Source organism: Pseudopipra pipra, chromosome 7 (genome assembly GCF_036250125.1).
Source record: "Pseudopipra pipra isolate bDixPip1 chromosome 7, bDixPip1.hap1, whole genome shotgun sequence".
NCBI lineage: Eukaryota > Metazoa > Chordata > Aves > Passeriformes > Pipridae > Pseudopipra > Pseudopipra pipra.
Window position 1 is genome coordinate 1,206,639 of NC_087555.1, and position 144,179 is coordinate 1,350,817.

The 144,179-nt window shown below is 38.9% G+C and overlaps 2 protein-coding genes and 1 long non-coding RNA gene across 7 annotated transcripts; all 3 read left to right on the forward strand.

Moving 5' to 3' along the window:
• Positions 1–3,064: 3,064 nt before the first annotated feature.
• Positions 3,065–36,098, forward strand: TFPI (tissue factor pathway inhibitor). Of its 3 annotated transcripts, XM_064660163.1 has the most exons (10): positions 3,259–3,563; positions 12,417–12,455; positions 13,452–13,571; positions 19,231–19,431; positions 24,198–24,236; positions 26,824–27,000; positions 28,069–28,164; positions 28,660–28,752; positions 34,811–34,993; positions 35,346–36,098. In XM_064660163.1, the coding sequence occupies exons 2-10, from the start codon at positions 12,428–12,430 to the stop codon at positions 35,441–35,443; spliced, it is 1,035 nt and encodes a 344-aa protein (XP_064516233.1). In that variant the 5' UTR covers positions 3,259–3,563; positions 12,417–12,427; the 3' UTR covers positions 35,444–36,098. The 3 variants fall into 3 exon arrangements, with proteins under 3 accessions (XP_064516235.1, XP_064516233.1, XP_064516234.1); XM_064660165.1 differs by lacking the exons at positions 34,811–34,993; positions 35,346–36,098 and adding an exon at positions 29,376–29,615 and having other exon boundaries at positions 3,065–3,563; XM_064660164.1 differs by lacking the exon at positions 12,417–12,455 and having other exon boundaries at positions 3,263–3,563.
• Positions 36,099–40,714: 4,616 nt separating this feature from the next.
• Positions 40,715–106,528, forward strand: CALCRL (calcitonin receptor like receptor). Of its 3 annotated transcripts, none has more exons than XM_064660169.1 (13): positions 40,715–41,099; positions 74,709–74,803; positions 75,797–75,941; positions 77,471–77,581; positions 78,538–78,650; positions 81,778–81,869; positions 86,762–86,888; positions 88,494–88,647; positions 89,481–89,541; positions 89,673–89,739; positions 95,351–95,569; positions 95,920–95,961; positions 102,701–106,528. In XM_064660169.1, exons 2-13 carry the CDS (start codon positions 74,756–74,758, stop codon positions 102,920–102,922), a joined length of 1,401 nt encoding a protein of 466 aa, XP_064516239.1. In that variant the 5' UTR covers positions 40,715–41,099; positions 74,709–74,755; the 3' UTR covers positions 102,923–106,528. The 3 variants fall into 3 exon arrangements, with proteins under 3 accessions (XP_064516239.1, XP_064516237.1, XP_064516238.1); XM_064660167.1 differs by having other exon boundaries at positions 40,820–41,050; positions 102,701–103,062; XM_064660168.1 differs by lacking the exon at positions 40,715–41,099 and adding an exon at positions 74,131–74,149 and having other exon boundaries at positions 102,701–103,062.
• A 14,090-nt stretch (positions 106,529–120,618) lies between these two features.
• On the forward strand, positions 120,619–122,709 carry LOC135417593 (uncharacterized). The gene is made up of 2 exons (XR_010432121.1): positions 120,619–120,756; positions 122,478–122,709. It is a non-coding gene; the product is annotated as an uncharacterized LOC135417593 (long non-coding RNA).
• Positions 122,710–144,179: the final 21,470 nt, after the last annotated feature.

The window sequence follows — 144,179 nt, forward strand, 5'->3', positions numbered from 1 at the left end:
AGAGCTGCCAGCTGACAACAAGGAGTAGAAGGATTTTTCCTGTGGTCAGATGGTAACTGGTAGTGTGCCTTTTCAGTCAGTGTCTGTTTGTTCATCAGGCTTTTAATCATGCTGACCTCTCACATAAAGCTTCCCTCTTTTTTTTTGTTTTTAATTCCCTGATCTCTCAGTTTGTGGGTAGGAATTCTACGTACTGTCAGAAGGCTAAAATCTAATTGTCTCAGCTTTGAACTCTTCAGAGCCAAGTACTGACTACTGCAAGAATTGTACAAGTGATTTTTTTCATGGCATCTCTGTTTCAATTTAATTTATCTGTACTTTTGCATATATCTGCTTGTAGATACATAGTGAGGAATAGCAGTCATGAAAAAATGGAGCTGTGTACCACGTAAAAGTTCTTTATGGAATTCCCAGTGATAGGAATGATCTGGAATGTATTCAGTAGCTCTGGTCTTGTCTTCTGTCTTTCAGACCTTCCTGGTGGGCCTTTTCTGCCCCACTTTTCTGCCTTTTCTGTCTGTGATGTTCTGGGGCTGTAATCTCTGAGTAAAGCTATTCTGTCTGTAAAGAAGAATAATTTAAATGCTCTCTGTGCTTTCCTTTGACTATCAAATCTGAGTCACTTCAAAATAGGCCAGCAGAAAGCAGCTTGTAAAGGGGGCTGGAATATCAGGCTTGCACTGCTCCTGCTGCATGGCAGTGTAATCCATGAAATCCAAGGGGAATTTGGTAGCTGGCCTGCTGATCTATGTGCTGTAATGGTCCTTTCTCACACTCATTCAATAGTGTTGCAGTTCCTACTATTGCATAACTGGCCAGAGCTTGGCTCTCTGGGTGGATCTCAGAATTAATGTGAAATGTTAAAGTTCTGAATTGTAATCTTTGTGTGGGTAAGTGATTCCTGTAGTACAGGGTATAAACAAACGTGAAGAGAGAATGTAATGATAATGTCACATGCTCAAAGGCTGGAAATCCCTGAAGTGAGGATTCTTGGGTTCTTCAGAACAGGAACAAAGCTTGATGAAAATAATGACAACTAGATGATCTCTTAAGGAAAAACCAGGTTGGTGAGTTTTGTGATTTGCAAGCTACACCTTTTGAGAGGTTTCTAGGTTCCCACAGGACCCTAGAAAAGTGTTTCTCATTGGCTAGTTTTAGAACTCACAGATTTCATCTGCTCGTCTCAAAAGCCCCTTCTAGAAAGGAACAAAACCTGTTATTTCAGGACTGTAGGGACTTTTTCCACTGTGAACATTTAACTGTTGACAACTGTCTTAAGCTATCAGCAGGTTCCAGGGCAGGCCAGAGGCTGGTGTGATTGTCTAGGCCAGGTCATGGCTGAATGGAATTCTTTGATCCTACTAAAGGTTCCAAAGAGTGTCCTTTCCACCTTCCAAGTCTGATTTCATTTTAGCTGAAGCCCTTTCTGTTGTAATTACAATACAAAGGAGTCCAGAGACCCTTCTGACAACTAAATTAGGAGGGCTGCACGTGGGAACTGAAGAGACAATAGAGTAGAAAGCAAAACTACTAATCTGAAAATGAAATAGTTTCCTTTGAAATTTTCTTTTGAATATGTGTTCATCGTGCTTTTTTACTATCATATGGTTTTATTATTTACTAAAGATCTCTTAGTCTAACTTTTAATCAAAATAAGGGTTTCATTCTTTTATGTGTTCCCCAAAGTACTTTTCTTTAAATGTGATTCTCAATTTATTTGACCATAAGATGACAAATATATTTTGAACTGTAGCTTTTTCTTCTTTTTTTTTTTCCATGTCTCTGTGGACTATTCCTTTCAGAACTACTTTATTATTTTGCACACCAAATCTGAGTGACTCGAGCAAGATCTTGTGAGAAAAGATGAACTGATGCTAGCACGTTGTGAAGCAAACCATGAAAATTATTTCTTGTCTATTCATTAAAAAAAAAAAAAAATATTTCTCATTGAAACCAAAAAATCTCCCTTCAGGCTATGACCAGGTCCAGTCCCTGGATTTGGAATATATATACATGGACTTGTAATTCAGACCATTCAGCATCTAGGACTAAAAACAAGGCAGCTCATTTGTAAATGACTTCTAGAGTAGAGCAAGTTTGAAACTATCCACAGGGATACATGTTCATCCACACAGCTGCATTCCAAGAAAATCACAGTGAAGAAGCATGTAATTTTTTTGAAATCTGGTGGTTTTTGTGTCTGTTGTAAACAGACTGAGCTCTCTTTAAACCATGGTGTAATTTTCATGCATCTGTTTTGGACTGTCTGTTTTGTGACCCTCGGGGAGACACCAATTCTCAACATGTGGGCCCACAATGTTTGTCAGTCTTGGTGTCACACGAATGACAGCCTAACCATTTCCATTTCCCTGACCTCCTCAGCTGGGCTGCCTCTTGCTTTGTATTAGTTGCTAATTAGTAACTATATAGCAGAACCTCACCCCCAGCATTTGAACTGCCCCTTTTACTGTGTGAGTTCTTCTGGTCCATTTGAGGACAGTTAATCCATTTGATTATTGGCCCAGTTAACAGTCAGTAGACTCAGCTGACTACTGGCTTTGCTCTGAAAAGTATTACAGACATTTTGACAGTCAAAACAAGACATGAGATCTAAGGAGTTGCCAGGAGCACTTCTGTTTGTGTCAGAAGGTTGTTATAACCTGTTAACTGAGCATGAGAGACTTCCAGTCTGTTCCAGGATGGTGATGAACAGATAAATATAAATATTCAATGACAGTGATTTAACTACCTGTTGGTCTTTGCCTAAAAAGTAATTGCAATGAGTTACAGCTGCTGACTGTGTAAGTTATTGTTCTTCAGCTGTTATTTCTGTCTCTGTTACTGCTTAATCCATTACCTTGGAAATTCTCATCCCGTGTTTCTAAGACTAAGACTCTGGACATCTGGAATTGCATCTCCAAGTTATAAGGTCTCAGAGAGGGTGTCTGGAGTCTCCATCCCTATCTTCAGCCACGGTACTCTTACTGACACTAAAGGTTAGTTTTAGCACACAGTAGGGTGATTTGTAAATAGATGGTGTGTTCTAGCTGGAGGCACAGCAGCTCCAAACACTGCGATGGATGCAGAGTAAATACCAAGGCTTCGTTTAAAAAGCAAACAGATGAAGAACAACAGTGCACCACCCTGTATCTCTCTTAAGTAGACAATAAATACGCCATCCTCGTGAGCCCTATCAGAGCCTGCAAGGCACAAATGCACAGATCATCCCGCACAACTCTATTCTTTAAAGGTGCAGCCCGTTTTAGCTGGCGCTGTTTAGAGCACAGTTGCTCTGAACTGCAGGCAGACGAGAAAACTTTCACGCAGGAAGCGTCCCTGCCGCTGCAGCAGATCTCTGACTTTTACCCAGAGCGAGCCCATGTGCTCTGCGGAAAGCCAGGACAGCCCCGAGCCGAGCGATCCCCGCTCTGGGAAGATCAGGTTGCAATCCTGCCTTTGTAGCTTTACACCACACCCCTTCGGCGTGAATTAGTAGGGGAGGATCATATTCAGCTCTGATTCGGGAATTCCTTCTTTCTTCAAGAACTGTTGCTAGGAGCTCGGTGAGTACTTTGTGAGAGACTTTCGGTTTTAAGTGAGTTATCCTTTTCTTCTTTAGCCAGCAGAAAGCAGTATCTACTGGTGTGTTTTCTTTAGAATGTGGTAGATTCAGGAGTCAGATGTCTAGATTCAAAGTCCAGCAATGAGTGCTGCAAAAGGGGAGGCTTTTTTTTTCCCTCTGTAAATTTGAAACAGTAGGACAATGAATAACTTTTATGATTAATAATACAACTAGTATTTGGTTGCCAGAATCTCAGACTAGGGTATTTTGAGCTCCAAGAGAGTTCTTTTAAAGGAAGCTCTCCTAAAGGTGAATAAGTTAACTCTGATCAATAGCTCGAGTTTGAAGAAAAACTCTTGTTTTTCTAAAGCAATTCCTCCACTGCAGTAGCTCTAAGGGAGGCTTGATTCAGCAGGGTGGTCTGTCAGGCTGTTTCAAATCCTTGTAGGGCATGTAACATCTGAAGCAATTAATATTTTAGGAGAAGTACAAGAACATTTTAGGAGAATCAAATTAAGCTGATGACACATAAGCCAATTTCACTCACAATGTATATTGGAATTCTCAAGAAACTAAAAGCCCTTAAACAACGAGGGTAGTAAATGAGTCTTACAGTGGTGTCAGTGTAACAAACACACCACCCCCCACCCCCCAAAAGAATATTGTTGGTGACTTTTGTAATATTTTACTTGGCAGAAGTGACATAGACTTCATTTCTAGGAACTGTGTAAAAGCAAAACAGTGATACTCACGTTTAAAATAAAAATATTGCTAAACTTTGCTGATATTTTAGAAGCTATAAATGCAATTTAAATGAGGAAAAGGCCTGTGATAATGGGAAAAGTGGAGCAGGGAGAACAATAACAATTTGGATGGGGGGAGCGTGGATGGGAACGGTCAGTGTGACTCAGTACTCCAGGCATTAGTCACCAAAGTCCTTTCATGGGAAACGTGTAAAGATACAAACCTTCCTTCCTGAATGTCTTGTGGATAGAGGCAGAGGCAGGAAGTGCAGCTGTCAGTACAGATAGGGACAGCAAAGGCGTGCTGGAGGAATTGCCAGGCACCTACTTGGGAAAAACTGTCAGCCTTTTCTCTTTGTAACCTTCTGCTCACCATTTAATTCTGCTAGGAGGGAGTTTAGGACTGTCAGGGAAGGCAGCAAGTATCTATATCCACAATAAATTCCTCTGCATTATTCTTTTAGCTGAATTTGAGACTTATAATCAAGTTTCCTTTGTGTGTAATGTACACAGAACCATGCTGAGGAGGTCAAGATGATTCAAACACATCCTGCTCTGGCCTTTTCTCCTGTCAAATAATGTCCTACGTTGAAAGGGTTAATTAAAAAGCAGCCAAGTGAACAACTGCTTGATAAATCCTTTTATTTGAAAATTTTGTGACTTTTATGCTGGCGAGTCTCCAAGTGTGTTTTAAATTGACTTTCAGTATCCTTTATGTTCATCCTTACATTGTGGATTTCATAGTTTGAAATTTTGAGTTTTAATGCATTTGTCTGGTGCAGTTGCATGACCTTTAAAGTGCATTTATCCTTTTAGTGCAGTGCCCACATTTACTAATATTGCTCATGAACACTCAATTGTTACTCACCTAGTTAATATTCTAAATGCAGAATAAGTGTAAATTACAGTTTTATGTTATTGACTCAGGACAGATAGAACAATTAATGCCATTGAGTTTTCCTTAATCTCACTGCAGAGTAATTTTGAAAGTTTAATGATAAAAACTCATAAATCTTCAGTATCTATTTTTAGGGTTTCAGTGTCAGAGCTAAAGGGCAGTGAGAGACAGTGTTAAAAACGAGGCAGATTTTCTGTCAAAGAGGAAATTTTAAGAGATTGGAGACAAAGTGGTCTAGGAAACCAAGCAAAGGTGTAAAAGAACAAGCTTCCTCTCAGGCTTTCAGTGACCATGCCCAGAGCCTTTGGTGAGTCTGAAATCCCATGTCCAGCTAGACCAGACCCCATTAGAGAAGGAGAATTACTGGACTCCAGGTCTGGCTTCAAGGACTGTTTCTGTGTGTCTCAACCCTTCCAAGTTGAGTGCATGAACAGGAGCAGATAGGAGCACCCAGGTGTTCTCCAGTTCAGGAAAACTGATATCTTTTATGCTATTCTGATTCTGTGGGTCCTGGATTACTTTTAGGGCAGAAAACATGGATTGCTCTCACTGGTATATCAGTGGGATTAGGATTGTTTCTGGAAACATGAATATTAAATCACCACTGAAAAAAAAGTTATTGACAACATCTCTCACATTCTGGGAAGATGCTGTAACATCTTGATTTACTTTAAAAGGGTGATTCTGGCAATGATTTTCTTTTGCATTTTAAAATAAACTGGTGACTGCTGGAAGTGCTTTGTGACTGCCACGATTTTGTTGGTTCAGTGCTTTCTGAGAACATCTGCCAGAGGGACTGAGAGCATATGCATAGGAGGAACAAAAAAAAATTAAATTAAAAAAAAGAAACCAGTAGAACTAGAGACTCTCACATCTAACAGTTTTGGAGCAAAGTGTTTAAAATCTGTCAAATTCTAGTACTTACTACTGTCCTTTGTTTGGGCTACGTTGTGAACAATCCTATTTTCTCTCTAAGAACTAGGAGAGGCTGATGGCATCTTCATATCTAAAGCTTTTCTTTACACTGAAACTAGGGAGAACTGACTTAAAAACAGGGATAAAATACCTTCTGTATGTTTCTCTTATGAAACTGGTTTAGCTTTACAATAGGGACAGAGTTCCCCTGGGGACAGAATGAAGCAAAACCATATGGGGAATTGTATAATTCCTTTCTTCTCATAGTTATTTAACAGCAAAATAGACTTGGTTTCAGCCCTTTAAATTTTCTCTCACAACTCCTTTGTTCGATTTCTTAATTATTCCCTCTGGCTGTTAATACAGCTGTTCATTGGCCTTCTTTAATACTGTTGCCCTCCTTGCTGATGTGTGACTTTCCTACCTGAGTACACCTCTGAAATTAGCTGGGTAATTCGATTTACTGTTTAGTGAAAAATTAGAACTGGGCATTCAGGTGCATTGCCCCGGGCTATGGATTGAACACAAGAAAGTAAAACCTTCCTTCAGAAAATAAAACATTCCGAAAGAACCAGTTTTAAAATAACTATCCTGAAAAGACCAACTGCAGCAAGCCAGTTAGAAATACAAATATTACATAAAGGAAACACTTAGTTGGTACTGGTTTTATGAACTCCAAGAAAAGTCTGCTGAAGTGTCCTGGCATATTCCGTGAACATTTTCTGCTTTGAGAAGCAATCTTTTCCCTTTGTATTTGTAGAGTTTCTAACATAATGAAGTCTTGGACAATGATTTTGCTTTCATCAGTCAGAGAAAAGTCAGTGTGGAAAGATGAGGCTGATATTTTCTGTGCTGTGAGAGTCATTGGATGAACACTCTTAAGTCCACAGAAGCTGGCACTGCCACCAAAATGAACCACCTGATCTGTACTATGGTGGGAGAGGAAGGGAATATGACCCTTCTTTTCTATGGCAGTGTTATTTTATGTTGGTTTTAAGTGACTGTAGGGTGACATCTAGGGCAGTCTGAATGTGGGGGTGTTACCATGGAAGGCATTTTCAGCATTTCTAACCTGTGGGAGGATCCAAAGCTCATCCATGGCAGTAAAAGTGTCTGCGGCATCTCCAGCTGGAAAGAGAGACAAAATGAGCTCAGCTTGCTTGACAGAGCAAGGAAACTTGTAGTTTGGACTTTGGTATGTGTGCAAAATGTGATCTCTGTGATGATGAAGTTACAAAAGGTCAATGGGTATGGCCAAAATCAGTCACAGGATGTGGCTGGTAGCTTCTTCCTGTGCCTGCCTGTTATATTTTCAATATCTGACAGCTTCACTTCAGTGAAAGGGAATAGTATTTCTATTGTGTGAACAATGGGAAATTACACTCAGCTGGGTTAACAAATATACAACACTGAAATTACTCTCTTCATTATCTATCATGGTAAGATAATTGACCTCTAAAAACATGTCTATTTATCAATAAGCACAGCTGAGATTTGAACATATACAATAGTCTTCCAGTCCAAACTGCTAAAAAAAAAAAAGACAAACAAACAGGCTAGAGAATTCATGAAGCTAATATGTAACTAATATTGCTGCTTGTTTGTTTTGTTAGTGGATTTTATGCTCTGGGAGGGGCTATTAGGCTGCTGAAGGCATTCCCTGTTTGAAAACAGGATCAGGTGACCAGTATCTTTGCTACGAACAGGTGCAGGTTTGAGTGTAATGGTTTCGTCGTTTCATTTTTCAAGATTTACGAAATTATGTAACCCAGCAATTTGCTTTAGTACCCACACAAAGATATTTTGGCAGGAGCAAAATACTTCTCTTCCCCATTGAAAGGTGTATCACAATGAAAACGGGCTAGTTATGGGATTTGACTCGGACAAATCCGGTGTTCCTGTGAAAAGTGAAGCTATTTGATAGATCGGTCTTAATTTCAGAGTTTATAATTCACTGGGGCTGTTGCATCAGGAAAATTGCTCGCAGGCTTCTGTTGCCAAGGTATAATCTCACTATAGCTCTGCCTCCCAGAATATATCCACTTCCCAGGGCTTTGGGGATGGATATCGTGGATGGGAGGCCTGACTGAGCCAGGTGAGTGAAGGAGAACTCAAGGGACAAAGAAGTGAAGGCCTGGACCTGTGTCATGAGAGAAGTGGAGTGGAGACAGGATGGCAAAAGTACCTGGTGCCAGGTGTGAGCTGACTAGGAGAAGGAATAAATAGGTTCTGGACCTAAGCTGGGAAAATGGAAAACACTTTAAAAACGTGAGTGAAAGGAGTTGACAAAGGAGAATGAAAAGGCAAGAGAGGTCTAAAGGCATGTGAAAAAAAGAAGGAAACTCTTGTGGTAGGCTTGTGAATTTATTTATTTTCGTTTTCATTTCGAAACATAACAAGGTTTCCTTTTCAATTCATTTGTCAGGTGTGGTTGAAAAGCAGCATTTTCAACTTTAATAAAAGCAGGACCAAAGTTGGAGTTTAAATCTGAAACAGTGACACCAGGTCATACAACTTTTCAGCATAAAATCCAGTGAAGAAATCTGTTTTATTTTAAATTTTCCCTTTACTTCCCGGTTTTCACTTGGGAATTTAAGAGGCTGGAATAGTGCAGTGGCAGCAGCAAAGCATTTATGTTACTTGATGAAAGCATTTATGCTTCCTTGATGAAAGGTAGGCAACCAACCAACATTATCTTTCATAACAAGAAGCAAATTTGAAGTTCTTGGATGAATCCAAGTTCTTGAGTCGCTGTGACAGTGCAAGGCTCCAGTGGTGGAAATCCTTTCTGGCGGAAATCAGTTTAATTGAGAGCCCAGCACTGACTCTGGGACTTGTCAAGCCGGGGCAGGTGTCATCATTCTCTGCTCCCTTTACATCAGAGCAGAGGGGATGGAATTCATGCTCGATTCATTCTTCATATTTACTGCAGAGGAAGTGAAAAACATGACATTGCAAAACAGCACATGGAATAAAAGCCTGTTCAGGGGAACAGACTGACTCTGCCAGCTGGGAGACAATGCTGTAGATAGGTCTAATTAAATCTGTCACACAAGTCTTAGCAGATAGTACAAGATATAATAGGGCAAATATAATGCCTCTGAAGCATAGTGGGCTGAAAAAAGTCTGCTTTTATATCAGAGGTGTTATAATCCTGTCTCATTAGACCTTTTAATCCTTAGTTTTAGGCTGTGCTAAATTCGACCTCTCACTATGCACGTCCTATCTCCTGCTATTAATTCCTTTATTCAATTATATACTTTACTTTTTCTTTTTTTTTTTTTCTTTTCCCTTTTTTTTATTTTAAATTTTTTTGTGTGTGTCTGCGTTTCCACTTCCTGGACTGTCAGCGTGAATGAGTCACTTTTACAGACATTACAGTGTCACTTTATGCCATTTTCTAGGAATATCTTTTTTTGGCCACTGCGGGAAATGCTGGCTTTTGTTTTGCTTTTCCCAGTTAGCCAGTTAGAGATAAATGACACTGAAAAAAATTGTTTGCATCTAAGCAGTCACGTAACTATAGAAATTGGTGTCGAAGAGACTACTAGGTAAAAAAAATAATATGTACATATGTATATATATATATATACACACACATAAAAAGTCTGTCTCCAAACTGCATGGAGAAGACACCAAGTTTTGTACTTTTCTGCCTTCAGCAAAAAAAAACTCTTGAGAGCTTCCTTTTATTTCCATGTTTAGGTGTCAGGATAAAAAAGTCCTCGTTATAAGACCAGGTAATAAGGATCTGTTTCTGGGAGGTTCCTTGATTGCTAATGGTCTGCCTGGTCTACCTATATTTCAGCCTGAGGGAAGCCAGTTGTATGATTTAGAAATAACAGTATTTAATTAAATCAGGAAAAAAATTGGGGCCAATTATTACCTTTGTTGACCTCCTTTGCCAAGTGACGTCGTTGTCCATTACAGATATAAAAATGCCTCATTAAAAGGGAGGTGGTTTGGGAGCAGTGGAGTGCCAGTTCTTAAGGAATTGTCTCCATGAAATATGCATTAATGACACTATGGTGCAGAGGAAAGCTAGTGTTAAAACTGGACTGATTCCTGACTATCCTAAGCTAGAACCCTCCTGGAGGAAGGGGCTCCTATTTACTCTCAGAATCTTCAGAATTTGGCTCAAATAATCATTTAACATGAACTATTTGAACTTGAAGAGTTTCCCTTCACAGATGTGTGCTCCTGATATTTTACTCCACCACATATTGTAGATGAAGTATTTGAATTGTGCTTTCCATATAAATACAATGAAGAAACCAGAATGCCTTAAAAAGGAAAGTTATATCGACATCATAAGAGGTTTACAGCTTTAAAGTTCTGTTACAGGGCAGCTGAACATCCAGGCAGAAAACTTGTTTTGTTTTTTTTTTCTAGAGGATTTAGGTTTTTAATTGAAAAAGCAATGCCAAATTCACTTTGATCTTGGATTTTAAATCTTCCTGTAGGAATCATAAGAAAGAATTAAACTACAGAAGGATTTAAGAGTTTTATTACCAAAACCTTTACCCCACTCATCCCACCTCCACCCACACCTGACACAATGTCCTGGGGATGTTTGACCTTCTGGGAAGGTTAGAAAAAAGATAAAGGAGATGTGGTTTGCTCAGCAGACTTTGCAGTGAGGCAGATATGCAGTTGTACAGCCCACATTTTTCCTCTTGGAACTTGCCCAAACATCAGGATATGCCCTGCTTTTGACAAGGCACTCTTTCTTTTTAGAGAAATGTGGGAGCTGAGTGGAAGAATAGGAACGCTGTACCCTTGGAAGATTTTTGTTTTCTGTCCAAATGCAGTAATTTATCCTCGTAATCACACGGTGACAATTATATATGGCAACTCAGGATGTGCAAAATTCTACTTTTAAATGAAAAAAATAGGAACTTATTGAGGATTTCCATTTCTGGCTGATTGATTTTTTTTTTTCTTCTGCCTGGGAACCAGCTTTTGAGATTATGGGAAGATGAACTAAAAACTGATTCCTAAATTTTGCAATCTAAATCTACATTCTGGAGATTCCCAGAAGAAAGAACCAAAGCCTCAATTTGAGTAATAAAAAAACCAAATTCAAATTGAATTTTGCTGAAATAGTGAGAGTTTTGATGCCACGTTTGGAAAAACTCAATGAGAGCCCAAAAGGGACAAACTTGGAATTAATGCATGGGCAGTTGAGGTTGTGGATAATTTACAAGTTTCTTTATGAAGTGCCACAATTGTGTCAGTGATTACTTCTAAGGAAAACAACGTGCTAGAAAATTGCCCTTTCCCATGTCATTTCAAACACTAAAACTCAAAGTGTATTTGATAATTTTTTATTCCAGTGAACTCACAGCAGCCACACAAAGTTTGGAAGTTATTACTGTATATCTAAGCATTAAACCTGAGAATTTGATGATATTTCGGTTTTCATTGAGCCTAGATGATGTCAAACTGTCACCACCTTTATTTACATTGTAATTCTAAGTACTTGTGCAGTTGTTAGAAATTTTTTACGTAGTATTTTTCCCCATAACATTTTTCTTAGTTGTGGATTTATTTTTATTTCTATTTTAGTTGATGTCAAACTAACTTCACAACTCAGAAATCTCTCAAATCATAAGGACAGTCTTAGAAAACTTCAGGTTACCTTGTACAGTTACTTTCATTTTAAAGTATGACTGGACCTTTTATCAGCAGTGAATAAAAAGATTTGCTGGAAGGTTTTCTCTAACCCTTGGATAAAAATGAAAAATTCTTCCAAAGTCATGTACCACAAAGCTTTACATGTAAAGGAGCTTAAAACTGAATTTCTGGTTAGAATCATGAATAAAGATGCTACTTCTATTTATTTGATTAATAGCTGAAAATGAGTAATCGTGGCACTTGCACATATTTTCTGTTTACATAATATTTCAGAAACTGTATGTGGATAAAGCATTTTGTTTGTTCATGTAGAAATTAAGCTTAATAATTGAGCTTAGAAGGAATGAAAGACACACATTCTTTCGTTGATTTTGACAGGAAAAGATGATGAAGTTAACACTGTTGTATTTTCTGGCTAAAAGAGAAATTCTATTGATCCCAAAATTCTGTTCCTTTACAAAAAGCTAAAAAAAAAAAGGAAAAAAAAAAGAATGAAGACCTCTCTCAGTGTTTTTCACCACATGATGTACTGAAGCCTTCTGAAGGGAAGTGTCAATTTAAAAAATTATCCAAATAATTAGTGTCACTCATGGTCTGGTCCGTAATTTCACCAAGGGTTATTTTTAAGAATGCATTTCTTTTCTCCTACATATGCTGCAAGTTGGGAGGCAAATGAAAAGTATCCAAGAGGGAAAAACGGGTAAGTTTCCTAGAGACAAATGAAAATTCTTGCTTTCATTGGTGAAGATTTGCTGTCTTCACAGACATGTAAACTTAAACACTGAACAGTGTCTGAATGTAAGGAGCTTCCCATTTCTTAGAGCTTTAGTTTTTACTAACTTAATTAACTTAGCAAAAAAAATTTATTATTGTACTTTAAGAGAAGAGGATATCTACAGGAAATCCATCTGTTGGGAGCAAAGAAGGCATTTAACTTATCCTCTAATTAGGATTCTGAGATCCTTAAGGAACTACTTTCAGTTAGTTGGAAGATCTGTATTTCTAAAAAAGTTAAAGCCAAAGTTTTCCAGAGATAATTTCATAAGTGCTCATCTTTGGCAACCTGAGTGTGCCGGCTGCCATGGGATCTAAGTGTTCTCTTTGTGGGGATGGTTGCACTGATAAAGATGTGAAAAATAACAGCTCTGCACTTAAGTGAGGTACCCAATATTAAAGGGATCCACAAGGGACAAAATACTTCTTAGAGCATTGAAGCCCATGTTGCAAAATGTTCACTGACTCCTGTGAAACGCAACGTGTGTGATTATAAATCAATTAAATGTTTGTTAAAAATAGAATCCTGTGTTTGCGGCAGTGGCTCTAAGTTTTTCAGGTTGAGGAAAACTTATTTGGAAGGATTTGACTTGACAACCAACCATACATTGTGTAAAACTGATCAGGACAATTAAAGTGCCAAGTGTTACGTTTTATATCGTTATGTATTCTAGGAGGTGATTTATAAAAGTAATAGCAATGCCTCTAATCCGTGCTGGAGGTGGGATAGGAGACCTGCAATCTGCTGAGCACAACTCTGAACCTTGTCCTGTTTTTCAGTGTGCCTCCAATATGATTGTAGAGCTCCCATTATTCCCAAAGCTCCCAGGCTGTGTATCTACCCCCAGGGCAGCACTATCCCGCTCGTGGCTTTTGCAAGGAATTTGACTGAAGTGTATCTTTTCTTCTATCTGTTATACAGGGAAGATGAAAGGAAGGAAGAAGGGATGTTCCTCCCCTTCAGCCTTTGTGTTGCTGTTCTGCTGTGTCGCCGGGTGTGCAGCTGCCGGGTCGGAGGGGAGCGAAGAAGAGCATGTTGTGGGTAAGAGGTTACTGCAAAACACCTCAAACTATCTCCAGCAACAAAGCCCACTGTGTTAAAATGCTCTGTAGATGTAATTCTGCACTTGAGAACTTTTTTTTTTTTGGGAAATTTTTGAAATTGAGGCTAAGCTAAAAACGGGTTGGTTTCTAACCGGGAGGGAGATGTGCAGAATTGTGTATTAAAGCCTTCTATCAAGGCTTCTGTTTCCCAAGCTTTTTGGAACTCCTAATCCTAACCAAACATTGGGTTAGATATCAAGATAATTCCCTTAAAACTTTGCTTTAAGATCATGGAAAAGCTCATTGTTTAGGGAGAAGAACATAGAGCTGGCAAACCCAGGTTTTATCTCCCCACACAAAAGAAATATGATGGATAACATTGCAGATTGCTGTCCCGTGCACACCTCTCCTGAGACACAGTTAATGTGCAAAGTTTGGTCTCAAAATGATGCAATTACTATCCTGGTTGTTTTTCTGGGCCCTGAAGAAGGTCTCTGTATAACCCCAAGTGATTTGATATCACTGGATAAATAAAGGAATTGGACTCAATCCTTGTTAATCCCTTCAAACTGTGGATATTCTGTAATTCTGTGATTAAAAACTCACCAGCTAGGGATTTTTGTTAAGAAAAAAAGTGTGACTGTTAGAACTGGGGAGGTTCTTGGACTGTCACCGTTGTAAGATCTTTGTTTACTTCATTGAAGTTAACCAAGATGGATCAGAATTCTGTACTGGATATCATTGGGAAGGGTATTTTCATTTCCTCCCAAACAATTTTGAGAAAGCAGATGAAGGAAAAATACACTAAATTATTACTAGAATAACTAAAATATTCTTTTGTCCTTTAGAAAATGATTTAAAATTGTGATCCCTTCCTTAAGAGAACTATGTTCTCTCCATCAAGAACTACGAAGTGAAAACTTCTGTTTGACCTGTCCGATTTTGAACCTTTTCTTTATGTTGGCTCTCTACCTAATCTGCCCATATTTTGTCCTATCTCCATCCAAATTATTTCTCTTTGTCAGACTTTTGCAGCAGCGTTCTTTGAGATGGAAACATTAATTGTGCACAGTCATGGCTATGCTAAGCTAGTACAAAACTAGTGCTTTAGGACCGTGTCACAATTAGTCACTACAATTCAAAATATGTGCATTAAGCCTGAGCTTAGCGTGGTTGTGTGGTAAAAACTCATTCATGCAACATAAATTTGTTTCCTCTTCACCCTGAAGTGCACAAATGCCCTTCCTGTTGGAGGCTAAAGTCATATTTATCCTTGCCCTGCAACTCTTAGTCTTATATAAATGCTTAGCCTAAGCTTGCTGTTCATAATGTCCCAATTGCCTTGCACACTTTGTCACCAGAACAAGAAATCTGCTGCCTTAGATTTTTTCCTCTATTTACTTCGTTCATAAAAGACAATAAGAAAATAATCCCAAGGAAATGCAATAGTCATTGTGCCGGGCATTATTTTTTTCACTGATTATTTCGCAACCAATCCTCTCAGATTATGTGACCAGTTACTGATTTAATATGACAAATGGTTGAACTTCTGGGCTCTAATTCAAAAGTAAAAAACAATCAAATGTAATTATTAGAAATTAAACTAGGATACTGTTTTAGTCACTGCTGAAGACTCAGTTGCAGTGTTTACAAAATATTTTCACAGTAGTCTGTTTCCATAAAATGTTTAGGTTGTTGCTAATTAAAGTGATATTTGTGGTTTCTCAAGATTTAAATTCTGGGCTCGGTGAATTTAAATGTATAAATCTTGCAGGGTGCAATTTCATTGATAACATTTAGTTTTGAAGTTAGATGGTTACAAAGCAATGACATATTTTACCCTAGCATTTCCTAAATTTCAGGTATTAAAGGGTAGAATAAGTTATGTTCATCCGTTATTTGTAATTTCGTGCTTTTGGACCACATTGAGTGAAAGTGCTTTGTGAATTTAAGAGGTTTTTGTCTGTTTAAATTACAGTAATAATTAAGATTGCAAGTCAAGTCCAATGGGATAAAAAAGTATTATTAACTCATTCTCTTCCAGCAAAACCAGGGATTTTTCCACCAACAAATAAGGGTAATAACGAAAAATGAATGGTATAAAGAGAACTAGTTTATGTATACTGTTCATTAATACCTTATGTGGTCAGGAGAAAACGACTCACAAACTGAATGTGCTTTTTATTCTTATGGGAAAGTTTGCCAAGAATAAATGTGCCTGCTTAAAAGTGTAGGAAACAGGGAACAGTGTGTGGGTGGGAAGCTGTCAAACTGGCAGAGATGGAGAGAAAAGCAACAGCTCCTCATCAGTGGCAAGGTGCTCAGTATTGATACCACTTATCAAGGGGAGACATTTCCAAGAGAAGGCTGGGAAGATGACAGCAATTTATAATTAAGGATAACCACGGAAACTCATGTAAGGTTGAGAACACACAACCTAAGCAAACCGAAACACAGAGTATTTTCCATAAAATAAAGTCAGAAATATTCCTGACCTTCGTTTTCTCGATTTATGTAGTTCTGTCCTGAGAAGCAACTCCACCATAACACCCTTGTCCATCACATTTATTGTGCTGCAGGTTTAGGATGGGAATCAGTTCATTTTTTAATTAAAAGGGGGTCTTTTTAACAAGCAGCCCCGCAGATTATCCTTATGAGACCAAAAGTCAAATTAAAGTCTTTTGTTGTGCCTACAGCCAGGGGGTGAGGTATTGTTTTCACTTGTATCAATGTCAGAGGATTAGAGGCATTAATTCACCACTTCTGCTTCCTAATAAAAAAATCGAGGGGGATGGGGGGAAAGAAAGGGGAGAGGAGGTTTTGCTTTGCTTTAGTTTAATTTTAGCATGGTAAGTAATAACCTTAGGGTGACAGTGAGCATCAGCTGTAGCAATTATTTAACATATTATATAGCTTTCCTAAATTTATTTGAACCAGATGCCTGAATTGGATGAGTAATAAATATCCAACAGGGTCATATCCAGTGTGGAAAGCTAAATTAATTTTTTTTTTTTTAAATGACAAACACAAAGTGCTATACTCACAAAGGAGAATCAACACATTCATAAATATAGGGTGGAAAATAACTGTGGAAGTACCTGTATAACGAGGTTATATTTGCTGGAGAGCAAATGGAAGTTGCAGAGCATTGCAAAAGTAATGCAATGTCGTTTAAAAAGAAAAAAAGAGGCAAGTGATTTTGTCTTGTATTAAGAAAAAAACCCCCAAAACCCAACAAAATCCAAGAGTAATTATTCCACTCTATTTGCCACTGGTAATGCCTTAGGTTATGATCAGCTCTGGACAGCACATTTAAACAGTAATCCAACTAATAGGAAAGATCCAAATAAGAATTATAAAAGGATTAGAAAGCAAGGCCAATAAAACGTTTGGAAGAAATGAGTTTATTTAGTATGGAGATAATTAAGAGGAGGCAAAAGTCTTCCAAAAGACAGAAAGTAGACCAGAGGTGGGCTGCTGAAGTGGTGCAGTGAGTGCAAGGAAGCTGCTGCACCATGAAGGCTTCAAGCAGCCTGGGCAGGAGCCAAACCTGGAGGGCCCAAATGAAAGGTTGAGAGTGCAGGAGGCCACCTTCACTCCTGCAGCAGCCTTGAATTGCAAGATTAGAAAATCAAATTGATTTTCTATGTGTATATATATACGGTTTCAAATTATTATGTCTCTGCATAAAGGAAGCAAAATATTATTTAATATATAAGAATATTTAGGTGGGACATTACAAAGAGGGCCTGTCTTGCAAGAAGAGTAATGAAATCTTGGAACTGGCAGCTTCAGGTTGCTGGGAATTTTACTTCACTTGGATAAGAAACTGTTAACGTTCCTTTAAGTTCAAACTTCCTATGTTTCTGCTGAAGAATATTCACTGGCCTTCCTGACAGACATCTTCTCTAAATGTCACATCCTGTGCTCTTCACACAAGACCTAAAATGTAGTAGTAACAATTTGTTCCAGTGTTCAAGAGCAGAGGATGGGGCCTTATACTAAGAATTAGTTTTCTTGAGCTGTATTCCACGTGTAAAATGAGTACAGGCAGATTTGTGCCTGTGCAGGTCTACTGGTCAAACCCTCCTGCTTGCCTTCTCATCTACTGCTCTAATGTGAGAAGAAAAGCTCCTTTTCTGTCATCTGTGTGAGTTAAGTGTTCCCAGGTGTAAAATAATGGGGAAGAATTCCTTCACTGTTCCCAGACACAGGAATGATTCAGTTCCGACAAACCCCTCGGAGACTTCTTTCTTCACTCACTTGGTTACTGCTTAAAGTTGGAGGGTTTGGCCCCTGGGGGTTTCACAGGGTACAGATTTTAGTCAAACTATGGCAACTTTCTAGCATTCTTAAGAAAATAAATGTCCAGTTGCCAAAAAGTGTGACACAGCTGGTCATTACGCTCGCAGCAGATGTCAGTACATCTGACAGTGGTTAACAGTGTCCCTGTGACTGCAGAGGGAAGGCCTTAGGAAGTAGCAAAACAATGTTTTAGTTCTGTGGGTTTTCTTTTTACCAAGTCATAAAGCCTGATTTTTATGGATTCTTTTAATTAAAACTGGAAACTTAATCTAGTAATAGTAGGGGGCTGTGCAATAATCATGGAAACTCTTGTCCTCACCCTTTGTTTTGTCTCCTGTTTCCTGGGCCACTGTTAAGGTGTGTTGACACATGTGTTAAGAGATATCAATATTCTAATTAGCTGTGGAAGAATGAATGAAAATATTCAGGTCTGTTCTTCTGGCTGCTATGGCAATGACACCAGCCTTGTGGAGCTTTCAAAATCCTCCAGGGCAAAACAGTTCATCAGAAAAGCAAAACAGGAAAAAAATATTAAACCATAGATTTGTAAGGGAGAAGCACCAGCAACTCAGGTGTTAATCAGAATTTCCTCATAGACATTGACAGTGTAAAATCTGGCTGGTGTTTTTCACGATACATATGACAAATATTACAAAACATTCCCTCACCTAACGAGGTATTTGAAAAACACAGAAATTACACGATTTGGTAACACAGAGTTCTGTTTCCCCTTAGCGTTCTACTTGTCTGCTTAGCTCTTGAAAGCTGTGATGCAAGAACAGCGAGGTCAAAGGAAAAACACAGTGTGATGACCTTTCAGTGGTGCGGGCTGGGTTCGTGTCCCGGTCCAGCACCATCCGACAGGGAAGCGATGCCCTCTGCAGGGCTCTGTTCGACTCACGCTGTGTCTTCGTGAGCGATGTTCGCTGTTAGAAGTGCGCTGGAGAGAGCACAAGGAATCCTTTCTGCCGTGGTTGTCACTGTGTTTGCAGAGCTGCCAGGTTTTTCCCTCTGTGTTTGTCGTTCAGAGTTGCCCACTAGCTCTTGTGACTAAGCCGCCATCCGCAGCTATTTAGAGGTTTGTGATGAGGAGTTCAAGCTTATAATGTGAGCTGTTTGGGTTGAAAATTGAAACCACACGTTTGGTTTGATCGAATGGAATTTGTGTTGCAGCCCAGATGATGTTTTTTGTTTTTACATCTGTTTAGTGTGTCCCCGAGCGTTGCAGACAGATGTGGTGCGGTGCCTCTCTGGCAGAAAACACGAGCAGTGTCGTATTGAAGTTACACTGTGTAAGCAAACAAAGCAAACGAACTTACTAACAGTTATTCTGCTTCTCTCCCGTATTACAGGTGCTGCTTTGCCCCCACTGATACTTGGGCACTCGGTGTGTGCCATGAAAGCAGATGATGGCCCGTGCAAAGCCATCCATGTGCGCTACTTCTTCAATATTCAAACCCGGCAGTGTGAAGTGTTTGAGTACGGTGGGTGCCACGGCAACGAGAACAACTTCCTGACGCTGGAAGAATGTCAGAGGAAGTGTGTGGTAACAGGCCAGTACCCATTCTCTTATCCTCCTATCAAGTTCTTTTGCATCTGTTAGTTCTTGTTCACAAGCCACGTGGAGTTTGGAAGGAGAGGCTCTCTTCAGTTCCCACTAATACAGAAATGTGGTTCCTCTAATTATGTTCCCAAGTAGGTTGGAGTCATGTGAATTATTTTACATTCTGCAAGCAAACATTCAGGATTTGGAAATTTAAGTGAGATTTGATTTAGTGTACCTCTGGAACAGAGACACCGATACCAGAAAGCTTAGTTTCTAGCTAGAATCCATGTGAAATTAATTTTGGGGCTGGGCTAAGCTGGTGGGAAGCACAGATGTTCTTTGTTGCTTTCGGAGTATCTAATGCAATTTTTGATCCCAGGTTTCTCCTTCACTTGAAAAGCTGATGGAAGCTGTCCAAAATCTTGGACATCTTCTATGTTTCAACATAATTAAAACTACAGTAGTAGATAATTCTCATTAAAAATGTCAGTTGCAGCCATTTGTCGGCTCAGTTTTATTGAAATCTCATCAATTAATCATTAGAAAGAGGAAAATGAAATTTAACATATGACACAGAGCAATATTCACAAAGGGCCTTGTGAATGCTGGTTTTGGAATTTAAAATGAACCTTGTAATTAAGTAGGCACTCTCTGCTGCCTATCAGTGATATGCCCTGGTAGCACCCTCCTGCTATGCAGATCTTGGTAGATGTTATTTTGTTTGCCCTGTTTTCATAATTTATTGAATCTGAAATGGATCTGAAGCCAACTCTTCCTGAACTGGCTGAGAAGGGAAAGATCTTTACATCACTGAATCATTTACTTTTTATGTTGAAGTCTCAGATACTACTGGAAGTGCAGATTATTCTGGTGCTCACTTACCTGTATTTGCTTTTTTAAAAATTAGTTAAGATAAAAGTTGTTCACAGTGCAGTTCGTTCTCCAGACTACACTACTGGTGTCTTGGATTCTTCACACCTGAGTGTAAAAGAAAAAACAAAAAAGATATTAAAGTAAGACAGAATTCATTTAATATGTTTTAAAATTGTTGTAACAGACTGTTACATGGGAGCAGATGACAGCTCTGGGCAGAAAATCAAAGAAGAAATTCATTACAGAGGAATGGAAGATCAGGGCTATGCTTAACCAGTAGAGAAAACAAACACAAAAATACTGTTTTACTCCTTTTCTACTCCTGCTGGTTTATTCTTACATTGCTGCAAATTGTCCCATCAAAAGTCCTGTCTGAAGCATTCAAGTCAGATTAATATAATTTTAAATGGTTACAAATTATTCAAACTTTGGCATTAATTCTTTGCATGGTAATTTTCTGTTTATCTATAAAAGGACTTTCTGGACTGACAAGCTTTTCCTTTGTCATACGGTTTCCATGAGTCATAAATTTGTATCATGCATTTAACAGACACCTTTTTTTCCCCTTTTGGACAACCAGCTTAAAAGTTTTTTTTCCATATTCATTAAATTGTCAGCCCAGAAATTAATGAAACTGGTAGCTGACCTCCACAGTTAATATAAACATCCAAGCTTAAAAATTAGTGTTGGCATTATCATTCTAAAAAAAAAACAACCAAACAAAAACCCCCAAAACTTAAAAGGCACTTTTTCACTCCTACAGCGTTTTGTTTAGAAAACTGTGATTAATGTGTTTCTAGTTATGACTCCACAAAGTTTAATGAATACAATCTCTCGAGTTAAAAAATTAAAAGTTGTTTTTCTTTGATTACTATTCAATGTCAGAAGGACCTGGGATCCAGGATGTGAAATAACTCTTCTTTTTCTGACATGGGGGTGGTTTTTGGTAATTTATGTCTGGTGTTTAGTTCTGGGTTTCAGCTGGACCCACAGCATCTCTGCCATGCCTGGAGCAGGGTTGTTTGCAGGACTTCCAGTATCTCATCCCAAACAGGTACCTTGCTGGTAGTTTAGAGTGTTTGTCCAAAATTTCAATTTAAAGGGGAAAATGCAGGGTTGATAGATGCAGAATTAGGAATGAAGTGTCCAAAAGTCAAGATCAGGTGCCACGAGTGAAGATTTATCGAATTATTTCTTCAATCTGATGTTGCTATTTTGAATAATAGTCTTGTTTTGATTCTGACATATTTGTTGGATCAAGATCTGAGACAGATCTTCTGGACCCAATCCTGTACTGGCATATATTTTGCATAACTGTAGTATAAAACTGAGAGTTATTTAGAATGAGAACTGGCTTAGTGTCTACATCTTGGTACTCAGCCCAAGTTTAGTTTTCTGTGTATGAATAACAGGGATCCAAGTCTCTACAAGAGTTACATCTGCTTGGAGGAACTGGAGCAATAAAGGCTCATAATTTCTGTATTCTTGGAATGAATAACAGCTGATAAAATAGCTTGGTGTCATATACAGTATGCTGTCAGCCATCAGGTGTAAAGCACTTTTACTAACATAATTAAGTATTCTAACCACTTTTGCTAGCATGATTCAGTAAACACCAATATAATTATGTAAATTCTTTTTGTTAAAGCTAGCTCTCTCTGTCCAGTCTTGTAGTGTATAGTTCTATTCATCTTACTTATGCTTACATATTTATTATTGTAGGAAGATCACTATTTAGTAACTGAAGAAATCAGTATAGAAAAAATAGTATGAGTGATTCCTAAGTGTTTGAAATAAAGAAAAATCTGAGATACTAAATTATCACTGTGAAGGATGTGAAGATCAAGATAAAAATAAGCTAAAGGGAAGCTATGTAATATATATATATGTATATATATATACAAATTCAGATGAAATAATGTAAATAATCAAAGTGTTTGATTTTCAATATTCAGCACAGCTACAAGAATAAATGAGCCAACATGAGTGAATTACCATATCAGGATGACTTTTAAACATTTTTGGAATGAATAAACCACCAAAGACAGAATTGATTGGGCTCAGTACAACAGAGTTCAGAGAGCCCAGCTGCAGGTTGGCCACTCTCAAAGACAGTGTTCAGATTCAAGAAGCCTACTTCTGACTCAAGTTTCCTGGAAATCAGTTGTATTTTTTGTTTCTTGTGCCCAATACTCACTCCTTCAGGGAACAAAAAACCTAATTTTAAGAGGCATTTGCCTACATGCTTCATTTACTGGATACTTATATCCAGTTTACTGGATATAAGTAGAATCACAGTTGTCATCCCTAGCACAAAGGTCCTAATTTTCAAGGCAGTGAATATACATTTTAGGCTACTTAACCTTCTAACTTTGGAAAATAATTACTGATAAATGGTTCTGGTCATGACAGCAATTCTAATGTCCATTATTTATAGAGAAAATCTACTCAGAAATGCAGTTTGTTTACAAAGAAGATATTAACTCAGACGTGGATTTGGCATTTTAACTGAGACCAGAAGCAAAAAGACACTGTTGACATGGTAGTGAGATTAAAAGATTCTAGGCCTGTATAAACTCACAATAAATTTCTCCTGTTCTCTGCCAGAAGAGTAGAGATCATGTGCCAAAATATGATTGCTGGTTTTGCCCTGAAGGGGACAGCTGAGTGAGATTAGTGAGATGACCTGGTGTGTGTCTGTAGTTTAGGTCATGGGTTTAAACCTTTAAACACTGAAGGCAAAGACTCCTACTAGCAGGAAAAGCTGGAAGTATGCTCAGAGAAATGTTATATCACTCTAAAATGCATGTCATGCCTTTAAATAATATTTTTTTAAAGGATTCCAGCTGCATTGTCCCAAAGGTGGAAGGAAAAATTTATCACGGCAGAATCTGTACCTCACGGGTTTGCTTTGAAAATGCAACAGCAGCACGTTTCCAGAGAAAACCGTGGTAGAATTGTAGCACATGAGGGCAGTACGATACAAAACTAGAATTATGAAGCAATGCAGTTAAGAGGTGAAGTCCAGGAGCTGCTATTTTATTTGTCTTGCAAAGTATCTCCGTAATAGAAAATGCATCAGCTCTCCTTGGTCACTATTCTCTTGCCAGCCTTTCGTAGGCATTGGTTGAGACAATCTTCCCATGGACTCCTTTGTAATTTAATGATTAGAGAGTCTCCTAGAAGGGGAAGAAGAAGGTTTGTTTTCCATCACTGAAAAGGAATTTGGGGTTGCATTCAGCTATCCAGTTCGTTGAGCTAATAAGATTAAACCCCAGGCTCCTGCATTAAAAATGACAATAGCAACGTCTGCACTGCTGATTGTGCCCTGAGAGAACAGCGCAAACAACTTGTCACCCATACAACCCTAAAGACAGTTGGAGATACTTGGCTGAATGGGCCTTAATACCACAAACACCATCATGAAAACTTTACTCAGGCACTCCATAGCACAGCAAAGGGACTTGGACAGCAGGAGAGAAGTCTTAATGTCTCCCAGGTCCTGTCCAAAGCCACGAGCAGCGTCGGGATCTGCAGCAGTTGGGTTGTTAGTCTGCTAATTACCCCTCTTTAGAGAAGTAAGACTACATAATGAGGGCCTCTGGATCCAAGAACAGTAATTCCCTGGTTCAATTCAATATTGGAATAGTTTGAATTCAGTACATTCCATACCCTCAGGTTTCCAATCTAGCAGGACTTCTCATACAAAGGAAATGATACTTCAGCCCTCCAGAACAAGCTTTCGTGCTACTTCTCTAATAAAGGGAAAAAAGAAAGGGAAGAGCTGTTGTATTCTTCCTCCTCAGTGCTCATTGTCACTGCCAAACCTAATGGCATCACAGGTGAGACTTAACATGTCTGCCTTTCCTAAATACTTTTTTTTTTTAATTTATATTGCAGAATTGTCTGGGAAGAAGGTGGCAGCACGAATTAAGAAAGGTAATTACATTTACATAGTGATCTAAGACTCTTATACAACAACAAGGTATTTGTTAGCCTCTTTTGTTAAATTATTTGTGTATTGTTCCAGGCTATCTCCTAACAAAAACAGCAATGTCAGATGAAAGTGAGTTCTTATTCTTGAACCTTCAGTGTGTTTTGAGAACAAGCTAAAAGCTTGCTCCACTGTTAGCAAAAATAGGGGAAAAAAATCACTCTGAAACAGAACTTTTTAAGCTTTATCTGTGGAGGAGCTACCAGAGGTTAGGGCAGATCCCCTAATCATACATCCAACAGGGGAGCAAGTTTCCCACTCCTGAAGGGACAGTTTGCTCTTTTGCTGCTTACCCTCCTTCATCCCTCCTTCCACTTGTGACTGCTTGAATGGGTGTGCATTTAGCAACTTGTAGAAATGCCAGGATTTGCACATACATTTTGAAACAGAACATAAGCAAATCCCTTCTCTTTGCAGGACGTTATTTGGAAGGTTTTCATACTGAGATGATGGTTTTCTCTTCCCGTTTTCTCCTGTCCTTTCCATTCCTAATCATTAAAAAAAAATAAAATAAAATTATGGTTCTATGCTATGGAAGTTACTAAAGTTTATTTTCCACAGATGCTGCAAACTTTGGCACTGCTTCCTTTAAGGGCTGACCCTAGTTCCCTGTTTTTAATGACAAACCAGAACATATCCTGTTAAATGCAGCTCATGGCTACCATCAACATTATTGCATGTTTACTATTGTTTCCAGTAATGCAGTCTTGCATATTGAGTCCCTGGAGAAAGCCATGGCATTTGGAAGTATAATACTGCTTTGTGTGGTTAGGATTATATTGCCTTCATGAATTCTCTCTCCAAAAGTGGCTGTAAAAGTTAGATGTGAGCTCACCTAATTTGGACTTAATTTCCCTTTTCTGCAAGAACCATTTTAATATAAGGATGTTCTTAAATGAAGAACATCTGGTTTTAAGAATCAGTCATAATCCTGTAGTCTGCATACCCATATTATTATCTGCCTTCCTTTTCCAGTTAATATCTGTCTAAGAATCTTTCTGTTATTTCACAATGCTGTGCAATATTTGATGAAAGAATTTTAGCTCCTGTTGTCTCCTAATATAGAATAGGTGCAGCTCTGGGAGAGTCTTGCCTGTCTGTGTAACTGTCTCCTGCAGAGAACGAAATTTGTAGTGAGCAATCAAAATTAAACTGCTCAGGAGTGCTCAAAGCAATTGATTTTGTTACTTTATCCAAGAACATTTTAATGATTTAATTTTACATGTGATCTCTGAAAATTATTTCTTGCTGCTCATGAAGTTCTATAACAGTTGGAATACAAGATATTGCCAACTAATTCTTGGAAAAGCACTAGTTATGAGCTGTAATAATATTTTATATAAATATATGATGTGCATTAATTGCTTTTAATAATAATCTTGTTCTAGCGATGAATTTGAATATATATTTAGCTAAAGTAGATGTAATAGGATTAACTTCTTTGTAACTCGATAATCTACTCCAGAAATGTTAGGAGCTTCAAAGCAATTGTTCTGTGGTAATTTTTACTAAAGTGGCAACCCACTGCTCCCTGTTTAATCTCAATATTTCGTGAATTTTTACAGGTAAGGAAGGCTTTATATGTCACATCTGATATGATTGTCTTATATGATGGCTAAAAAGACTTTTCTCTGCAAGTCAGCTCAGACAGGAATCATATTTCAAAGTATCTACTAGCAAGAATTTGAGAATGCCTTTGCAGATGGTTTATTATAGTTTCCATGATTTTATTTTTAGAATATAATTTTAAGAAAAAATGGAATATGGTGCGAAGCTGACTTTCAGGGATTATTGTGTGGCTGTGTGCTTTTCTTCCCTGCCAAAAGACGTGATGTCACGCTGTGATACTCAGTCAAGTTACACTGTATTCATTTGTTAACTTTTTCTTGGTTGATATTGTAGTTACTGATTGCAAACTCAGAACTGGGACTGCAAAATTATAGAATAACTGCTCTGTCTCTGTATCCTTTTATAACAGTCAACTACTACAGAAAAAAATGCTTTCCTAGTTTTTTTTCTTTCTTTTTTGTCATTTTTTAAATTATAATTATTATTATTTATTATTATTTTATTTTTATTATTATTATTATTTAACATTGCTTTCTTTATAATTCACAGTTACATTTACTGAAACAACTATATAAATTACACGAATGTGTGCTTAGATGCAAATCATCCAGCTGAGATTCAGGTCTTTTAAATCAGAGTGAAAACTGACTTTCAGGTTAAAGCTTCAACGTTGGAGGAAAACTTTGAAGGAATCATTAGCTGTCATTTTCCAAGATATAATTTACTGGCTACTTGAAAAGAGGAAAAAAAGCAATACAATAATCCCTATGATGCTCCACGTAATCTTATGGTGTAACATACAGAACAAAAGCAGCACAATAAAGTAGCAGTTATTTTATAGTTGGCCTTTAGTCCAAAATTACAGATTTATTTCATAAACTTCCTCCAGTTCTACTGTTGTCTTGGAACGTGTGTTAATCTTTTGATTCTCCCACTTTGCTCATCATTTCCCCCTGTTTGCAGAAAAACCCGAGTTCTGCTCCCACGACAAAGACCCCGGAGTGTGCCGGGGTTATTTTACCAGGTATTTCTACAACAGAGAGACAAAGTCATGCGAGGTGTTCAAGTATGGTGGGTGCCTGGGGAACCAGAACAACTTCAAGAATTTGGAAGACTGCCGGACTACCTGCCAAGAAAACTGTAAGTTGTTGCCTTCACAGTTCTCAGCTTTACTCCTGCACAAACAGTGCTGTGTTTCGAAGGCATCTTGCATGGGGAAAAAGGCAACTTGGGGTGCCACGAGGTGGCAATAAAATTGACAGTAATTATACATATTTTAGAATAAAAATACCAAAATTAAGAATATTTGGACTCAAATATTTGGTAGGCACTACTTAATATTACAGGATCCCTTTTTTTACTTTTCTCATGACAGCTGACCTAAAATCTGCCAGTTTAATGTCGTAAAGCACTAATATATATTTTTTAACCCACGCAGCCGCATTTATTCTTTTCAAACCAAGTCTTGCCATGGAAAGAGGTGTCCATAAAGGAATTTCTAGTCTTAGAAACTTACTCTAAGTTCCTAATTTCCCACCAAAGAGTCGTGGGAAGCCTGTCCCTCACTTCTGAACAATCTGGCTGAGCAGCTTAGGCTACAAAACAGCCATTCAGACTGACCACAGATCCTTCAACCACTGCCTTGTCCTACCAGTTCCAAGGAATTGTTCCTCACCAGGACACAGAAACCTTCAGAGCTCCTCTCCCCTTACAGAATACTTCACTTTATTCCTAGGGTGAACACATTTTCCCATCGAGAGCCTCCAGACCCTTTTATCTCTCTTGCCTCTAGTGGACCCTTTCCCAGGGCTGTTTCATAATCTGTCAGTTTGGCAAGGGGAACTCGAGCTTATTCACACTTGGACTAGGAAAGACACACTAAGCTTTTTTTTAAAATATTTTTTAAAGAACTATACCTCTAGAGCCGGGGACTCTTTCCCTACCTTTGCTGAAACATTTCTTCCTGGGCTCTGATTCCACTTTTACCTTTTGGACTAAAAGCTGCAGAATAATTTTTTTTTCCCCTGCCTTTAGTCTGAAATAACACCTCCTTGTAAATTTGTATGAATACCTAAGAAGAAACAGAGGATTAAGGGCCATTGCCATGGTCTAAATAGATGAAAGTTTTTATCTTTGAGATACTGAATCATTAATACCAATTTGGGTTCTTTTTTTTCCCTAACTGTTTTCCTTTCTTTTTTCATTTAGCAAACTTATTGCCAATTGTTACAGTTGAAGAGCATCCTAACACTGTGAACAGTAGTTCCCCAGCAGAAGAACCTGAAGAGCTCCCTGGGATTTTTGGTAACAATTTACTTTTGCTGTTTGTAATTGGCTCTTTAATGCAGATGCTCTTTGGTTTGTCCACTCCTTTTCCCATTTGTTTGAAGACATGTGTGTCAGCTGAAATACATGAGCACAGTGAAGTCATTAACACTAAAACTTGCTCCATAACCACTTTCTAGTCAGTAACACAATATTTTGAGAAAAGCTTACAAATTCAAGGGTTAGAATGTCTGCTGGCAACATAAAAATAACCTTGCCAAACCATTTTTGATTTAAATCTTACATCAGTAAAATTAAAGAAGAAAAATGAACCCATCCCAAAGTTGCCTTAACAACCTCAGCTTTCTATGGCTTTGGGACTTAAAGAAATGTTCTCTTTAAGTTGCATCAGTGCTGGCATTGAGTAAGGCCAAAGGGTACCAGTCACAGCTGATTTTCAGGGCTTGGTTGTGTCTAATTAACCCATCACTGCTTCACACCTCACACTCGCCCCTCCTTTTCTTTTTCTTTTAGTAAATTTGTTGCCAACTGCTCCAAACGAGCAGTCCAACACTCTGAACAGTAGTTCCCCGAAGGAGGAGCACAACCAGTTTCCAATTTTTTTTGGTAAGTTTTTTTACATGGGTTGCTTTTCCATTTCCACCTGTTTTCTGATATATCCAAGACTAAAGAATGGGCTTTCATCCGTGTCAAAGGATTTGGTAAGCAGAGAAAGTCAAAGCAAAGGAACATATTGCTATTTACAGATCTTCCATAAATATAGGAAGTGGAAGACTGACCACACCTTGTTCTCCTTGAAAAGTGAGCACTTCCAGAAGGTCTGATTAATACAAAAAAAGAGCAAAAGCTGTGATGCAGAATTATTTCGGTCAAAATTAATATTTTCGTGATGATCTATTGGGCAAGTGATTTAAAGCTCCTCTTATCCATTAAAAAAGAACCTTATTTGGATTTCAGAGTATGGAATAGTATAATACATATAGTACCATAATATTTTTATTTTCACTGCGGCCATATTAAACTCAGTTTTGGTTTGAATTAGTTTTGTGCAGCTTCAAGGTATTTTTGCACTATGTATGATAATGCAGATGAGACTCTGGACCTTTCCTGGGGAGGGAGAGGCTGTAACAGTTTCTGCAGCTGGACACTGTCCACTGTAGATGACTGGTGCTTGCTCACGCTGTAAAGGGTGTTTGAATTTTGAGGCATGTCATTTTTATGATCCACAGTCGTGCAAGAGGAAACAACAAACAGTTGGAAAGAGCCTGAGCGGTCTTACCAAGTATTTATGTTGGTTTTTTGCATTTACACTCACTTGTACTTTTGAGGACTGAGTGGTGGCTTAGAGACTCATTGAGGTTTTTGCATTTTGTATGTTCTGTAAGATAATGGGCATGTAGGATAACATTCCTGTGCTCTTTGCTTGGAATGGTGTGTCTAATAAACCATGAATGTGTGTTGTACTCTTATTTTTTGCCTGCACTGTGATCCACGTGTACTGTTTGGTCGATATAAATTTCTTTTCTGTTATGGTAATATTGTTCGTTTACCACATAAAAAGCATCAATGGCCTCTGTTATTCAAATGACTATAAAACAGTAAAGCTTCTGGCAACTTATTTTACTGAAAAATACGTGAATTACTTGAGGTCTGGTAATAAGTCCAGGGACATTAGGGCATACACATTCCTTGAAGGTTTTTAGTCATAATATGAATCCTCAAATCCTCAAAACAACTAACCTACACCAGGAAAGGAGCATGATTAACTATGTTTTCCCAGAGGAAATGGAAGGGGGTTTGACTGTGTCAGAAATAGAGAATTTTCCTGCACAGCAGATTTTGAGAGGTGAGGGGTGAAGGTAAGAGAAAGAGAGGACTTGAGGACTGATGGAACAGGGGATTGAGGAACAAGCACCAGTAGAGTCAGTGTAGCTGATCTGCCACTGTAATGTCTATTTTGCATGTATGTTGGCCTGGCTATCTATATTTAGGGTTTTTTTAACAAGAACATTAAAAAATTACATTTACTTTCATTAATTTACATTAAGGCAATTAAATTAAATTAATTTCATTTGATTAATTCATAAAAATTAAACTAAGACTATTAGAAAAAATAAAACATTTTTGCAAGGAGTTCTCTCATAGAATACCTTACCTCAAAACTGACATGCTATTCCATCTTGATATCAGGGGAAAAAAACCCATATTATTAATGGTATGTATAACTCTGTAACAACATAAGATTGTTAGACTTCCAACATAGTCCTTGATCTTCAGAAAATTAAACTGTTCTGTGGCCAAACTAAACAAACCATTCGTAAAAACATGAAATTTCTAGGACTTCCAGCAGTGAACTTTCTTCAGAGGGTGAAGATCGTTCTGGTCTTACTCTACTGCAATATCTAAAATAATTTTTTTTTCTGGAGAAGTTAAGAAAAACTGAAGCTAAGAATCGAAGCTTCATTTTTAGATTACATGAAGTGATCTGTGGTGGAAAATTGAAAGTGCTTTCCCTACGTTTGGTTTGCGAGTTTTGAGTGGGTTAGAGGATCGAAAGTCAATTTTCTCCTTGGCAAATGCGGAATAGCACAGAGATGTGGGTCCTGTTGGTGCTTCTCTGAGTCAGGGTCACACCTTTTGCTGCTGGGAATTGGCAGAGCTCTGTTTGCTGCGGTGGGTCTGCACCAATTCATACCTGCAGAGCGCTCTCAAGTGCGGATGACTCGTGATTTTGAGCTTGGCTCCTGGAAGATTCTTTTATTTTCGCTCTGCTGTGAGCAGAAATGAGAAACAGAAGCCTGCACGTATCAAAAAACCTGGCAATAAGTCTGAAGCTTTATGGAAGTGACATACCTGTGTTTAGTGAGGAGTAGTGCTCATTGTGTTCTCTTCCACCCTGCTCACCAAGGTAATTTCAAATTGCTTTTGTAGCAAGATTAATTAGCAGTTCATTGTCATCCATGCACACCGAGAGGGGGGTGTCTGGGATCCAAAAAAAGACTGTATTATAAGAGTTGAATCTTAAACCATACACCCAGATTGTTTAGGTAGCAGTGGAGGGTTAGGCACAAGAGTCTTTTTACAGGTAAGAACTATAGCCTTCTTTATCTACTGCTGATTGTATATAATTAGTTGGCCTATTTTTTTCAGAAAAAAAAATCAGATATTGCAGTTTAGGGTTTTATTCTCTCACCAAAGCAAAAATCAGTCAAAACATCAAGAAAAAGGAGTAACAAAAATAAAAGATAATAGAAAAATTTACGCTGTATTTTGCTGTTATAAAGCCTGAAACCCAACTGAGAAGCTCCTTCAGAGCTCCAGTTCCAAAACTCCATGTGAGATGGGCTCCAAGGTCTCATTTCCTTCAAAGTTTTTGATGGAATTGTTATGTTCCTGAGAAACACTTTGTATTTAACTGTATTGTAATTTTCCAGAAGAAAACCTGAAAGTATTTGACTAACCCAGCTTGGAAGATTTCATTTGCCATTTGCTTATATGAACTTGAATTATATGAAATTGTTCTTTCCTGTGCCTGTGCATGGCCTGACCAATGTCACGTGATTTTGGCCAATAATATTCATTGCAAACCCAAGTTTATGGGCTTGATATTGGAGATTTAAAACAGGTTTAAATCCGACATTTTGGATAAACAGAAATTGCATCAAAGACCAGAGGATGGGCCATGTAGCTGTACGTATAAAAAAGTTAGAAAGCATTTAATGAGATTTAATAATTTCTGGGTTTGTATGATCCACTTGATGTTAACATGTAATGAGTTATGTAATGGAATGAGTAATGCCACTTACACTGTGGAAAAAAACCCCAACCTGCTGAAATGTACTTTAAATTGAGAAAAAAATAGAGTTAAAACCAGCATTTCTATGTCAAGTAGTCTCTCAATAAAGTTGGTATCTGTAATTCATAAACCTGTAATGATTAGATTGGGGAAAACAATTATGATAGCAGGACACTTTATTTTTTTTTTACTCTTTTCAGTCTGTACCCTTTCCTTTTTGTGTAGTTTTGTGGGTTGTGGGATTTTTGCTTCTTTCATTTTTTTTTCTCTTCACAGAAAGAGCAGGAGAGAGAACTTTTCAACAGCTCTCAGAAAAATGAGGTTGTAAGATCAAAATATTTGAGACAGAAACTCAAGAACAGGCATAATATCTAAACTTACTGTTACCTCTAATGCACAGTGTTGGAAGCTGGAGCTGAGCAGAGAAAACTTAGCTGCATCTAATGCTCCAGTGACTGTGCTTACATCCTGGCTCACAGGCTTACAAATTGTCCTGCCAGTGGAGATGTTGAGCTGGGCATGACACAGTCCATGTTTTATGTTTGCAGTAACTTGAAGTTAACAGGTCTTCTAGTGGTCGATATGTTAAAATGAATTCAGAATTTTTATGATCTTCAGCAGACAGGAAATCACGATGAGTAATTTAATTTTTATTTTCATAGATTGTTTTATAGAAAAAAATGGCTCCATGTGGCAAAATTAAGAGGTTTTCTTCCTGGGTTGCTTCTGTGGTTGCTTCTGTGAGAGTGAAGAATAGGCAGATATTCTGAAGATAAACAGGAACAGTGTTTTGTGTCTGGGGCATTCAACTAATAATCCTCTAGACAAAGATCTCTGTAATTTTTGGAGGGGTACAAAAGGGATCCTGAATAGCATTTGGACACCTCTCTGCCCGTTGCATTGTTCATACATAGGCAGCCCATGGTTCCCCCAAAGCTTGCAGTCATTGTGAGAGCTCCTTCATGAGGGGACTGTGGACTCACTGGAGAATTCCACACAACAGATAAGTAATTTACATTGCAAAGTGTATATTTAAATTCTCTTCTATAATTAGCAAACCAGTGCTGTTTGGCCCTTTCCTCACTGGCAAGCCTTCTTGCTCTTTTTAGGTTCAGAAATTATCAGGTTAAAATAGGTAAGCTTGTTTTTAATGTCGCTGAACACTCGCTTTGAAAACTAACATCCTCTCTAGCTAGAGAGAAATAAAATTATCCCACGCCCAGGAGTTCTCAGATAGAGCAGTACCAAAAGCACTGCCTCAGTGAACTTAACTACCATCCTCACTGTAAATAAAACAGTAGATTTAATATACATTGTACCATGTTGGGGACTTCTGCTCTGGATGCAGAGTGAAACTTAGTCTTTTAGTAATGTCACAGTTATAAAAAGAAATTAAATAGTGATCATTTTATAACTTGAAACTAACTTAGTCTATCTTGAAAAACCAACTCACCCCATTTTGGAATTTCAGAATTCTTTTCTGGATAGTATGATGTTGCTAAAACACCTTCAAATTGTTACTAATTTCATTTTACTGCCTTAGCTTTCCATAAATCCCCATTCTATTTATTTCCCAGCAATTGTTCATACTTTTTCACCAGGACAGTTCAGCTATTATTATACTTGTCAAATGAACTTTTCTTAGCAGGTGTAGTACACATAAAACACACAAGATGTATCATGTCATTTCTGGATATTTTCTTGTCAGCCTCTTGAATTGTCCAGGTTAATCCATAACTTCTTGCTTTCAGCAACTCACCAGCTTTTTTGGCCACGGATTTTCTTCAGCTCTGCTGAAACCCAAATTATTCCCTAAGAATTTGACTTTGTTTTTCCACTGAACCACTTCTACCTGGCTTTGTATCTGCAAGAGGCTTCACGTTTCCTTTTATGCACTCGGATCTCAGCTCCCTCAATTCTGCTGCTTCCTGAAGGAGAGTGGCACTCCTCACTCTCCTCGCTCCTTTGGATCCTGCACTGGTGGCAGAGTGGCTCCCACTCAGCTTCTTGCTTCCTGTGCATCACTTGTACCAGTTCTAATTTTGTATGTGAGTCACTCCAGGGCAACAGATGATGGAGTTCTTTCAAGTTTATGGACTTGCTTCTTGAGTTTGTTCCAGTGCCCAGGCACTCTGGATACCTCAGGTTCACCTCCCAGAGTTTCAGTTCTCAAACTCTCACTTGCAGCGACCGTGGAGAAACAAACACCAGCCTGCTCCCTGGAATGGTAAAATCCTAATGCAGCACTAACACACCAGCAGCTCCCTCATTTGTGCACTTATTCTTCACATTCAATCCTTTTTTATTCTGTGAATTGCAAGCTATTTTTTTGTAGGTGCTCAGTGTTTTCTCACAGACCAACTTCTGTTACTTAGGTCAAGCTTTCTGTGGTCATTCAACAACCCCAATGTTAAGGTTCTGAATCTTACATTGGAAATGCTGGGTACTTTTACCTTCTTTTTGGTTTCAGAATGTCTAGCAGTAATTCCCTCCATTAATTATCAGAAATGTTCACCATATTCTTAAAGCTGTCCAGGTTTCTTTTAATTCACTTCACTTGCTGCAAATACTGAACCTCCTCTAACTGTGTTTGAGTGCTATCTCCTATAAGAGAAAAGGCAATTTTTTCACTAACTATATAGGCAAAGCTGTAACTCTCAGGTAAGCTTTTGCTGGAAATTCAAAGGCAGGATAACATTTACTGTGCTATTTTTTGTAATCATTAATACAAAGATGTGAAGTGTCCTGGGTTTTCAGGAGGGAAGAATTACATTTGCCGGTAAATTCTGCATAAATTTCAAATAATATTGACGTAACAGAAAACTGGTACACTGCAGTCTCTAACCTTGTTTTTCTTGGTATTTCTAGAACCACCTCCTATCCCTTCTTTCTGCATGACCCCTATGGACAGAGGACTTTGTAGAGCCAAAGAGTTGAGATTTTTCTACGACCACTCGAGTGGAAGATGCCACCCGTTCAGCTACAGCGGCTGTGGTGGGAATGAGAACAATTTCACCTCCAGAAAGTCGTGTTTGAGGATCTGCAAGAAAGGTATGGGAAGTGATACTGCCCCAGGCTGTCACAGGAGGTAAATATTATGCACATTGACACAGTCTTGCTGCTTTCAGTAGTAAGTACGGGCCTGATAAAATGTAAGAGTTGAAAGTCTTAGGAAAGTGAAAAAGGAAATCAGAAGAGAGGCAGAGCTAGAGAGAGAAAGATGGAAATAAGAACAGTGTACAAAGAATAGAAATAAGACAGCTTGGCATTGGTCAGGCATATGGAGGCTTTAGGTAAGACAATGTTCTTTTTTTTTTTTTTTAAGGAGATTTATTGAAACGAGTTTTCTCTTATTTCTGATAATCTTCTGATGTCTTCTAATCTTACTTCATTTTACCTTTAGGATTCAATAAGAAACGAGGTGGAAGAAAGTTAATAAAAATCAAGAAGAAAAGAAAGAAAGAGTCAGTAAAAGGCTCTGGGAGAGGAAATCATCCCTGAAAGAATACAACTTTGATTTTTATGGAAACGTGAAGTAAACTGCTCTTCACCTGTGAATGAAAGCCTTCAGTCTACATCACTAAAATATATTTACTGTCCTGATTATTTTGATTATATATTATTAAGCTGCTTAAATTTTTATTATGTATTCCTCATTCATGTTAATAAATGTTACCTTTTACTTTGATAAAGGCTTTTAAATTGTAGTTTGGTTGTATATAATTGTCGGAGCTGCAACAGGCCAACAGACTGTGTGAGTATATAACTCATAATGCTTAAAATGTAGACAAGATTCAAATTCACTTTATTACCCCATTATTCTTTTTGAATTCTATTTTTGTGCTAAAGAAAGCATAATGCCTGTCAAAGAATCATCACTTGTCAAACATGATTGTTTCAATCCATCATTAAAAGATAAGTCTGTGCTATAAAGAGGAAATATACACTGGGTTTGTTTTAATCACATTTATTTTAGGTTATGCAGGCTAGATTTAACTCCATTGAAGTGCATATAATTACAGTATTGTAAAATGAATATGAGATCAGAATTAACACACCAATACCCATAAAAGGATTACAGTTAAAGCTGTAAATGTGTGAAGCAATGTGGCAAATATTTGCAATAATTTAAAAATATATACGCTGGGATCACTGACTTTTGTCCTTGTTACTGAACTAGACTCATGGCTAAGCTTTACTGCTGAAAATGTAAGCAATTATGCATTTAAATATCAGAGTGAGAGGGTAAGTAGATGTGAGATATTAATAAACTGAAATTTTATCCAGAATTCTGGGCACAGAATTCTGCAGCTCTCCTTGTGTAAATTTTATGGTGAAGTGAGTAAAAACATCTAATCTTCCATTCTTAGTCATAATAATAATTTCTCATGGGCTCTCAGTATTAAAATTTCCGTAATTGCCAGATCACATGATATACCTTAAAGTGGAGACAGAGCTGAAGTAAGTGTGTTAAACTAAAGCATCTTCTACAGCTTTCATGTAAAAGAGAATTAAACTCCTTCTTTAGTAGCAGGAGTGCAACATTCAGAGATTTATTAGATTATAAACTAAAATGATGGAGTTTCTAAAACAGAATATTCTGAATGAGACAATAGATGTAAAAGATAGCAATGAATAGATACATTTGTATGCAGATTGTCTCTTATGGGGGTCATCTCATGGCAGTATCTCTTCTTCAGGCTCCCTCTTGGTCCAGTACCTTGTCCCTGGCTGCCTGGATTCAGCACCTACAAAATGTACCCTGGAAGCCTGGGAAAAGTCATCCTTTGTGTCCCAGAAGAAACCTGGCTCTGTGGCTGCTCCCCATTCTCATAAGCCTCCTGCTTGCTGAACTCTACTGCAAACTAACAGGGTCTTCTCACTGAGAGTCCTCAGTTGCTCCCAAGATTGTGCAGGTTTCTCCTAGGACTGCTGTAGCTAGAACAGGGCTAACAGGTGCTCCCCCATCCTTTCCCACCCACTACTTACCCTGTCCTAAATTAAACAAGTGATCCAGTGAGGGATCTCTTATGTCATTGTTGAGGCAGAATAGAATTTAGAGTTCTAGCATCCCAAAAGCACCTCTGTTTCAATTGACTAAAAAAATATTATGAAGTGATTTGTCTGTCAGGCTTGTCAGTGCAATGAGAATGAAAACTGATCTGAGAGTGCACGCTGCTCTTGGGGTGTGTACTCTGTTTGGCTGCCCTGCAGTTACCCAGCTGTCTTCCTGCCTTGTTTTGGTTTAGCTCTACAGTGCATTGAGTTAGCTTTTTCCCCACAAAAAGTCCAAACTGCAGTGTGATATGATCTTCACCAACATCACAAGTTCCTTCCATGCCCTTCATTCACTTCTTTTCATTCCTCTATCTTAGGTGTCCACAGAACAACCAAATGCAAGAGTAAAGAAAGAGATCTGTGTATTTCCCAAAGATAATTAAAGGATGGATGTAGTAGGGGGGATAACTGAGGCGTGACATGGGGAAAAAGTAGAGAATCAGATCAGAGAATACTGAAGAGATCAGAACATAAAGTTAAGATGTTACAGTGACTGTACAGTTCCAATTAACTGGAGTCCATTCATCCAGTCATTTCATTCCAGAGTCTGCCCCAGTTGCTCTGGAGGAATTATGCAGGGTGCTGTGAGATTTCTCCCCAGCTCTATCATAAGGAGCCAACAAGCTGAAGCAATTTTACAGAGGTTTGGTGAGTTCCCACGTCTCATCTGACCTGCAATAACTTGCTATGTGCCCTTAATCCATGCAGATGATGAAGCAAAATATCTTTGAGAAATAATTTAATGTCTTTCCATTCATTCTTTTTTCCTTGCATTTTCACTGGTACATTTTCCTTTTTCTCCTTTTTATTTTCTGCCCCCTGCTTCTGTTTTATTTCCAGTTCATTTGAAACAGCATCTCTCTCTGCACTTCCAATCCACTTACAATAGCAAAGCTGATAGATTTTCATTTACATTTTGAGAGTCTTCCTCTTTCTAGGTCCCACCTGTCAAACATGTTGAAGTTTGTAGCGAGTCAATAAAACTATCATGATCCCAATTTGGAGGCAAGGAACTGGAATCCTTTATTGGGTTCACAACTCCACATTTGAAGGGTTCAGGGTTTACATATTTAACAGGGGAGTTTACATATTCATGGTATTAAAATTGGGGGGGGTTTCACAAAGATGAGGTAAGGGGAAATCCTAAATTACAAACTTTTGGGTCTTAGGAATTACCTCATGAGGAAAACCCACTTTAACTTGGGGGATTTTACAGGGGGGACCAGGTAACACAAAGAGATAGAGAAAACACAAAGGGTTTTCTGCACAGGTTTGATGAGATCAGGGCATAGTTTCTCCAGGCTTGGGGCAGGACATTCCATGACATCAATGGATCCTTGTCTGGACTCCAGATGGAGGTTTTTCCCCAGTCTGTGTCAGCCCAAGGCTTTGTTTAAACTTAGCAGGTTTTCTTTTTCTCATACCCAGTTTTTGGAATCCAACAGAAGTTGACGTGAGGTTTATGTCTCACAGCTGGTTGTTCTCAGCAGTATCTCCAGAGGAAAAAAACCAGGTTCGGGTGAAGTTCGGGTGAAGTGTTCGCTTACAGTTTCTGGTTGTTCACTCGCGATAATAATACTTTATCCACGAGGGGTTCTTTATCCAACACCAAACCCTGGAGGGGTTCCCGTGGCTCTGTTTATCCCCCGGGATGCCGCGAGAGGGGGCGCGCGGCGCGGCGAGCGCCGGGACGGGTCAGTCCCTCCGTGCTGAAAGAGGGAGATTTGCTTTCTTCGCGTGGATTTAAGCCTTCTCCGGCTCGAGCGCGGGTTGTTCGGCACATTTAGGCCCCCTTTTTGCTGCTCGCTCCCGCGCTGTCACTCGGCAGCCAGTACGGGTGTAATTTAGGCAACTTGTAGCCAGAGGAGGGGGAGATGGAGAAATTCCGGGAGCCAGCGCATCTCTGAAGTGCAAACTGCACCAGTGAGGTGTCTCAGGTGCCTGTACAGCAGCAGCAAGTAAGTTTCAATGATAGCTAAATACGTAGAATGTGAGACTTTGTAAATAATAATTCAAACAAAGAGACAAACAAACAAGATAACATTTGATGTGCCAAATCAAACGCGGCCCGTGTAATCCACCTCTCCAGCTAGTTCAGATGCCTGTCTTGAACATGTGTGCCTGGCTGGAATACATGGATTATTTTCCAAGCTACAATGTGTAATGTGCCATGTTGTAATCCATAGACCTAGACCTGACTGGCCTAAGTAATACTCCCAGGCTCACTTGTGATGAAATTCCACTACCTGAGGTGACACCGTTTATTTTAGAGAAATTAATTTCCATCACTGTTCAGAATCAGAGCTAATCCCCAGCTTATATCTGTTTACATTGCCTAGAGGTTTAGAGTGCCAGTTCTTAGTTCTTCACTGATTATAAAACTCAGACATTCTCCTGATGTCAGATCCTAGAAGCACCAACACTCGCATGTGCCAAATGAATACTCAAGTCATATGCCTGCTCCTTTGGTAACCCTGGAGTGTGATTTCACAATTCAGTTGCTGTATGGATTGAAAGTGTCCCTACCCCTCTTTTCCTTCTTCCGATTTTTCCTGACCCTGGATTAGGGGTGGTTTTGTTTGGGTTTTGTTTGTATGTTGTATGCTTGGTTTGTTTGTGGGAGGTTTTCCCTCTTAGTTTTGGGTTTCTTGCTCTTGTCCTTTTTGAGGAAAAGATTTTTCAATGGCCAGATGAATTCCCTCCTCCAGTTCACAGCATGTCCCACAAATGATTCTGCTGGCAAAAGGAGTGGACAAGTGACAGGTAGAGAGAAGTGAGCAGAATACTTTGTCTTGTTTTACGAGCAAAGGGTATCATTTTGATAGGTCCTTATGACACTGTGACCTTTGGGAGGTCCTTATGGTGTTCCATAAGGAGTACTGGTGTTCCAGCTTAATGCTCCAGGAACTCCCCATTTGTTCAGCATGGTATTGTCATGTCCACACAGCAACTGCCCATTGATTTGGAGGGCACAGATTCCATCTATAGCACAGGTATTGACTGTACAAAGAACAAGTGATAAATGCTCTCAAAGAAACATTTTTAGGTCCCAATACGAATCTCTTTGCAGCTAGTAGAAGGATTGCCATTAATTTTGTTTTATGGCAGTTTTCAAACCAGGCAGTTCATACTTGTGCTTTCAAATCACCAGCATTTAAAAATATGTAGCCTAGAGACCTGTGCAGCAATATTAATGTTCCTGTTGCCTTTTTTTTGTACCCTAGATATTCAAAGTCTTATTTATTTAAATACTTTTTTTTTTCCCTTGGGTACAAAACAAAAGTGTCCCTTTAAATTATGCACTCGCTTGAATTTGAAAACTTTGGTTCTGACCTTTGCCGCAGTTTAACATTTGAGGAATAGAAGTATTTCTCTGTACAGTATGGGATGTAATGTAGTATGGGATGTAATGTAGTATGGGATGTAATGTAGTATGGGATGTAATGTAGTCCCTGCAGTTGCTGGCAGAGGTGGGTCACGTCAGTCACACTGAGGAGGAAGCAGCTCTTGTGTATTCCCTGTCTCTCAATAAAGACCCAAACGAATTTATTTCTCTGGGTCTAGCTGGAGGAGGAGGACGAATCTCACTGGCTCGATACGCGAAAGGACAGGTCCCGTGGTCTCCTCCTTTCCAGCAGAGCAGCGAGCGAGCGTTTTGCGAGTGGTTTCAGAGCAGCAGCTTTAATTGGGGGGCGGGCGAGCCGCCGCCGCCCCGGGGCAAGGTGCGGGCAGAGCCGGCGCGGCGCTGCCGGGGAGCAGATGGCAGGGCTCGGGCACGGATGCCAGAGGAGCCTGGCTTTCCCCGGGACATGCCATTCGAGAGGGAAAAGTAACTCAACGCCGGCCGCAGGCGGGGTCGGGTGATGTAACAGGAAGCTCTGATGTTTCGCTGCTGCCGCCGCCGCTCCGCGCTCCATCGGCGCTCCCGGCGCTCCCGCGGCAGCGCTGCCCCCGAGCCGCCGCTCCCGCAGCCCGGGCTCTGGATTATACCCGCCGGCAGCACCAGGCTCTCGCAGCGGCTCTCGTTTGGCCGCGGAGGGAGGGAACGAGGTACATCGCTGCTTTTGTCTGAAAAGCGTTCTGGTGAAAACTCAGCGCGGTGAGTAGCGATGGAAAAACAGTTTCATTGTTTTAGCCGGCAGCGACAGTTCTGTGCCATCTGAGCGCGCTGAGAGTTACGCGTGTGTGCAGCGCTTTTGCGTTGAACCGAGGCGTGTGATGTGGAATCTGCAGGGAGAAAGGGGTGTGAGGAAAACCTCCGTTTATTTTTAGTGAGCCAGACGTTGAGCTCGATTTTATAACTGGTGTTGTTATATCTCTCCTTGATAGAATAAACAGGTAGAAAGGGAGATAAAATGCCCTAATCAGCACTTTGAGGATTCTATCTCAAACCTCTAATATTAACTAACCGAATTTCTGTCTTTGCATCTGGAGAGAATTAGAGGCTCATTGGCTTGAAAAGGGTCCTTAGGACTAACTCAGTACAACTGCAGCTCTTTCAGGAGAGGCTGATTTAGGTGATGAAGTGGGGTGGATTTTCTTCCTGAATATTTCTTTAATCTTACTGTACCAGAAAGAGGTCATACTTGAGTTGTTTCATAATTAGGTTTTGTGCGGTAATTACACAGCTAAAAAAAGTAAAGCTTCTGTTTTGTTTGGACTTTCTGTTTGCTTGAGGAAAAGTTAGGTTGAGTTTGAAGCCTGTCGCGTGCCGGGGTGTTACTGTTTGAGGTTTTTAACCGCAAACACCAAGCTGATTTATTGGCAGGTAATTGTCAGCTACTTCCTTTCCCTGAGAAACTATTGAACAGTGGGAAGTGTGTGATTCTGTGCCTCCCAAGTATCAGCTACAAGGCAATTAAAAGTCTTGTCAGTTCTTCAGCTTTCCAAAAGAGGTGAGATACCCTCTGGTTTTACAGATGCGGTTGCAGTACCGAAATTGTTAATTCTAATCATTTACTCGTGTGTGTAAGCAATGGATCTGTAGAATCAGGAAAATAAATCTCTTTAGGCTATAAATCACACTTGGGTTTGATCTACAATGAATCATTTGGTTATCTGTACAGTTTATAGGGGTCAAGAATGAAATACTAATAAAAATAACTAACTAACTTGTGCCAGATACCTTGGGGATGGACTTTGCTGCTCTTACAATTGCGCCAATGCGGAGTCTTTCCAGTCCTCCTGTGCCTACTGGGAATCTTGTCATTCATTTGCAGTACTAATGCATTTAACAGCTTAAACCTGTTCAGATCAGTGATGTGCTCTGAATCCGAGGTCCTTTCAGTGTGTTGAAAGGAGGTGCTCCATGTCTAGATAAGTAGGAGCAAGATCAGGTTTGAATCCGTGTGTTTCCTTTCAAAGCACACGTGCTGCAATGATGTCTGAAATTCTCAAGTAAAAATAACAACCTGTATTTTCACACAGCATTTGCTTCTGCAGTCTGCTCAAACTCTCTTTGACTTCACTGCATATAGGAGCAATCCCAGAGTCTTCATCCAGCTTTGAAAATCTTCCGCACAGAAGGCGCCTGGTGACACTGAGTCAAAGAAGGGGGCACTTCAGATAAAAGGTGTTCACGTTGTTTTAATGATCAGTGCAGTGGGGAAAACTGTCTTCAGAAATATTTCAGCTCAAAGACTTAGATTCTTATTTTTGTTTTTTTTTTTTTCTCGAGTAACTGGTGTAGGTTGAGGTGCACACGTAGGAAGTGTCGGGCGTGTTTGCAGGTTTGAGGTCAGAATCTGTGTTATTTTCAGATTAAGCAAAGGCAGCAGCAGGACAGTGGTGTAGAACAGTGTCACTGCACTTCTTACTGGATGAAACTAAGTATCTGAATATATAACATTTATTGCAAGTTCAAGAATGGCATGATGTGTGTCCTTCAAATGTTACTGTACCCTGAATTTCTGATCAGTTGAAGTCTTTCTCTGTGTTAAGAAAAGTAGTATTCGTCCTTTTGAGTAGGCTTTTTGTGATACAACACAACTGTTGAAACCCTGGTCCACTGAGAGCCAGGGGGAATTTTTCCACCGACTGTCAAAGGGCGAGAAGTTCCTAAAAGTGGGTATTTTTCTGTTGAAGGAGTTATACCTGGGTCACCCATCCGAGCACTTGCATTCTGCAGTCTGTAGGCAGCTGGTTTCTTGGTAACTCCCATAATTTTTGAACGCTCCAGTCGAAAAACCTAGATGCACATGTCTCATTCTGGATAACTAATGTCATACCTGGCTCAGGGAAGGGACCCTCTGGGAATGCAGGCTGTGCTCTGTGGGCTGTCTGGGTATTGCAGTTCGGATTTTAGACTAGGACACAATTAATAACAAAAGCAAGGGAAGAAAGCACAGTGATACACTGCCTTTGCCACCAGCAGAATGATTAACTTGGTTCTCAATTCTGCACATTCAAGGTAATCAGCTGCTTCCAACAGCATTCCCAGCACAGGCTGGAGCTGGGTAGAATTGGGCCCAAAAGAGTCCACAAAGTCATGCAGATAAAGGATTCAAACTGGGCCACAGTCACTGGGAGGAAACTATTGCTATTGATGTTTTTTTAATAATAATGTGTATACAGTGCTACTTAAAAAGCGTATATCTGGTCACTTCTGTGCTAAATGCTGAACATAAGCTATTTATTAAAGCAATTGGAGGAATTTCTCCAATAAGAAGTCCAAGTCTACGGTTAGGAAAACAAAACAGAATTTCTTCTGAAGAAGTTGTTCCCATCTGTTGCCTGTGTGTTTACGGTGTTCTTGATTTGCTCCCAAAATTCCTTCTGTGCTCCTGATCAGCTGTCACTCCTGTGGAGCACACACACAGTATTGGTATTTACCTCTGTTCTGAGAGCTCTGTCATTGAGTTCAGTGTGTTGCACTTTACTCAGTTGAGCTTTACACTTATTGAAAACAGTCTCTTAGTTTCTCATATAACTGTTCTGTCGCTGGGAATTGTGCAGCAATTTGTCAGAGCTCTGGAATTGACTATATCCTTGATATTACCGTGTCAAGGAAGGAATGAATGCTTCTATTATCAAAACTGATGGGAGCTGACAGACAAATAACTTTGAGGCAGTAAAATAAGCGTGTTTATACATGTGGTTTTGTGTACTGTACATATAGTAACATATATATTATTTCTGTATACAACGTAGGCAGGTCTATATCATGCTGGTTTCTATTATTGCTAACATAGCAATGAAAGAGAGAACATGTGCATTTCTAAAGAGACTTTCAAAGTAAATTAATCCTAAACCTCATGTTTTGTTTAGAAAGCCATGAATAGCAAGTATTTTGAACTGAATACGTTTGAATGTTGTTTCCTTTTAATATTGAAAAGAATATGGAGAAAGCTTTCTATAGGTGCACACAACACATTATTTTTGGTTTTTTGTACTCATGTTGGCAGTTCAGATGTTTTCAGTGTAAATCTGCTTGCACGAAGAGTATCAGAAAATAGCCTATTTCTTACCTGTTATGTTGATGGAGAATTCCACAGCCAGCGTGGTACAATAGAAGGTCTTATGAAATTTAGTTCCACTAGAGCATTTCTTCTTAGCAATCCTTTTTGAGCTATATTAGAATCTGGGCAGAACCGAAAGGCTAAACTTTCACATTTTGAAAGCTTTGTTTTCGCAGTCCTCGTGCTTCAGTCTCCCAAGTTTGTTTATACTGTTTATATTTTCCCAGCAAAGTCATCCTTTTTCTGCCCTAGTTCTGTGCAAACACTTTCAATCCTTTCTACAGGATACGCCATCCAAAAGTGATTTATTTTGAGTTGCTGTTCTTTGGACAGATGCATTTGAAGTACGATTAACTGATTGTAGTGCATCAAAAAAGACTTTCCATGGGAGAAGCAACGTTCCCCCTTCAACACGAGAAAACAGATCCTTAACTTGGGTAAATTTGCATGTGTCTCTTGAAGCTGTTGCCTTTCCATGTAGCGTTGGTGTCACTCGAGAATTTTCTGACCATTTTAGCCATTATTAAGCTGTAGCTGACCATTAAGACACCAGTTGAATTTCAGAAGATCAAACAATGTCGTATTTCTGGATTTATGCGTGGGTCACACAGCCCTTATTTAAAAAACATCCCCCCAAAAAGGAGTGATGGTTTTGTTTAATGAAGCCCATACTGTTACCAGTAATACCATGGACCAGGGGCCAAACATAGCAATTAGTGATTTTTTTATTATTATTATTATTACTATGTCCAAAGCACCTACTCATATACTATGATATGATATACCAGCTGTGTTTGGGCTGAATATCTTTTCAGTGCCTAAAACCTACCTAATCTTTTCCACATATTCTTTGGTAATTCCCAGCTTGAAAACTCTGCTACCTTGATGCTTTTATGGGGGCAAAGTCCCTCCTTGAATGACCATTTAGATTTTCCCCTCGCTTTTTTCCTCCACCATTTCAGTGGTGAAATCTTGCAAATGAATATTAATAAGTTTTATATTATTTTAATACTGATAATTCTGTTAGAGTTTCATTAGATTAAAAAAAAAAACAAAAACAAAAAAAACCCCAAAAAATCCAAAGATGTACCGGGAACACATTTGTTATACCAGAACTCGGGTTTTTTTAGGCTTTGAAAATATTTTTTTCATATTATATTAACAGAATTGAATATAATTTGCCACCAAATGTTGTGCTCCATGGTTCTTACTACATATAAATACAAAAATATACCAGTAAGAGCTTTAGACATTATACTTCCTTCCTGTGTGGTCGCATCTATGTATTTATTTCCTGCCCCAAATGGAGGAAAAATATTACACTGTGCAACCTTTTATTACTAAAATGGCACATTTTTGCAATTATTATCCTGAAACGTTGTGTGGAATGGGAATATCTGCCCTTTAGTTTCAGTGAGTGAAATCCAGCAGGTGTCACTCTGGGGATTAAATAGGGAACATTACACAAAAGGAGATAAATTTTTTGGGGGAGGATTTAGGAGTATTTATTCTAACACGTTTTTTTTTGACCGTGCATAAACTTCTGACTCTGAAGTTTGTTTTCTTTAGTTATGTGATTTCATGGGTGTTTTCATCTCTCAGTGTATCCCTTTGAATATGAAAAGTGACACATAATTGGTATTGGATTATACAATCAGGAGTTTTACTCACAGGTGACAATTTTGAAATATAAAGGGTTGTGAATCAGTTAGATGTTGCCTTTATGATACTAAAAATCGGTTTTGTCATCTTCTCTGGGGACCAAAATTATTCTTTTTTTCAGTGGAGGTTCTGTTGCACAGCAACATGTTTTCAGGTGTGATGAAGTCAAGGAGATTTATTTATTTATTGAAACAATCTACATGTTGTTGCTGTTCAGCTTGGCTAAAATTGATGTGTCAGGTGGCAATTCATCCAAAGCTTCACAGTAAAAAAGTGTGGAGAAGAAAAAACCAAGTTTTTAGGACAAGTCAGTGATGCATTTTTGGTGGGGGGGAAGAAAATGTCTTGTTTGTTGTGTTTCTTTAGGGAATGTGTTTGCTGTATTTGCTGATTGTTACACGAGTGTGTAACTCCATAATCTGAGAATTTCCCATTGTGTGGAATAGGAACAGGATTGTTAAAAATCTGTGGATTTCTAGAGAGGATCCTTTCCTATTTCCCACCTCGTGTTAATGCCGCCTAAAACTGAAACAAATGGCTCAGCAGGCACCTTTGAAAGACAACCTGCAGATACAAGTCTCCCTTCAGATAGAAAGAAACTGGGTTTTGTAAATACATGCATGCATACGTGTATTTTTATATATGCATACACGTGTATATATTTTTACATATACATATATTTTATATATTTATTTTTAAAATAATCTCATTCTAGAACTCGTAACCTCGGTCTGCTTTAAACAATCCAGTTTCCTTTCTCTCACTTCTTTCTCCTGTTCAAGCCCCCATCCTGTTCCGTTTTAGATTCTGTTCAACTTCCTTTCCTGTGATGACTCTGAATGAGTCACTTTGCCAGGCATTAAGAATGTGGCTTGACAATATTTCCAATATCCTATACTGGCTCATACAGATGAAATTAACCTCTGCCTTATCCTTCCTCTCAAAGAAATGTCTGTCTTCACACGTCCAGATTCTTGGAAGGGGAAGGTGGGGGTGGGAACCCTTTCCATAAATGACTATATACTGAACTTCACAGTCATCTTCCTTGAAGGGGAACAACACATGTGTGCTCTGGAACAAAGTATCAGGATCAAGAACCTTTTTAAAATTGATTTAATAAGTAGTAGGGAAAAAGTTTAAACAAGTTCAGGAAAGCCAAATTAAGACTCTTTCCTGAGTGCTCATTCGAGTACTCTCTGCATGGCCACCACTCTGCATTCTTCACTCTTTATTAAGTGTGTTGTTTGTTGCATCATAATGCACTGAAGGCCACCAAGGCTGTGCTGTTTTTGTGGGCAGTGAGCAGCAACTGGAGAAAAGGACATGCTAAGTAGACACTTAGACACTAAACTGAATTATAGCCTTTGGTGTGGGTATGTGGGTGCCAGCTCAGTGTGGGGCTTGGGGGGAGGGTTTGGTTTTTCCTTTGTTTTGGTTTTTTTTTTCTTGTCTCAGTTTTGGAAGGAATAGAAAAAGAAGGATTTTTTTTTTTTTTTTTTTAAATGCTTCTAATCTGTTAATTGTGTGTGTGCATCAGGACATGAAAGCCTTTCTGCTGAAAACAAACAGGGAAAATTATAGTCCTGGAAAAGAACAACTTCGGAAACCAAAATGCAAATGAGAGTAAGAATTCCCCTCAAGTCAAACTCTGCTATTGCAGTGTTCTCACCCTATGGAGCTGGGGAATCTCATCCTCCATCAGTTTTCACTGAGATCTGAAAGATTATATCACTTCTATAATTTTATGCGTGTTATGTCATAAGTGTAATTAACATTGTCACAAGTTACACACCAGTGAGCAAAGTGGAAATAGAATTATTTTTTGTCATATCTATTTGCTGTCACGATGTAGGTTTTATCTAAAATGAATAACAGTTGTGATTGGAAGCTCAAACAGTTGTCTGGAGTACAGCCATTGTATTAATTTCAATTTATGTTTATTTTCTCACTCTGGAAATTCATCCTTTCTGGCTAAAGGAGATGATTTGATCAGTCTTCAGCTCTTAACATTGTCATTGGATTGGTTGTGGGAGTCACAGCACAAGAGCCTTTTTTTCCCCCAATCCCACGTGCTGGATGTGCTATTTCAGCATTTTGAGGGTACTGATGAAAATAGGTAGAAAAATATTCTGATCATTTTAGCCTTTTAGCATGATCCACTGGGGTCTAGGTTTTCTTTTTTCCCCTTCCAATTATTCCAGAAGAGCATGTACAAGTAAAGCTTTTTCTCTAGAGAAGATCCCTCTTCTGCAAACTGCCTGTGTAATCCAAGGGAAGAATTCAGCCAGTGTAGTAGTTCAACTGGACACTTTTTATTTAGAGCTACAGGGATAAAATAGCCTGCTGACATGCTAAGCTTTTCCTAGAGTCACATTACAGCCCAGTGAAGGACATGGCAGTAATTCAGGGTTTGTTGGAAGGATGACCAAATGCTTGTGCTGTCTCTGCGGGGGCACTGGGGCACCAGACCATGGCACTGTATCCTGCCATTTCTAAGTCAGGGTGAAGTCAATGCCAAAAAAGCCCAGGTTCAAAGCAGATTTTTAGGGACCACTCAGCTTTCTAAGTCAGATTAGGCAAGGGGAGAAATGTTGGTGTGGAAATACATGTTGTCCAAAGAGAACAGACTGGCATGATAGACAGTTACCTGTGATAACTCAGCTTCCTCAGGGAATGCACATTTGCCAAATCAAAGAAGTGTTCAAAAATAGAATTATACCCTCCAGGAATGCAAAAATTCTTAAGTCAGAGGCTTGTTTTGTTTTCTCTTATTTTTGCAATTTCTTTAGCCCTTGTGTTTCATAGAATTTGAAACTTTTATATTTTTAAACATTTACGGCTTTTAAACAGGACAGTTGTCCAACTTCTCTTTCCTTGAGCACTAATCAGCAATGAAACAATGAAACCTGGTAGCAAAGAACGATGGAAGGAATGAAAAACTCACAAAGAAAAAAAGAATCTGAATCTTAAAATGTTGTTCCCATAGGAAAGTAAACTGTGAACAAATCAGTAAGTGGAATCATGTTCCCTTTAGCGTGGCTTACTACAGAGACAACGCTGAATCAGTTGTTCTGTGGTCAGTCAAATTTTGAGAAACAGAAAGACTCCTTTAAATGGTGAGAAATCTGTATTTGCAGACATGAATTCACAGCACAGTTACTAAATTCTTTGTTCAGTATTTTAATTTGGCAGGAAGGAGAGTTGCTGGGTTTCAGCCCATGATCTGGTTAAGGTGTTGGTAACAGCAGCGATGGGGTAGCTCGACTTTCCTCCTCCAGAGAGAAGGTGAAACATCTGGTTGTCACGCATGGAAGATGTTTATCACCACATCTCCTCTTCCTCTGTGCAATGAAAGAATTATTCCTATTTCTCTGCCATGCTAAATGTGTTGACTACAAGACCCTACGATCTTTTCAGAATTTAAACTGATGATTTCCCTTTATTCATTCCCGTCATTCTTGCCGTTTTGCCCCACGTGAGTAAAACCATTCTGCTGTCTTCCCCGGCGTTTACAAACACCTGTGTTTTTCTTTGGCTTATCTAAGCCATGCAAAGGCATGAGGTTGTTTTGTAAACCTCCCCGGGCAGTCAGCAGCCCACGATTCCTCTGTGTGCCAGGGTCATCCACTCAGCTCCAGCGCGGGGCACGATTCGTGCACGTGCAGCCCCCACGTCGTGTGGGTTCCTCTGCTGCCACACATCCGCTACTGAAACAAAAATTGCTGAATGACAGTAATAGAGAGGAACAATGGGCTATTACAGGATGTTCAGGCAGGGTCATTACAGTGTATTTTCTTGTGCAATCTTGTTATGAGCAAGCTTCGTATTTACCAGCTTGTTTCATTTGTCAGCACCCTATTATTAATTAGTGTTGTTTTCTAACAAAGGTCAACTTGGTGAAACAAAAGTTTTATCTAATAGCCCTGTGGAAAGCTGCTTTTCAACATTTCTTATAAATTTATAGATTTTGTAAGTATTCTGTGTGTATATACCATCACTGGTAATGACACCAAAAAAAAGGACAGGAATCTTTTTTGCTATCAAACTGCAAATTAGCTCCCGTGTACTCAGCAAAATGAAATCACAGAAGCTTATGATGGGCTGTTGTATATGGAAGTTTATACAGAGCATTTCAAAGGAAAATATTTTGCCTTTGGATTTTGAGAAGAAAGCAGCTTATTCGCAGTGCTGCTTTTTGACACACAGGATATTTTCCATGATTTCCCACACTTAGAATCCAAATGTTCAGTTTGATATGAAAGGTGAAGAAAAGAAATAGCACCTATTTGAAGCAACTGTGGACTGTTTCTGTGAAGTGAGATAAAATTAACAGTTCTTTTTCTGAAGGACACTCACTAATGGGCAGGGCTGCAAAGATTTGAGAAGGTTTCCGATTAATGTGAAATAAGGAGTTCAAGCAAGAGAGGATTCAGTCAAATTCAGGGAGACATTTGGAATTTGGATCCAGGGATTAGTAGAATAGACTAAGAAACCAGTCCACAGAGATTTGGGGTGCTGCTGAAAAGCAGATTTGTTTTCAGCACTGAATGAAGATGTTTCAATTTTTAATTAAGACGCATCATTTTCTTAGACGTGAAAATGGTATCTTTGTGTCCTTGGAATGAACACAGCCCGGTTTGGAATACTGGGCTGTGTTTGTGTGACACACAAATGGAAGACTAAGGGCACTGTGGGTCAGTGTCGAGGTTAGCAGAGCTGTAAAGGGGAAGTCTGGCAGCACAATATCCCACAGCCCATCTCGTTGCTGCCGTCCTTTGCGTGCGAGCGCGGGGCGGGCGAGGGAGTTGGCCACAACAGGATCATCCGTGTGAGTCTGGTTCTTGCAGAACAAGGAATACATTAAATGGCATTAAAGTGTCAGTGGATGAGGATCCGAATCAATGCTACTCATCAAGAAGCTTTTCCAAGCTGCACAGCTTTCGTCCAGTTTGACAAACGGCTCATTAGAGACCAACTAGTTTTCCTCTCTGACTCCATCTGACTTTTGAGGCTTCAATCCTACAAAACCCTTGAAGTCACAAGTAGCAAATTTGCACAGTGCACATACCTTGTGCAACTGTATGAATGACAGAGCACAAAACAAGGCCAAAGGTTTGCAAATCCAGCAGCAATTTAAAGGGAGCTATAAATGAGGGGAAATATTGAAGACTAGATATGTGTTGGAGGAAATGTCTTTCATTCACTGTGTCCACACCACTTTTGAAAGATGGGACAGAGAGAGTACTCAGTGGTTATTTATCACACCCAGAGTTATTTGCATCTGTTTAGCAAAAAAATATTAATGTATTGCTTGGTATAGGATGGGCAGTGGGCACTGCTTAGTGTAAAAATAAAGCAACTAATAAATGCCTGTCAACAATATTTCTGTCACAATAACATGCAGCACAGTAGTTAAGGTGTTCCTCCTAAAACACCATGTGATCTTATTTGGATGTATGCAAGTACTTTTTTGAACTTAAAAAGCTCCAAGAAATAGATGTGGATTTCCAGAATCCATTTATAACGTTTTTTTAAGCAAACATTTCAATATACAGAGCACTGAACATGGCAAAGGGATGTGATGATTTTTTTACATCAGCTGGGTTTTCTTAGAGGGTGACCAGTGACCATTTGAAAGAGCACTAGTTTCTTGGGTGTATGTCATGCCACAAATCTGGATAAAAATAATTTTTTGGAGGGGGGTTCCAAAGGGGTAACCTGCAACTGATTGCTGAAAGCCTTTATCTTGATTAGAGAGAGAGAGATTATAAGCATACTTTAGTAGAAAATAAATTAGCTCTGGTCCTGTGAGGGGAATAAACTGAGTTTGTCACAGACAGATAGTGGTTTCCTGACACTGGACATGTGGTTAACAGCTTCCAGTGTCTGAAGATGTCATGGGTCCTATGGATTCTGTGGCTTTGTGGCCCTTTGGGCTTAACAGGAAGGTCACCAAGTTATTGAGCCACTGCTGTCTGTTTGAAGGGATTCAGCTGCCTTTCCTGCCCCACTCTTGCAGAACCTCAGCTTTCAAAGGCTGCTCCTATGGATTTCCCCGTATCTAGACCTTGTTTTCTAGCTAAAAACATAAAATTAAAAAAAAAAAAAAGTAGGTTGAAGTGTAATTCTTTGCATTCTCCTTTCCTTTGTGTTCCATCTGATCCTATTGACTCCTTTCACCTACCATAGTCTCTGTGTAGTAACCAAGTAAGTCTTCACTCCATTCCTTTTCCTGTGCTCCGGGAATCTTGGACTGCTGCCTTTCCAAAACTGTCCATATCTCCAGATCTTTAGGAGAAGGATTCTCACTTCTCTGCAAGAGGTTCTTTGGAAGAACTTACTGTTCTCTCCCCATAAAACCTGAGAGTATATGTTGTGGTAAAACCAAGCATTGAGGAATCCTTGCTCAGCAAACCTGGTTGGATAATACAGAGGGTGGTTGAGCCAGGAACCCTGTGGACCTTTTAACTTACCTTATCTTGACTTAATGAGACCATGGTCATCAGAACACCTGTTTCTAAGCTGCATCTCTTGCAAAGAAGTGCAAGATACACACGTGGAAGTTCTGGCTCCATCTTCACTTGCAGGAATGTAACTGCTTCTATTTTTGTAGCCAGAATTGAGGAATAACAGAAAATCACCCGTTGGCTTTTTTTTTTCCCTTCCAAAGTGTAGCAAGTGTGTTGTTATTGTTACTGGTGGAAGATCCCTTTTCACAGTCTTCCAATTCCTTCAGCATTTCCCTTGTTTTGTGTCAGGAAGGTAACCTTTGTGACATCCTGTTTTATTTACCAGCCCTATCTGGAAGCTGCAGGAATCCTGTGTGTGAAATCACAGCCCAGTCCTCAAGACAGACAGAAATCCTTGATCTTTGTTAGAATATAATTTGGTAGCAAACTGAATAAAGCTGCAACTCCTGTCAGGTGTTTGTTTTAAATAGCACCAACTAGTACTTTTTTTCAAAACCAGAAAAGGGTGAAGTGATTCAAAAGAAATCAGAGTTCTCTTGTGTCCTCCCCAAAATTCAGGCTGTGCATTGGTGAGGAATGGGGAAAGAGAGTTTTGTTGTTGATCCCTCTCTAAGTTCACACACCTCTGCAGTTCCTACTGTTTTTGCTGGAGTTGGAATCCAAATACAAAAATACTATGGAAAAAGGCTGCTCTTGCATTATGTCTGGCAGACTTATAACCTGGGAATAACTAAAATGTCATCAGAAAGACTGTTTTCATGAGATTCCTGTCCAGATTTCCAACAAATTTGGAACATTATCCAAAGAAGTGTAGAATCTTATACAATCATACAATTACAGCAGAGCTTGTGATTGAGTTTTTTGATGTGGTGTGGATTTATTGGTTTGGCTTTTGTTGTTTTTTTTTTGCCTTTAGGGTTGAAGTTTTTTTTGATTGCTGTTCTTCCTTTGTCACTTTGTATAAAAATACTTTTGCATAATTTTAGCTTGTTTCTATGTCCCCTTTCCTCCTTAGCTTTTTTTTTTTTTAATTCAAATTACTCATTCTCCATTCTCCCAGAAATAAGTGTCACTTTTTTATGAACAACAGTCTGTTAAAATGGAGGGTGGGGAGAGTTTTGCAGAATGAACTATAGATAATTTTCTAATTATAGACGGATCGCTAATGAAGATTAACTCCAGTTAGTGGGTGGACATTATTTAATAAAAAGGTTTTATTTGCTTAGTTTCAAGAAGATTTAATACAGAGCTTCATGTTACTGTTACATCAAGCTGTCCTTACTCACAAATCTTTGATAGATGCAAGTGTTTTCATAGTTTTAGGAACAATCCACTGCTTAGTTCAGCTGTTACTCCAGAACTGCAATACAGGAATAACTTGGGAAAAGTTCTGCATTAAAGCAGCAAGCACCAGGAGCAAACAGCTGGTTTGCTAGACATAGGTGAAGCAATTTTGGTGCTCTTGCTGTGCTAGTATTCATCAGTAATTAATTCCATGGCCTGAACTGGAGTGCTCAGAGACCATGTTATCATTCCAGAAGAGTCCTGCCAAGCAGCTGGTGCTGTGGCTTGTTTTTGTTTTGGTTTGGTTTTTTTTTTTCTCAGGGAAGTAGGATTGAGCTCACTGGAAATGTTTCTCCCTGATAGAAATCAGTAAACATAATAATCCAAAATAAAAACACATTTGACATACGTTACCTGTATGGTCAAATATATATTTGACTTTCATTTATCATTCCTTCAATTCTTTAATAGGTAAATTACTAAGATATGCACAGTTTAAGTTTTATTTATGACGTTAGCATCCATATTCCCCTAAAATAAAGTCTGATAATCAGATAAGTTTAAGGTAATTAACTTTTTAGGAGGAAAAAACTCTTTATGTGATGAATGTAACAGGGAAAAACATTGGTCAGCACAACTTGTGATTACAGAATGTATTAGGGTGCTCTTTTAGAATTTATTAATTAGTTTAGAATTATTTATTAATTTATTATTACTTAGTTACAGATGTTTTCCTTGGGAAAAAAATGTACTTCTCTAGCACCTACATTGCAGCTGCTCCAAGGAAATATTTGTGTATAGGAATTTTGTTCATAAGTTTGCTGTGTTAGATGAGAGATTTAGGAAAGTTTATTCACTTTGAGGGAAAAAATCCAGCTCTTGGTAGACTGTTAGGGTTTTTTTATACTGAGAAGACCTGTGCTAGCACCTTTTTATCAGCCTTAATTCATCAAACATTAATAAATTTAGTTCCAAAATTGTACAATTTTGGAACTAAATTTATTAATGCTTGATTATTGTGCCTCTGTGCACTAAATTTATTAATGTTAGATTATTGTGTCTCTGTGCACTCTCTGAATAATATGGAGGGACTTGTTCGTGCTTGGAAGGACATTACACAGAAGGCCATGTGGCTTATCCCACTCTGCAGCTACTTATTTGGTGAGCTGGATTTGTTCCTCCATTCCCAATCTTTGGGCTCCAGCCTCAGCACCATCCCACCCCCACACTTATACATTTGTACATAATTTTTCTGCCCATTTAATGTGCAGATCTGTGGCTGTAAAACAGCACAATGGAAACCCCGTGATCCAAGGCAAGTCAGGGCAGAGAGGACTATTGCTACTAATAGTCTGTTCAAGTCCCAGATGGCTTGGTATATTCTTCTATTTGCTGATAAACTGAATTTGTTTTCCTTTGCTCTTAATTTCTGACTTGCACCTGACTGAGCAGCTTAGTTTTTACGAATTTTAAGTGGTTGTCAGATACCTTTTGTAACACAAGGATCAAGTTTAAACAGTTTCAAGGTGCTGGTGGTCTGTATATGATCATGCTGCTTGTTCATATCATATTCTAGACATATTTGTACCTTGCAACTGGAGCTAGAGCTTGAGAATGTTGTAAAACTGGCAAAGGTGCCAAGTCTCCAAGAAGCTAAACCAAATGCACAAGTTTGTTTCCACATACTGGGACTGAGCCCTCTTTTTCCCCACTGTCACCTTCTCTCCCATCCTGATATTTTGGGTTTTCCTCTCAAGTTTTTAAGAGTTTGGCTCCACAGCAAATTGCTCCTAGGACAATTAATGTTGTGGGAGCAGATGTTTTTGATTTGTTGACAGTGATGTTGTTTTCAGAGATCAGAGTATTTCAGGGATCAGGAGATTATATTTTTGCAGTGCAGCTCCTGCTTTTCATTTATCTTAGAATATTTCCCAGGTGTAATTGAACTGGAACCTTTATACTCAATATGGAGGATTTCCCATCTTGAGTCAGATCCAAGCCAGTGAGCTTTAGTATCCTCTTTCTGACTTCTGTATGTAACCTCTGCATGGTGTTTTCTGAAATGAAAAAAAAAAAAATGTAAAAATGTATGCATCACCTTAAGAAATTGATTTTTTTTGCGATGATTTGCATAAACAAAAAAAAAATCTCGATTAGTACTCTGAAACTCACAGAACTTTATCTAACTACCAATTTAGCTAACAAAGATAGTATAATATTATCCAGACATGAAAAAAAAAACCAAAACAGTGGCTGAAAGCAGTTGAATGAAAGATCTTTAGTGTTTATGCAAGCTATATGCTGTGCTATATAAAGTAACAGAGTATTTTTATAATAATCAGCCATTAATTCTGTTGACTTCCTCCTCCTCCCAGAATTAGCACAGAGGAAGGCACACTTGTGTTTTGTTTAAAGCATTGATCAACAACAACTCCCTAACTTTCTTTTTTTTACTTTACCAAAACTCACTTGCTCACAAATAGTGACAAGACTCAGGTTTGAAAGTACAACTTCAGTTCTCCAGGAATGGCACTGCAATGTGCACAAAGACCATTTGAACATCTGGATTATTGAGGGCAGGCTCAGTACTCACCACCTACTCTAATCTTGCTCCTGCAACATGAGAAGATTAATAAGATGAGCACCAAGCATTCTGCATTTTGATAATTTTTATGCCCTCAACGTGGTAGTTACATTTCAGTGTTTTTCCTCCTGATGGTGTAAGGGGCAGTGGAGCATGGAAGGGAAAAGCAATACAATCAGAGCTCCTGTAATGAACAAGCTTCTCGGGGAAGAGAAATTATCACACCCGGGCTGCTCCTGGGCTGACAAGACACAAAGCACTTCAAGGGAGTAACACTCCAGAAATGAGGGTGAGCAGTTGATTCCCAGTGAGTAATCGGGCTGTGAGAAGTAGAGAATGACGTGTGAAGACCTGCATTTGTGGTTGTCTCAACGAGTCTGCCTCTGCAGTTAGATTGAAAGACCCCAATGCAAATGAACTGTTGAAGGTACCAAAAAATGGGAGAACTCACAAACATGTTTTCACAGTTCTAAACAGTCCATAACTCTTTAACAGTTGCGTGGGAGATAAATTGTCTTGAGTGTTAAGATCTGCCTTTACAAATTGTAAATTTTTGTAATTTAAGCACTTCTGCTTTCTTGCTTTCGTGAGTTTTAGTATAAATAAAAAATAATGTGCAACAACGCTGAAAGTCGTTGGAGCATTGCATCCCTTGGACATAAATACAGCTAATGCCATAAAAGCACTGCTCTGAAGAACAAAATTCTGGAATCCACTGCTCAGACAATAGCTTTCTGCAATAAGCCTTCAGTCATCCCTTTGGGATGTAGATACAGCCAGGACAAGGAATGCTAACAAACCTTAGGATGCAGCAGCAAGTATGTCATAACAACTTTTGCCAAGAAACGAATCCAGTCCCACAGTGAACATCTCCACCTGTGTCACAGTCCTGTAGGAGAGAAAGGATGTTGCTGAGAGAAACACAATTGAGCCATTTTATCATAGCAAAGAGTGGAGAGACATAGTTTTTCAATAAGAATTTAGTACAAACTGGGTGGGGGTTTTTGTAATTTTGGTTTGGTTTTGGATTTATTTTTTTTTTTACCTTGAAGCCTAGAACGGGTTATCATAAAGAAAATTTCAGATTACTCCAGTCAGATGTGCAATAAAAATGAAAGTGAAGTTAGAACTAGACTTTTCACAGCCCAATTCTTTTTTTTCCCAAGAAACATATTAGAGTTACACGGTGTATCTTTCAAAGCTCACTACCTGAATATATCGAGAAATAAAAAGTGATTAAAAATCATGGTTTGATTTTTATAGAGTAGGGACCTACTTCTTAAAGCGTGGCATCTTTCATAAATAGAACATTTTTCATAGTTACAATGCAATTATAAGAAGGCTCCATCAGCAAAGAGTGCAGTAATGAGTGATGTTCCTAACACAATTCACCCAGTTTTGGCTGTTGGAAGCTGCATTGTTAGGCTGCTGCTGGCTGGGACTCAGGATATCCCTTACTGCTTTCAAAAAAAAAAAAAAATTCTCTTGGGCCTGAATTTCCATCTGAACACTCACCAAAAATCTATGGAAGAGACCTTGAGCAAAACTTAGACCTAACACAGCAATGCGGATGCATTTTATTTATTTATTCATTTTTAGTGCCAGTTCTGTTTTGGTCCTTTCAGCTCTCACTGATGGGGTGAAAATACTTTCTTTGAGAGAACTTACAAGTTGTTCAAGGGGCTATCTGGTCTCATTTCAGTGAAGAATGGCATTTCTCCTTGAATATATATATATATTTCTTCATCAAATATTGTCTCTACGAAGATATATTTCTTTTGAGCTCTTTTGGGATGCAGAGAAGGGTTCTTGGGTACTGCTTTTCTGATATTATACCTTCAGAGCAGTCATTTTTAGGATTCTTTGGCAAAGCTCAGCAGTGCCCATTACAGCCACTGAAGAAGCAAGAGTCTAAGCTCAACAGTTAATGATATTCAAGTAAAAATGCTCTTTGATGTGAAAGAATGCACCCTTTCCTCCACCTCCTCTCTGTACTTCAGTACCACTTGAATCTTTTGGTCACTTAAACTCTGGGAGAAGCTGTTTTCCTGCAAAAATGGCTGTGTGAACAGGACAAATTCAAAGGCAGCCCACAGTGCTCCTCTGTCCCAGTGACTGTAGGAGGTTGAGGGTGCTGGAAAATTGCACAAGTTTGGAATGTTCCTCCAGCTGCCCTCTGGACGTGACAACCATGCCAGGACCATGTTTCAGCTCTTTGTTGGGATCTCACCCCAGATTTTCCTACTGTTCTGGCTGTTGTTGGGGTCTCTCTGAAAATTTTACTTACCAATTTGCCCTTTCTTTGCAGACTTTTCCAGTCTGTGAGTGTGACACCCTTTTCACATGACCTGTGTTTCTGAGTCGTTTGACTCTGCTCTGTGCACATCCTGACTCAGTGACTTCAGTGAAAGTCTGCTAGGAAACCCAGAACACAATCACGTTGTTTATTTATTATTCTTCATCAAATTTTGATTTTATTTTTGTGTGGGTAGGTGGGTGTGGGTTTGGGTTTGGGTTTGGTTTTTATTTGGTTTGGTGTTTTTTTTCTTTCTTCCTGCTCCTACAGCTCAGCTGTTTATAGGGAAGCCGTTAATAGGGCATTTCAAAGGGCACTGGGAGCCCATGTAAGGGCCAGTGAATTTACCCTTTGGTCTTGATCTCTCCCCTTCCCTGCAGAGGTGAGGAGTAGCACTGGCAAGGTGTAGTTCAGCTGATTGCAACCATGCTATAAATGGAGGTAGTGCCAGGGACTGATTATGATTCCAGCGGCTTGTACAAAAATCAAAATGAGACACAGTGGTTTTATTTCTGATTTTTGTACTCCCTGCAATAGCCATGTGTGTTCTTCACCTTTTGCTGCCGTAAAAGACCAATTAAAAGTAAAAAGAATGATCGTGATTAGCTAGGCAGGTCCATTTCCACTGCATGTGTTGTGGATTGTCCCCAGGGTATTTTTTGGAGAGTAAAATAGTTAATGGTGCTAGTACTTAAAAAGCTATAATTAGCATCTAAAGTTAACAGCCTTTCAGTTCTATTGTTTTGAGTGCAGAGATTTGAGAATTCCTTGGTGTACTGCAACCACTATGAATAAATTTCCCCAAATAAAAGGACTGTAGAGCTGTTCAAAATCACTGTTAGTCTGAGGGCTTCAAAATCCCAATGAAAGCTTTAATCTTCCTTCTGCAGCTTTTTTTTTAATCGATGCTCAGTAATGATAATTACCAGGTACTAGTTTTTTAATCCACTGTGGTGTAACACGGAATCTAGCTCTGACATACATTATGCATGCTCTTTTAATGCGAGTTGTATTCCATTTCACACTGTTGTATTTGTAATATTTTTCAAATTTTTCCTCTAGGAATACCTTCTTTGTCAAGTAATTTTCTCGTGGTTCCTGTCCCTCGTCCTCTGGCACATGTTTAACAGTTCAGACTACTTATTCACTGTAGTTCATTTGACAACATAATTATATAAATTATAATACTAATGATGAGACAATGAGTTTGGCTGCTCTCACTAGATGATCACTTTTAAAATCAAGGAGTATTCAAAACCTCATATGTTTCAGGTGCTTTTATTTTGTCTGGGGTGCAGTAGAGGTGCACTCAGGATCCTCAGGATTAAGAGCTGTGAATCCTTTGTGGTTATGTGTCTAGGAACAGATTCCTAATTCCTCTTAGGCCATTTATGGGAGAAATGAAGGAATCAGGAAAATCAATGTGACTGCTTGCCAGATTATTAAAATCAGGTATTTCAGTGATCTTTTTTAACACCTGCCTCTTGCAGGTGACTGTTACCTGGTGGAACGTGGCACTAGTGCTTCCTTCCACTTTACTGCAGGCTGGGTGATCTTCAATCATTGGTTGAAAACTGCAAGTAGGACACGATGTGAAGATTTATCTCTTTGGTTATTGGGGCAGAGCCTGTAAGTCATTATTTAGACGGCTGAAAAACCTGCCACCCACTACACTGCTCTGTGCTGTTCAATCTGCAGGGTGAGGGCTTGAAACGGGCAGCAAGAGGTTGGAATGGGATAGAGCTGGATGCAGGAGGTCACTCCAGGTGATGATTAGACCTTCACCGTACACAAGAGTTCCTGGGAAGAGTCCACTTCGTGTTTCTTAGGTGCAAAGGGAATATTTAGGTAGATAACACTTAACACTGGAAATTCCTTAAATTTAAGTTTAAATTCCTTTAAACTCAGCAGCTGAGGTGTCCCCAGCAAGAGACATTAATGCCCAAACTACAGCCTGAGAAGGGGTTTTTGTTCTGAGACGATCTCACAGGCAGGTAAGTGCAATTACAGGTGAAAGACTGGTGTAGACCATAAGTGACTGATAATTTATTAGCAGAAATATTTGCTTATATTTGCCAGATTTTTCTTTTCTTTGGGTTTTCCCCTACTTTACCCAAGCATTTTTGCTCTCTGTTTGCAGTCCCTTTGATGACAATCCCTACAGAAATGGATGGTAAATCCATTACTAATTACTGAATGGATCTTTAAACCTCAGTTGTGACACAATGTGTGAAGTGGTGGTGGGCAAATCAGTTAAATTCCTTTCTTTTTATTTGTCTCCAGCACATTGGGGGTTTTATTCCTTCTGGCCTTCAATATTTGTCTGTTAGTCTTTGTAGGCTTCTCAAAAACTGTAAATCTATGGAGATTGATTCTAAACACTACACTTCTCACCACTGTTCTCTCCTACAGAGAAGGAGAATTTTACCTGTATTAGAAGTTGAAAGACATTTAGATTCCAAGGACTGTCTGTGAGACATGAAGCTGGTTAAAATACATCCCACAATAAGACCCAGACATTGCTTAAGAATTCTTTCACAAAGCCCTTACTGAATATATCAACTTACTCTCAACTCTATGATTCAGGATCAGTATTTTTAATTCTCTTACTCTCACCTTCCCTATGTATTCTCTTTTTGGTGCTTCTGTGTGACCTTAAAGGAAAAACTACATTGAAAGGGTAACTCTTATTCATTTCTTGATTCTAGAACTGAACCCATTTTCTCCCTAGAGTAATGATTCTGTATTTGGTAGCACTATATAATTTCAGTAGCTGACTTGGCTCCCACATTTGGATTAGTCTGAATTTCCCACCAGTTTGGTAGTCTGATTTTCAACAGATGCTTTAGGGTCATATTCCTTGTAATGTCTGACCTCTAGAGATCACCAGCCAAGTGAGGTTCAGAGTTCAAATCTCTGGGTGATGGCCACTTCAGATTTGAAATTCTCTCTTTCTCAAAAACAGTTTATTTCTGTTCTCCCAAGAGTGTTGTAATGAACCAGACTCAGGATCAATAATTGCTTCAAAGTTAGAAGTTGCCTGATAGCAGTGACATGAGAGGGGATTTATTTATTCTGGTGGTTGCAAATGATGCTTACTGATAACATCTTACTGAATTAATATGAGGCAAATTAGGTCTTTCAGAGTAGGAAAACTCAATATACATAAAGCTGTGCGTGTCTCTCTTGACCAGGGTCTGTGTCTAACCTGTTCTATGCTTTGCTTAGACACAGCAAAAAGTACTTTGCTTCCTAGTCCATAAAACATTTATATGACATCTAAAATAATTAATGCCACCATTAAAATGCCACCAGTTTCAGAATGATGTGCAACAACTGTTTAGCAGTGCATAGCCAGTAAAGACTTGGGACGTTGCAAAAGAAAGTGAAGAATAAAAATGATTTTGTGATTTTTTTGTACATTATCAGCGAACAGTAATAAAATATACTTGTGCAGTAGTTGTTTTTCTAATACTCTCTAGAGAAAGGGAAATATGTTTACTGACTGGGGAGGAAACCAACCATATTTTTATTTCTTTTGGAAGCCTGGGGAAGTTAGGGCAATGAGGAGTTAGCTCATGAAATGTCCCCTGTTCTCTGTGTGGTGTAGGTCTGTAGCAATAGCCAAGCATTTTTATTTCTATAAAATTACTTACAGGGTCAGTAAGGCCTGTTAAGGAATTCATCACCCAGCAAGACTTGCATCCAGTTAAGATTTAGTATAGAAATTTTATGTCTTGGCCCAGTTACATATGTTACCTTGATAGCTCCTCGGGAAAAGCAAAGATGGTTGTTCTTGCAGCTTCAGAAGAGAACAGAATATTCTCTCTCCAGCATATATGCTGATTAATTCAGAATATCACATTCATTACTTGCTTGTTTCAGCAAATATCCTGTTCCATCAACAGCAGGAGGAAGCCAATGCAGGAGAAATCTGGATTTCACCAAAGGAAGCTTGGCATGAGCTACCACGATAGAAATAAATGTTTGTTTCTGAATGGTTCCCTCGCATGGAATCAGTTGGGTGATGTTGTTTCCTTTGGCTCCAGCAATGTCAAGGCCATTGATGATGAAAGTTTTGTACTGTTTTTCCCCCATTGCTTGGAAAATTTTCTCTCTCCTCCCTCCCTTCCCCCCGCCCTCAACCAGATCTGTGCCAAGCAAGCAGCTGGGAACAAAACTTCTCAGCGAGATGAATTTGAATTTTCACATGCTCTGTGGAACAGGATGCACACACACAGCTTTGAGAGGGTGACACTGGAGGGGTGCAAGTCCAGACTGCCTGAATCAAGTGAAAAGGATGAGCCTTTTAAGGTGTCTTACCAAGTTAAAGGGTGCAGGGAAAAATGAAAAAAATCTGTGCAAAGGTGGGGGTTTTTTCATAGTGGCTTTTGGTGCCTCAGTCTGAGGTAAGGAATGCCTGGCAGTTTGATGTCCAAACTGTGCATCAAAGCCAGTTAGCCAAACTAATAAATAGGAGCACTGCACTTGTGTATGAGACACTGGCAGACCAAGGGCAGGATCTGTAGAATTACAAACTCAATCAAATCTTTATAAAAGCTTCCCATCAAATTCCATGCATTTTGTTTCAGCCAAGGATTTTTTATTTTTTTTTTTTTCTGGAGCGTGAAATCAGTGTGAGACTTTCTGTGGGTTTTATTTTTCTCGAGGAAAAAAAATGCAGGATGTGAGTGTGCAGAAAACATGGGCACCTATATTAAAGCTGCCTAATATTTTCCGTGCTTGCAGTGGAAATTTTCAGCTGCTTGCAATTTTGACAAGAGATTTTTCCACTCTATTTCCTCTATTATTATTATTATTATTATTATTATTATTATTATTATTATTATTATTATTATTATTACATTTGGACAAGAGATAATGTGCTTCAATTTGTAAATTATGTATAAATAAAATTTATACTTTTATATATACTATGTATATGTATATACACATATATATACATATACATATATACATGTATATACAAATATACATATATATACATATATACATATATATTATGTATATATAAAAATTATATTTTATATAAATCCAGAAGAACTGTGCTTGAGACTCGCTCCTCTGCTGTTGCTACAGTCTGTGTAATGTTTGACTGCTTTTGTTATGTAATATTTCATCTTCCTGAAGTATCTTGTCCAAGTGAGACTCAAATTTATCACAGCAGTGATTTTTTGTGTCCAGCCCACGTAATATTTTAATGTTCACAGTGTTTTATTTTGCTTTTCATTCAGGTGAGGGAGGGTGGAACACTGCAAAAGGATATGGAAAAGTCTGTTTGTAATTAAAGGAACGCTAATTGGACTTTAGGGACTGTGTGTAAGATGCACTAGTCTTTCCCACGGCCACGCCCTGAGCATATGATCTTCAACTGAATTCATGGAAACATTCACACTACTTCCTACAGATTGCAGCTGGCACTGCCTATAAAAGCTCTGCTTCCCAAAGAGCAGAGGGTTTTATGGGATCATGTGCAACGACACATCTCATTCTGCCTCGGTGTTACCGTCCAGCAGTGTGAGGCAGATGGGATGTGTTGTTCTCTGCAGTTGTTAGCCTCTGGTGTTTCAAAAAAAAAAAACAAAAACAACAAATTAAGGGTTTGCAAGAGACGATCGATGAACAAATTTTAAGCTTAGGAAGGGTTCAGCTTCTTACTTTCAGGTAAGGACTGATGTCTACAATTTCAGGTGGGAGAAATTATCCCTAAGTGGTGTTTCAGAAAAGATGTATGCATGTATCATTTCAGTCAGTGCTAAAGATTTCTACTTAGATGCTCTTATTCAGACTAAAAGGCTGAGCTAATGCAAAAGAGAAATTATTCTTTTAAAAATAAGGGCACATCATTAAAGATAATTGACAAAGATCACCGTTTAAATTTGTCCCAGGTGGTTGAAAATGGCTGTCCAAGCTGCCATCAGTGCCTTTTGAGGGATTGTATCTAATACAAGTTGAGACTCTCATGTTTATACTGCAGGTTGTGTCCTCTGTGTACACTTTCAGATCAGAAATGCCCAGGGCTGATACCAAGAGTTCACTGTAGTCACTTAATAGCAGTTTGCTTCCATTCAAAGGATCTCACTTCTCATTTTGTTAAGCTCTTTAGTTTACTGCTTTGATCCTATAATTAACTTTTAAACTGAAAACACCTCTGGCAAAGCAACTGTTTCTTTACTCCTGGGTGCTTCAGTCTGTGTCAGACTTATGTTATGTCAATATTCCCGTGGATGAAGCTGAAGGGAATTCCCATTTAGAAGACTTAGATACACTGATGGATACTTTCCCCAATTTGTCAACACTAATGTTAAGTCAGGTGGACAGAAAATGGTGTTAATGTAAAATATCATTGGCTATAGCAATATCCTGTCCTCATTTGAAGGTACATATCCTCATTTGAAGGAAATATAGATAGAGGACAGAAAAATCCTTTATCCCTCTGCCTACTTTATGGCTACTTTAAGATGATTTCTGCAGCTGGTCTGTGAGGAGAAAAAGAGGGAGGTGTAAAAATGAAAGCTCTGGCTATAAATGTAAAGACAAAAGCTTTGACATTTTTGTGTTCTTAATCCGTCCTCTGAGTATGTGCATCCATTCTTTCACTAGAAGTCATTCCCAAGCCTTTGCCCTTCCTCACTTTCCTGAGTGCAGCCCCATGGGAGCCTTGGAAGTTAAGTCCCCTGTTTTTGGGGGTCTCAAGAAGATGTGCATATACTGGCAGGCAGTTATAGACTTTAGAAATATATAGAAGGTAATTTCTCCCCATACTGTTGAGATTAAATAGCTGGGGTTTAACTGTCTCGAGTCTCACAAACTCCTTTATGCCTGGCATACTCTGCGTGAGCACAATTCAAACCATTTGCTGTTCAAATGCCATTTTAGGAATACAAGAGATGAAAAAAAAACCATGGGAAAGCTGGGAAGTATCTGCAGCTAATTAAAGCAAAGGAGACAAGCTGCAGATGACTAGAATTCAAAAGGTTGGTTTTGGCTGCTCTTTGGTTTTGGCTTTTCTACAGGGGTGGATTAGTAGTTTTGATAATTTTGCACAGTGTAACATGTATTGTCCAATATTCAAAGGGTGAAATATTCCAGAGCTTGCACTTTCGACCTCTGGCATGTGAAATTTTAAATTTAAGAGGAAATGTTCTGAACTGTGGTGACTGAGGTTGACCTGGTAAAGGCTTTGAAGTAGCTGGTGGTTTATTTTGTTTTGAGCAAGTGTACTAAGTTGAATATTTCTAAAGCTGCCTTAAATTTACCTGAATTTTTTTTGGAATAGTAAATGCATCAGGAATATCCCAGGAGAGAAAATGTTGACATGAACCTCCCATCTGAAATTTCATCCTTTGCCAGACCAAAATTATTGCCAGTGAAAAGAAAACTGCTTTGGGGATATTTTAGTTCCCTGTATTATGCTTCAGGTTTTTGTTTGGGTTTGTTTGTTGGGTTTTTTTGTTAGTGAGATTTCTTGGTTGGTTTTTTTTTTTTTTTTTTTAAGCAAAAGAAAGAAACCCAGCACAAAATCAGGAGACTGTGGTGCTTCTGACATTTCCATGAAGAGTTTATCTATATTTGTTTCATCAGTTCTGTTCAAGCCATTGACCAATGGTGATCCCAAAGTTAGGACACTGGTTCTGATGCAGTGGCTGTAGCAGCACTGTGTTTATGCACAAGCAGTTCCCTTTCCTGGCCACCTGCTCCTTCCCCATCCTGCTCTGAGCTGCTGGCGTGGCATGGGCCACCTAAAAAATTAACAATTTCTTTTAAAAAATAATATTTTAAAACTTGTAACCTTATCCATAACCGAATGAGAATATATTTACCTGTATTTGTGTGTAAATATTTGCATTTCTAAATGTGAATCTAGAGGAAACTGGTGTGAAACCTGTAAGGTTCATAGACACTTAGCTGCCAAACTGGGTTGGAGCCAGTGAGAAAAAGCCTGAGTGGTAAGCTCTGAAAAAAAACAAAAGTCCTGGTACATTTTGCTTTACTCCTTCTCCTGTTCCCACTGCCTTGTTCTGACCTTGAGAAAAGTCTTTGAACTGGGGAAATACCGTTCTTGTAAAATTAGCACATGTCAATGAAGAAATAACAAAAAAAACTTTTAAAACTCGGCCAGATGAGAAAAATGACTTCATGCCGTAAACATCTTCACAAAGAAACCTTTGGATCTCTTTTGGGTCATTACTTGGTAAACAGCATCAGGCAGAGTCACTCAAATAAAAAAACACTGACTGAGAGGGGTACACAGTGCAGCAGTTCAGCTTGTAAACAGCAGTGTCTGGGAAAAAAATCCACTTCAGGCACCTGAACAAGGGGGGTTATAACACGTGGTAGGGTCCATTTGATGAATTTGTAAATCCAAAACAAATAATTTTGCTTGGAGGTGGAGAAATTTTTTTTGGAGGGATATACCATATTTTTCACATATATCATGCTGTGTCTGAAGTTAAAAGGGACCATGAGGCTCCTTGAATCCACCTCCTTGCTCCATCCACAAACAATTATATCTAGGTAACTATTAACTATATTTAATTTTTATTTTTTTTTTAGGTTACATTTTTGTTATTGGTATCAGCAGGTGCAAGCTGAGGGAAAGCAAGATGGAAAACATTTTTGTTTTCTCTAAACTGGGGCATGTCCTTAGGGGCTTCTCTCCCTTAGAGACACAGCAAAGAAGTCAATGCCCACTCAGTCAAGGGCTGTTTTCACACCCTCCAGAGGCCTGGAGGCCTCTCCTAAAATCTCTGAGATACCCACTGATCTTAATATATGCATCTGGAATGAAAGGATAGAATTTGGGCTCAGGCAGGAAGATTCAGCAGTTCCAGTGGCATCCTTGTGGTGCTTTGCTGGATTGTGTCATTGGGTTCGAGGTCACATCCCAATGAATTTTGGAGTTTTCCCAAAAATTCACAAGAATTTTTGCTCCATGTGTCTGTGGGTATCTCGCTCCAGTTACATTTACAGGGCAGGGTTTTTTGTTGAATACATGCAGAATATAGAATGTGGGAGCTCTCCAACTTTTTCCATGGAGAGGAATGAATGTCATGAGCAATCCCCCTGTTATTTAAAATAACATGTTAATTGGGACATCCTTGCCACAGCGTAGCAGTTGTTTTGGAGGAAGTAAAGTTTTAAAAAAATTTACTAAATTTTTTTAACTCTTTTTTTTTTAATTGCTATAGCGAGAAATTAATAGAGTTTAAAAAAAAAAAAAAAAAGAAAGAAAAGTACCAGCATTAAATCATCTTGATCCATCAGCTGTTAGAATTTAGTCATTCATTAGATCTGCATGTCCTTAAGGCAGGTAGAAAGTTCACCACATTTGAGAAGGAGGGGTTAGAGCCTTCATAATTTATGGGTAGAGCCTTCATAATTTATGGAAAGCATAAAGAAAGTGAAATATCTTCTCTTGAGAAGATCTGCCCGTGTAAAAGCCAGGAAGAAATCCTCTTACCCTTTTTTATCGGTGGAAATACTGTCTTAAAGAGCCAAAATTGGTGTGATGGACAAAACCACAGAAACATCTTAGCTCTGCAGTCTGCTGTGTGGAAAGGAATAATGTTGCCCAAGAGCAGAAATTGCAGAATATTCCAGGGGAAGAACCTTGTGGGCATTTCCTCCCCAAAACCCTCATTTGGGGAGTTTTCTCGTAGTGTTTTTTTTTTAATTTTTTTTTTTTTTTTTTGTTAGTTGGTTTGGATTTTAACTGGACCTCCATAACAGTGTTTCTCCTCAGGATAGTTCACAATGCCATACAAACCTGTGAACTGAGCAAAAGAAGAAAAGTGTTAGAAAACAGAGGGTTTCCTCCTACCCAGAAAAAAAGCTAACACCACCATCACTCCGTGATGGGTTCTTATCATTTTAGGTATTATTGGAACTGGCCACGAGCGTTGTCGACTGCTGCTGGTAATTTCTGTTGAGTGCAGGTGACAAAACTTATCTGAGTGGTAGCCAAAAGCTGTTAATGGGAAGAAGCCCACAGGAGTAATTTAATCTGCAATCTCATATGCAGATGGTTCTCCAATCTCTGCAAGGCCTCTGGCAAGAAACCAGAGTGATGCAAAAACAAAAGCAAAAAGCCTGGTAATGGAGAGAATAAAAGATGTGGAAACATCTTTGAACTAGACCTAATTTTCTACTTGCACAGGGAGACCAGGGTAGCACATGGCCCAAGAATTAAACAGCCAGCACTTTTTCCTACTGAACCTGCATGACAAAGCTGTTATAAATTGAGTGGTAAATTGAGCTGTGCCACTCTGTTGCTTCCTTCTTTCTGTTAATCCTCAAGAAGACAGTCAATGCCATTGTGCCACAACTGCTTCCTAGGAAAAATTCCTGGAAGGAAAGGGAGAAGAAGGGATTTTTCAGTGTGGCATTTTTTTATAATGTCTCCATGCGTCTGAGCAATGCTCTGTGTTCAGAGGATGAGATGACTAAAGAAACTCGGTTCCTTTTTAAACTTGGGGCTTGTTTCCTATTTATTTTCTAATTTTCATGATTATTATACGAGTATTGCAAATATTTTCCTAATTACTAATTCACTTGTGGCCTGGAAGCATCTTTATTCTGCAGTGCAAGAGGGGAAGGGTCTCAGTTTTGTCATCCTTTGTAAGCCACTCTGCTCCTCACATGAGCTCTTTGCAGGGTTCTGTACACACAGTCATCTATCCCAGTAGTTCTAATCAGTTCAAAATAGTTTTAGGAGTATTTTTTTTACTCTTGTTGTTCCATTTTTTCCTGATGTGAAGAGAGGAAGTCACAGGGTGGGATTTGAACGGATAATGGCTGTGAGGATGGAAATGCCCCTTATACCCATTCCATAAGCATCACAGTTGGGCTGTATCAGTGTTGTAAGGCAATATAGTAAAGTCAAATTGAATTTATTGTGAAATGCAGCAGCATACAGATCTGACATATTTGGGTAACAGGCCAGTTTCTTCAAGTGAAGGAGAATACATTTGAAAAAACCCCAACCCTGTCAATACCAGAATGAAGGGAGCAGTGCCATGAAACATGTTGGAAGCTGTGAAGAGCTCATGCTTCAGAAATATAACCATTATCTCAGGGAGGATCCCACTCCTTTGATCTGTCTCACCTGTTTTGTGAGTCTGTAAATGCTGATGCCTGGGCCTTAATTCAAAGTGGCAACCAGTAGGGAATTCCAGTGCCATGAAACTGTGCTATGCAAAGTTCATTAAATTTGTTCCATGACTATTATTTTCTTCACTCCGTAATTATGAGAAGGATGGAGTAATTCCCACACATGCAGCTGTGAGCTGTTATGGAATACCATTAGAGCAGTTTGATCAAATGCTGACAGAAGTAATTCCCTCAGAACTAAAGGCATTTTACCCAAATAGGAGGATTTCCAAACTGCCCTGCATTGTTCTCTAAGATAAGTGTGGAGATTCTGTAGTCCACTCTTAGGGAATCAGTGGGTCTGGCATGCACTAATGTTGGGCTGGTACTGCCCACTTGCTAAGCCTTTTAGTCAGAAGAGTATTTCCCAGGCAGTTTATGTGAGTGGAGATGTAATTCCATTTGAGGCTACTGGTTTTGGGGTTGTTTTTTATAACACTGTACTACAGCAGTTCAGATTAGGGAAAAGTATAGGGCATTTTCCAGCTCGTTGCTTTTGCCTGTACCTGGGGCAGAAACAACCAAACATGGCTTAGGATTTTAAATACTTTGAGTTGTATGCTCCTCTCTAAAAAGAACCAGAAGTAACCAGGTAGCATGCACAGCTCTTTCTGAGAGATATTGCAACAAAACAAAATCAGGGACTGACAGAACAACAAAAAGGGGGGAGAGATGGTCTGGAAAATACCCATTCTGACCCCATTTTCAGTCACAGAGGAAGGATATACATCTATATCCACACCTATTTAACTTCAATGTTACAAGCACGCTGCAAGGTGTGTCACTTATACTGAAAATGTTTTGTGTTTTTGTTGTTGGGGTTGGGGTTGGTTTATGTGTTTGGCTTCTTTTCCCTGGGCAAAAAGATTACCAATTAGTGACAAATGTTTGGGCATGTCTATGAATGTCCCTGCAAAGACATAAGTAGGGTCTCCCTCCTATCCCACTCCCACAGAGTTACATTCTGACTTGAAGGCATCCTTGAGGGCAGCTGCTGAGGTAGGAGCTGTCTGCGGTTTTGATTTTGTGCTAAATGTGGTTTTCAAGTTCAAAAAAAAAGATTTTTCTCGCTGACTGCTTTTTTTAACCCTTTTACTGTGCCACTGAAATGGGAAGTGTCTGGAGCTCAGCAAGGATGCCATTTATTCTTGGGAGGATGGGGAAAGGTTAAAAGTAGAAACAGCTGATTAAGCAGGATGGCTCTGTAGAGAAAGCAGAAGGAAGAGAAATGTGAACATCTGTTAAAGCCACACCAGTGGCTATTTTGGCTAAGTTCAGCTTGCAGTTCCTTTTGAATTCCTCCTTCTTCAGTAGATGTCACTGCTATCAGTGACAAACACAATGTTGGCCTCAGGAGCATCATTAATGTGGGTAACAGAGAACGTAATAAAGAGGAAAATCAGGCAGTTCCCTTTTTTTTTTTAAGTTACACCGGTCTTCACTGTCTTTGGTGCAAATAAAAATGACATTTTGAAGATCTGATGATCCCTTTTACAGGGAAAATAAAGCCAGAACAGGGCTGGTAGCTGTGGTGTTGGGTTTACACCACTTACAGTTTCATTCTGCACCTATCATGGTCCTACTGGATTTTGTTCAGGTCCCCATTGTCACAGAGTGGAGACAAGGGATTCTGTCTAAGCTTCCACCATCTTTTCCCTCCAGCTACCATTCAAGATAGATTAATCTCAATCCAACAGAGTTATCTTCTCTTCCCCACAGTAAAACTGTCAGAGTTATAGCAGCAGCACAATGGGTCTCTTTTTACTATTAATTTCTTTTCCTCGTGTGCCTAATACCTCGCAGCTTTGGGAGGGAAAGAACTTCCTGAGAACTCTGTTTTATTTGTATCTCATCAGAGCAGATGATTAAGAAAAGAAGCCTGACTTTCTCAGCAGCACTGGCCTGCTGCCTGAGTCCAGGGGCTGGATTTTGCTGTCCCTCCATCCCCAAGAAAGGTCCTAAATTGTCCTTTGGAAATTTCTTCTCTAGACCAACTGTAATAAACACTGAGTGAATGAATTCATGTAATGATGCAAGAAATGCTTTCCTGAAGTCCCAATAGGCATCTGAATGACCTTCATCCTGCATTTTGTGCTTTGGTCCACAAGTAGGGATGTTTAGAAAAAGGATTTTTTTCTCTATATACATTTTTTTGAAGTGTGCAACTTGAGAGAAATGAGTTGAAAGCATAGAGTGAATTATAGGCTTGACTTAACATTTTATCTTCTGGGAAGACTCAATAATTTAACAGTGGATACTGGAACAGTTGATAGGAAATGTTTACAAAATCACTAGGTATTAGAAGATTTGGACCATTAAAGGAACTGAGCTAAGGGATGACTTTTGATATTGTGAAACAGAAATAAACTTGGACTGTGAATCAAAGCAGATCATTTCTGCCTTTGTTTATATGATATTGTATCTTTTAGATAAATTGTATCTTTTTAAATAAATTAAAAAGCCCAGATAAGGAGGCTAAGCAAGGGCAGTATATGAATCTGCATTTTAAATTTTCCATCCAACATTAGTTTTAGCACAAGAATTTTTGGAGCTGTTGTGGAGAAAATTATTTTGAACTCTTGTATACATGTATGGGAAAACATACCCAAATTGTGGTTGCTGTTTTCTACTTGATTGATCTCTTGGTCCGTCCTGTGCACATCATTTGTGGATTTTTAACTCTGCACAGATGTGCTTTGTCATACTTTGGAGAGAAAAGATTATTGACTTACTAAACAGTCAAGTTATTAGTTCCAGTTTCCTTAGAAGGGCCAGTTTTTTCCCTCTCCTAGGAAAACAGCCACACCTGTAAATGAATGAAACTTGTTAGAGGTTTGAATTAATCATCCTTACCCCCAGTTGTCATGCAGAGTTGAAATCCTATTGCCCTTTTGCTAGCTTAGATATCTAATTTAGATATTTGTAGATATTTGGCTTTAGGCAACCTTTAGTTATTACACATAGATATTTAGACTTTTCTTTAGTGAACAGATCATGGTCCTTACAATTATCCACTTACTTGAGTTCTCACCACATGTGGATTTTCCAGAGTAGTATTTGCTCAAACTAATATATTTCAGGGATGCTAATTGGTCTTTCTATAAGTGTTTTTAAGAGCCTCCAGAACATTGTATTTGGATTGCAGTGTCTCATGGAATTACCTGTGCAATTTGCAGCAATCGGTGCTACAGGATTGTATGCCACTGGTAAAAAGAGAAGGAAGATTATGGATACAGTTTTAGTCTGGGTGAAACAGGCACAGAAAGTAACTGATTTTACAACACATTTCTTGTATCTGCATCAGGCTGTCCAGTGAACAGCAGTGATCTCATATTTTGTGGTTAGCATATCCTACAAAATGCTGTTGATTGTATTATTGTTGTATTAAGAGGACTCAGTTTCAGTGTAAAAGCAGAAAAGTAGATACAGAATAGTTGCTTTTTGTGACTAAGACAGGGGGTTTTTTTAAAAAGAATGAGCTTATTTACAATTACCTCTACGTGCCAATGTACTGCCAGTTGTTTGTCATCCTCCAGTCCCTCATAGGATGGGACTGCTGGATAAGAAAAACTTCCAAAGACAACAGCAAGTGTCACCTGAGCTCAGGATGCAGGTTTCTGTGTACTCAGCACCCAACAGTCCTCCTTATTCTGTGGCAGTGGAATCTTTGAGCTGGCTGGGTGAGGGATTTCTGGAGTGGGTGAGATTTAGGTCTTAATTCACACTGTAAGATTGGTACTGAGTTAATCTGTATGAGGGAGCTACACTCACAAATGCGTTATCATCTTTATTTCAGCTGAAAATAGCTTCATTGATGGTAGTTCAGTGAGATACTTAGATTTTTAAAGTGTGGTTTAGTTTTAATAGCTTAAAGTAATTATGGAGAGGCCTTTTTCCATGATGCAAGCAGAAGAAAAGCTCTTATCTCAGTTCCAGGCCCAGCTCTGTGATCTTCTCAGGATACTTCAGGACACAGTGAAATATTGCACGACAAATCTGTTAGAAATTTCCCTTCCTTTTGAGGCAGTTGTCACAGCAGGTTTACCCTGGATAGATGGTCTACATATTTAATAAATAATTTTGTATATTTTATGCATTAGGTGCATTTTCCACTTCCAGAATCAATTCCAGGAATAGTCTGCACTGTAAGGCGATCAGAGCTGGTTTGGGTAGCTGTATTTTCTTCAAATGACAGATAAAGAAACTACTTTACAGCTACTGCAGGTACAGAAACTATTTTACAGCTCACAGTTAATTCTCGCAGCGTCATTGTCATCCTTGCAAAGTTGTAACTTCAGGATCAAGTGGCTACTTACTAGATCAGTTATTCCAGAGGTGGCAAAATTAAATATCAGCTGGTATGAAGAAAATACAAAACAACTGTGTGTGTGTGTGTGTGTGTGCTTGTGAAGATCTGAGTCTACTTTAAGGAAACTGGTGGCGGAGGTGTCAAGGAGTCCACTCGTATCTCAGGGCTGACTGCTCTTAGGGTTGGTCCCTGGCTGAGGCAAAACCTTGGCAGATGTTGGTTGAGGCAATGGAGGCAGCAGGGCAGGAGAAAACTTTCTGCTGGAGTTCACTGCTGGTGAGCTGGGTGCCTTGTTTCGACAGCACGTTGTACATCACCGTGGATGTCACATGACAATATTCACATGTGTGAATAAAAATCAAGAGGACCTCCATCGACTCGTTCTAATTCAGAAATAAAATAAGTCTTTTATCCCTTTTGGCTTTCATTTTAATTGCTATATTTCTTCCTAATTTTTTTTTTTTTCCATTGCAGTTCGAGTTCATTCAACTACGACAAAATTCACTGCACTGGCCACAGAAATGATAAAAAACTGGATCATGTTTTTGTTCTTCCTGTCGGTTACTATGGTGAGTCTTATGAATTTTTTAAATCCCTTGCAGTTTTAACTAGCATATAGAGAATACCATAGAAATTATTAATAAGGAAATGCAGAAATAACTAATCTTGTGTTCAGACGTGGCTTCTGCACCACAGGATCTTCACCTGCCTTCTGTTCTCCTTTAAATTCCTGTAGTAAAGGAACGGAAATAATGTTTAACCTCTGCTGAACCCAGCATATCTTTGTTGGCTGAGAACAGTAATAGTTGATAAGTGACATATAAGCAATAATCTACAGACCCCAGGAAGAGTGGAGGAGACATCTGAGATTCAGAGGACATCCTCAGGGCTTTTAAGTTCATCCCTTGTATGACAGTGGTACAGTATTTCAATCTTCAGCTTTGTTTTCCAATGAAATTTAGTGGCTTCCCATAAAACATGTAATTACTGTTAAAATGCACTTAAGAAGGTACAGATTATGATCAAGAATCCTAAGCTTTTTTTAATTTTAGTACCTATAAAAGTGCATGTCATGTCTTTCGAATATCTTTTTGTATTCTGAGGGTTGACTTTATGGTTCACCAGACTGGAGAAACCAAATAGCTCTGGACAAGCCAAGTGCTTCAGTGCATAAAGTATATGGAAAGTCTTTTTTTTCATAAGGGATCATTTTGGATCTGACTGAAATGTCTTTTAGACTAAACTTTGATATATTTCACTGGATTTTACAAAAATATGCTTATATGCCTCTGGCTGTGTCAGTGCTGCCATTATTATTTACAAATCTTGCCAATTGGTTGCTTCCCCGTGCTCATTCAGGAGACATTTGTCAAGATTCAGTGGTAAGAATTGCTAAATTAACCAGCAAAACACAAAAATCACGCTGTCAGTAATAGGATTGGAAGATGGTTTTTCTTGGGTAAAATAATATTTTAAAATACAATATTTAAAAAGATTGACGTTGAAGAAGTTTATGCTGGAGCTTATAAGTGATTTGCTAAAAGAAGTCTCTTTCCTCTTAGTTTTTGGCCACTGCTGTACCATCTGAGGGGCATCAGAACATCACAGAGGACTCCTCACAACTGAGTGTCACACGGAATAAAATCATGACAGCACAGTATGAATGCTACCAGAAAATTATGCAGGATCCTATTCACAGGAAAGAAGGTAGAAATTACTTTTTATGAGATTTTACCAAGGCAAATGGTCAACAGGTATAATTACACTAATTCACAATCCCTTAGTTATATTAAATTCCTGTCTTGCTGGTAAGTATTTTTCAGGTTGTATTTGAAAATAAATAAATTGTATTTGTATAAAAAATTGTATAAAAAAATTTGTATAATTTTTTAGAAACCTCACTTTGGGATGCACGAGGATAAAGCAATATGTTGCATTACCTGCCCATAACACCACTTCTTATATAACACAAAGCTGTTATTTCTGATGAGAAAAAGTTAATTTAAATAGATATTTATGCTAAAAAAAAAAAAAAAAGAAAAAATTGACTAATTACTCTTGCAACTTTATTTCATTTCATGGTCTTCTGATAGCTCTGTCTGTGCCTTTAAAAATTGGAATTGTCTTGATCCACACAGTTTCCCTGCTCTAAGGGCTGTGTTAGTGTTGTTGTGGCTTTTTCTGATAACTCACTCAGAGCTGACCTCAGTGATTCTGCCTCTCACTGTATTCAGTGGTTCTCACTTGGTAACTCCTGGAAACACTGAATGGCAAGAAAAGGGTAATTATGTTCTTCTACAAAGAGATTTTCCTCTTCTGAAATGATTCTTTGGAGGAACTGAATGCCTGGAGGTCTGAAATAAATTCAAGTGTATGAGTGACAGTGTAGGTTTATGTCCAGCTTGGGGCCTCTTCAGAAGGGTCTGGAACAAAATGGAAAATCCTCAGATGAGGAGGAATTACAAGATGCTTGAAAACTGCAGCCTTTGAAACGAGGACATTATTAAACCTTTACAAGAAAACCAAAGCAAGGCTCTGAAAACATCTTCAGATTTGTAGAGATGGTCAGTCACTCTTCTGTGTGCCTTTTGGGAAAGGGTTTGTTTATGAAACCCCGGCCCGTTCTCAAGGGAAGTTTATTTTAGATGTTGAAATTTGTGTGAGTGCAGTGAGGCACTGGCACGGGCTCCTGAGGGACACTGTGGATTCCCAGTTCCTGGAGCACTGACAGGAGTGTCTGCCCAGGGATTGCTGCAGGCTCAGCCCAGCCTGAGGCAGAGGAGCTGTGCCTGCCTCCCAGCCAGGCTTTCTCAAGGCTTCTGGGACACCTCTACGTTTTTAATGGACTAGAAAACATATTTATAGGCTTGGTACACATCCAGATATAAAGCCATTCAGTAAAATGGTCTTTGAAAGCGTAAGACTCTTTGCTAAGGGACATCATTAACTATGAAATGATTTAGGGTTTTTTGCCCGCTGTGTTCTAGATCAGAAGTTTATAAATTACGGATGTAGAATGAGATTGAATTTTAAAACATTTTTGAAGAAATGTATGTATAAGGAGCTACCTCTATTAAGTGGAGTTTTAATCAACTACTGCTAAATCTTATTTTTCTGTTTCATTTTTTTGGTTTTTTTTCTCACTGCTGCAAACTTGCATTTCCAGTCTCTACTTTCAGAAGACCATTATGAAAGAAGGGTTGTTATTTTATTACCAGGTCTCTACTTGTTTGCAGGTCCCTACTGTAACAGGACATGGGATGGCTGGTTGTGCTGGAGTGATGTTGCTGCTGGAACTGTGTCAGTGCAGCGCTGCCCTGACTACTTTCAGGATTTCAACCCATCAGGTAAGTGTGCATTGACTTCCACATCAACTTATTTCTCAATGAAATGAGGGTTTGGGTGCTTGATATCTCTCATTTGCCCCACTCAAGTCATTAATGCTCCAGAATTTCAGAAACTCAAGACCCCTATTTGCATTTTCCTTTTATCGCATAGAAAACTAACAGCTACTTATTTTCTTTTCCAACCTATGTCCTTGAGGAATTCTGTAGATCAGGGAGTAGGAACTGAAGTGAGATCATACTTTTTTCCTCTTAGAGATGAGCTTTTCCCTCAGAAAATCTTTTCTCTCTGACAGACAAGCAGAAATAGGACTTACTCTTTTACCTCAATTTTGCAGTTGAAGTCGACAAAGAGTTTCTCCCACTTTGAATCATTTCCTGTTTCTGTGGGTTAAACTTTGTGAGCATGTGAAAAATGTCACAGATTTATAGTCATGTCCCTTTCTGCTCATTTTGTATTTCCCAGGGTCCTCTCATGCCTCTTTCTATTTGATGATAGAAATTATTGTGGTTCCAGAAAATTTCCAGTTTGGTTCTTGAGCAGTTTTCCTATTGCTGTTTTCCTGTCTGTCCAATCCTAATTTACAGGATGTCAAACTTCAGTTTAGATCTTGGATGTTAAACGAGCCATTTAAATAGTCTTGTCACTTCATCTGGTAGTTCTCTAACAGTGAGTTCAATATATTTTGATACTTACTGGATTGGAGGAGGAAAATCTATTTGTTTTCTTAAGCAAAATCACATCATCATTTGCTCTTGCCAAGCGAAAGCAACAGCCTCTAGTTTCTCAGAATTCATGGTAACAAGCAAAGTCTCTCTAGTCATATTAATAAAGCTGTCATTTGTTTGCCAATCTTTATTAAATACTTGGCATCAGGAAGTAGAACTTCAGTGCTGACTGTTGCGTTTTTCTTTCGTTTTTCTTCTTTTGTTTCTCGTTCCCTCGACTTCGATCGCAGAAAAAGTTACGAAGATCTGCGACCCAAGTGGGAATTGGTTTAGACACCCCGAAAGCAACAGGACGTGGACAAACTATACCCAGTGTAACAGCTACACACATGAAAAAGTGAAGGTAGGAAAGGAATAAAGTGCATGTTACCAGCGTCAAGAAAAAAATTTCACAAGTGTCAAAACTCAAGCGGCAGCAGAGTTGACGCAGCTCCAGGTTACAAGAAGAAGAAAGGATGTTGAACAAAAAGGCTGAATTGTGCAAAGCAGACTCAAAACAACCCAATCTACCTGCTTTGTCTTATACAGCTGATTTCAACTGCTTAGATAACATGATAATATTTTTTGTTCATGGGTATTTTAAATGTGTAGTACTTGTCCAGGCCATCCACAGTCAGCTACTGGTAAGTGAAGTGTGTGCCTTGTAAGAGCAGACCTTTGTGGTTTGCTCTGGGATTTCCAGGTAGGGTCCAAGTTGAGCAGAGCTGAGGGGGATTTGTCTATCTCCATGCTGAGAACGTGGGTTTATGCAGTGAACTAAGGGACAGATTTTCAGCAGGTGCACAGCCAGAGTTTTTACTGGGGATTAATTAATACATCTTCAAGGCATCTTTCAGCAGAGTTCAGATGTTGGGGGTTTAGATTTTTTTTTTTCCCAGTGTGAAAAGCAGACCTAATCTATCTGTTTTTATAGGCAAGCTGTAATTGAGTAGATTCACCACAGGATCTTTGAAGACCAAAGGGAACTAAATTATGAGAACTGTTAGATAGGGTCTCTCTTACCCTGTGCTCCTTTTCCTTCGTGGCCTGACTCCCAAATGCCTTTTTTTTTTTTGGTTTCTGAGATATTAAGCTACCCACATGAATAGAAGAGTTTATTTATACTCTTTTATATTTTATATTTATATTTTATATGCATTTATAAAAAGTTTATACTTTGAATTTATTTACATGAAATTTTGCAAGCATCCAAAATTATCAGGCAGCAAAAAAAGGTCAGGCAGCAAAATGCTTTTAGTTGTTTTCTATATATCAAAGATAGACTACACACACACACACACACACTTATGGGAATATGTATAGATGCTATTTTTATATACTTCAGCTTATCTTCAAGATAATGTAGAAAAAGAAAAAAACTATCTCCAAATGAGCTCTTTTTTAACTACTTTGTGCTATGTGAGGATACAATGGACGAAATTGCATATTTTGCCTCCCCCTAACTGTATTTCCACTAATATTCTTTATGTTTATCAAACAGTCAGTCATGGGAAGAAGCAGTAAATTGAAACTGTAAATGCCCAAGAACTAGGAATTTAAAATACATATCGGGGTAGGCTGTAAATTAATTTGGACCTCATGGAAAATGGCTCAATAGCAGCGGATTGTATCAAGAAATCTGACATGTAATAGAGATTCTAACTTCCTGTGTCGTTGTTGTTGAATACTTTAGGGTATTTACCTAGAAACCATATTGAGCAAAAGGTGGTAACAGATGATAATAAGACAGTTTTTTATTGCTTTTCCTCAAATCATGAGACCTTGAGTTCACTAAAGGCAGTTTAATTCTGTTAGCAGAATTGCTCTATTCACTGATTCTTGCTAACATTTGTCTGGGAACCGAGGATTTTATTCAGACAGGAGCAGATCTCTGAAGGTTCTTCCTTATGAATAATGAGCTGTTTTCCCTCAGGCTGTTTTGCCTGCATATTCCAACTCTGTCCCACATCAGAAGCTATTGTTAAAGTGGAATAATAGCTCTGAACAAAACCTCACTGCTTGCTACAATTCAGTATGTTGTTATATTAAGCAGCATTATCTCTTCACTCTGCTCAGAAGGCGGGTGAGATGTTGCACAATAAATCTGACTGCTGGGCATTGTTCAACTCTTATTGTTACTGCCCTCAGCTCTAAATTGTGAAGAACTCCCCTAAATCCTTAACCTGCACGTTTGGCTAAATTGGCCACTGAATGAAGTGGTGATGTGGGGTAGGAACCTGTCATAAAAGGGCTGTTGTCATTTATGCAGCCCAAATTCTAGCATGTCAGGGTAACCCTTGTCTTTTCTCTCTTCCGAATTTTTATGGAAGTTTCAATTATACCTTTTGCATTGTTTTTTCTTTTTTCTTTTTTTTTTTTTTAAAAAAAGAAGTTATCTCATTTTTAGAAGTAATGACAATTTGAAAATTTGTAGCATGTATACATGGTTGTCACGTATACAGGTTGTCATCTTACAATCTACTTAAAGCTTCACCTGAAATATTTTTATATTATTTCAAAAGTCCATATATACAACAAGCTGTTAGTCTGTCTTAAGTTGAAATAATAAGTTCAAGGGATACAAGGAGTTTGCAGTATGTGAGCATTTCTATGCATGCTGTAATTCTCCCTACAGAATCCAGATAGTTATGCTTTATTGTGAGAATATAAAGCTTAACCTATAAATCTTCATTTCCTGGTGTGCCAAATGATAATCTTACATTTAATGCAACAAGAGAGATTTTGTGAGACAGATTCCATAACTGAAAGCAGGGGTTTATTATTTTTTATTATAATTTATTAATTATTATTTAATTTATTTATTAACTAAAAGAATTAATGATAACATTAACTTACAGCAAATATTAATTTACCAGTTCCTTTTTAATCTTCTTTTATCTGGCCAGATTTTCAGGATTCTATAATTTGGCTGTAGGCTTATTTAACGAGTCTGTTCAGCCTTCACTGGTTTTGAGTTGTTAATTTTTTTCAAGCTGAATGAGAACTGAATTTCCAATATCATATTCACGGCTTTCTTTAAAGAAAGTATCTTTGAATGATAAGGAAAAAACCTCCTGTCAGGGGAAAAAAAATGTGAATTCCTTTGGGGGGCACGTTTTACTTAAGAGCTGTCTTACTGAAAGAATCAAACCTCAGACAGGAAGGCACCCAGTGCAGTAGCTTAAATAGTCAGGTTTATATAAACACTCATAAAATCCCATAGCAGGATATATTAGAAACCTGGTGTTTTAACTGGTAAAGGTACATTCCAGTGATGATTCCCATTAACCATTTGTGTTTCCTACGGAGAGGGGGTTTAGTAAGATGTTGTTTTGCAGGATTCTGGACTTGTCTTATCATTATCTGAAACGTTTCTCTTTTTTTTATACTGTTACAGTCATTTTATGTGCTGAAATGATGTATAAATATGTGCTTCATCCAGAATAGCTCTGCATGAATCACAAGTGCTTGGCTTTGTTCTTGTGTTGCAGACGGCTCTGAACTTGTATTACTTGGCCATCATTGGACACGGTCTCTCCATTGCATCACTCCTGATTTCTCTTGGCATATTCTTTTACTTTAAGTAAGTATATTTAAGATCCTTTATCAAATATCAGTGGTTACCACAACCCTGCTTTCAATACTTCGAACCACCAGCCATCCAAATGAAATTAGGTTGAGCAAGGAGGTGAAGAAAGCCACTGCATTGATTTGGCATTGAAAGTTATGCTGTAATAAATGTGTGGGTTTATTTGCTTGGAGACTTAAAATTGAAAACCTGCGAACCAAAAGCTGTAGAATATATTGAAAATAGGACATGGGAAAATGTTTGTTTGTTTTTGGGGTGTGTGATGTTTGGGTTATTTTAGTGATAAAATTACAGTGTGGATTTTAGGAATTGGGCTCAATGGTCCTTGTGGGTCCCTTCCAACTCAGGATTTTCTATGATTCTGTGTCATGCCAAGCATCTGCCAAACTAAAGAGCAAGTGGAAAACAAAATACTGATGACATGTGATACATACAGTAACATTCCAAAGTGGGTACTCACAAATATGGCAAACTGTAAAGAAAGTAAGGCTAAGAGCTACAGTAGAAGTGGGAATAATAAATATAATCCCTTCTTTTATTCACTGCATTATGTGTATGACAGGCATGTCATCCACCAACAGTTATTATGTATTACAGTATTATTTCCTTGAAAGAAACTTTGAGCAGTGTGTCACCACTGTCACAACAGCTCACAATATAACGTCTTTTAAAATTAGTGTTATTACATCATATTTTGTGAACTTACTTTTCTTCCCCTGGGAAAAGACTCCTTGTCTTTGTTTTTTCTTTAAGAGCCTTTCAAGGGGCTTAGCAGAAAGGTGAAAACTAGGAGTGATGCCACATGAGCAGAGCTGGGAGGGACAAGCTGTTCCCTCTGCCAGCTGCTGCAGGGCACAGCGTGGGCTCCCCTTGTTAGCTGGCTCCAGTTTAATCATTCCTCCTTTTTTTCTCACTGGATAATGCACATCTGCTCTTCAGCACTGACTATTTCTTACCTCTGTGCCCTGCTGTCTCACTCCATCTTTAATTTCCTCCTAGCATTTCAATATGAATAGCACATACACTGGCCACTGATTCTGCTTCTCTCGTGCTGTGGACTCTGATTAGGTGGGGGCAGATGATACCTGATAAAAACAATTATTGGTTTTAGTCCCACCTGGTGGGAAATAGTGTTTCCAGTTTACCTGTGCGTTATTTCTCCAGGATTCCACAACGTTCCCACAAATCCCCCAACAAACCAGAATGTTTCAGCTTCACAGAATCACAGAATATTCTGGGTTGAAGGGACCCACGAGGATCTTAAGTGAATGGCCCATATGGTGGATCAAACCCACAACTTTGGTGTAATTAGTAACCAACTGAGCTAATCTCAGGCCTCCCTTTATGAAATCCAGTATTCAAGATGACTTTTCAGCTTTTTCTGCTCTCCTTTCATGAGGAAAACCCGAATATTTGGCTTTTAATAAATTTATTTGCTTATGACCTCTTCCATTTCCAAGTTCACTTTCCTTCCAAAACATCAACACGTGAAATGGCTCTGAGTCCTTATAAGAAGTTTGATTTTGCATAAAAAAGGTCTGTGCTGTTACAATGAATGTCACACAAAGTTTAGCAGACTAAATATCTAACGTGACAGGGAAAATGCTTTGACAGATTTCTTAGGGGAGAACAAAAAAATTTGGAATAGGATTTAATTTTATAATCTCAGAGACAGTCAAGCATGATTATTCTGGACTATAATATGAAAACCAAGGTACTTTCATCTTGACTTGTGGCACTTACTGCAAAAACAGGTGATCTGACATAATATGTCAGGTTTGTCTAACCGTCCAGGGGTTTTTTTTTTTCCTCCCTCTGGCAGAAGGATCATCTTTCCTCAGAGAACCTCGTGGAATTAATCCAGACCCACAAACCACATCTTCTTCGCTGTGGTCATGTTGGGATATGAAAGGAAATTACAAAGTTTAAAGGAAGCTAAAGAAAAGTCCTCTGCAAGCTGTTCTCTTGGGATGTACAGTTCCTCTGAAGTATTTTTAGTACCAGGAGGGTATTTAAGGACCTAGATTAATACCAGGATGTATTATGTATCAGCTAAAGCTTGTGTAATTATTCATAGCTTTAACAGGTGGACTTTTATTTTTTTTTTTTTGCTATTGTGGAGGGTGCCTTTGAATTTGTCGTTTCCAAAAAATTTATTCTGCTAGTTGACCAACACTTTCCAGACCACCTTTGCTGGACTGATGATCATTAGAATTGCTTGAGGCTTGGCTAAAAATTTGGCACTTTTCTCCATGAGAAAAAAGACTCTTTTTTCCAAATAACAACTATTTGCGTTTTGAACTATCTTCTTTAGGATTAAAATTTTTCTGTATTTTCTGTTTGCATTTGGAATTTTGGGGTTTCTTTTTCTTCAGAAAATTGTCTCATTGGAAATCCTTGCCCAAGTCTTGTCCAAGTGCATTGGAGTTCTTGGTTTAATGGCATCCAATGGGCCACTAACTTGGAATTCTGATCTTCTTCTCTGGGAATTCACCAGTGAGACATAAAAACAACTTCTTGCAGTGTCTCTGCTCTCTCTTTCTGTTACACACTTTAGATCATACATGTGTTTGTTAAAAACCTTCTGTTAAAATAGTTGTGTGGTTTTCATAAAGAAAGAGAAACAAGGCAAGAGAAGACTTTAAAAAAGCAGTGATTTAGGAGAAAAGGGAGCTACAATTTGAAAGATGCCACCACACCAACCCAAACAAAAAAGCCCCAAGTGTCCTGTCAAATCCCATGACAGAGGATTAAAGAAAGAGTGGGCAAAGCACTGACTGATAGATTGTTAGGGAGCCAGGAGGTTCCTAAGCCACTTTAGTTTCACCTGAATGGATAATTCCCCTTCAGTGCACATGTGGATCTCACTGGTTGAATTTTGCGGTACTGGAATACCTTAAAAACTCAGACCTCAAACCCATTTAGGGGTTTTTGAAATTGTTGCCTTTTTTCTTTTGGAGAAATATTATTGGAGAAGTTAATTTTTTCCCAATGTCCAAGTCGTGCAGGACTCAAAATAGGAAGAGAAATAGGTAATTTAGCAGGAGGTCTGTTTTTATTTTACTACACATGGTTTAATCCTGGGGTTGGTCATTCAAACATCCTTAGATCATAAATACAAGAATTAAGTGATTAAAGGGTATTACATCGTTAAGAAAAACAGTCAGAAAAAGTACTATAGGAAGGATAACAGAAGAGGGAGGGTGGGGAGGCTTAGGAAAAATCCTTTTATTACCAAAAGCCGTCTCGGTTTTTAAATGTCATCAGTCTTGCTTTCTTATTTCACATCCGGTGATCCTTTCAATCCTTTTATGCCTGGGTGGAGGTGGGTGTGGATGGGTGTGTTTGAATATTCAACAGGAACAGCTGCTGGATGACCCGGGAGATGGCCCCATTAGCTGTACGTGCTCTTCCTTGCCTGTGCCTTGAGTCCTGTAACAATAAGCAGACAGAATTCCAGAGTTCTCCAGGACTTGTTTACACGAGGCCCTTCCCTGGAATCTCCCATTGTCTCTCTTTTCGTATATAAACCGTACAGGAGAAAAAAAATATAAATATACATTTTTAAACAACATAAAAAAAAACCTTATTATGGCAGTCTAAGTTTATGCATTTGGGGGCATTAAAACCAAAAACTAAAATAAAATCTTAAAGCCTAATGGGATGTATTTTATCCCTTAAATGTATTTTATGTCACATTCTCAATGGTTTTCCATAGACCCCTCCAGCCTTTGTCCTATTTCATGTCTGCGTTTTTCTGTTAAAACATAAAGGTCTTCTCCCTCCTACCCTCCCAAATTACAAATGAATCACCGAGGTCCCTGCTTCATCTTTTCTTCCAGACATGCTCTTTGAAAAGGCTAGAAAACTTCATTTTTCCCCCCCCCTTGTGTGACAGTTCAGATTGTCCCCTGCTGGCCTTGTCAATGTATTTCTGATTAAAGAGATCGTTTTTACCCATCGTCTGCTCTCATAACAAAATGGATGTTACTTGCTTCTTTGGGGGATTTTCAGGATTAACAGTTAAAGCTTTCTGTCTTCTTTTGGGGTTGCCTGTAAAGCTGAATTTCATTGGAAAACCTTGAATGAGAAGCAGTCATGCCTCTTGGAATAGCACTAAGTTAGACCTGCTTCCTCTGTAGTGGCAGACAAAAAGAAATTTGCTGCAAGCCTGCTTAATTTCTAGTGTTCTTTAATGCTATTGAACCTCTGTTTAAAAAAAAAAAAAAAGCCTTTCCAAAGATATTTTCTCTTTAATTTTACTGCAAGTTTCAAAGCAAACCTTGAAAATTAACACAATCAAATGCAGTAATATAGGAATTTTATAATTGTATCCTGTGTAATGTCTATAACTTAGTTATACACAAAAGTCAGGATGAGATTTGTGTTATTTTACTTGTTTGGCTATTTCTCTAGCTATAGGATTAGGGAAGAAAAAATAACAAGAATATGAGTAAAAGGGAATTATCCTCAAAAAATTTAACGGGTTTGGCTAAATGGAAACATAGGGTAAGACAGCTTCTTCACTCTCAGGTGTGATAGGTAATTGGGAAATTCTTCAGGTACTAACAAAAAAAAAAGGTGTGAATCTTCTGAAAATTGTTATATGATCAGTATTCAGATTTTTTTTAGCTGACCACTATAAAGCAGGTCCTCCCCTGTAAACATAATGGAACTAAATGTACTTGCTTTCCTCTTGTGGGTGTTTGTGGAAAGGTGGTACCTTTCACATCGTTGTATTACATTTGGTCTGAGCCTGAAGAAAGGGTAGATGCAAGATCTGTCAGTGAAATAAGGAGCTCTAGCATTTCAAAATGTCCAAGTTGTCCCCAAGTACACACAGTTGTCCTCCCGCGTGCTCATCTGTTCTTGTTTCCCTTTTCTAGGAGCTTGAGTTGCCAAAGGATTACCCTGCACAAAAATCTGTTTTTCTCCTTTGTTTGCAACTCTGTTGTAACAATAATTTCGCTGACGGCGGTTGCCAACAACCAGGAGTTGGTTGCCACGAATCCGGTAGGTGAAAGTGTATTTGGCGCCTCGTTTATCTGCACGGGAGTAATTCCAGCAGCACAGAAGAGATGAGACCTGAGCAGCTGCCGAAATGCTGCGTGTGATGAGGTGCAAACGTTCTGTGTCTGTGTGATGTGGGACAACAGATGTCGCACAGAGGTTTGGGCTCTTCACATTCGAGGTTGTGAAAGAGTAACAGTGCTCTGAGAAACTCAGGAAACTGAGCTCCTCTTCCCAGCTCCACAGAACTGCTTTTGCACTGAAACAACTGCAGGAGAGGAGCCTGTTCTGGGTGATGTCAGTGAGGCTGACAGCTGAATTCGCCAAGGAAGGGCAGTAAAAAAATGCTTTGCAAGGTATTTTGGAATCTGTCAGCCGCCTTCCGATGGCTTTACCTCCTTTTGCCAAAAAAAAGTTCAGTTGTTTTCATTTCAGCTGAAGATGGCCAAGTTAAAAATGGCCAAAAGTATATACCAAAAGTAAAAAGCAAAATAAAATAAAGAAAACAACAACCAAAACCTTCCCTTTGGGTCTGATTTCTCTGACTTTCATTTCCTGATGATACTGGGGTGAGTGTGAATCAGTAGCCTCTCCCAAAAGTCTAGGTGCTATAGCAACAGGAAAGCCTGAAGATGAAATACAGAAACAAACAAATCCCTAGCTCTGGTTTTGTTTTTATTTAGAGCTGGAAGATAAATTTAAATTCTGTGAAAGTTAGGGCAAAACTCCAGAAGCTGAATCAAGTAAAAGGATGATTTTTCTCTTTGTCCTGTAGAAGCTGTCATCAATGTACTGGAAAATATACTTGAGATAGCAGCTAATAATCATCATCAAGTGAGTTAGGTAGCAGAAAATGGTATAACAATATTGATTTTTGGTTTTTTAATCCAAGTGCCAAAAATAGAACAATCAGACAGCAATTTCAGAAGGAGGAAAAAAAGAATGTGCTGTGACCAAATCAACTGTTGCTGCTTTTTCACAACCTCACATTTTAGACTTCACAATAAATTGTTTTATAACATTTAAATTGTAGAATATATTTTGAAGGGTGCTAAATACAAATAAATGCCAGGTTCCTTCAGAACCTGCAATGTGAGTTCTCAAAGGGACCAAAGTGCAGTTATGAGTGGGTTAAAATTGCAAGTCTTGTAAGCATCCTAAAACCATAAATTGTTCTCTGGAGTGGTTATATGTTGTGATTGGTAAGACTGAGAGGGGATTACCCACATCAAATACATTTTCTTGTGTGGTTATCATCAGACAATTTAAGGATTTGGAATGGTCAAGTGTGGCAAGGTTTCCAATAGGGAAAAATATCTTTACAGCTTTCTGCTGTGCTTGAGGATGCCAAGGTCCTCTTGTGTCAATAGCTGAAAAACAGACTCAGTTATAAAGTTTTCTGTCATCATAAAGTATGGAATTGTAATTCCACAAAAATTATATTTTAAAAAGTAAACAAATATGTAATTTTAGTGAGAAACAGAGTAAACATTAGCATTTGACTTGAATGGTATTCTTTCCACTTGGCAAATAAAGCTCTGAGATTTTTTGCAAATTAAAAATGTATATTATACTCTGCTTTTTTTTTTTTTCTTTTCCCCCCTGCAGATTAGTTGCAAAGTGTCACAGTTCATCTACCTTTACCTGATGGGTTGCAACTACTTTTGGATGCTGTGTGAAGGCATTTACCTGCACACTCTTATCGTGGTGGCTGTTTTTGCTGAGAAACAGCACTTGATGTGGTATTACCTTCTTGGCTGGGGTATGTGATTTCTCATCCTCTATTTTCAGACCACTGCAGTCTCTTCCTCCTTTGAACATCTGTACCTTTGCTCCTCTGAGCTGAAAGCTTTGAATGACGGTGCCACACCCCTGCTCTTTGTCTGGGGTGTTTTAACAAGCTCAGAGATATTAAGTAGGAAGTTGTATGTGCTTCTGTCTTTGCTTAAAAGAGAGATTATGCCTTTCTGGAGTCAGGAAGTGACTCCTCCTTTGTATAGAGAAAAGAGTCTCCTATTATAAAAAAGACATTAAGAAGTAATTATTCATTGTTCCTCATCTCGAAGATGTTTATTCAGGAATGAATGTTTGTTTTCAGAGAAGTCTCACCATGTCTAGGGTGGAGGGTCAGAACTGAGCTAGGGATGGCCAAAGATTTATTTTTCCAGCAGTTCCATTTGACCTGTATTGTTCACTGAGCAAACATTGCTAACCATGCTGTTAAAGCTGTGACCATATACACAATTACCATTTTAATATTACCTACCTATTTGGCATTATTGCAGACTGCAGCCTGAAAAGAATCTGTGCTAATGAAGGTCAATTGTTGCATTCTAAAAAGTTATAATTTGATTTGCTTTTTCTTTCTGTGTGTTGGTATGGATTTTCTGGCAAGTCAATGGGAATAAGGTTTCATACACTCCTCAGAAAGAAATCTAAGAAGAGAAAAACTAAATTGCTCCCTGTTAGTTTATTTGCTCTGCAGGTATATAGTTTGGATTAGGTAAAAATACAGAAGATTCCTGCAAGATACCCAAGTTTACTTAGTTATAAGCCAGGTTTTCTCATGAAGAAAATATTGTTTTTTCTTCACAGGTTTCCCATTGATCCCTGCCTGCATACATGCTGTTGCTAGAACATTATATTATAATGACAAGTAAGTAGCATTTCAACTTGCTTTGCAAAACATTTATAGTTTCTTTAAAGAGGGGGAAAAAAAAGGAAAGGAATACAAAGATAATAATGCCAACTCTTTTTTTTTTTTCTTTTCCTATTTGTTTTCTCCAGTTGTTGGATCAGCTCTGATACTCATCTGCTGTACATCATCCACGGCCCTATTTGTGCTGCTCTGCTGGTAAGCATTTTTCGGATGATATTTTGGTTTTTTTCCCTATTTGTTTTCTGGCTTCTCTTGATGGGCTTGTGAAGTTGGTAAGAGCCTGAAGCCAACATTTAGAGGGCACTGTCTTTCGTGGGTCTCCCATTTAACCCAGTAGGTGCCTTAGACACAGAAGATCCAAGAAATCTTGGCCCTGTCAAGGAGCTGTACCTCTGGTCTTTAAAGAAACTGAGGTTTTGCAACGTTGATTATCATTCCACTTAAATGCTGCTGACAAGGAAGGACTCAGTATTACCTGGAGTACTGGAGGGCACTTTCAAATCCTTCCTTTAACTGAGAATGCTTTCTTGTGCCCAGACTGATTGCCAGGCTGAGCCTACTCTTTGTGTCACTGTGCTGTGGCCAAACAGCTCCCGGACTGGAGCTCCCTGAGGTTCAGGAAGAGGAGGGCTCTTGAATGCCAGGCCTGGCTGTGCATGAGAATACAGGATAGAAAGAAATTAGAACAGGTCCCTGGGAGAGAACCAGTGCAGATAGTTCTGCAGGTGCCTGTGACTGCCCCTGTTCTGACACTAATCTGGCAATGTGTGCTCTGGCCACTGGGGTATTGCAGCTCCTCTGCTTCTGTGGCCCTCGTGAACCCTTGGAGTGCAGAGCTCTGTCTCACACTCCAAGTTAATGCCAGCTCTGTTAAATGTTTGCCACTGAGGACGTTACTGCATAAAAATCAATGTTGTGCTTCAGTTAATACTAGGACTGGATTTAACCTGTGAAGTTCAGTCAGTAGATTGTTGCTTCTTAGAAATAGGTGCCTACTTACACAACTATCCATGTAATTAATGTCCATGGATGCATAATGCAAGGAATGCTGCAGCATGGAGACATTCTATATGTGACTGGAATTAGCCACAGACTGTGTATGACAGTCATTTATTTTATTGTAACAGAAACTGGAAGCTGATCTGGCAAAACTACTGTGTACATGTCTGCTGATTTTATCACAGCTTTTCAGTTCATTCAAGGAGATTTCATGAAGCATTAAAGCCTTAAGTAACTTTTGGAAACAATTTCCGTTTCTGATCTACATGAGCTTCCTCTTACATTGAATTGTTAATGAATATTTGTAGAGAACATTCTGTGCAGAGAGAGTTCTCTCAGAAGGCCATTGTGTAAATCCCGTGGTTCTTCTGACTCCCTTTTTCATTCACAGTAAAATTAACTAATGAACCTGCATTTTGAAGGCTGTGATGATACCATGGCACACCTGAGACCCTCTGCATGGGAAGCCAGAGGCAATCCCCACGACATTACTGAGATCTCTGGCCCTTGGGGTGTGAATTATTGCTGATAATCTCTTGTCCTGCCAGTCAGATCTGCCATGTATCTTCATGTAAGGACACTAACTAATCTGCTGTGCTCTGATCTGTAAACTTAAACCCAGTTCTGAATCCTTTCAATTTTTTTTATTCCAACAAAAGATGAAACCTTGTTTCACAGAAAGGTATAGGGGGTTTTTTTTGTGGCTTGTCACTTGTATTGTTCAGGTGTCTCTTCATAGATATACCACTTAAGTAAAGCTCTTCAAAGCTGAGCTGTAATTTGTATTAGTCAGAATAATTAGTCAGAATTGCTTTAAATAACAATGTAAAAAAATGTGTAAAAGCTATAAGACTGTACTAATTTTCCATGCAGTGACCTCATTTTAAGATGAAAGATCATTTTATCCTTCCAAACAGTGGCCTCCACAAAATCACACTGCATGTGGCCAGAATCCTACAGGCTTCAAATGCACTGGATCTGTCCCAAAGGATCCAAGTCTTCTTTCCCTTCAAGGCAACACTAGGATTGCTCTTTGATTTTACTGGGGGCATAATAATTGTCTCTGTGGAGTTGGTTTGGGCAGTGTCTTTGTCCCTTCTCTTTGCAATTTACAATTATATTTATATTATATTGATATTCTTATATTTTTAATGAGCTGACTAAAGGTGTTTCTCTTGTATTTTTCTTGCCTCGGTGCAGTCAGTAAATTTATTTGAAAATCAGGTAGGAATAATAGAGACTGAACACAACTGCACATCTTGCCCATGATGTGAAAGTACTTTAAAGGAGTGGCTTTCCTTTCTGGAAACAAAAAAATGTAGTATGTCAATTCAGAAAAGACAAGGCAGGGATAAAGATGTTAGATTAAATGCATGTGTTTAGGCTTTGTGAACAGAACCCTCATTTGCTTAAGCAGCTTGCTTGCCAGATACAATTTCCACACTTTACTAAGCATGACCTGCTTTAGTAGACATTTAAGCAACAATATTAAACTGCAAATTAGATAACGAGGCAGAAGACACTGTTTCTATTTTCAGGAGTAAGATCTCAAAGAACATGGAGGGGACTGTCAAGTGGGTGCCAGGGAGAATTGGCAGAAGCCAATGGGAATTTAACTCCTGCACATCACTGAAAATCCTACAATTACATAAAGTTAACAACAACGCTGCTTTTATGGTCCCTGCTATTACATAACTGTGGTCAGATCCCTGCCAAAGAAACAGGAAATGGGAGCAGACATAGGTTGCACTTTGATTGGAATTCTCTTCAGTTGACCATTAAATTACAACTCTTTGCCCAAGCAACCACAATTAAAGAAACAGTGTGGGAATGAAACAGTAGAGGGTGATGTTAGTTTTCATGCTAGACAAATATTGACCAAAACTGGGGGGGGTGGGGTATGAAAAGGAATGGGTTTGCATTTTAGTGAAAGCAGGAGTGATTTCAGAGTAGAGACTTCAGATGTGCCAATGCACAAGCAATTTCATTTGCACTGATGCCACTGAAAGAGTCTTTTATTTATTTATGCCATTATTTGTATAAATAATGCTACAGGGGTGTTTATTTCTCCCAATAATAATGTTATGTATTGGTGCCTTAGTCGGACAGGCTTTTAGAGATGCAAGTTCTTTGAGCAAGTTCTGAGTGAACGTGTGCTAGAAGGAAGTTCAGGAGGTCCAAGCTTTGTTTTTAATGTCCTTATATTTAATGACTCTAAGCTGGACTCAGTGCAAGGCTTAGGAGTTTAGAAGTTTAATGCTCAGCACTCATATACCTGGCCTTGGGAATGTCCCCAGGATCTGAAGCTGCAGAACTGCATTGAAGCCAAGCAGTGGCCACCAGCCACTATCTGAGTGCCTTGAGCTGAGAATGGTCTGTTTATATCATGCTAAGGAGGAATTTAAACAGAATTTAAACCTCTGTGCTAATAAGGATTGCCATGCTGCTTAATGCAGACTCAACATGGAGAGAAGTAGAAATATCCGGGAGATGGGGAGAGTTTAATTCAAGAACTGCAGCACCTAAAAGCTCAGCTAAGTTCACAGCCACTCTTAAAGGCAGAACCTAAATGCTACTAAATCTCCAGTACAGGGACCAACAATCTTGTAGCCTTCTCTACCTTTGTTTCCATTTTTGTTCACTTGCCCGGTTCAGTTTTCAGGACACGGCGGAGCTGTCGCTGTGCTGCTCTGTGCTCACACTGCAGCCAGCACTACAGGGCTCCTTTGGGCTTTTCCAAACCATCACAGTCAATTTGATGATCATATGCTTGCCAGTAGTTCCACTGGCCTACTTTTGCTTAAGTGTAAAAATCTACTCGCTGCCTCGCTAAAATCAGGACCTGTTTTCATCACTTCAATTAGGAATTCAGTTCATCCCAATCTCACTCTATTTTGTGACAGAAGAGCTAAACATCAAAAATACTGCATACCTCTACTGACACTCAGAGTGTCAGTGAGTGACAGCTCTCAGCTCTGTTCTCTGCTTTGCCTCATCCAGCTTTCTGTTTGCCCTCTTAGCTATTTGCAAACTCTGCATGTTTAATTTTGTGCTTTTTGGGTTTGGTGGGTAAGTGAAGCAAACAGAAAAATTCCACGTTGTAAAAGAAACAGCTTGTTGAGTGGTGTTTCATGCCTGGCTGCTGCAACTTTCATCTTCAGTTAGCATTCAAAGACAGTGTTAGAGGAATTGGCCGTGCTACCAAAACTCGAGAGGGCTGAAAACTCAGTGTTTGATACATGTTGATGTTGAACAAGCAGATTTGAGAAGGATTAAATTTAGAAATGGAGGAAGGACTTATTGTCTGTGTGTACTATAGGAAGTTGGATGGGGATGAGGGGCTACATAAAATCTAAATAAATCCCTTGAGAAAGAATCAGAAGACCTTGGTTGTGTAAACAAAGCTTAAAGGTAGCTGGAGTCTTCCAGGAGAAATTCATGCAGTAGTTTCCTATGTAAAACAATTTCCTGTTAAAATGATTTAAATAGCATGCAAGTAGAATATAAATAACATCCCATATCTGTCAAGGGCCATGTTGCTATAACAGTACACAGCTGTTTATTCTGAAAACCTGATCTGACATAAAGAATTCTGCTGGGGCTGTGGAGGCATCATTACACACGTGGTCTGACAAGGCTTCCCTGCTTGCATTTGTCCTACAGCAAGACAGAGGCCTCCCCCCAGACCAGGAATTCCGAGGCTTTTTAGAAGGCAGTTGTCTGGCTGCCTGCTACCTTCTTCCTCCCTCCCTCCCCTTTGTCTCTATTGTTAACAAGGACAGAGAGTTATCAGGAAGCTGAGATAGGAGTGGGTTCTGTGTCTCTCCCTTCCGCAGTGGGTCCCTGAAGCAGCGCTGTCCTGCCCTTGGGCTGAGCTCTCCAGGTCTCTTCCAGCTGCAGCTTCTCTCAGGGGCTGCCAGCACTGCACAGGAGGTGAAAGTTGAGTGTCAGCATCCCTTGTTGCTGCTGTTGCTCTGGCTAGTCACATCCTTTGGCTCTGTGTGTGCCTGTGTACATACATATATAGGTACCTGTGTGTATTAGTTTTGTGGCTGCTTACAGTGAATACTCACATGTTGAAAGATCTACTCTGAACAACTGTGATTTCAGTTTGGGATTATTATTTTGGTCACCACTTCTAACAAGAAAAGCCTTAGTAGCTATGGAAATAATCAAGAATCTGTAGTGCACAAGAATATTTAGGGCACCATCTCAGTGCTTGCCACATTTGCAAGTTCTGCTGAATGAATAAAAAATCCAACCATTGACCACTGTGAGAATGTTAAATCCCCTGTTTGTCCAGAGGAGTATACACACTTCCTTGTAGCAGCATTTGGTCTTATTTTATTTTTTGCATTCTGATATTTTTTCTTTTCTGTAAATTTGTCAAGTCCACGTTTGAAAAATAGAAAGTAGCTTTTTGAAGAACCATGTTTAAATGCAAGGAGGGAAGAGCGTCGTCCTCTTTCTTGACCAACCTGAAAAGAAACAATCATTAAAAAAAACCCCCTAATCCTTCACTGCTACTGGGAGACCAGAGAGAAAGGTGTGTGGATTGTTAGGACTGATAGACAGTAGGTATCTGGATGCACACTTGTTTAGTAAATTAGAGAAACGGATGTGGATACCAGTAGAGCCACACCTCAGTTACTTAAAAGGTGACTGAGGTTTAAAGAGGTTCAACTGCTGTTTCTTGTACAATCACAATCATACAGTATGAGTTTTTTGTCTGGTTTTTAGTCTCCCAGATCAGTGTGTGGGGGCTTATTTTTCAGACTGCCCTCAGTGCCATTTCCTTTTCCGACAGGTAAACCTTTTCTTCCTGCTAAACATCGTTCGTGTCCTCATCACCAAGCTCAAAGACACCCACAGGGCCGAATCCAACCTGTACATGAAAGCAGTGAGAGCCACCCTGATCCTCGTGCCGCTCCTTGGCATCGAATTTGTGCTGTTTCCATGGCGACCAGAGGGCCGGATCGCCGAGGAGGTGTATGACTATGTGATGCACATCCTCATGCACTACCAGGTAGGGAGAGTTACAGGGCTCTCACCCCCCTGAGCCAGAGAGCACTTGGCATGCAAAGCAAATAAAGGAGAAACCTTCATGTTGTTTTAATTTTTAAAGGCCTTAATGCGATATTCCTATAAAATACTTTGATTTTCTCATCATACCGAATATTAATTTCCTCGAGGAAATTCCTTAAGATACGTCATGGCAGGTAACTGGTCCCATATTTTCAGAAATAAGCCACCACGTTTAGATTTGTCCTGCATTGTCTTTGCTGACTATATCTGAATTTGATCTGAAATTATCTCACACCTGAAATATCCCATAGGTATGCGTAATAAAACAGAACCTTTATTTTTATTTTACAGGGTCTACTGGTGGCTACAATTTTCTGCTTCTTTAATGGTGAGGTAGGCAACAACTTCTTTTAGTGTATTTTTAATAATTTTCCATTTTACGTGGTTTTGTTTCAGCAACTGAGATGGCAATTTTTTTTTCATTATTTTATGTCTAAATTTTTCGAACTCAAAAAAAGGAAACAAAGCATCAGCATGCCAAGAGCAGAGCCTGGGAAGGACTGTGCCATCATTCATGGCACATCATGAAATGCATTAGGACTGACTCTTCGGTGCTGAGCAATGTACATTTTTCTTAAATATATAAGAAACTGAAGACACTTGTCACTTTGATATAAATTCTCAATAAATATCATAAAAGTAAAATGCAGTTCAGTACTCAGAAGGCATATTTGTCTGTGTTAGAAGCTGTGTAGGATGTTATCTTGGAGAATCACTGGTCCTTCTGTAGCAGGAATAGAGCACACTGGGTTTGGGTATGGTTGTATCCCATGGCAGGGGCTTGGAAGAACATGATCTTTAAGGTCCCTTCCAACCCAAACCATTCCATGATTCTGTGACTCTGTTATGATGACTCTCTGGGAAAATTCTAGACTGAGGTTTGGAAAACCATTTTTTAGCACAGACGAAAAGTATCATTCAAAAAAATCAGACCTCAACAGGTTGGTGTGCTTGGGTCAGGAATTTGTGTGGGATAAGTGCACCTCTAAGAAACCACCAATTCCAAGGACAAACTTCTTTATTCTTACATTAGAGGATTGTGCCACGTTTCAGTAATAGATTGTATTGATCCCATTGCAGTTAATAAGCTTCGCTGTTATCTTGAATGGTCAAGGTCCTGTACCCCTGGAGTGCACACAGTGACTGTCACTTAGAACCTCCTGCCCCATGCTCTAGAAAGTACACTTAGAGAGGATTACAGTGTCGAAGTGATAGAAAGGCTAAAAAATATAAATGAAATTGTTGATATTGCTCTCACTTCCAAAAAAATCTTGGCAACCCCAAAACAAACGAACAAACAAAAAAACCACCCTACCAAAAGGCTAACTGGTACTCTTCCAGCAGTTTTGGCAGAGGAACAACTACAATCCTACACTTATTCCTACACATCTGTTTGTTCATTTGCTCTGCATTTAGTGTGGTTACAGCACATGGCTGTAAGCAGATGTGTGGGAGTAACCAGATGTTTCCATGTGACTGAACCCTTAGTTTCTTTTATCAGATGCTGTAAAATTGTGTCAGTGTGGTTACATAATGCTATTGGACAGTAATATTTACTTATAGGTAATTATTTGGCGAATGCCAGAATTGATTCCAGCAGATTGCCCTTCCTTCTCCTCCTAAGTCTAAAGCTGATTAGATTGCAATGGGGTTTGAAGGTTTATTTTTGTGTCATTGTGTGTGTGTCCCCTAAATGTATGAGTATCACTGATTTTTTTTTTTATTTTTTTGCCAAAGAGGTAGAACAGATGAACATGGGCTTTGTCACAGTTCAGTGCTTGTGGGCCAGTGGGTTTGATCTGATTTTACCATAAAGTAAATTCATGTTCAAGTCCCAAGTTCACACACTCTTTCCCTTCTAGATTGTATAGGTCAGAATGCCTTCTAAAACAGGTATTTGGAAAAAATCAAACAGAGTTTGTTCTGCTGCAATGCAAAATATGGGAGGAGGGATGGGAAACCTTGAAATCTCTGCAGTTTCTATGTAACATTGTTCACTGCTTGGTTCTGTTTTTTAATCTTTGTGGATCTTCCAAGGCAGTTTTTTATTTTAAGTTATGATTAATTTTAAAATATGAAATTTTAAAATATGAAATTTTAAAATATGATCCTGGATGTGTTAACATTTCATTGTTACAAACTCATATTTTTGACATATTTTCTTCTGCTATGTAAGAAAAGCACACCTGAGCCAACCCCCTAATTCAGTATCCTAAATTCACCCTGGGCTGATCAGTGATAAAAGATGAGCTCTTCCACAACACTTACAAATGGTAACAGGTGAATCACTGCTTGAGCTTCTGCTGGCAGGGTAATGCTAAAAGGAGGATTTAGGCATTTTAACGTTTATTAATTTAGACAGTTAATTTTTAGACCGTAGAACTTGACTTTGTAAGTTAAACATATTTGTCTGTATTTGCTCTCTATAGAGTGGAAATGTATGCCTTTTAAACCACTTTTGGGTTCAGTGATTCAAGGACTTTTCCAGTGCATCTTGTTCAAGAAGGGACTTAGTGCTTTAAAAACAGTAAGGAAACCCAAGGGGGAGAATGACACTGTAGGTAGAGAAGAATGCCTGGACAGAAAACACGTGTTTCCTTTGAGAACTAAAAGATTGTGCCCGTGGCAGGAAAGCCTCCAGGCACACTTGTGTTCCATGTCCATCACAGTCCCTTTGCTGTCACACCAATGCCTGAACTGAGCCAGGAACTTTGGCTTGGCTGGTGTCACCTGGCACAGCCACACCTCATCAGAGCCTCGGCATGATCAGAGGCATCAGGGAGTGGTGTCAGTGCTCCTCTGCAGCACCTCTGTGCTTTAGAGGTGAATGCTTTAAAGGTGAACGCTGATGTTGGAGTCGACACTTGAAGTGACAGTGGGGCAAAGATTTTCTAGTGGGTTTTTTAGCACTTAAAAATGCTAAAAGCACCAATTTCTTTCTGTCTACATCTTAGCATTTCCCAGCTGTTACTGTACATTTCAGTGTCTTCTGTACCAAATATCAGGATCCAAATCATGTTCAAGCAGACACCTCTGGCCAAGAAGTAAATAAATGTGATCTGCTAGCAGAGAAGTTCAGTGAAAATAAACCAAGAAATATAAGAAAAATAGCTGGTATGTCCTGCTGACCGTAGCCAAGGAACTTCTGCAGCTTTCTGAGCAGTCCAGCCAGGGGTGGCCTGTCCAATCCAGCTCTAACAGGCACTGCAGATGTTTGTCACAAGCCTCCTACAGACAAGGGAGTACGTGCAAGCCCTTCATCTTGATCTGCCCTGGCAGGGCTTCCCTGAGGACACTCACATTCTGCATCCCACAGAGCAGGATGCTTCCCAACTACCTCATCATGTTTTCCAGTCTGAGATGGCCTAGAGAGGCTTCTGGGGTGATACAGGCTGTGGTCAGAGGAGAGGCTTGTCCCAGATCTCTGATAAATCAGTAGAAAGATTCCTGTTATTAATTACAGTGCTAATAATGACCCATGTGATCCAGGTTAGGTTTGTGGGGTTTGTGGGTTTTTTCTTTCATTTCACAGGAGTGCAGAAATGTTGCCATGAAGATCATGGTCTTGGGTTTACAGGTTTATAAAATCTGTTGAATAATAGATGAGGTAGATGAGCTTGTGTTGTGGTTTTTTGGTGGGTTTTTGGGTGGTTTTTTTCCCTTTTTTTTTTCCTCCTGAGCTGTTTGATTTGTGTGCTATTGAACATCAAGCTATTAAGGGCTGACTGGAAGCACCCCTTCATGAAAACTCATCAAAAAGAGCCATTACCAACCAATAAGGTGCAGAAGCAAGAATATTCCAGCTGGAACTAACATCTCTGTAAATGACTGAGAAATAGAATTATATTATTCCATTACCTTTTTTCATTAAATGCATTGCTTAAATATCCTTTCTTGTTACAAAGTCCCAAAATGCTACCTGTCCTGAGCTGCATTTACAGCTCTGTGCAACTGCTCAAAGCTGAGTGGTAAAAGTTCTATTCTCAGGTCCTGAGTAGATACTCATATTGTTAGAGTTACTAGTGAAAATTAGTTGTCTCGTTGATTTTTCCCATCCTCTCCTACAAATAGTTGATTGGAAGGTTTCAGAAGACTGAAAGACGGTGATAAAAACCTGAAAGGTGTTAACACCCTACAAGAACAGACATGGAGCAGGACAGGGGTGAAATCCTGACTCAGCAGTAACAGAGAGGCCTCATGAAGAATGCCAGAAATAATCTTATTGAGGTCATTGGCTGTGGGGAGGAGAAAAAATAGAACATAGCTTAGTGATAGGCACAGATTCATTGATAGGATTTCAAACTGAATTCGAAGCTTCCTTCTTGGAAAAGATGGAATTTTGAATATGCTTCTTCTCTTGGCTTTAGGACAGATTACAGAAGGCTCTGTATTGCTGTGTAATGCATATATTAATTAAGCAACACTTCCTGTGCTGAAACACAAACTCTGCCTTTAGACTCTGATATTTTGATATGAAAAGCAGTAAGATCTGATACTCAGAAGTATTGAGATACTTGAGTTTTCTCCAAAGATTTGGAGATTTGTGCTTAGATGTTTAGAGTGGATTAGAAAGGTTTTACGAACAGTAAGAGAGCATCTCCTTTGCCCTAAAATGCTAATTTCTTATGTTAATCAGTTGATGCTTCTTTCCTTACCCTTTGACATCTTCTTTGTAAAGGTTTTGGGAAATATGAAGTTTTCCTTTAAACAGTGGTTTCTGATACCAGACTGCAGGAAGTCTAAAAACTACATCCCTTTTCTTCTATTTATGCTTATTTTTCATAATTAAAGCCAGAGTAAAATTAGACAAAAGAAGCCATTGTGCGAGGGAAATTAGAAGCAGACACAAAAGAAACCCTGAAGACATATGGAAAATCCTAAAAATACCTATCCACAATATAAACAGTTAACTGGGGGACTCACTGTTCACTGGTTAGTTCTTTTGTATGTAAAAAAGTGAAATGAAGGTCATGTTTTTGAATGGTGCCTGTGATTTGGGGGGTCACTGCTGGATACCTGGAGGTATCAGCGCTCCCCAGTGTTTCCTGAGTCACAGCCTGGCCAGTCAATGCAGGAGTATTTTCTGTACAAATTTTGGCTGAAGAGGAAATTAAATATTCATGATCTGTGGGATTTTTAAACATAAAAAAACTCTTGAAAAAGCAACAACCATTGCCATTCTTGGCATTCCTCACTTGGCATCTTCACTGAAAGCCTAATTCCGTGCGAACTTCATCCCCCCAGTATGCCCAGGTGTTTAACCAGATTGCAGGGGAGGAAGGTTATGACAAAACATCATATCCTTTCAATGGAGGCACGTAAACCAGCTGGGCCCTTCAGCTATTTTACCAACTTTATTTTTAACTCTGGTAGAAATGTGCAGTTCGGGAAATTGTCCTTCTAGTCATTGGCTTAAGGTATGTTCAGAAATTAGGAAAGACTTGTTTGTGTCAGAACCATAGCAAATGTAAATTATGGTTTGTTGAGAGTAAATGAATTTACAGGTGCTGAGGATGTGGCCTTTTGAACTTAAGGGTGAACACAAATTACCTTTTTCACCTCTGAATCTGATCTGTCCACACTGGACTGGAGTTGACAAGGGATTAAGCAGAAAATTGTGTTGCTGCTGTTCCTCCCGTAACCTGTGCTTTTTCTGAGCAACTGGCACATTGCAATTGTAAAATGTCATTATTTCACACCATATTTGCTGAAAAAATAATGCTTACTGTTGCCTAAAAATCCAGGGAGAAAAAACTCCAGGGCAATTTAAGTAGGAGGTAACATAAGGGAAGGTTTTAATGAAGCCTTTCAGGCTCTGAGAATACAAACCACCACGCATGTCCCCTGACCCAGGTGCAATAGTTTTTATAATGATGTCCATCCAATCCCTGTTCGTCCACCCCCCGGCCTTTGCCCTGTTCTGCCCCTCAGGAATTGAGTCTGGGGGAATTTTAGGACCCCCTCTTCCTCATCTTCATCTTCTTCGGAGCACGTACAGTCCTTGGAGGCTTTCCAAAGTCCTGGGTGATATCTCAGTGTCCAGGCCAGGGTGCAGATGTTCTTAAACAGAATGAAGGCCTATCTTGAAAAAGAGTCTAAATGTGCTACTGGAATATAGGGGGAATTGATGTGAAATGGGGTAATAGTGTTGGATATGTGTAACTACTATGCTAAAGGGTAAGGCAGAGAGGGACCTGGGAGTTTGGATTGACAGGAAGCTGAACATGAGCCAGAGTGTGCCCAGGTGGCCAAGAAGGCCAATGGATCCTGGCCTGGCTCAGGAACAGGGTGGCCAACAGGTCCAGGGAAGTGATTCTTCCCCTGGACTCAGCACTGGTGAGGCCACCCCTGGAGTGCTGTGTCCAGTTCTGGGCCCTCAGCTCAGGAAGGACATGGAGGGGCTGGAGCAGGTCCAGAGAAGGGCAACAAGGCTGGGGAAGGGACTGGAGCACAAGTGCTGTGAGGAGAGGCTGAGGGAGCTGGGGCTGTTCAGCCTGGAGAGGAGGAGGCTCAGGGGAGACCTCCTCACTCTCTGCGACTCCCTGACAGAAGGGGGGAGCCGGGGGGGGTTGGTCTCTTTTCCCAGGCAACCATCAGCAAGACAAGAGGGCTCGGTCTAAGCTGTGCCAGGGGAGGTTTAGGTTGGATATTAGAAAGAATTTCTTTGCAGAGAGGGTGCTCAGCCATTGGAATGGGCTGCCCAGGGAAGTGGTGAATTCTCCATCCCTGGAGGTTTTTAAGATGGGACTGGATGTGGCACTTGGTGCCATGGTCTAGCAACCGCAACTGTAGTGAATCAAGGGTTGGACTTGATGATCTCAGAGGTCCCTTCCAACCCAGCTGATTCTATGATTCTATGAACTACTTCTAAAACCTATAAAAATTAAAAAAAAAACCAAAAAATAAAAAAAACCCTGAGGCAACATTACTCATATTGCCCCTCAAGCGACAAGTGACGTGTGGGTATTACCGAGCCGTGCCGTCTAATCCGACGAGACGCCTTTATCGCAGCCCTCACGTGGCACAGAACGAAGCCCAGTTCACATGAATCTCTTCTTGCCTTCTGCCACAGGTCCAGGCCGTTTTGAGGAGACACTGGAACCAGTACAGAATCCAGTTCGAGCACAGCTTTAGCCACTCGGATGCCATGCGCACGGCGTCCTACACCGTGTCCACCATCAGCGACGTGCCAGGCTACAGCTACAACCACGACTGCACCAGCGAGCACCTCAACGGGAAGGGCTACCATGACATGGAGAGCGTGGTTTTAAAGACTGAGAAGCTCTACGGCTGAACTGCCGAGGCCCGGCCCGTGCCGGCGCGCTCGCCCTCCCGAACTCCCCATCGGATCGAGTGACTTCATGGCCAGAAGATTTTTTACCTGACTCGGGATGATGTTCTTGCCCCGAACGATGCAAACTAAACAGGCGCGGTTTTCGTACGTATGTATACATATATATATATATATATATGCATATATACGTTTGTTTGTGTTTCTGTGTATCGAGTATGGACATCTGTACATATATATCTATATATGTATGTGCATTTATACAAGGTTACAAACTTTGCCTCTTCAGTTTCTACTGTGTAGACAAAGTTGGCAATTTTTTTGTACAAAGGGAATCAATGAAGGATTTCTTATTTTCTTGGGAGTTTGTTGTAAGACTGTGCTGTGTTGAAGCCACTTCATTTGCCTATAGAATCTTATACCAGACTCTATTGTCTTAACTCAACCTAAAATAGGACAAAACAAAATGGTTAAAGTAGGTGCAATAATAACAACAGGTTATCCAGGTTATTTTTTGTGTCCAGCATTTATCTGGCTGTCAAAAAAAGCCCAACAGGTAGTCTGAGGAAACAGATATTGCTGGTTTGGTTAAAGATATTGACAGTTTGGTTTGGCCAGTTTGGGTTTTTTCCCACTATTTTACATCAAGCATAGAGACACCAGTTCAAGGCTGAGTCTCTATGTGCTGCAAGGTAATATCTTGCAGCAAGCTTTGAGCAATTTTATTTAAGCTATTTTGGCACATTCAGAGATGCCTCCTTCTCCTGAAGCGTATGGAAGTTTCTTCCTGCTTTAAAACAGAGAAGATTGATGAGGCCTCACTGCCAGAAGGAAAAGGAGTAATCTGAATAACTGCAAACCCTTCCAGACACTAACACGTAATTGCAGCTGATGGAACTTCACTGTGTGCTGAAGGAATTCACTCAACCCAGAGAAGACCATGTACAGGATTTGTTGTAGCATTGTTCTCATTTTATTTTTAAGTATTTCCCTGGCCATATGCTTGGTAACTTATTCCTTCATTCTTGGGCAAGGTTTTGATTAATTTTGTGGCTTTTTTTTTGTTGTCTCAGAGAATCATGCAAGACTGAACACAGTGCACATGACATACTACCTTTAAAGCCAGTGTATGAGGTTCAGACTAATCAAGCAAACTACTGTTAGTAATTGTCATTATTTGGAAAATCCAATATAAAGTTTGTTTTATAAAGAGTCCAAACATTGTGGATTGAGACTTTTAATAATATTTTGGACCGCTTGATTCTGAATCTGCCTCAGTTACTCAGCTTAGAACAGTACTTTATATGTTGTTTCTTTGGTTCTACTGGTGCATAAAGGTCTCACTGAAACCGAGGAGGTTGTCAGGAAGGTCTTGAGGAAATGTGTCTTTATAGAAATCTATGTTTTTGTTAAATCTTTATGCTTTAAAGCAGTCGTAGTTTTGTGAAGTGAAATGACAAAAATGCTCTCAAGAATGAGGGCGTGAAATGAGGTGAGTTCAGAAAAGTCCTACTGAAAATTAAAACTGTAAGAAAAAATTTTATACATTTAATTTGCAGATAAGTATACTTGAAGTGGGGAAAAAACCAAAATGAAGTGGAAGAAAAAGTAGATGCTGGAACAGACAGACTATTATGCTAATTAATGTATATCTGGTGCATGTAAACCAGTCCAAAAATCGAAAGACAGTTCTTTCTGAGACCATTTCAGTTTTAAATACTTAATTTTGTATATGAACACCTTGACTCTAACATTTAAACATTTTCGTCAGTAGCTTTTCTGTAAGCTTCACTAGCATCTAGGTAACTTGATGTCACAGTGTTTATTAGTTTGTGACTTCATAAGGCTTTAAATATTTTGTATTTAGAAGGAAAACATTAGGAGGATGTGGGAAGTTCACGCCACTTGCACCTTTCCATATTGTTTTTACAGTTCTTACGTCTGGAGTTTGAATTTAGAAACTGTTTTATTAATGATTTAGTTTCACAATATAGAATCTCGGCTAGGACGCACAAATCCCTTCTCTTCTTCTGCAAGGCTGCCTGGTTGGCTGGTGGGATTTGGAAAATCTGTTGGATTCTGTACTGTAGAGCAGCGTGAAATCTGGCAACCAGATGTCACAGACTCTAAAACTGTGAGAATACAGTGAGGATGTACATGATTAGAGGCCACTTACAACTCTGCTTGCTGATCTATGTAGTGTTACTTCAAATTGGTGCAATGTCCTGAAAATATTAGAGGTGCAGAAAATCCCTGCTCTGGCATAGCAGCTTTACACTTGTGGGACCAGATCATCAACTGGTACAAATCTGTCTTGAGATCCATTTGCAGAACCAACTGGTACCAGCTGAGAATCAAAGCCCAGGCAGGTATCTGTCCATTTTAAAGTGCTTTAAATCCCTGATGGCTTATTATTAGACAATTATTTCATGGTACCTGGTGGGTTGTTGTCATTAAAACATAAGTGATGGTTTAGAGTGTGACACGATATTAGACTTTAATTTAGCTTCTCAGCTAGGCAGTTAAAATTTCGTAGCTTATAGATTTTTACCATTTAATGCCAAATAAATACTAATTGCTGTTTGCTCTCTGTCCTCTATTAGAGAAACCTGTAATGGTAATTTAGGGGAAAAAAAATTGTTTTTTCCACAGAAATTATCCTCCTTGTAGGTGGACACTCACAGCACGCTTCTAGGCACACATCTGTCTTCACTTTGGAAAAGAAACATACATCCAGCTGGATGTGCAAGAAAATGTTTGTGGCTGTGGAGAGCTCTCTTTCCCCTCTCTTTATGAAGTTAGATACCCTATTTTCTAATTTGCATTGGAAAATACCAATTCCTTATTTTGTCTTCCTACCTCACCTTTTTCGCTTTCTACATAACTGAGAGAAGCATCTGCTTCTTAATATGTTTTCCTGTCGCCATAAATTAAAATCAAATCCTTATGCTGATTTCTCATGGCTGATCTTCTACTTTGCAGAAGGTTGTAGGTCTTTATCTGTATTCTCTGGGATGGAAGTAAAAGGTTTTGGTGGGGCTGTGAGATTCCTTTGAACATGCAAATAGTTACCTGTTATTATTTGCTCTTTCTTTTTTTTTTCTTTTTTAATTTAGTGAGGATTTATTGTATCAATCTCCAGGGGCTACAGAAATAGTTGTCTTATATTTGTTATCTGCAACACCAGCATGTTAGAATTCTATGAGAGAAAATGTCTATTTTTTATGCTACTGTCTTCAATTAATAAAATGCTCCACTGCAGGATCCCCTCAGTTGTTTGTGTAATGGTAGCATTTATGCTGTGTAGTTTTTCATGGTGATGATCTGCTCGACTATTTGGCTGTAGAAATGCTGCAACACGTACTCCTTTTCATGTCAAGAAACATTTGGGCTGGAAACCAGACACCACTCACATATTGTACTATGTAAATAAGATTAATAGAAGCTATAGCATTGTATTTATTGCTTACACTAAGAATGAAATGGAAAAAAATGTGAAGTTATTTTTTTTTGGTTGTGCTTTATTTTCACCTTGTTCATATGACTCATCATGCATTTTAATTGCTGAAAGAAGTATTGTTTGAGATCAATAAAATATTACTCCAATTATTCACATCTCTTGTGCTGTAGTATAGAAATAACAAAGCTGATCTAAACTAGGCTTTCCCAGATGTCTTAACTGTGTGGTAATTAAATATTAACCCAGAAAGAAAGTAATTACATAGAATGATTAACAATTATTCTGCTTTTAAGCGTTTGTTTATTTAATACTTATATTTTTAATGCAGAGTGTTGCATTTCTGGAGGATAATATAAGAGGACTGGACTTAAAATCATTTACTCAAAGGTTCATATTTCAATTTCTTGTCTTCCAATCCACCTTTTTTAATAAAAAGTTATTAATACTTACTTATGTTAAGCAAAATTTTCTGTTTCATTGTGAGCTAGCAGCAGAATAGAGTCTAAATTAAACATACCTATCTTCTTCATTCTATCAGTCTAGGTGAAGGTAGATAAGCAAATCTGAGTTCAAGAAAAGTAGGCAGTCTTATTTTCTTTTTAAGCCAAATATTTAAACACACAAGGAGATCCTAAATACTGATTCTTAATACTACTGTCTGCACATTACCCATATTTAAAGTGTGTTAATATCCAATCAAAAAATGCACAGTCACCTGACTCTCATTCCTGACTTTTGAGCAGGAGCCTGTTGTTCCAGGTTATTTTGTTGATCTTTAGTTCCTAGGACCAAATGTCAGTCAGTGGAAATGCTACTGCTTACAATATTTTGCACTCAATGCCCAGCAGTAGAGAAAGTAGAAAAGTAACACAAGTGATATCTTCAGTAGCATTTGCAATTGGAGGATAAGTGCCAAAAAGCAATTAAACACAGTCTTTTGATCCAGAAAGAAAAATGAAAGAAAAATAACATACAGCATCCTTACCTCTCTAGATAAAAGTAAACAGTGGTTCTTACACCTTTTAAATAATTTTAAAAGAGGAAATGCTCTTATAGCACAAGTAGCCTTGCAATATTTAGGCATGGCAACAAATACATGAGAAAATAAAGAAAACAAACCTATTGTCACAGGATGCCATTCTACTTTCTGCAAGACACAAAGATTGCTGCCTTTGAAAATATGTCAAGTGTTCTAATAATATGTCTTGCATGTGCTTGTCAAAGTCTAATCCAAAGTGTTAGCATTTGACTGTCATCTGAGCCAAAACACCTGTGTGCCAAGAAAATACAAAATTCCCTTTGAACTGGTGGAGCAAAACATACCAAAAGTGAGTAACTGTTAAACACACAGCCTGCAAGCTGATCTGCTGCACGTTGAAGATGATTTAACAGGCTTAAAGCAACGGTGTTAAAACCCCGGCGATCGTGAGTAAGCTGCTTTGGAGCTAGTGCTGGACCACAGAGTGAGCTCTCTGTGCACTGAGAGTCATCAATAACTCTTGAGGAAGGACAAGCTGAAACTCAGTGGGAAAGTGCATCGTTATCACACTTTGTTCAGCACACCAGTTTGTGTTCAAAGCCACGCTGGAAGCCAGGGTGGGCGCAGCAGGTGGCTGTGCCGACACAAGCGCCCCGCAGCCCTCGGGAATGTGGCTGCTGGGAGGATCGTGTAGCACCACTGCACTGCTGCTGTACCAGGACAGAAGGGAGGAATAAAGAGCTCAGAATAAAAAGTAAAGGATAAAGGAATAAAGAACCCAAATGTTCTTTGGGAACGGAGGATAATTCTTACTTATAACTGAAATAGCGATAACACACAAAACGCCTCCGACGCATAAGGAAACACAGATCTGAACATAAAAAAACTCAGGGGGAAAAAAAACCCCAATCAGTCTTTTTTCAAATCCCCCACAAAAGCCTCAGTAATGGCTGGTTTCACGTAACCTGCTCCTATAAATAATCATCAATGAACAAAGCAAACGGTTTTTCTTGTCATTCCATCCTTACGTGCTGTGGACATTCTCTTTTTTACAAGAGCCCAGCTCTAAACTGTAACAAGAGCCTGACTGGAAGGTCAGAGGTGACAGACCCCTGTTTATAATTAGAATTATTATCTATCAGTCACCCTACAGCTGTATGTCTTTTACACCTTTTTAACCATAGTGCCCAAATGAACAATTTCAATTCATCCACATGGAGTTCGTGCTTCATTTGAGACAAATGGCACACAGGATTGCTTTTTAAATTAAACTCAGTGTTATCACCACACCCAAAATAAAAATGTTCACCCCAAAATGTAAAGGTATTTGCAACTACAACTCCTAAAGATTATTTTAAAATTTTTTCTTTCCCTCACCAAGTTTTGCCACTTTCTAAAGGAAAACTGTTACAAAGGGAAAAATATCATGTGATTAGTGCTCACACACAAAGCTTAATACATTGTTCTGTGCAAATTTAACAGAACACAAATACAGAAAACTCAGAGCTTGTTTGCTGAAAAAGTGCTTGCACATTATTGCTAATTCCTGATTTAAGATGAACAAGCTTTCCTAGAAATTCAGGTTTCACACTCAGTATTGCATATAAATATTTAAAAAAACAAAATGCTGAATTAGTAGGGAACAACAATATTTAGATGCTACAGAAAGTATATTGCTCTGCAAAAAAATAGCTATCAAAGAGTTCTGTTATTTTACAGACAATAAAGATGTTAATAAAAACTTGGCAGGATATGATGGAATTAAAGGGGGGGGAAAATTAGAACAAACTATTTTATGCCTGGTATATAGCACATTTTTTTAATGTGCTATAAAGAGGTTTAAGATCAGAGTACTGTTACCTTTCATACCATACACTTATAAACTCAGACAAATTATCATGACTTGGTCCTTTAAGTTCCCTGGATGTAAGATCTTACACCTCGGAGAAGAGCTGGGAACACAAATACTTTCACATTTTCCTCAGCTAACCTTGAATATGAACCAAATACGTGCATTTAACAGAGAGCTCCAAAGCACATTTGGCTGGGTTTCCCAGAAGGATCTGCAGCCATATATTTCACAGAAGAGTGTCCATAGCCCGATTTGTTCACAAAGAACTCCCACCTTGTGACTCCTGGTGGACTCCAGGAGCTGTCCTTAAGCACTGGGCCCTCCTGTCACATTTTGGGCAGGTGATGATGGGAGGATTTCCCTTATTCAAGGGTTTCTTTCAGTGCTCTCTGGGCATTTAGCCACCAGGGTAGTTCAGAATCTGCAACAAGAACCAAGTTCACAGCAAGAGATCTCAGTCTGAGGTGACCTGAAAAATCATAACAGGTTTGTATTTGCTACAAGACAGAGAAAACGTTTCCCCCTTTCTGTGAGAGGAAAATGGCAGCAGCTAATCACCTCTTATTTTTCCTCACATGAACTTGTTTATGACAGGAGTGCTGTAAATAGCCTGCTCTAGCTGTAATTAAAAAGCTAATTAAAATGATCTGTAGCTGAAATGTAAAAAATTCTCAGAGAAGGAGGTTGAATCAAGAAGCTTCCACAGAAATAAGAAAAATATTGAGAGTAAAAATGGAAACATGCTAGCACCAGAACTCTGCTGCAGACAACTACAGGACTACTTACACTTATGTTCTTTCATTATATAATGGAAAAAGATTTTTATCTTTTAAGCCATGTAATGTGGCAGTTTTTTAGAAATACAAGCACTTAACGTGGTAAAATGCGTGTCTTTATGTAAGTTCTAGCAAAATACTTTGAGTTTTGCACCTTGCTGTCTTTTCCATCACTTCAGACCTCAGTACTTCACTAGCACTGGCATGATTTGTTATTATTTCAAATTATATCTTCCTCTCATTTCTTAGCATTCACCAAAGATCAGCACCCAGCAGTTATCCGCATTGCTGCAAGATACTTCCCTTTCCACCAGCTATCTCCAAAGGTCTTGGAAACTGGAGGTCATCCTGCTCCAGGCCAGCACCTTTTCCCAGCCCTGCCAGCTGTGCCAGGACCACAGGGCAGTCACCAGCACCCACTGAGCTCAGCTGAGGTGCACTTGGCACAGGGATGAAGGAGGTGGAGCCTCAGAGACTCATTAACTCACACCCATTTCCCCAGCAAAGCTCTTCTGGCACTCTGGAATAACTGGCATTGCTCCTTCCAGCAGGGAAGAATGCACTGAGCTGGTCTGCTGGCTGTGCTCTCCTCGCTGTGCTGTGGAATCTCTGGCCCTCTCCTCAATCACTCCCTGTTTATGTCTTTTTAATGCTGTTGAAACAACTGGAGGGAGCAGGAATCCCCACCAGTTTTTAACATGCAGCGGCAGCTGCGAGTCGAAAGCCAGAAAAATCTAAGAATTCATCATATTTCTAATCCAGCAGAAGCATAAAATAAATAAAGCCTGGAATTACTGAATGTACACAGACAGCATGGACACACTGCAAGCAAACAACGCCAGGAGCGCGGGTGCAATCCCTGTACAGGCCATTCACTGAAGAGCTGGACTCGATGGTCTTCCTGGGTCCCTTCCAACTGGGTCCCTTCCCTTCTCTGATTGTGACCAAAGACAATATTAACATGCAAACATGGTTTCACGCAACCTACTCCTATAAATAATCATCAATGAACAAAGCAAATGGTTTTTCTTGTCATTCCATCCTTACGTGCTGTGGACATTCTCTTTTTTACAAGAGCCCAGCTCTAAACTGTAACAGGAGCCTGACTGGAAGGTCAGAGGTGACAGACCCCTGTTTATAATTAGAATTATTATCTATCAGTCACCCTACAGCTGTATGTCTTTAACACCTTTTTAACTATAGTGCCCAAATGAACAATTTCAATTCATCCACATGGAGTTCGTGCTTCATTTGAGACAAATGGCACACAGGATTGCTTTTTAAATTAAACTCAGTGTTATCACCACACCCAAAATAAAAATGTTCACCCCTAAAATGTGCAACTACAACTCCTAAAGACTATTTTAAGGTTTTCTTTCCCTCACCAAGCTTTGCCACTTTCTAAAGGAAAGTGCAAAGCCCATAGAGCGGTGTTGTTAAAAACAAACTAAGAAACCCCAAAACACCAAAGAGAAAAATGAACAAAAAAAGATGCTGGTAGAGATACGGACTCTCACTGATTTAACTCCAAAAAGAGTCTCCCTTCTGTCATTGCAAAAGAATTGTACTTTAGAATAAAGGAAAATTGCATGTCCCTCTGTTTGCAGACATTCTCCACTGGTTTTGCAAACACAGACGTGTTGAAAAGTTGAAAGGGAGGCTGAGGTATTTTCCACCAGCACCAGTGGGCACAGCCCACTGCTCAGGAGAAAGGATAGGGTAGCAGCTTCACACATACTTCTCTTTTTCCTTTTCCTTCCCTAATTTCCCTTCTTTTATGCACAACATAATATCATCTGGCCTCAACTGCAGTGATTAGACATGGTGATGAACTCAGCCATTCAGCCCAGTTCCCTACAATGGGTGCCAAGACAAAGAAATCACTCCTATTTCTGTTAAAGCAACATTTTCTGTTAAAGGTATTGACTGTCAAGTTTAAATACTATCTCCTGTTTCTAGACTAGATAAGAAAGAGATTTCCACAGACTTAAGTAAAACAGTAAATAAGTAAAAAAAAAAGTATATAAGTAAATAAGATGTCTGGACCATCCTAACTGTCTTGAAGTCAGCACAAACTATTTAAAGCTTGAAAATACTTTCTTTTTTAATAATGCCTCCTTCGGTTGCAACTGAAAGCAACAGTATAATGAGATTGATTAGCCTAGTAATGATTCATTCTGAACTGTAACTAAGTAAATTGTAGAGAACTGGCATGGGTTTGGATTAAATACTTGTGGGTATGCATCATTAAATAAATAGAATTTTTTAGAAAATCGTTTTCCTTGCTTGCTTCCACCTAATCCTTGCATTGGCACTGTTGCCACAGTCACAAATCAGCAGCATCTGTGCAGTCTACCCATGGAACACCTTGGCACGTTCCATTCACTGACTTCTCAACAACCACAAGGAGACCACAGATTTCAACCAGTGCTGCATTTGACCAGCTGACCCTGCAGCCTCTGTGTTCATTTTAACTTTCTTATATGTGTTCTGCACTGTCTTTGAGGCCCTACACATCTCTTTCAAAGCATTTATTTAAAGCAGCCTCTGAAAGTGCATTATCACCCTACAGGCAGGAAATGTGAGTTACCCCAAAGGGAGAGAATGTGCTCTGAGGTACATTAAAATACACAGTGAAATATAAAATTAACAATGTCTTCAGAAAACGGACACCAAAATTATCACCTTTTCCAGGCCTGTTGTATTATGTTTTCAGGTCCAGGATGAACTGAAAGTTGTGATGCAATGAAATCCCAATGTATGTACATCTGGCTGCAGGGCACAGCTGGAAAGAAGAAAAGGGGTACCTCGCAAAAAATGGGTTCCCTTGTTGCTAAGATTAGAGGGTTTTTATCACTGCTGCCTCAATGCAATCATTGTCAGGATACTGTAGTGGATCTCCTTTTCTAGACCCCATGTGATTTTTAACAGTCCAGATAATGGACTGGCTTGATAATTACAGGTCTAAGATTACACTTCATTGCATAAGAGATGATTAAATTTAAAGGACAATCCTGGCAGATATTTCTGTGTCATCATCTTCATACTCTGTTTTTCAAATAACACATCTCAAGGGACATACTAAAGACACATGAAACATGATTCAGTATGTTCTTTTGAATGCAGACAAATGCCAAACTGGCTTTTCCTCTTGTACAGTATAAAAAACTATTTAAAAATTGAGAACATGAGATGCCCTCGGTTACGAATAGATGGTGAAAGCAGCATGTTCTCATTTTCAGTGATGACAGAAAGCACAGTTCAGCAAAAAATGCTTTGTTTCTCCCCACTGGCTTTGAATTTGTGCATTATATTTTTGTAAGCTCTCTTCATCATCTCTAAATCCTTGGCATGGGCATGTGATAGGAAATTACAATATTATAGCGCCTCCAACTATGTGTCATTAAAATTATTCCTCTCTGCTTTGAGGCTCACAGTTAATTCCCCTGCAGATTGGTGTAAGGGCCTCTGAGGTCTGCAGCACATGAAGCTGTGAGCCACAGACCTACCAAGCCTTGCAGTGGGAGTGCAGCAGAGGGGGACCTGTCCTGCCAGAGCTCCAGAAGCTGCAGGCAGGCCCTGAGCTCCCAAAGATAATTGCTCACAACAAGGTCCATTTTTACCTCAAGGTCTCTGACCACCCAGCCATCCTGGCAGTAAACCACTTCAGGGATCCTTTTTAGTTGACACTGTCTGACACTGGATTTTTCCTCTTCTTTCCTGTAAGCCATGTAGAAACACCTGCAAGAGGAAAGCTCCTTGAGGCTTCCACCTCTCATGTGAATGGGACCAAACATATTCTGATCTTCTTTTGTTTATAGATTTAGTTTATCTAGCTAACTTGCCTCCTTTGAGTCTATGTTGGCTCTGTTCTAAGAGCCAAGATGTTCTTTTCAACAGCTAGTATCTTTTTTTTAAGTTTTTTTGTAAATCTTCTGCAGCACCCATCAGCAAGTGCTTCCTTCACACACTGGCAGTTGACCACAACAGTTATTCCAGACTAGTTATTCCAGAACTCCCATTGTGAACACTGTTCCTCCAGAATAAAAAAGGGTCGTGTTTCTTTCATCCCTAAATTGCTTTATTTATGTTGTAAGAAAACATTTCAAACCATCAATTTTTTTTTTCTGGAATATCTACTCTGGCAGAATTCCAAGCACAGTTGTCCCATCAGCATCTAAGGGGGAAGCAAAACAAAGCTCTCCAGGAGTGCAGGTCATATTTTGAATCTATAAATCAGCATACCCTAGTATTAGGGCCTTGAAGAATCTTTGTTTAGTAATTTTGTACTAAAAATTAGCTGTTCTTGTACGGTTGCCATGTGACTCCATGTCTGGTATGGCCCAGCATTCAGCAAATAGCCATGATGGTAAAAATGCACTGGTTTAGCTTATCATTTTCCTAGACACAGAAAAGGGAAGATATCTCGGTTTGTTGAAAGACAAAATGAAAAAAAAAAATATTGCAGAAAGCTTATATTTATTTATAAGCCCTCAAGGACTGTGCCACTAAAAATCTGTGTGTTTTACAAATGCACAAAAGCACAGATATTGCAACCAGCACTGGTAGGAGCACTAAAGGCCGGATGCTCCAGCCAATTCCCCCCTAATTTTGGCTTGGGGCCCGTGTAACTCCTCTGAACTCGACAGGCTTCAGTGTATCTGACATCAGACTCTTCACCCTGGAGGAGCCTACTTGGAGACAAAGAAACAAACCTATTCTTTTCTCAGTTTAGGCCACACGAGTTCAACATGTTTTTCTGTTACCAGCAGTCGAACGTGCCAACCAGCGAGATTTCAATCAGCAAAAGGCTCTGAGGAATCAAATCCACAGGAATTTTCAAGACTGCCTTACCTGTGCAAGCTCCTGGTCTATCATACTTTATCTTTTGCCACACAGAGAGAAATACGTTGTATAAGAAGTCTAAAAGAAATATGCCAGACCTGCACTCTTTGGTGGAAATCAGTGCCCTTCACATGGGACAGGATGCAGAATTGCTGCTCTTGGTTCATCTGCTGCTGGGATCTTTATCAGAGGTGGTTTTTTAGTACATGAAGGATTAGATTCTAAATGGTATAGCAATAAAATAAAATGTTACAGACTAAACTCCATTTCCATCACTCCCGAAAAAATACAGTAATTAAACACCCCTCTAAGATATCAATCAACTAAAGTGGGTTTTTTTAGAAGTTATGTACTTTATTAACTTTTTAAAGTTATTTTTAAAGTTTAAATTTAACTTTTATTAAAGTTATTTAAATTGTAGTTTCCAAGTATTGAGGATAGTGAAGGAAATAATTGTTTACTTTCAGAACAAGTTGAAGTTAGTCACTAAAAAATCATTTTGTTGGGAGTGAAGCTCATTATTTTTCAGAGGCTATGGTAAAATACAGAACACAAAAATCAATACACTCGGCACATCAAAAATACAGAACACAAAATGCAAAATTCTAAAATGTTAGAAATTTCCCATATTCCCTTCTCTCTGGTCTTTTGTCATTAAGATCAACACACCTGGGGTTTATATATTACTGTTAATCTGATAACAATTAACATAACATTATATGCATAGAACCACAGAATGGTCTGGTTGGAAGGGACCTTAAAGGTTATCTTGTTCCAAGCCCCTGCCACGGGCAAGGGACACCTTCCACTAGATCAGGTTGCTCCAAGCCCCATCTGGCCTTGGACAGCGGTGGAACAGCCACAACTTCTCTGGGCAACCTGTGCCAGGGCCTCACCACCCTCACAGGGAAGAATTTCTTCCTAATATCTGACCTAAGCCTGCCCTCTGACAGTTTGAACACCCTACAAGAGATAACAGCACACTGGCTTAATGTCTTTAATAACATTTTGGATCTTCTTACCTTGAACAATAGTCCTAGATTTTATCAAAAAATCATTAATATAGCATTCATAATTTAGGAAAAATAAGAAAACTGTGTGTTTGTTCAGTGTTTTCTGATGTCACTAAAAACAAAGAAGTGCTTTGGGCTCTGTCCTTTTAGCCAGTGTGCTCAAATCCTTAAACAATTCCAGGTTTATATTCAATTTGCAAATCCTGCTTTTGTATCTAAAACACTCATCTGTCTACTCTTCGAAAGAGAAGAATTTGCCAGAATAATTTCTGTAACAGAATTCTTTTCCTCTCAGACAGTTTCAAACAGAGTGGCCCGTCCGTGACGCCAGACTTTCTTTTCCCCAGCCCAACCCAATTAAATTACAAACATTTTTCTTCATCTGATCACAATAGCACTAAGATTTGTTAGTGCCTGTGATGCACAAGCCACAAAAGTCCAGTTTTGCTTGCAGCTGGCCAGTGCCAGTAGTTTTCTTGGAAAAATCTCCAAGCAGCTGAAGTTTACCCGTGTTGTCCGGGTAACAGAACTGCTCAGACCAGTCACCCAGACCTCCCATCCCATTGCAAAGCAGCAGTGTCACATTGCTGATTCATACAGCTGCACTGGGCAAAAATGTCTCCATTAAGGCACCTTTCCAAGGGAATTGATACACTCTGGCAGCTCAGCCAGGCAGGACTTCGACCTGCTCTGACCTGCTCGTAAATCTGCACGCTCACCTCTTTCCCAGGGCTGTTGCATCCAGTGTCATAAATTACACTATCCTTTAGCTACACACGGACCTTCCTGTTTCTTTCCAATGTTGTTCTGAGCCTCTGTGATGATCTCCTGTTTCCTTTTTTAGGTTTCTAACTAAATGCCTATATTATTTTGTTGCTGAACACAGGGCAAATGTATCTGGCAAATCGTAGCCTGCTGCAAGGGAGAGTCTGAAAGGCCACAAGTTTGTGCTCTGTTTCTTTAAATTAGTATAGAAAAATACCAACTGTTGGAAAAATATCTGACATGGTTATCTTTCAAATAATATTTTTTAAAGAAGTGAAAATATTCCCTTTTTATTTAATTATTTTTGAGTCTTTTCATACAACACAGCCCTTTGGATGAATTTGCTCTTTCCTACAAGTGCTCATTCTTGTTTCTCTGTATTTCTCCACAGAATGATAACTATCCAACTGTGGACACAGGAGTGCTAGGCTCTGCTTACAGCTTTCTTCATGTCCCCTGCAGAATGGATACTTAAATCTTGCTAGCCCATAGTTGAACATGAATGAAAAGCATACTGGAGAGGCTAAGTGTTCTTGGCCACAAAAACCTCCAGATGACCTCTCTATATTAAACTGATATTAAAAAGATTTAAGAAATTCTTTCTAGCTTCCAATATGATGGGCTTAGGTCAGGTAGTTGTATGTTGAAGACATGCATAATACTCAAAGTGGACTGAAGATGCCTTGTCTATCAAGATGGAAATACAGATTAATTCGATGCTGGCTTTTTTTCAACTCATAGTGAATTTATATGTGTGAAATAAAGACAAGTAAAACCGGCAAAAAATATTACCAAAAGACATCAGAAGTTTTCTCCAAAGATAGATTTTCTCCTAAGAAAGATGCTTACACTGCCTGTCATGTAATCTTGTGAATTTACTCTTATATGGCTTTTTTCCTTCTCACTGACAGCGAGGGAATGCGAACTTTGAACGGTGCCTGTGAAATGTTCAAAACACTCTCAGATTATTACCATTATTTCAATTTCTTAAACTGTACTAACAGTAATGTTGAGAGGACACACAGCAATTTCAGCAACCCAAATTCAGTTATTCACAATGAGCAAGAGCCACCCTGGAGGCAACACGGTTCCCAAGCTAGAGATTTTCTAATTGCTTATCTCAAGATGATCAGGATCAAAGGGTACAAGGCCCAGGGGCTGGAGGAATTTCCTCCTAAGAGATCACTGAGCTATTTTGCCTGGAAATAGTATTACTTGCCTACAATGCAATGATATATTTCAGGTGCTGTTAGATCTTTTCATTCTTCCTCCTGCTTCCTCCATGACAGATAAACCTTCTAGGGTGAATCATGCATGTAACAAAATGAGTAATTGAAGACAAGAAGCTGAAAATAAATGCTTTTCTTACATTGAGTTCATATGCATTTTGTCGAAAGGGTTAGAAAAGGAGTGCTTGATAACTGAATTACTGTGCTTCCTTACTGAAGTCACTTCCTGATAAGCAGCCAAACTAATTTGCTAAAATGAACGAGAGAGTCACAACTGGTGCAGTATCATTATGACTAAGACAACCTATGTTATTTACTTCTAAACAATACGTACAAGCCAAATAAGAACATTATGAATGTCTTGAAGTATCCAGTTTTCTACACTCAAAGGGGTAAAACCATTTACAAGAAACCACTGTCAAAGATCTTAACACTGCCTTCAACCTTAACCTCTGTTTTCATTTTCTTTCCCAAAGTGAAGCCTTCACCTCAGCAGGTTTGGCAGGTAATAAACCATATTTTCATAAAATATGTTCAAAACACAGACACGCATAAAAAACCCCAAGAAACCACAATTTCCACCTGAAACTCACAATGAAACAAGCAGAAGATTATTCCCACAGAATATAAAAAGAGATTTGAATTATGATATCTATAGACTATAAGGTTAAGTAGCACTGAATATATTTGCAGGACTTTTCAGTATACCTGAAATCAAAGGGAACACACAAACTCCAAACATCTCAAAAAACTTTCCTGAAAGCTTTAACAAAGCCATTCCTGCTGTTATATTGGAAGTAGTTCCCACCCTCAATAAAGTTCTTTCGTGTTCTGTCAATGACCTTTGTAGTCAATGCTTTGTCTTCTGTAAGAAACCAAGCCAGAGGAAGCAGCTTTCTTCTCTTCCACTTTTCTAGTAAGTACATTTTCACTGTTATGACCTTGAATTAAGGTCTGAAATGTTCTGAATTAGAACACTTGGTTGCACTTTAAAAAAGCTCATTCAGTTTAGACCAATGAGCTCGAAAACCTTCCCAAAAATTCTGCTGACCAGAAAGCTTTCTGTTTCTGCCTGTTAGGGTGCTTAGCTACAGAATTAGGGCTGATAATTAACCTAATCCTTAAAAGCTATCAATCCTTTATGGGGCCACCCTTAAATTAATTTTAAAAACTCTGTGCTACTGCAATTTATGGACTCTCAGGTGGAAGTAACAAGATTTCCAAATGTTCTTTACCAAATCTACCACCCTCCTGGCCCTCTCCTGCTGAAGACAGACGTAATGGCCTTTCTGGACTTACTTCAGTCAGGTACAAAGTCTGAGCCTGCACATACAGCTTGAAGCATTTCAAACTTACCTTTGTTGAACAAGGGCCAGAATTTGTAATGAAGTGCTTAAAGAGAGCATCCACATGAGCAGAATGTTCCACAGAGGAGCTGCAACAACAGCAAAATTGTGTTTGAGACAGTGCATCAGCACGTTGTTGCTCAACATGCTTCATTCCCATTGCAACCTAAAATGTTGGAAATCCTCCCTGTGTAAATGTGGTGTTTTGTCAAGGAGAATAAAAACCTTACAGGGGCCTGCCCACAGCATCAGACATAGAAGTCAGGCTGCAGGGAAGACAACTAGAGTTCACTTGTCACTGAAGCCCCCAGCTCAAGCAAATGGTAAAATACCAGTTGTTACACTAATTATTTCCTACTAAGCATTTCCCTGAACTAAAGAGCTGATACTCCAGGAAGGAGCTGGTTCACTAGCAAATTTTAGGCAGAAAAATATTTTTAAACTTAAAATATTCCCTCTATTTGGTACAGTGGAGCTGATATCAAACTCTGCATGGAAATAAACAGAGGCACCAAATCTGGCACCACAAACTGAACTGTGGAAGAGGTAGCAGCATCCAGAGCCAAATTTGTTAAGCCTTATCATAAAATAGCTCTTACTTTTGGTGATTATTTTGGAACATTGACAGGCTACATTTCCAGCTTCTTCTTGGGCTGTATCCTGAACCTGACCAGCTCTGTACTGGAAGCAGGAGGCTTCAAATATAGAAACATCTCTGCCACTAGCACCAGTTTCAGGTTGTCCCAGGCTGGTTCGTACTGGGTGTGTCTCAGTGGTTATGCAGCAGTTTGTGATGGTTGGAGGAATTGTGTCAGTGGAGCTTGAGAGGCGGGATGAGCGTGTTAAGGATGCTGCAAAATAATAAAGCATATTTCAGAGAACATAAGGTGGTGAACAAAACCACCAACAGATTTCATGTACTAACCTCTGTAGAAAATATTTCCTACCTAACCACATTTGGGAGTGTTGGTCATTTCACTGTGTGTGAAACAGTGTGACATTGCCAGTTAGGAAAGAGGATCTAAAAAAAGCCGGCAGTGAAAACCAACATGCTGCATTAATGGCAGTCGAGGTGTATAAGGAATTCTGGAACACTAAAAGTTAAAATACTCTGTAACTAAGTTCATGCTTTAAAGTAGATGAGCGCTTAACATGCACAGCAAAGTGACTTTTCTTAAGCACATAAACTTCTTGCCTAAATTTTAGACCACACTGAGACACCTTCACAAGCCCTGTGAATTTAATTTATTTAGATTTCAAAGTGGAAGATTTAAAAAGATAAAAAGTGCAGACTCTTTATTGTAAATTTTAAATGATTTTTCAGTTCAGTTGAAAGTACAGGGCGTAAATTTCTGTTTGGAGAACGCAATTTAATCTCTGACATCATTGATAGTCCAGTGACCACTCTGTCACTCCGTGTACTATGACTAAGAAAAACGAACCAACCCAACAACTACGCAAACACCAGTGGCAGTTTTCAAAAATACACCTGCCTGCTGCATCTGAATTACTCTGAGACTATTTCTATAAATTCGTTATACACGTGTGCCTGAGTGAAACAATAACTGCAAGGTAATACTGAGTAATAAGTAACAATTACTAAGCATTTCTTCTACTTTCTCCTCTTTCCTTTACCCTCTGGCTTCCTAGGGCAAAAGTTCACAAACACAGGACTGTCCCATCTGTTTGCAAGATGACTGTTACCACTTACGTTGTCAGCAACTTCAGTTTACAAATATTTGGCTGCAGTAAGAGATGATGTGGTTTATTGTTCGCTTTTTTTTTTCACCCAGACTGAACTCTCACACAAAACTGTTGTCAGCTCCACCTCAAGAGTGATAACTGGTGCTTGAATGAGCGGATTTAATATAGTGATTTATTTGTGTTCTGTAATATTCAAAAATCCATAAAGAATCAGGACTAAACACTGTAGCAATCTGGAGAGACACTGCCTTTGCACTGGAGGTGTTTGGAGTTTTATCAGAAAACAAATGGACCCCAAATATCATTCCCTCCAAAAAAAAAAAAATGAAAAAAACAAACCCAAAAAAACCCAAACCAAACCAAACAAACACAAAAACCCCCGACCAAATGTAAAAATAATAAGGAAAATCTCAAAAATTCTACCCAATAATAATTTTTGTTACTGTATTCAAGTTAATAGTAATTAGTTGGGAAAAAGCCTGTAGGTATGTAGCCAAATACACTGAAAATCAGGGCTATTTCAAGGGGTTGGAAAGAAAGAATTGAGAAGGAGGATACTCTCTGCCTGAGGGGCAGAGGAAATGATCCTACCAGAGATATTCTGATATTCTGCCAGCCTTGGGCTAGGGAGGCAAGGCCAGGCAGAGTAACCTGGTCACAGGTTTGTGCAGCCAGGGCCTTGCAATGCCTGCGAACCCCAGGGGTGGGGAACACTCAGGGACTGAATTCCAAGATGGAATATGTTGACATGAGGATACACAAGAACATCCATCATTCCTTTCTTTCACCTTCGGTGGAAACATCATTCGGCGCAGAACTTTTATCACAGTGTTTATAAATACCAGGATGTGTAACATCCCAAAATAGTCTCTTTGGTACGTAATGTCAGGGCAAAAAATAGGTTGCTTTGGAATGTTCAGGAAAGTGTCTTTAAAAAAGGTTTGGATCAAATGTGCTGATCAGCTGATCTTACCCACTGCCACGTGAAAGGCTGTGTCTTTACATTAACCCTGTTGCACTTGGGTGGTGATCCCAAAGGATTTGATTTTAAATATAGGTAGTGCTCAATATGGCATAAAAGACCCAAAATAAGCACGGGCTATTTTTCTGTCAGAGAATGATTAAAAAAAAAGAAAATTACTCATAACTCTGAGCACCAGCTTCAAAACCATGTCCATTGCTATGTCCCACTATGGACAGAATTCCTGAACATTCACAGGCTCGGAGTGACTTTGTGGGAAACTCACCAAGTTATCCAATGTAAAAATAGGGCTTTACGTGCCACATAAAGCTCTCAGCCCATGTTTTGACAAGAGGCAGCAGAGTTTGCTAAATGGACTTTTTAGCAACCGAATTCCGCATTTTCAAAGGCCAAATACTCAGGTGGATTTTTCCCAAGGCATCTGTCTAATTGAACAAAAGTCAAAGTGAATTTTTATTTACTGTCATTCTTAAACAGGAAAATATGTATTTAATATCTTTGCACATTTACCCTGAAACATTTTGATATGCTAGTGTAATGCTGCTCTATCAGCCAATACCTGTATTTTTGAAAGCATCAAACCCAAGGATTTTTGCCTTTTCTTGAGGGCATTCAGGACTGATCTTCCATCATCAGAAAATTCCCAAGTCATTCCTCAGAATTCATTTCAAAGTATGCCTGATGTCAAATACTAAACCAACTGGAAGCCAGCTGCAAAGAAAAAGAGAAGCCAGGAAGGCTGTGAAAAAAACTTGATTTCTAAACTATCATTTCACAACTTGCTTTAAGAGCAGAATTGTTATATTAAAAACATGCACTTCTCAAACATTGCAATTTAACTTTGGGACTCATTTCTCTTTGTCAAAAGTATTTTTGTTTTGTCCAAACTTCGCCTGTTTGCTGAAGAAGAAATTTGTAAGGCCTCAAGATTTTTTTCCAGGAACAAGACAATACTTGTGTTTTTGGAAATTCAAAACTGTCCAACATATTCTCAGGAAAAAGGTTCTTTTCAGTGATTCTCCTGAGTATTCTCCTGCTTTTATTAAGCAATAACTTCCCTAGATGGAATATTTTTTTTCTTCTGATAACAATCAAAGATGAATTTATAATCTTAGTTGATCCAATTAATTAAAATAAATCCAAGAGGAAGAGCAGAGATACAACGAAAGAATTACAGAATCTCATGTACTGTTACCAAGGCTTGTAATCCGTTAATAAATGGGTTAATTTACTGTTTAATTAGTTACCATAGTTGTGGGGAAAATTGGACTCAGATGAGTAACGTGGGTGTTGGGGGAAAATGGTTTCAGATGCTGGGAGAAAAAATGGGGCTTGTTCAGAACAACCCACAGTGGCAAACAAGAGATTTTTGATAGTTGGGCAGGAACTGTGATCTCAAATACACCAAAAAAAATGTACAATGGGTTATTTCTTGTATTGCTCTGTTTTTGCTACCCATTGTCAGACACATTAACGTATTAGAATGGGAAATATGCTAACATGATTACCAAAAAATCTGATAATCAATGAATGAATTTTTAAATTATAAGCACAACGATTTCCTTTGAATCAATCATCAAAAAGACTGGAAATTCTACAAGGAACAAAAATTACACCAGTTAAACTCCTGACATTTTTCACCTTTCATTTAATAAATCATTTTATTTCTTTTTATTATTTTTTTTTCACATTATGAGGTCATTTCCAAACCTTAAAATAACTTGGCGGTTCTACAAATACTTTTCTGTTTTCTTAACGTTTCCTTGTTTACTTATTGCATGCATTAGCTTTTTGAACAGGGTTTTCCCAGCAAATTTGTAAATGCAAGCAGAGTTCTTTAAAGGGAAGGCAAGAAAGGGCCCGTGTCACACACGGGGCAAGCCAGGGGCTCAATTTTGGAACCCTTTATTAAGTACACCCTTAAAAAAATGAATCCTACTGACCCCAGCAACAAAAGTGATTATAAAAGATTATAAAATTGGGTCCAAAACGCTGAAGATCAAAAAAATGTGAACTACTACTAGGATAACAGTAAAAGGTGAAATTCAACCAGATTTAGGGTCATCCATCTTATTATTTATATAGCTATGAAACTTGCATGTTTATGGAATATTGCCAATACATGCATCAAAACCACTTTTTTAAAAAAACACTAATGTACTCGTTTGCTTAAATTCTTTTTTTCTTACTTTTCAGTTCACAATTCATTTATGTTTTTAAACCTTTTCTCTGCAGTCCTGATGTTTACATCAACTTTCACAACAGATTCCTAAGAAAACTTCGGTAAAGCAACTCAGAGACATAAATGCTTCACTCTAAATGCAACCTCTGACTATCTCTGATCACAGAAGACCCAGCCTCCTTAGCAACAACTTCCTACTTTTTCCTGCTATAACTTGCTTAAAACTGTGATTTTCCACTTGTAAAAATACTAACCCTCGAGTAGGTGTAAATTTTGCCTGTTGAAACTGTTTCACTTTGCAAGAATGATTGAAGAGTTTCCATAAATGTAGGAACGCTTCTATTTCCTAATGGAACAGAAAGTGGATCCTAACTCTCCAATAAAGGTTTTGAAAGCTGCTCTGTGTTCCTCAGTCAATCCACTTCACCTTTCTACTCAGTGCAAGATGTTTGGGGAGTGACAAGAGTTTAGGAGCTAAAACTCACCAGCAGAGCTTTGATTTATAAAATTAAGACCAGGAATGCTTGGGAGCCAGAGTGTAATTTATGGAAATCACCAAAAGCTTTACAGCTGGTTTGGGTCACTGTAGCTCCACTGCAGTTATCTGATTACATCAAATTAAGAACTTATTTTAAAAAAACGTGCATTGAAACATCAACACCTTGCAATTCAATCTTTGCCAGTGTAAGAGCATTTACCTGGCTGCTGGGATTTCTTTAGATATTGAACTTTTACAGCAGCAGCTCAATGTCCCACTGCATGAGTTGTGCATATCCCAGGACACTTCTTCATGTCATCTGTAAGAAAAGTTAAGATTTTAAAATTACTGCTAAACTCATAGGAATTTATACACTGCTGAAAACAAGGGAATTGTTAAAAAAGAACTGTGCAGGTTCCTGCACATATTAGGAAGCAGTACATATGAGATGAGTATAACTCAGAACAGCAGATTTTAACCCTGAAGTTTTGACCACCACTGCCATAAATATAGTACTTGCAGACAGTCTTTACTCATTTTTACTATTTTCCGATCATATAAATGAACATAAGGTTTTAGTGAGTAATCCTAAACAACAACAACACCTACTCTTGAATAACAGAGGAAATCTCTGTGAGAAAGAGCTGCTGGGACAAGGAAGAAATTGGACTAACAGCAACTTCATCAAAATACTGCAAACAGATCCCTAATGTATGTTTTAAGTGGATTGTTTCATTGCATTGACATTAAACCCCACTGAAAAATCTCTCACCTCTTCATTATCCTCATGGTGTAAAACCTTTACAGTCATATTTAAAATCCATTTATAATGGCCAAAGTTGTACCCACGCATCTGTACATGGAGTGTTCAGTCAGCAATGCTTGGCTGAGAGTAGTTGATAAACCAGATCTCTAAAAAAACCCAAAACCAGAACAGAGAAAAACAGATTTTTGTATAGGTGACAGGGATTATAGCTTCCTTACGTATCCTGGTATACTAAAAAATCAGTTTATTACCCATAGGCTTGTTACACTTAGACATTAGAGCTAATGACATTAAATGTCACTTTTTCAGTGTTATTTGTTTTGATTGGGGATTTTTTTCTTAAAGACATGAAGAACTATACAATTACAATATTAAACATTGAATTACTTGTATTAGGCAAATATGGACTTCCAAAGCCAGGCTAGAAGCCGGGTTTGCTGAAATTCAGTTATTTTACATCATGCAAACTGTAAACTGAACTCTTTTTCCTGACTTATTACAAAAACAGACCACAAAAGTATGGGGCTTTTCTCTTGTTTTTAAACAAAATCCCAGAGTTCTCTCTGAAAGAGACGACTACACTACTGATTTTGACACACAGAGGTAGAAATCCATTATCAGATCTCACATGTTCACATCACTTAAAATAAGGGCTCCTTCTGCTGAAACATTTCAAAATGAGGAATTCAATTATTTCTGGAAAAGACTGACATAAAATGGCACAAAGCCAAGCCCAGCTAAGTTCAGCTGAACCTCTCTGCATCTAAAAGTTTTTACATGAAAATGGGGACAAAAACCTATTGCTTTACAGTGCTGGGTCACTCTCACACATCTGCTGAAATGGGAATTAGAGGCAAGTGAAAGCAAACTCAGGACTGAACCCAGGGAAAACTTATCTAAATGAATGAGAAGAGAGTGCACAAAGCAAATTTTTGGATGGCAGGTGTCCTAAAGACAAACATGGAAGGTTCCTGAGCTCACCAGCAGCAGAAAGCAGGAATTTTTCTCTTTTGATATAGTGCCCTTGAAATGTTATATCACCTTCATACCCCCTCCCCAAAGCTGTTAAATGCATCTCTGAAAATTAATCTCTCTGTCCCAATTTTAACAATTTACAGCTCTGCTACTTCACGTGGAATAACCACATAAAATGCTACTAAATTAAGAACTTCTTTAATTACCTTATTGCTAGCTGCATGTAAGTAGCATTTAAATTAATGAGAGCTGCATTCATTAAGGACAGCTTAGGGACATGTCTGGGAATACATAATGCACAAACTCCAACCTTTTTTGGAGTGTGAGTAAAGAAGGTTCCACTTTAAATCCCACCTCTGCATATTGTACAATGCACCTTTCTGTGCACTTCCTATGTAATTAAGTAACATATTTCTTCTCTTCTGTGAGTTCCAGTTTGTTCTAAATGTTGTTTGGTTTAATTTTTAATTTTAGATATTTTTTTGTTTTGTTTTGTTGAAAGAGACAGCATGCCAGGCAGGTTTTACCAGGTTTGATATCTCTCAGGCTAAAATCTGCCCAAATCAGCCTCTATCAGGGCTCCAACTCTAATTCCCTACTGAAGAATGTATTTTATAGAGGTAAATTGTAAGAGCATTTCCTTAGGACATAAAACCATGGCTGGTTTGAAAGGATGAGCTTTCTGCAGCACACACTAGGTAATAGTAAAGTCCAAAAAAATGGATTTTTTTCATCTGTATTTTAAACCATTTTACAGGAGATAGATTTATTTTCAGTCCTTCAGGCTCAGGCCACGTGTTTCAGGGGTAAATGTTAACAAGGGCTGCAGAGAAAGAACATCCTGTGCAGTATTTTCTGGTGCTCATTCTCCGAAAAATAAACATCAGTGTCTTCTGACATGATACAGTCACTTTGATTAGGAAGGAGAATCATTCTTAGCAGTGACACACTGAACCTATAAATGATTTATCAGTAGTGAGCTAAAATATTGATTCTTTTAGAAAATACTCTCACTGTGATAAAACACAATTCATTAAGTAAAATATACAGTGTATATTTAATCAAATCCAGGCTGTTAAACAGGTAGCCCTCACTTATTTTTCATGGAAGGAAGAAGGGAAATCTGTTTTTAATGCTCTGCCTGGGGAGTCAGGCAGTCTGGATTCCATTCCCAGCTCAGACCTAAACCATTAGGCAAGTCACTTCATTGCTCTGCTCTCCATCCCACATTCTTAAATGAGATAACAACATTTCTCTTATTATTTGGTCCCTTCAAAATATAAATTCTCCATGGCAGAATCACTTTCTTACTGTATATGTCTAACTCTCCTGTGACTTGAATTTTGTTTGGGTTTTCTAAATGATTCCTCATTTTACAAATAACAATAGAAATACTCATGGTAGCATTAATTTTTTATAGTCTAAGACCCAAAATAAAGTTCCTAAAACTGCCTAATTAAGGAAGAAGTACAGACCCATGCAAAAAGTAAGCAAAGAAAAAGGAGGGAATTCAAAATTAGAGGAAAATTATGCTCTCATCCCTTTCAGTTAAATTAATCCTTTTCAGTTGCAACTTGGCAGTTAGAAGCATCAAAGGGGAGGGGAGTAAATTACTGTAAATTATATTCTGATCCTTCAGAACAATAAGGAAACAAGAGATTTACTTTAAATCTCTTTTTCCAAGTTCTGCACCTGCTCACCCTTTGTTCCTGAGTTTGTTTTGGTTCTTTAGGTGTGTTTTCCTCTTCTGCAGCGAGTTTTGCTTTTGCTCACAATAGATCTCCTTCAGGCCCCTCTTTTTTATCCCTTCATGTTTACACACATTACAAACAAACACAGTCACATTCACTCAAGAACACATTCTCAGAATTGTCTTCCTTATCTGGTTTTCTTCGGAGCATGTCTGCTTTTGCTTCATGTGAACCCTTGTGAGACCTTCCTGCCTGCACTGAGAACTTGTCCATAACCAGGATTGTAGAATCATAGAATCATGGAATCAGCTGGGTTGGAAGGGACCTCCAAGATCATCAAGTCCAACCCTTGATCCAACCCCACCGTGGTTCCCAGCCCATGGCACTGATGCCACATCCAGTCTCATCTTAAAAACCTCCAGGGACGGAGAATCCACCACTTCCCTGGGCAGCCCATTCCAATGGCTGAGCACCCTCTCTGGAAAGAAATTCTTTCTAATATCTAACATAAATCTCACCTGGCAGAGCTTAAGACCCAGCCCTCTTGTCTTGCTGATGGTTGCCTGGGAAAAGAGACCAACCCCCCCCGGCTCCCCCCTCCTGTCAGGGAGTTGCAGAGAGTGAGGAGGTCTCCCCTGAGCCTCCTCTTCTCCAGGCTGAACAGCCCCAGCTCCCTCAGCCTCTCCTCACAGCACCTGTGCTCCAGTCCCTTCCCCAGCCTTGTTGCCCTTCTCTGGACCTGCTCCAGCCCCTCCATGTCCTTCCTGAGCTGAGGGCCCAGAACTGGACACAGCACTCCAGGGGTGGCCTCACCAGTGCTGAGTCCAGGGCAAGAATCACTTCCTTGGACCTGTTGGCCACACTGTTCCTGAGCCAGGCCAGGATCCATTGGCCTTCTTGGCCACCTGGGCACACTCTGGCTCCTGTTCAGCTTCCTGTCAATCCAAACTCCCAGGTCCCTTCCTGCCTGGCTGCTCTCCAGCCACTCTGTCCCAGCCTGTAGCATTTCAGGGGGTTGTTGTGGCCCCATTATGGACTCCTCAGACTTACCATGGATGCACAGGAATCCTGTTTGCTGTCAACATATTTCCATTATGGATCTGCCAGTAGCCTTAAGGAACATCAGACTGAGTGCACTGAAAATACTAGTGGCTTCACAGGCTAACACTCCCAGTGGGAAATCCCATTAAAATTAATGCAAGTCTCAATGAGCATATTTAATTAAATCCTTGTGCAGGGGTTTAGGAGAGATGTATATGCCAGTTTTTTTCACTGTTCCCAGCAAAACCCAAAGCAGTGGGGTAGCACTGTATTCTGGGCCAGATAGGAAGGGGATTTTTTGCCTACAAAGCAGTATTTCCTAACAGGATCCTGTGTTTATCCCTTACTACCCTGGCCTTTCCCTGGGATTTGCAGTTATATATATACACAATATATACACTGTATAGTATATACCCTGTGGTCTCACTGCAAAAATTCAATGACAAAAAAAAATTACAAAAGCCTAAAAACAGCCACACAAAACCCAAACATGATCGTCGCACAAAAGCTGTTGCAGTGTGCTCTCTGTAGCAATAAAATCATTAGTTCCTCTCCCAAAACTTGGAATACAAACACAGAGACACGAAAATATAAAGAGTGTACAACAAACACTAAGAAGAAAAATATGTTTCTGGAAAAAGTATTCACTCTACCTAAAGCAATGAAGAATTTGAAACTAGCACATATATTTCTACATATTCTATATTTTCTAATGAATGGCTGTGCCTCGAGGTAGCTTGGGTGAACTCTAGTAGAGATTCCAAATTTAGTGTCATTTTTTAGCCACGCTGCTCTGGTCTACGTCTCCAGGGGGAGGAAAGGGAGGCATGAAAATGTGGAACTGTTCTTCCAACAGATTAAATCCTGTGCCTACAACCTTTGAATTGCCTTTTCACCTGCCCCACGATTAGATAAAATAAATAAAGAGGGGGAAAATGCCATTTTCGCATAAGTGCATACAACATTTTAAAAATTATAGTAGTGAGAGTGCAGATATTCATGAAATGTGATCTGTTCTACTTAGGGAGTTGCAGACTGTATGTAAAGGTTGCTTTAGTGTGCAGCATCACTCACTTCCAACAATCTCTGACATTTCATTGCAATTTTCAAGGGTAAGTTCATACCCATCACAGGAAAGTGCAGCTTCTTTTTATTTTTTGACAATATTATTTGAATTGAAACCTCGATTATAAATTCCAACTAACTTTCTCAGCCTTCCTATTGAAGTGAAAGGTGTAATTTTCTCTCTATATTGTGTTTTAATGAAAAATTACAGTATATTATTATCAAAACATGTTATGCTATCTTTAAGGCTGTAGAACAAGTAAAATATATTTAATTCAATGGCAGTAAACCACTGTAATATGGAGTTCTGAATGCAACAGATTTCCCTTTTTCTTAGTCACAAGTCAGGCTAAACCTGCTTCCTCTCAAAGTTGTATTTACTTTGAGTAGATTCATTAATATCAGGAATTTCTCCTCAGCTTCCCTGCCATAAATGTTTTGTTAGCCTTGTTTTCTTCCTCATCTTCAACATCACAAACACCTTTGAATTGACACAAATATGCAAATGAAGTTCTAATAAGCCCATGAAAAATTTACATTGCTAATATATAACTTAGAACAATGGAAAAAAGAGATTTTTCTTTAACAAGAGTTCAAAGTAATCCTCTACAGATCAACAGTTTCAAGGGGGAAATATTTCTTCCCTTGTTTTTAGCACAGGCTCTCTACCAGCTTTGGGCAATCTCAAAAAATTGTTCTTTGCCCATAATTTATGCTAAAAGTACTAGTGGAAATTTTTATGTATGAGTTACAGTAATTTTAAAAAGCAGTTTAAGAAGGGCAAGTCATATATTGGGGGTGTGGGTGGAGAAAGGGAGAGAGGATGGAGCAGAGTGTGGAAGAACTTTGCTGGAGAAATAACTTGAAAAATAAGTTTTGATTAGATGGACTCACTGAGTGTTTTAAAAACTCATGCAGTTGAGGTTAACATGAATTTAAGCCCAGCAAATGCTAGAAACGGAGGAATACAAAATCCCAGAAAGTCATTATGAAAAACCCTAATAGAGTACAGCCCATAAACGTGGGGAATTGTTAATAGCACTTCAAGAGGACTCTATAACTGAAATTCCAGGAAAGGAACCGGCAAAAGAGGAAAATAAATCAAAGGCTAAACAAAACCTTTACCTAAAAGAAAAAAATAGAGATTAATCCAGAAGCTGTCAAGGAACTCGGGAGAGCGTAATGTACTGAATGAGGCAATGGCACAAGGAAACAAATGTGGGAAGAGATAAGGAAAGTGATGAGAATGCAATAGGAAAAGCGTCAAAGAATGACATAACTGATGAAGTAAACCAAGAAAACCTGGGCAATGGGATGAGACACATGTCAGCTGTGAGATCATCAGTGGATGCTGCAGATCCTTCACGTATCAAGAAGGAACCTGCCAGAACAAAGGCCCAAAACTTTATAATCAAAAGCAAAGAACATTTCCATGGCTTGGCATCTGAGTGTCAGTTAGTCACATGTATTGTATCTGTTTGACAAAATACCTGAAAAGTGGTGATTCCTTCATTGCAACGTCTCTGCGTTCTGAATAAACTATTAGTTCATTTAAATCAGAAATGCAAAGAGGGAGGGAAATTTTAGCACCCGATTTGGGCTGAAGAGGTGATATTGATGTTTTATAAAGCCGGGAACAAACTAAATAACAATCAAGAACATAATAGTTTCTTTGCTATTCAAAAATACCACGTGGAAAAACTGTATGAAGTCATTCGAATTTCGTCCTGACAAACCAAATACTCACTTTTGCTGCTGAAACCCGAGTGGTTTGTACATTGACACAAGTGACAGATTTTTGTATCCAGCTCCAGAAAACCCACAGTTCAGAGAAGCTTCCTGTTCACTTCCAATGCAGTGCTCACCTAAACACAATTAGGAATCAGAAATTAAATGTTTGTCCTCTAACTTCTGACATTTGATTCAATCATTGGCTTCCCCACGTTGTCTAACACACACTAACATGATCTGAGTCCTGCAAAATACGATTACTGCAACTTCCATTTGCAGTGAAAGAAACAGGGAGGTGAGCAAATATAGAATTTGTATAACAATCAAGTCTCTTCTCCAACCACAGGAGTTCAGATACACATCTCTTCCTTTCAGCTTTAAGAGCAGCTGGCATGCCTCTGCCTCACTTTTTGAGTTAAAAACAAAAAAACCCGTGAAATAAGATGACAGCTGATTGTTACAGCCCACTTACATAAACCTTTCATTCTGTCACTTCTTCAAGAAGTGTAGTTTTTGTAGTAAATTATCCTTACATCTAGAGTCTACTTTGAGAACTTAAATCTCAGGCAAAACTACCACCGTGCTCAGTCCAGCCCTCATACATCCAGATAACATTAAAAGAGAAACAAGTTTAAATACTTTACACTTTCTAAAAATTTCAATATTTTTGCCTTTGAGCTGTGCAGCCTGATGTAGAGATGTGAAGATTTGCTTTGGCCTGTTTTATTTCCAGCAAAATATGTGCATATGCATACCCACAATCCTGTGGAATATGGCTTCAGATTAAGCCTGACATTTTCTCAACTCACACAATAAATACAATGATGTTTTGGTAGTGTTGGCTCTGTTTAAAAAATTAGAAGTAATACCAGACAATTGCAATTCTCTTTAAAGCATGGAGAGTTCCTTAGGACAAAAGAATTATGAATAGTAGACAAAAAAAGACAGTGGAATTGAAAGTAAGTAAAAAGTTATTTTATTCACTGGTCTCCAAGGGATGTGGGAAGTCCTCCTAGTGTTAGGTCACCATCTTATATAGTTCCATTGATTTACACCAGCAGAGGAACTGGCCTAAAATTGTCTCATAAAAATGCTTCTATTTGACAGACATGCTCTAATTATATGTCCTTTGAATAGAATATGTCTTTATCAATTACTACATTTATCATCATTTATGCTAGAGAAGAAATACCTATACAGGAGCCTGTGACACTGGTGAAGAGAAAGTTAAAGTTGAAAAATCTTAGTAGAGATTTGTAGCAAAGGTATGTTTAAAAAAACCAGGCCTTGAACACTTCACATCCACAGACTCAATTAAGTGCCAGGGTAATTTGCACCCATTTAAATGCACAAAATCAATATGACAGGAAAGTTACTGCCAACAGTACACACAAAAAAAAATGAAAGTAATATCCTCATGTTTGCTCCCACACGCTTCACGTGGGGAACTGAACATAAAAAGCCACGTTATATTTGCAAACTGAATCACACAGACTTAATTGTATTACAATGGGTGCAATAAATAAAATCCACATATTATCTAATTTCCTAGTAAGCTTCAGTGTGCAATAATGAAATAAAATGCTAAGATGACCACTCCTTTGGTTTCTGTAAGAAACCCAATTCCGAGATTCCCATTAGTGATTTCAGGACCTTTCTTCTGTTTATTGCCTCAATTATTGCTGGAACAGTAACTCTGATCATTGGACTGGGTAAGTTACAAAGTGTATTTTTCTGTGTGCCTTTTCTATCCTCAAAGTCTCACAGGTCCAAAATGCTTGTTTTTTTTTTAAATCAGCCAAATGCATCATTTGCAAACTTTAGGATATCAGCAGAGTATCTGCCCACTATATATTAAGGAGATTTTTTTTTGCTTTGCACTGCAGGAATCATCGAGCTTGGAAGAGACCTTCAAGATCATCCAGTCCAATCTAACCCAGCTCCAACATAATCACCCTGAAACCACACCCCCAAGTTTAGGCATACCTTTAATTAGTTAAAATATTAATTAATAATTAAAATATTAATTATTTTTATCTCAAATGGCACTTAATGAACCGTTCCTGCATCTTATAGGCAACATAACCAAATTTTAAATATTTGGTCAATTTTCCTCATTAAGAATGTATTGCAGCTACCATAAGATTCTTTTTTGTCTGTACATCTGAACTCCTAAAAGTGGCTTCCAACAAATACCAGGTTACCTAGTAATTGTATGATCTGAACCACTTTGGTGAGTCTAAGATTTAGGACAAGCCTGTCAGTACCTCTGAGTTTTTGACCACAGAATATTAGATTTTTTTCCAGCAGAAATATAATTTAGAGGTATATTTAGAAAGAAATACGGGCTGTATGGTCTTGAATGGGATCTGGTTGCAGACAAAATCTGCATTTTAACAAAAAATCCAGTATACTATAATGTTTACTAGGTGTGTCCCCCGGGGAAAACAGAGCAATACAATACATTGTTTTCTTATCCTTGGGTTTGCATCTGAAAAAATAAAAATGCTCTCGTATTCATTGTGCCATTGTACCTCTACTAGATCAGATAAAGTAGGTTCTTGCTCTCTTTGAAGTTCTTTCCCTCACTTCAGTGATAGCTGTGTATTTAAACAGCATCTAAACAAAAAGCTGGAAGGGCATTGTCTGCAGTTAATGCAGTAATATCCACCCTTCATTTATAAGCACGAGATATCTTGTTCTGTTATGAAAGCACGTGAATTATTAGAATGATCACTGCAAAGCTCACAATCACAAGATCTTTACCTCTAGACGACATTGTTCCTTATCAGCAGCTTTTTTCCTGTCCCATGGGAACACTGTTTAAACTCAACCGACCAGCCATTGAATAACCAGTGTTCTTTAGGGGTTTTTAGGATATGTTAGAATTCCCATTCTTCCCAAAGGCATTAAAACGTTGCTGAGACACAGCAGCCTGGAAAAACAAATCGGAGTTATTTTACTAAAGAAAAGGCAAAGCAGCTCAGTGAGTTATCTAAGCCTGGTATCAACTGATTCTGAAGGGTATTTAAAAAATATAACCCAAGTCTGGACAAAATGTGTGGGAACTCACTCATTTCATAAATATAAGGAAATGAACTACTTTGCTGGACACTTCCTACAGTTCCCCCTTTCTTTCTCGGTCCCGTTTGTGCCTCCACCTCCTGCTCCATCGCCTAAAGTGACTTTCCTATCTCTGCACATGCATTCTGTTTTAAATCCAGGGAAGGAAAAACTGGAGGGCTCACCTGTCAGGATGTGGAAAAAAATGATTGCACATCCAGGTGAATAAAACCAGGGGAACTGTTCCCTGACTAAAGCAAACTCGGATGTTCTGTCAAATCTACTTCTGAACAGGGCAAAGAGTTTCAGTGCACACAAAGAGATCTCACAAAATCCTCAGCAGATTCCAATTTTATGTGATAAAAATTTAAGTGAAAGTCCTAAGTATTTAGAATGTCTCTGTTGTCTAAATTGCACTCCAGGATTTCTTGTATTTAAGGTGGGGTTTTTGCACACTAATGGGACGATTAAAAAATGTAAATAAATTCATAAGTATAATTGTATATATATACACTCCTGTTATGAAATGTGCGAGACATAATTATGTTTATTTCCTTTAATAATCTTTATAAGAGTAGTTTGAAATAGATTTGGGCTCCCAAAGTGTTGGAAATGCTGAACTTTGACTACGTGCATGAAAGTACACTCCAAATATAACTCTCTATTGCTGTGGAAGGAAGGAGGAAAGGAGAGAAGATCTTCTTTGACAATTATAACATTAAACAATTAATCAAGGGTTGGACTCGATGATCTCAGAGGTCTTTTCCAACCCATCTGATTCTCTGATTCAATAAAAACTATTTCAAAAAGTAGTAAGTTACAACCTATTCTGAAATGCTTAGGCAGCCAAACAAACTATTCACAAACCCAAAGAAAAATCCTTACACAGATAATACGAGATAGCATCAGTATCCATTTTTGATTACCTGTGTTTATTGTCCTTATTAAAAGGAAACTAAAGGTAGCTCTCTGGGTTTGGTCCTCATCTGACTTGGACTTGTGCAAGCAGAAATAAATGGAAAACACCTTTCCTATTTTAGGACCATGAAGTCTCTAAATCACATATTCATCACATCTCAGACTATAGATTCTATTTTAATGTTAAATAAGATTTCTCTTGGTTAATGATTACACAGACATCTCAGGAAAAGGAGTTTTAGGAAAAAAATATCTTTTTTCCCCCCCTCCCATTTGCATTGATATATTGGAAAACAATGGTATAATTAGAGTGAGAGAGACACGATTTGCTACCAAGGACTATCTATTCTTTCATCTCTACTAGTAAAGCAATTTAGAGTAATAAATAAGCAACTGTAGACCATAACCTAAAATAAGAGAAGAAAAGCTCAGAGACTCACTTTAGCAACCTGATATCTTGCAACAGGTTTTGTAATTTTTGTAATTAACAAATTTTACCCTGTGTGAACGAGTGTTAGGGAAGAAGCCACTGCCTGAGTGTTCTTACACCACTCAAGCAGTCCCTTGCTTTGAGGTATTAACAAGCAAAGCTGTTCTCAAATACAAATATAACACACACTGGGGTTAGAAGGCAGCCTTCAGGGGACATTTGCATTGTCACTTGTGCATTTCAGAGAACACTACTGTGGGAAAAATCCCTCTTTTTAAATGTAGAAAGACGGCACAAACTCAGGGAACAAAGAAACAAGGAAGAATTTATTCGGCGCGCCGGGTCTTTCTCTCACTGAATTTCTGGGGGAAAAGACCCTTTGGGCCTTTTATACATTTTATAGTTTCACAAAATCTCACCCTTTTTCAGATAAGTTTAATGTATTCATTTTTGCCTAAAAAGGCTTCTTTTTGCTGAAAAGATTGACTGCAAAGGTGTCCCCTGTCAGAGATGATGGATCTTCCTTTGTTCTTAGCCCAAAGAGAGAAAAGAATCCCTGTGTACAAAATGGCCCCAAAAGATTTTAATTTTTAAGAACTTTTTCATTTCCCTCATTCAGCCGAAAAAGATGCTGATAGTCAAGTCCAGTTTTTGGAACTTGGATATCTCACAACTATATAAAAAAGCCGTATTTTTATTTCTCACACCACCCTGCTGTAAACACATATCCTGGTCACACCCCTTGCAGCTCTAACCCTAAAGGCACTTGGGGTTCTGACTCGGTGTGTGTGAGCTGTGCCTGTGAGCAGGGCACCCGTGATGGCCTGTTTGTGTCACTGCACAAGGACAGTGAACACACACAGCTGGGGCTCTGCACCAGCTTTTCACGACACACTTTGTGTGTTATTTTCATTTCTTTTCACCTTTTACGTGGAGGACGAGCATAACGACCCACTCCACCCGAGCCAGGTATTTCCTGGTAATTAATTAATGGTAGTTAAGGGATTTTAGATTTGCTGTTGGCACTCAACTCAATGAATTGTCAACCATCAGGAAACACCCTCCCTACTTATCCTATCTGCCAAATTACTAATTAAGCAGCTAATACCCAAAAGCAAACAACATTTTTATGGTCTTAGTTTCGTCCATTTCAATTAAATTAATCAATTAAATCTTCTAGTGCCTAAAGTCTGAACAATAGGCAATTTGCATTGTGTAGCAGTGACCACTTTTGTTGGTGGAAAGAGACTACAAAATAACAACGAAAAATATAATTGAAGTGATAAAAGACAGGCAACTCTGTCTACAAACCCTAACCTTATTAAATCAATATAACTATTGAGTATGGGTATATATAATATAATATACATGTTGCTTATATCCAGCTTCTCCTGATAACTTTACAACTGAGTACAAATGTTGAAAAGACAAATATTTAACTGAAAACATTCATGTATTTGATCTGTATTTGCTAAAGACAAAGAAAGACATAAAGAAAATGAAAGAGAAGGAAAGAGGGAGGAAACAAGAGGAGTGGGGGGGAAAGTCTTGAAATGGGTCTCATTTTGAGGGACAAAATTCACAAAACCATTTTAAAAAATGAACGCAAAATGTTGCTGTTTAGCTTCCACCTTACAATTCAGAGATCAAATGGCACAGCCAGGACATTTGGGACTTTGGTTCAACGCCTCTTTGTGCCTGAGTCAGAACAAATAGTACAATAAAATAATTCCTTTCATCTCTTGGTCTCCAACAGGAGGTTCTTATACTCTACAGAACATATTTAATAAAAAACAATCCATCTTGCAGGAATTATTCTATTTTAGATAAAATGCAAAAGCATTATTTACACCAAAGAATGAAAGCATGTTTGCTAATACAGACACTGAATCTCAGCCACACCAACCATCCCATCAACCACTTATTCACAATGTTGTAGACAAAAGGGACTATCCCGAACTGCTTGGTTTTGAGCAGCCTCTTTTTACTGCAGCTGGATGAAATGGGAATTAAAAAATACACAAGTTTAACAAAACATTAACATTTTGTGGGAAATAAATCTGCCTCTTCTGTCACATATTCAAATAAATTGTTTTCATAAAAATAAAATCGGTCTGTGTGTGAGCTGAGTAAATAAATCATATTGATACAGCCCAATCATTTAAAGGAATTTACTTTCAGGTCTCACTGCTGCAAATGTCCAACCCACTGCACTTAGCTGTGTGTTTATGTCTTCTGCAGACATCAAACATAGTTTTTATTCTTAAAAGGGATTGCCCAGGAGATGTGCTCAGCCATGCTCAGGATGGGGTAAGAAAACACTCAAAACTTCTTTTGACTTTCTTATCACCTTTCAGTGTCTTTCACAAACGTGGGACTCTTGGAAACATTTGGCATTAAAAACATTAGTGCCTGTTCCTACCTGACATCATCAGAAGCAGCCAGAGCAAGAACAATGGGAGCTGTTTCCAGGAATGGTGAGGAAAGCTTTGTTTGGATTATCCCTCGGTGCAGTCATTACCACTGCCTAGCACCTCGAGCAGTAGGTAATTACTCATTTTTAACCTCTCTTTCTACACTGTCATTACAAGAAATGAAGCTTTCACCTCCTTAGAAGAGACACTGGCTCTTGCTTCAGCACAAACTTGACTTACACCAAGTCATGTGTTTTAAGAGAAGGTAAAGAAAGAGGTGTGTTTCTCACATTCTTTTTGCAAAAATGAAAAAGAATTAGATTTATCAAACATTACTTAGCTCCTTTAGTTACCTAGTGAGATCTCCTGCTAGAAAAATTTGACATTTTTATTAGATTGCTTTAATTAACTGTAAAAATTACTTTCTAAGCACAACTCACGTGTTCTTTACCTGCTTAATTAGCAGGAGCCTGCATCAGTGCCTAGGGAGTCAGTGACAGACCTTGAACTGACAGCACTTAATTAACCAAAGTTTTTGTTGTTGTTAATCAAGTTTAATAGGTTTTTCGAGTTGCAAAAGAAGAAGTGAAGGGTTGACAGAACATACAATCCATTTCTTTTAAATAATTTTCTTTTCATCTTTTCAGAGAGGCTTTCAAAAGCTGTTGACAAGGGACTTGCTACATTTCATCTGAAACACAAGAAAAACTTCCCTTTAACTTCAGTAGCAGCGTATTTTTATTAACCCTAAGTTGCCTCCAAAATTCTTCCTTCATATTTGTGTTTTAGCTGTAAGTCAAACAATGTCTTGCAGCTGCTGTAACAAAACTTCTGAGTCAGTGGAATTGAATCTTCTGGGGCCAGTGGGTCACCTAAGAGCCAATATCATGTTCAGACACAAAGTTGATACACACGACATACCAATATTTAACAATTCTGCACTGTAAAGGCTAACAGGCACAAATGTTAGGTTGGACTGCAGTCACTTATCCTGTTAAAATGAATCTTCTGAGAAACTTAAAATACATGTTTCATTCCCAAGTAACTGAACCACAGAAAAATGCTACTTATTAGTGTCAAAAGTCTGCATTCATTTACATTTTTTTTAAGAAAATGAAGAAACGTGTCCTTCTAGATAAGAAGGTTCATCCTTGCAACCACCACATGAAGGTAGGGCTGTGATTAACAGAAGCAAAGTTTGAAATTATCCTAGAACTCTACATTAAAATTCTGACTTTCAAATATACTTGAATTCATTTTGGGGAAAAGAAAAACCTACCTTTTTTATGCACACTGAGCAGCAAAGCTTTATTCAAAGCAATTTTACAGTTAGGTACTCTACTACTCGTGTTATTATGATTCAAGGTGTTGTTGAGATTAGAAAGTGGAGCCACACAGAATAAATCAAGTGACTGCATCACTCTAACACATGACCACTGTCCTTCTACTTCAATCTCAAGACTATTCAGATTTACAGCAGCAGTCAATGCCTCCAAAAATGCACAAAAAAGGGATGAAACATCCTGGCCAATCCCTTCTGCAGATGAGCTAGGCAAGCAAGAGGAGATATGGAAAGGAATCACCACTGGTGACATAAAAACAAGTGAAATTTTATGGAAAGGAATGACCATTGGTGAGTTATAAACAAGTGCAATTTACCTCTGAGGCGTGGAGACCAAAAAGAAGAGGGGATTTAGCTCTAAGAATCTTCTCATTTATATCGAGGTTGCATCTGCCTCTGCATCTAGGACAGAATTTTGCAATGATACACATCAGCATCAGAACTGGCAGATTTAAACACCTGTGCTAAGGCAACCAGAGGTTCTTTCATCTCTCCCAGCTTTAGGGAGAGCTGTCAGAACCCAGAAGCATCAGGTACCTAAAGGTATAAATACTGTGGCAATAATACTAAAGGCAATAAATAAAAAGTATCAATACTGTGGCAATAATACTAAAGGCAATAAATAAAAGGCATAAATACTGTGGCAATAATACTAAAGGCAATAAATAAAAAGTATCAATACTGTGGCAATAATACTAAGGCAATAAATAAAAGGCATAAATACTGTGGCAATAATACTAAAGGCAATAAATCCTGTGACCTGAAGACAAGGCCTGTGCTGTCTGCACCCCAAATGCTCCCTGCCCAGCTCTCAGCCCCTGGCAGGGAGCACTGAGGGCACGCTGGCACGGCTCTGGATGGATAATGGGGCATCCACTCTGATGCCTAAAGAAAATGCAGGGAGAAAAAAAAAACTCCGAGGCAAGTTAGTTTTGGAGGTGAGATAAGAAAAGGATTTTAATTTGTGCCTCTGAGGCATGAGATTACAAGACAGGTGTTACAATTTATAATATTGTCTGTCCAATCCCAGATGTTTCCACCCTGGAGCTTTTGCCCTGCCCCACCCCCAGCCTGCCCCTGGGGAGTTGAGGCTGGGGGCTTTTCTTCATCTTCATCATCTTCTTCAGAGCACAAAGGGTACACAGTCACCCAGTTTCTGACCGTGTTCTGCAGTTTAGGCCAAGGTACAAGTGTTCTCTAAACAAAATGGGCCTACTCTTAAGGAGACACTAAACATTTTCTACTGGAATTCAGGGGATATTGATATGGGAGCATGGAATGGGGTGATGGGGTAGGGGAATGTGTAAACTACTGCGCTAAAGGGTGAGTGAATAAGGGCTGCTGCTTCTAAAATCTACTTCTACTATACAACTACTTATAAAGCTTACAAAAATTAGGAAAACAAGAAAAAACCAGATGGACTTAAAGGCATCAGCTCCACCCGGCTCACCGGGGCCGAGCGAGCTCCGATCCGGAAGCCGAAGCTCCGGCATTAATTGGATCTGAGGGGCTCAGTGCCACACAGCTCCCGGCCAGAAGTGCCTCCCATCCGGCCCACTTGGGATCCAGGGAGAACAGATCCATAACAACATGTCCTTGGACTCTTACAGGTGGATGTACTTGGTGGTTTCTCAAAACAACTTCCACATCTTTCTTTTTTGGCTCTGGACCTGGTAGGAAGATAGTTTTTGTACAGGAAGGAAGTAGTTTTAATGAGCAATAATCCACTTTGTCATCAATAAAGGATCACTTGTTAAACCACTCGAGTGTCAACTGAAAGTATGCGTAGGAAACTTGTGAGTCAAACATTAAACAAACACAATAATCAGAACAGAATATCCATTCAAGGGCACCTAAATGTGGTAAAGCACATCAAAATGCATAGATGTATATTTTCTATTCAGTTTATTGCCCATTGCATAAGTTCAACACATGATCTAATTTGTGACTGCAATAAACACGTGTAAGTCCAAAGCCACTACAACTGCATGATTTTTAGAGAGGCAGAAACACACGAAGTCAGTATAGAAATAAACAGCAAAGCAGTGGGACTGAGAACCTCTGAAATAAAGACAGATATTCACACTTTTTTTTTTTTATGAAACAGCCACACTTATACCAAATATAAAACATTTGTCAAAGAAAAATCATTCAAGACTAGAATTCATGAAGGTACCAGCAGGCTGGAAAAACAGTCTACAGCACTGAGCCAAATATTATATGGTAAAAAAGCAAAAGCTACACGTACACGCAAACTTCTTTGCAGAAAAATGTCCTCGTGCTTCCAGCCTTTCCAGGAGGTAACTTAAAAACACAGTCCCAGATCTTTTGGGTTGGCCTGGTCCAATCCAAAGGACTCCCAAGGTCAGAGAAACAAGCTGCAGTTGAAAGGGGTGTAATGAGGTAAGGTCGTGAAAAATGAATAGGAACGTGACCCAGGACTGGAGAGCAGTGAGGTACAAAAACAACGGGGATGGGAAGGCGCCAGCCAGCACGCCTTCCTATCTAATCAGCTGGGGCTCTGATAAAGGAGGAAGTAAGCTAAGGGAGGGAGTCTCCAGCACTTAAAACAATCCCCAAGACTCCATTTCTGCACTGGTAATGTGGTGTCTTTAGGATGTAGGCCAAGAGAATAACTAAAAGGAAGCTCAGCAGTCACTCATTGTCAACTCCATACTTGTTTGTGGATAATAATGACCTGCTTGAGCTAGGACAGCAGGTTGTTAGCACTGCCAACACCATGGCATGGGTTGCAGCCTGTGAAGCACAAAACACCACAAAACAACACACCACACGTGTCTGCCATGGCGTGGCTGTGAGGGGTGCAGAGCACCCAGTCCTCTGCTGGGTACTCTGATGCATCCATAGGTTTTTCTTTTCCCCAAGATGAATTCAAGTATATTTGAAAGTCAGTTCATGTGCAGTTCTAGGACAATTTCAAACTTGGCTTCTGTTAATCACAGCACTACCTTCCCGTGGTGGTTGCAAAGGTGAACCTTCTTATCTAGAAGGACACATTTCTTCATTTTCTTCAAAAAATGTAGATAAATGCAGACTTTCACGCTTCAGTTCTCCTTAAACATCTCAGTGACATTCCAAACACACTGTTGTGATCCCTCACCTTTGGTAACAATAACACAGTCACTGCGTTCTAGCAGAAATCTGACTGAATCTGAGTTTTGAAGAAGTAATATTTCTTCAGATTTCTGGAAACAACATGAAGAGATTTCAGATTTAATTAACTTAAGGGTTTCTGATTCACAAACACAGTTTATTGCAGCTCTGAAGTTTAACCAAGACCTGCCGTGCACCCTGCAAGAGGATGCACAGGCTGCAGAGGCCTACAAAAACCAGCTGCACATTTGCTATTGTCTGTGGACTAGCATTTAAGGCAAACTGCTCAGTAACATAATTCCATGGTTGGCTACCGTGTAGTTTTACTTTTGTAACGAGAAAAAGTTAATTCAGACAGAAAAAGGAACAGCAAGTCTTGAACTGCAGAGGTAAGGGAACGGAGAAATCATTATTTATATCATAAGCTATTTCACTGTCCCTTGCTGTCCCTAATTTGCACTTAATTTCACTACTAATTTTTCCCTTGTCAGGTACCAGATGTTGGGTTTTGCTACACTTTTCTCCATTATTTTGGAGTGTCTTTACTCTCCTGTGTTCCAGACTTGCATACTGTAACTCAAGATAGTTTCTTTTGCCTTCACTGGGCTTTCAGCAGTAAGCATAATACATGTTGTTCAAAGGATGGCAAAGGCCTTCAAGATCATTTCTTATGGCAAATATAATGCCATAAACAGCCTGATCTGCATAAGCCTGCCTCTGTGCAACTGAGAAGCAGTGCTTGTAGAGTGCTTCCATTTAAAAAGAAGGAGCACTGAATGACAGCTCAAGTCTGGATAGTTCAAAGAATGAATCCTCCTTGCTCACGAACATCTTTGCTTTTTCTGTATAAGACTTGTTTTAATATTAATTATCCCTTTCAATTTGGCTTATGAATCTGAAAATTTGTGACCTAGTTACAGGCACTGTTGCTGTGTGATAGTTTCTGAACTACCTGTGCACTTTGTGAGAGGTTGACTTCTGTTGTCAGGGTGTAAGTTGTTTTATTTCTTGTAGGGGGAGGCACAGCTTTCTATTGCTGTAGAAATTAAACAGGATTAATAAATCAAATGGCACAGGTAATTGAGCTGGAAACCTATGA

What these genes read in the sequence shown, in the direction of transcription:
- TFPI (XM_064660163.1), top strand. Translation starts at nt 12,428, where the DNA reads ATGAAAAGTATCCAAGAGGGAAAAACGG. An exon ending in CGAAGAAGAGCATGTTGTGG is followed by an intron (nt 13,572 to 19,230) that starts GTAAGAGGTTAC and finishes CCCGTATTACAG; the next exon opens with GTGCTGCTTTGCCCCCACTG. An exon ending in TTTGAGGATCTGCAAGAAAG is followed by an intron (nt 34,994 to 35,345) that starts GTATGGGAAGTG and finishes TTTTACCTTTAG; the next exon opens with GATTCAATAAGAAACGAGGT.
- CALCRL (XM_064660167.1), top strand. Translation starts at nt 40,882, where the DNA reads ATGTTTCGCTGCTGCCGCCGCCGCTCCGCGCTCCATCGGCGCTCCCGG. An exon ending in AGTTGGTTGCCACGAATCCG is followed by an intron (nt 86,889 to 88,493) that starts GTAGGTGAAAGT and finishes TCCCCCCTGCAG; the next exon opens with ATTAGTTGCAAAGTGTCACA. An exon ending in ACATTATATTATAATGACAA is followed by an intron (nt 89,542 to 89,672) that starts GTAAGTAGCATT and finishes TGTTTTCTCCAG; the next exon opens with TTGTTGGATCAGCTCTGATA.